The sequence below is a fragment of the Martes martes genome (genome assembly GCF_963455335.1).
Source record: "Martes martes genome assembly, chromosome: 7".
Classification (NCBI taxonomy): Eukaryota; Metazoa; Chordata; class Mammalia; order Carnivora; family Mustelidae; genus Martes; species Martes martes.
The window spans coordinates 47309801-47453979 of NC_137894.1; the positions used below are offsets into that span (position 1 = coordinate 47309801).

General features: G+C 40.4%; 3 protein-coding genes across 9 annotated transcripts in view; 2 read left to right on the forward strand and 1 right to left on the reverse strand.

The window, feature by feature from the left end:
- Positions 1 to 1396: 1396 nt before the first annotated feature.
- Positions 1397 to 52226, reverse strand: AAGAB (alpha and gamma adaptin binding protein). Of its 5 annotated transcripts, XM_080808405.1 has the most exons (11): positions 52027 to 52143; positions 33803 to 33981; positions 33528 to 33715; positions 33287 to 33383; positions 32887 to 32976; positions 29844 to 29927; positions 9543 to 9625; positions 8568 to 8664; positions 4371 to 4475; positions 3851 to 3900; positions 1397 to 3183 (listed from the first exon to the last, which is right to left on the reverse strand). In XM_080808405.1, exons 2-11 carry the CDS (start codon positions 33882 to 33884, stop codon positions 3106 to 3108), a joined length of 954 nt encoding a protein of 317 aa, XP_080664531.1. In that variant the 5' UTR covers positions 33885 to 33981; positions 52027 to 52143; the 3' UTR covers positions 1397 to 3105. The 5 variants fall into 5 exon arrangements, with proteins under 5 accessions (XP_080664531.1, XP_080664532.1, XP_080664528.1 ...); XM_080808406.1 differs by lacking the exon at positions 33803 to 33981 and having other exon boundaries at positions 52027 to 52226; XM_080808402.1 differs by lacking the exon at positions 33803 to 33981 and having other exon boundaries at positions 8517 to 8664; positions 52027 to 52165.
- Positions 52227 to 52368: 142 nt separating this feature from the next.
- LOC308346609 (IQ domain-containing protein H-like) lies at positions 52369 to 85591 on the forward strand (the record flags this gene model as incomplete). Its single annotated transcript, XM_080809672.1, has 6 exons — positions 52369 to 52419; positions 60772 to 60894; positions 62320 to 62414; positions 70289 to 70406; positions 83055 to 83171; positions 85493 to 85591. 6 exons carry the CDS (start codon positions 52369 to 52371, stop codon positions 85589 to 85591), a joined length of 603 nt encoding a protein of 200 aa, XP_080665798.1.
- A 53730-nt stretch (positions 85592 to 139321) lies between these two features.
- LOC308345857 (IQ domain-containing protein H-like) overlaps positions 139322 to 144179 on the forward strand; it is a gene marked incomplete at both ends in the record, with an annotated part of 94075 nt that continues 89217 nt past the window's right edge. For all 3 annotated transcript variants that reach the window (XM_080808407.1, XM_080808408.1, XM_080808409.1), the window contains 2 exons: positions 139322 to 139870; positions 140573 to 140639. In XM_080808407.1, the coding sequence (XP_080664533.1) occupies positions 139322 to 139870; positions 140573 to 140639 (616 nt within the window). The remainder of the gene's footprint in view (positions 139871 to 140572; positions 140640 to 144179) is intronic.

Below are 144179 nucleotides of genomic sequence, written 5' to 3' on the forward strand. Positions count from 1 at the left end.
GACAGTAATTCTTCTAAGGCTGCTTTTCTGTGGCAGGCCAGTGCAGGGCAAGGGGCACTCCACGTGCTCTCTTGATGGCCATTGTTACAAGACTGGCCTGAGGTTAAGGGAATCCAACAAGCCACAGTGACGGTGTTGATCCCCTTCTCTCCACAGTGGGGAACAGGAAGGGAGCCACAGATCACATTTCATGAGTTACAAGTAGTCTGCAGTGATGGCCTGACATGCTCGATGGTCCTTGAACCACATCCCATATTACTCAGCCGTCCAAGTCTAGCGTCCCTGAATCTCTTGCTTCTCTGAATTAGATGTGGCCAAGTTCTATAAATAGAGAGAAAGCAAACTGGTTCTGTCAATCTTCTCACACTCTGGCAGGATAACACATTTTAAAATTATAAAAATATCTATGTCTTCATCACTCTAAAATTATTACATAACACATGATTTTCTCAGGGGGGAAAAAAAAGCTTATTTTTGTCTCTCCTTACCTTCCAACACTAGTGGACCTTCAAACTTTTGTCATCAGTTTTTTCAAACTAGCATATCCAAATCGATGCCAAAATTCAGGGCCTACTACATGCCCAACTCTGTTACACAAATAGAGAAATGTTGGGGGGAAAAACCCGAGTCTCACTTAAAATCCCAGACAGTCCATAGAAACTTGTGTTGGCATGTACATAGATCACATTAGATAGACTGCAACTTTTTTTTTTTTTTTTTTGGAGTGGGAGAGGGGTGGGGAGGGGCAGAGGGAAAGAGAAAATCCTAAGCAGACCCCTCACCCAGTGCAGAGCCCAACTCAGGGCTTGATTTCGCAACCCTGAGATCATGAGCTAAGCCGAAATCAAGAGTCAAACACTTAAGCAACTGAGCCACGCAGGTGGCCAGGTAGAACACAACTTTTATTACACTATTAGCTCATGATCACTCTTCTTACCATGGGCCTTTAGGAGACAAGCACTGGACACTTTATCCCCGGTGTCCCCTGGAGGGGGCCAACAGCCCCAAAAAGCTGAGGTCTTTAAGTTTTTGTTTTTGAGAGTGTATGTGTGTGTGCACGCACGTAAGCTTGCACACACTCATGCATGCTTGCATGAGCAGAGGATGAGCAGAGGGAGAAGCAGACTCCCCGCCAAGCACGGAGCCAGATGAGGGGCTCGATCCCAGAACCCTGAGATCATGACCTGAGTCGAAGGCAGAGGCTTAACCCCATGAGCCATCCAGACGCCTCGAGCGCTGAGGTCTTGAAAAGGTCAGTTGATACACATGTATGTGGGAGACTCCAAAATTGTGAGTTTGACCAACTCTTCAGTTATTCACTACCTATGCCCAGTGGGAAGGAAGCCTTCCCCAACACAGGCCCTGCTAAAAAAAACAATCATAACACACATTAGCAGACTTTATAAATAAATCATATTTTAATCATCTGGCTTTGTTTAATCCAGAAAATCACGTTCACAGCTTTTTCTAGTCTGTCTTCCCTAACCATGTGACCTGATATAGTTTCTGGAACCCTTCATGTTTTAAGAATATTCTGCCTTTCATTTTGCAACCCCAGAGCCAACTTCCCTTGCATTCTTATCAACAGCTAATGCAGCCACCTCAAAGATGACGGAATGGTGATCAACTATTGTCTCAAAAACCTTCAGAATAGTTAAGAGGAGGGGGAAAAAAAAAAAGGAAAGGGGGGAGAAAGAATCACCAAGCAAGATAACTGCCAATGTTGCCTGAGATGATGGCTCTTCCTGAATGCTCCAATCACTGAAATCTTCCCCTCCTTGGTCAAGGCTGCCCTGGCCCAGGACCTGGAGCGTTCCACTCCTCCCACCATTCCTTCTGCAGAGATTAGCGGGGCACAGAGGGGTCTGAAGCTTGTTTTTGCTGGTGACCTAAGGAGTTCACAGTCCACGCTAAGCCAGGAGTGGCTGTTAGCCTGTTCGCCAGCACCAGCCAGCTGGGGCACCGTGCGCCAGTCTAGAACTGTGGCAATGGCTACCACAGTGAAGGTCAATGGCATACATTCCCAAGTGTCTACACACACAGAAGTAGGGATTTTAATTTGCTATTTTCCCACCCTTCTTTAGGAAACGTTCCCTGTGGGGATCGGCTCCCCCGAAGCTGAGCCCCCACTCCGAGCCCTGCAAGTCACACTGGCCCTCAGAGCTTCACCACCTAACCTCTCACATCTTTTCCCTCCTTCTCCAGCTCACCCACCCTGCAGTGTGACCATGCTGGCAGTGATCTGTTGGGTTCTCAGAGACAAAGAAGGGAAAGTTGCCTTGTTTTGAGGGTATGAAGTGTGACAGCACAGCTCTGATATCTCACGAGCTCTCAGGAAGACAAGTTTCCTCCTGGTAGGACTAATGCAAAAGCCTCTAGATAAGGTCACAGACCGCTTCAATAGCCCAGAACAGGGAATTCCTGAAGTTTCTTTCTCTCTCTTAAACACAACCCCCTCCCCCAGCCCCCATAAGAGCAACCTGGTAGATGGGTTTGTTTATCCCTACCAGAGGACACCTTGGCCTCTTCTATCATTGTCTAAAAATTCACCCTCGATTCTCAGTAGTTTCTGGTGTGAGCTGAGACACTCTTTCACAGGAAACAGGCCAGAGACATTTTTTAGCACGAGACTGAGCTGAGAGCCACTGACTCCGGGCCCACCTACCCGGTGGCACAAATCAAGTCTGCTGCTTCCTTCCCTACCATCAAAAGCACCAAAGCTCAGGGTGGGCAAGCTCCCTGCAGGCGGAAAATCCAGAAGCCCGAGGAAAGGTGGCACCAGCTCCTGATCCACAGTGACAGAGTGTGACTGCACAGGACACTCTGCGAAGGTGGGCCGGGAACGGCATGGCGGCCTCCTCCTGCAGCTGGGGCAAATCACCCAGGCCTCTGTACTGGGAAAACTGTCACTCCTTGCTGGCGTTACCTTCCTCACTCCCTTCCACTATACTGAGGGAGAAAAGCTTCACTACCCCCTACTAAAAACTAAAAGTAAGGCAGCCCTAGAACTACGTCAGGAGGCCAACAGATGCTGGGAAGTCCGGCCAAACAGAACTGGGTGCAGCAGGGAAGAGTCTGAGGCAGTCAAACCCTAGCGCGGGCGACTTAGTGTTCTTCATCAGAGGAAAGGCCTTCAATTTCATCTCTGTCTCCCCCAATTGCCATCCAGAAGGCTTTGGCCACCTGTGAAGAGAAGCATGCAGCACATTTTAGGCAAGAGCTACCCTGCAGCTTGGTTCATGAGTCAGTCAATACGCTGAACTGATCAAGGCCTAACGCTCTACACCCTGCCCTCCAGCCCTCCAGCCCTCGGTAGCCAAACCCTTGGAGACCCTGACCTGGGATTTCCACTTCTAGAAATTTACACCAAGGATGAAATCAGAGTGACATACAAAGGTGATGGTGTGTAAGATTATGCACAGCTTCTCTACTTATAGAAGCAAAAAAACGCACATGACCTAAATGTCCAAAAAGGAAATGGATAAATAAATGAGGGCACATTCATACAATGAAATACCATAAACCACATACATTTCCTGCCAAGAACATGTGTCGCGTTGGTAATAACAAAACAGAACAAAACAAAACGACTAAGGGTTTTCCAGCCCAACAATTAGGAAGGCAAACATCCTGAGTCTCAATGAAAGTTCCATGTCACTCAACATTTGAAAAATCTTGGTTTGACTACAGCAATTATATTACTACTGTGTAAACATTCAATTCGTTTCAAGCTACCATCCAACGAAAAGTTCACACTGAGACATCTAGAAGTCAATGAGTGGGATACCTAATTCTAACAGCACCAGACGTTCTCATAGATACTCAATAAATACGTGGCTGGTTGTCTCACCTTTTCTGCATGCAACTTTCTTTGCTCGTGAGGAAGCGTCGCAGCCTTGTCTAGGGGGAAAACAGATCTTAAGAAATTCGCTTAATAGCACAGGAGAGTCTGGAGTGTACGGATGTTCTAACGCTAGAAGATGGGAGATGGGTTTCAAAGACAAATGCTTATGGTGCAGTCATTACAGCTGTTAGGGAGTTTAAGTCTTCCCAATTTTCCACATGGGGATGATGTGAGTAAACTGGCAGGGATCTTACTGATTCCAGGTTAATGAGACACACTGAAAGAAACCGAGAGAGGCAAGAAAAGAAGGGAAAGTAAGAGGAGAGAGAGTGAAGAAAGAGGAAAACTTTCCCCAGGGGGATTTCTACCAACAGAGGATGGCACAGTCCCCCAGTCACCAGGTGTCTCCAGGCAGCTGAGACCAGAGCATGGAATCCAATCAGTGGTTACAAAACAAAATCCTACCATATAAAATAGAGGAGTGCCAGAAGAGGAACGACGTGTTAGACATGATGGAGCCAATTACCTTTCATTTCCTTTAACTTTGAAAACAGTCTTTCAAAATTCTCCAAATCTCCTCCACCAGTGGTAAGACTGGCTAATTCTTGAATATCCAGATCTAACATGGGATCTGAAAAAAGGATTTGTCGTGTTATTTGCCCGAAATGACTTCTATGTGTGCTAAATACACAGTCCTACAGCAATTGATCTTAGCTTTGATGGGAGTCATCACTGAATGAGTACTGCATGGGTCCCCGCTTTTCTGCGTGTGGTGCTCCCCCTGTTCGGCTGCTAGTGGGCCTCCACAAATGAAGAGTAAACTTATTTTACCCTTACAACATTACACTGAGGCAAAGAACTTCGTTTCATCTTGGAGATAAGAAATGTAGAGCCGTGAGTTGAAGTGACTTGCTCAAGGTCACAGCTGGTGTGAATGCAACAGATTTACACTTAGGTGTTTCCAACTCTAAAGGCCACCCTCTCCACTGAGGTGTACCAATCAACAATAGATGTCTGGAATTTATACCATATTTTCCTGTACAACAAATATTTTCCCATTACGGACAGCCACTATATAAGGTGGTTAGGGCAGTAATCGATGCCTGTGATTTACACATGAAGAAGCTGGCTTTAAAAATGAACCCTTCTAAAATTATAGCTACTCAGCAGGGAAGCCAATGCCTACCTATTTCCTTACTACAAATCCTTTATTATTTCTATTACAGCCTGTTATCTCTTTACACAACTTGTCTTTAATCAGCATTCTTACTCACTCTCCATTCCATGGCAAGCATCTCTAGAAGTCTTTCCTAGCCAGCCCAGCTCACAGGTCTCCTTCCCTCAAATTCATCCCATACTTTTTAGAGAGAGGGAGAGAGTGCGTGTGAGCCGGGGGACAGGGAATGGGGGAGGGGGAGATAGAATCCTCAAGCAGACTCCTTGCGGAGCGTAGAGCCCAGCTGGGGCGGGGGCTCAATCCCACGACCCCAAGATCATGACCTGAGCCAAACTCAACAGTTGGATGCTTCATCAATTGACCCATCCAGGGGCCCCATGATTCCATTTCATTTCTGTGACAGATTCATGAGGAAAAATTTTATTTTATAGAAAGGGAAACTAGGGCCAGTAGAGAGGCTAAATAACTCATTCAAGGTCATCTCACCGTTACTGACAGAGCCATGATTTGAACCCAGTTGTCAGGGACTCCAAGTCCACGACTGTGAGCATTATACTGCAAGGCCCATCTCTACAGTTTTAAGGTATAAGCTGCTTGAAGACAAGGACAGCTTCTAATTCTCCACATCAACTATAATGCCATACAGATAATCTGGTGTTAAGAATGCACTTTAGCTCATAAATTTGCTTTGGTTCAGGGGAAGTTTCATGTAGGCAGCTGATGCACAGGGCTGGAGGTTAAGAATCTGTGATTTATCTACGCATACATCGTAGCTGGACATGCACAGAATCACTCCATGCTTAAATATGGATTTGGCAGAGGAGTTTAGATGGAGTACCGAGGAATGGCAATCTTGAGAGGCCGGATGAAAGAGGGTCATCTAACAGAGAAAGGAAAAGAACAGCCAGAGAAGTCAGAAGAAAACCAGGAGAACTATCAGGTGAGCAAGAGAAAATGTTTCAAAAAGGAACTGATCCATAATACTGAAAGCTGCCAAAAGGTCAAGACAAGGACTGGGAAATACCTATTACCTTTAGTGGTCTGGAGGTCGCTGGTGAACTGTTTTAGTAGCAAATGGGGCAAAAACTAGGTGGGAGTGAGCTAAAGAGTATGGGAGGTGAGGGATGGAAAGAAGTTCTCCCTCCAATAAAGAAAGGAGGAAGATGTGGGATTGCCAAGTGTTTTATCCCTGTTGGCTTGGTTTTTACCCTTTTTTTTTTTTTTTAATTTTGAAACAATTTTAGTATTACAAAAAAGTTGCAAAAATAGTAGGGTTCCACCTTCATCCCCTAGCGTTAACCTTTTATCTAGCCAAAGTACAACACGGGTTGAGAAGTTAATAATGGTACAGTGCTATTAACCAAACTATAGACTTCATTCCACCTTCGTCACTTTTCTCCCTAGCATCCTGTTTCAGAAGCTTACACAGAATTCGGCTACGATATCTCTGTAGTCTTTTTCAATGTGTGACCATTCCTTATAGTCTTTCCTCGTCTGTTGGCTTTGACACTTCTGAAGAGTACTCGTCAGTGATTTTGTAGACAGTCCCTCAGTATGGGTTTGTCGGATGTTTTCCTAGGAGACAGAGGTCACACACGTCTGGCACGGAGACCACAGGCGTGATGAGTCCTTCTGGTGCCCCTAGCAGGGGGCACAGGATGTTAGCACGCCTTACTGCTGGTAAGCTTCACCACCACTGAAAGGCTACCTGCCGGGTTTCTCCAGGGCAAAGTTACTATCTTCCTTTTTGTATTAAGTAAATACCTTGGGAGACCTACTTTAGAAGATGTAGATGTCACATTTCTTCGCCAACTTTCATCTACTAATTCTCACATCCATCGGTGGATCCTGATCGTGGCTGACAAGGATTTTCCTTTCCCTCATTCCTTCCATGTGTATTAATTAGAATTCTTCTGCAAGGAAGAGCCGCCCTTTCTTGCCCAGTTATTTCTTATATTAGTCTGGATTTACAGATATTTATTTTGTTCTATGGGTTGCAGCCCAATACTAAATTCGATCTCGCTGGCCACACTGCTCCAGCGTGTGCCACTGGAAGCTCTCTCCAAGGTTGGCTTGGTGCCCCTTCAACATGCTCCCACCCCTTCTGTCAGTACTTCCTTATTTTCTGGCCCCAGGAGATGGCTCTAGGTTCAGCATCCTGCATTCTTCCTGCCCCGGACCAAGAATCAATCACTTCTCCAAGTGCCCCTGGATCCTTTTATTGGCAAAAGGTATTTAAAAAGCAAGATCTGAATGCTAAGGGTGTCAACGGCTATTGGGAGTGAGTGCTTCCAGGCCCTCTCAGTGGAAATAGGTAGGAAACACACACACACACACACACACACACGCATACTAACATGCACACGCATATCTCTGTTTATTGCTCTATTGCTCTAACTGTAAGTATGTCATCATGCTAATACCTTGAGTTCCAGCCCAGAACCAAGGGTTCATCCCAGCTTTTTCCTTTCCTTAGATTTGGCTTCTTTCTCAGACAATGAGAAACCTAGCTCTCATTCTCTATATTTTCTGATTTTTTCAACCCTGATATATATAAAATATACATAATTTCAGCATTTCTAAACCATACCCCTATGACATTCAAATGTATTAAACAGAGTTCACTATTTCTGTTTCACTGTTTCTGTTTGGGGCCTCCTGGTATCCGGTCAGAATGCTATTTCCCCAAGTTATTTAGGTTAGTGTGGTTACTGGTTTGTTTTCATGGCAGAGACTTTAGTGGGTCTAAAGCCAGTAGGAGGGACCCAAGTGAGAAGACAAGGTTGAACATACTAAAGAGAAAAGAGATTATATGTAATTTTTCCTTCTTAATATGTGTCTATTACCAAACACTTAAGTTTTCTACATGGACTCTCTTCTAATCCGAAATAGAGTTTTGCAAACCCTGCATGTTGGGCCCTCTGTGGCATAAAAAGAAAGCAGAGATGTCAGTAGTTTCCCAATAAAAGGACATTTACAGTTACTGTCAACTACATTTCTTGGCTTTTGGACGTCAGAATGGATTCTAGTCTCAGTTCTGGGACCTCCTTGTTAGATGCCCTTGGACAAGTTCTTAAACTGCTCTGGGCCTCAGCTCCGTCTCCATAAGATAACGTCTCTGCCAAACTTCATTACCAAACATGAGAAAGTAGATCTAAAAGAACTTTCAAAGGATGTGAAAGGGCTTATAAAGTTATATTATTCTTATTACCATCAATTCTGCCAACTGTTAAATACTATGAAAAAAAAACTGGAATATGGAGATATAAAGCTGTTTCACCACCTGGTTCTGTCTGTCTCCCTTTAGATGATCTGAATCAAGATCCTGCTACAAGAATCAGAGAAAATGGTACCCACAGACTGCTTCTGTGGTTATTCTCCCTCCTTTTCTGATAGCCATCCACAAGGCTCACATTCACTTGGGGTACACTATCAATTTTCTTCCCTTGTTCATGTTTCAAGTCAATTTCCCCCCAGATGATTTATGCTCCATACCTCTTCCAAGTTCCACAGAGCAGTCTCCTGGCAGCCAAAGGAGGAACTTACCCACGACACTATCAGCCTGAGTGTCTGTTGTGTTAGATGCACCGCCCCAATGATCCAAGAGAGATTCAGTCCTCGCTGCTGCTGGCAAATGGGGCTGCTGTTGAGGAAAATACACACAAGCACTAATTTAATAGTAGGCTATTTCAGAACTAAAGCCAGAAAGACTCACACTTCCCCTCCCTGGTTGGCTTTAGAGAAGCAGTAACAGAAGCTAGAGACAAGGAGAGATGGAAGAAGGAGCAATGTCACATTAAAAAAATAAATAAGAGGCTAAAAATTCACTAACTCAGGAGTATTTTCCCTTCAGCAAAAACCATAAAGTATTATGATTCTGCTGTTGGCTACTAAAACATGTCTTTTGTTGCTTTAAGAGCCATGTTTTATTCAAAATGTGAAAATGGACATGAGCATATCACAAAGTGCTCAAGACTGATGAAAAAGATGCCTGGGGAGACAATACAGCAGTCTGCTGTGCAGTTTGCTCTTGGTTCCAGCATGCTGACCAAGGCACACTTGAACCCAAATCCTTGAGGACACAGGGTTGAAGTCAGACGATGAAGCCCACTGAAGGCAGGGACCCTGCCTCAGATTGGTACACGACTTCGGACATAGGATTACTGACAAAGAACCATCGATTCTATTTTATAAAGATCGGGAGGCAACTTTATGTCTCAAGGAAATCCTAGCACGTTTTTTAAAGCCTCTAGCAAAACCAAACCAAACCAAAACAAAAACCCCATGGAACAGCCCAAACTGTAAACATCTTGAAAGGGCTTATTGCTTTAATGCTGAACCAGCCTTCTCTCAACACGTACCAGGCACAAGAGGACTGTTTTAGGTTCTCTTTTTACTCTTGGTTTACTATTGTCTGCTGCCTCTTAAATGGAAAGGAAAAAATGACAATGGTATAAAGACTTAAAACGACAATGAGAAATTAAAACCAAAGCTCTGAAAGGATCCAGGAAGAATCTTTACCTCTGAGGAACACATCTCTGCTGACCCAATGCTATGGTTTGCTCCAGCCAATGAGCTAAGAAGGCTAAAGCCTTGGTTCCTATCTGAAAAGAAAACAATACAATCACTGAAATTTGTTATTTACTTTTAAAATGTTAAAATGACCGTGATGAAGAAACAAAGAGTGGCTATTGCCTCATTATAAAAGTTTTAACTATAGAAACTGTTACTGTTGGACGACATCAGGAATGTATAGGTCCTACTCATGCTTGCATTTTCTTTATAATAATTATATGAAAATACGAATTTTTGTGAATAAACTTCTTAAAAAATAAAAAAAAATAGTCACCAACAATTACCATACTCTTTCAAATCTGAATAACTTAAAACTCAGACAGGGATCTGGGTCTAATATAATGGCAGGGCCATTACAACAAACAAGACCACTTGGTGGTTCTTTTGCAAAGGTTAAGAGCATCCATTTTTTTTTTTTAACTTTATTTATTTGAGAGAGAGAGAGCAAGAACATGAGCCAAAGGGGAGGGGAAGACAGAGGGCGAGGGAGAAGCAGACCTGCAACTGAGCAAGAAGCCCAACGTGGGGCTCGATCACAGGACACTGGGATCATGACCTGAGCCGAAGGCAGATGCTTAACCAGCTGAGCCACACAGGCGCCCTTAACAGCACTTATGTTTCAACAGTCACTATGAACCAATATTCTGGTGTTTTAAACAATATTTTAAATGTCCAGAAACATTTTTAAAAATTCAACACAAAGGCATATTTTTTAGGGGAAAAGGAACATGCAGCCAGACTCTCTGAGGCAGATGCCAAGGAAGCTGAACTTTCATTTTATTTTTTGTTTTCAAGTTGATTTATTTATTTTTAGTAATCTCTACACTCACAAACCTAGGATCAAGAGTCAACCCCAAGATCAAGAGAGGCATGCTCATCAAACAAAAAGAAATAAAAGGCATCCAAATCAGCAAAGAAGTCAAACTTTCACTCTTCAAGATGACATGATACTCTACGTAGAAAACCTGAAAGACTCCACAAAAAAATTGCTAGAATGGATACAGGAATTCAGCAAAGTCACAGGATACAAAATCAATGCACAGAAGTCAGTTGCATTTCTATACACTAACAATGAAGCAGAGGAAAGAGAAATCAAGGAATTGATCCCATTTATAATTGTACCAAAACCCAAAATATACCTTAGAATAAACCTAACCAAAGAGGTAAAGGAGATATACTCAGAAAAATATAGAACACTTATGAAAGAAATTGAGGAAGACAAAGAAATGGAAAAACACTCCATTCTCATGGGTTGGAAGAACTAATATTGTTAAAATTTCTATGCTACCTAGAGCAGTCTACACATTCAATGCAATCCCTATCAAAATACTTGTCAGCATTTTTCACAGAGCTGGAACAAACAATCCTAAAATTTGTATGGAACCAGAAAAGACCCAAATAGCCAAAGTAACACTGAAAAAGAAAACCAAAGCTGGAGGTATCACAATTCCAGACTTCAAGCTGTATTACAGAGCTGTGATCATCAAGACAGTATGGAACTGTCACAAAAAGTGACACAGATCAATGGAACAGAACAGAGAACCCAGAAATGGACCCTCAACTCTACGATCAACTAATCTTCAACAAAGCAGGAAAGAATGTCCAATGGAAAAAAGACAGTCTCTTCAACAAATGGTGGTGGAAAAATTGGACAGCCACATGCAGAAGAATGAAACTGGACCACTTTCTTATACCACACACAAAAATAGACTCAAAGTGGATGAAAGACCTAAATGTGAGTCAAGAACCCAACAAAATCCTTGAGGAGAATACAGGCAGCAGCCTCTTCCACGTCAGCCGCAGCAACTTCTTGTTAGACACGTCTCCAAAGGCAAGGGAAACAAAAGCAAAAATTAGCAACTATTAGGACTTCATCAGGATAAAAAGCTTTTGCACAGCAAAGGAAACAGTCAACAAAAGTAAAAGACAACAGACAGAATGGGAGAAGATATTTGCAAATGTCTTATCAGATAAAGGGCTAGTATTCAAAATCTATTAAGAACCTAATCAAACTCAATTCCCAAACAAATAATCCAATCAAGAAATGGGCAGACGACATGAACAAACATTTCTCCAAAGAAGACATGCAAATGGCCAAAAGACACATGAAAAACGTGCTCAACATCACTCCGCACCAGGGAAATACAAATCAAAACCACCATAAGATACCACCTCACACAGGTCAGAATGGCTGAAATTAACAAGTTAGGAAACAACAGATGTTGGTGAGGATATGGAGAAAGGGGAACCCTCTTACAGTGTTGATGGGTACAGTCACCCCGGAAAACAGTATGAAGGTTCCTCAAAAAGGTCAAAAATGGAGCTACCCTACAACCCAGCAATTGCACTACTAGGTATTTATCCAAAGGACCCAAACATAGTGATTTGAAGGGGCACAGGCACCTCAGTATTTATAGCAGCAACGTCCACAGTCACCAAAATATGGAGAGCCCAGATGTCCATCAACAGATGAATGGATAAAGATAGATCTCTCTTTCTCTCTCACTCTCTCTTTCTCTCTCTCTCTCTCTCTCTCTCTCTCTCTCTCACACACACACACACACACACACACACACACACACACACACACGGAATACTACTCAGCCATCAAAAAGAATGAAATCTGCCATTTGCAACAAGGTGGATAAAACTGGAGGATATCATGCTAAGCAAAATGAGTCAGAGAACGACAAATGCCATATGATTAAACTCATGTGGAATTTAGGAAACAAAACAGATGAACATAGAGGAAGGGAAAGAAAAATAAGATGAAAACAGAGAGGGAGGCAAACTATAAGAGACTCTTAACTATAGGAAACTGAGGGTTCTGGGGTGGGGGGTGGAGGGATGGGGTAACTGGTTGATGGATCTTAAGGAGGGCATGTGATGGAATGAGCACCAGGTGATGTATGCAACTGATGAATCACTGAACTCTACCTCTGAAACCAGTAATAGACTATATGTTAACTGAATTGAATTTAAATAAAAAAATTTTTAAAAAACCACTTCTAACTTCACTAAAGATATTATTAGTTGGGGGGTATGCTCTTCGGACTGAGCCAGCCAGGTGCCCTGGAAGTCGAACTTTTAGCAAGTATTCCGAAAGAATCTTAGGATCAGGGAAGTTTGGGGGAAAAAAAAAATCACTGCCTTAGAGTAGAATGTGAAACCCACTCTCCAAGAGTCTAATGGTATACGAGTCAAAGAACGTCTCTCAAAAAGACAACTTCCCTCCCCTTGTCTTTCCTCTCTCCCTCTCTTCCCTGAACCCATTCTCAGCTCTTTAAACCACCTATAATTTCTGGTGTCCTCTCCCCTCTCAGGTAAAACCTCTTGTCACACAGTCACACAAAGGTAGTAGAAAAAGAGAAACACTTGCGGTCTCCGTCCTCCTTCAAGATTTGTCTTGCTGCGCAGAGGCTGGCAGCTTTCTCCAGCCTGACCTCTTAGCACATAGGCAGCTGTGCGTGCGAACCCCTGCTTTTCTCACGCCACACTCCAACAGCAACAGCAGGGTCAATGGTGTCCCGGTACCCCTGGGGCCCCTTTCATCTCCTCATCCAACTTGCTCACTCTACCAGGAACGTTCCAGACCAAATGCTTGGGTGCGCCCATCCAAGGACCAAGCCCTAAGGTGTCATCAAGGTAGGCAGCAGAGGCTCAGAGGCCAAGAGAAGTAGGTCCACGTGGTGTCTCACACTGATGGCTGGCTGTACAGAGGCTCAGGATGTTTATTTAAACGTCAGCATAATTCCTTCTTTTTGGCCAGTGTGCTAATTTTAAAGCGGTTGTACCCAGTTCAATACTCCGATAGGGATTTTCCACATCATGAGAGCTCTTATACTCGCGGCTCTCTGTATGAAGGGCATTATCTGAATCACAGAGTCCTGCTGTAAGAAAGCCCTCACTTCTATTACTGGAAAAGCGTTGGGCTTGGGATAATTTTCAAATCCAATTCATAAATCTCTCCATATTCCAATTCTGCACCTTATGTTTTTCCTCCGTCAGGCATTACCTAAGCTTGGCAGGCCAAGTTGCAATCTGGGAAGAATAATGTAATATTGTGTCAGTTTAGACAAGTCATTAGATCAAAACGGTCTATTTAAAATCCCTTGTTTTTTATAGTGGCTGCTTCCAAGGAGAGATCTGGGATGGATTGGAGTTAGGAGAGCTAGACTCAGCATGGCAGGCCATGAACTTTTGTGTGCCTGTGGACTTCGCTTCCATGTTCATGTGTTTACCTACTCAAAGGGACCTTTTTTAATGTAATGATTATATACTATGTGTATTTAATCAATAAAAAAAGTGAATGCCGCACTTCTAATAATGAATAAGATGATGAAAAAGTCTGAATAGTGGGAAGAGAACTGGGTTACAGGTCAGAAAGCCTGGATTTCACTCCTGGCTCTGCCTACCAGTGTGACAAAGTGGGCAAATTCATCAATCTTTCTGCGTCTCAATTTTCTGCTCTATAAAATAAGAGGGTATTCATGGTTGTTCCAGTCCTTTCTGCTCTAGAAGTCTGTGATTTTATGAAAAGACACTCTTTCACCCTGCTAACAGTAACTTTGAATCAGCTGGACTTTTTAAAAGTTTATTTACTAAATAAAAAAGCCAAGAATCTTAAATTTCCTAGTCCTTTTAAGGTTCACTGATGACTACGAGTTTATAATCAGGTTTCAAGCTAATTATAATAAGCTGGAAGCACTTTTGCTCAGAATTTTCTTATAAACAATGGAGAAACATAGTCAAACTGACAGGCCACTATGTTCTACTGCTTATATTTTAAGGAGGTTAGAAACATGTCAATTTTCATGATTAGAAAAACAATTCATTTTTGTTCACCCAAAGCAGATTGCTTACACATTCATGTGGCTCCAAAAAACTTGGGTGATATTTTATACACCTATGGTTTTAAAGAAACTTTCAATCTTGCCTAGTTTAAAACATATTTAGCAAATTCTGCATGTGTGTGCCCACTGTAAAACTATTCTCATAGGAAAGGATGACATAAAGCTTTTCTTGTTTGCCAGACTTTTCTCCCCAGGACCCAGGGCATGGAAATGTCATCCCTATTAAGAAGAATTTATTCCTTTAGCAGGTAGCTGTTGAAATTGGCTTTAGCATCTCTGGTTTTATTGATGCCACAAAATACTAGATTAGGAAGGAATTAATCTACCTACTGAACTGGTTCTTCTGGATGTTCAGAGCTTCAGAACAGGAAAGTTAAGTGGTATAAAATAAGTTATTCTGGAAGGCACAGCTAAGTGTATTAAACTCTTGTTTTAAAAACATCTGATTCAGTTTCAGACTACTAAATTGGCACCTGCAGAATACTAGACTTTAAAAAGTATGGTATGAAAAAAAATCTACTGGTGCCAGTCAGTAGCACAGAATTCTTCCAGAAGTGTCAGAAACAAAGCTATAGCACTAGAATAAAGATGTGAAGTCCCTTGAGGAGGAGCTCCTGTTTATATATTTATTTTTAAATAAGAAATTTCCAGAAAATTTCATATATATGACACTGTCTGGATATCTTTTTATAAATCTAAAAGCACAGTATTATTATACAAGACATAAAATGCACTTCACATAGCAATTGTGTGAACATTGCATGAGACGCTTGGAGAACTGAAAACCTGGGCCAAAAGGGAAATTTTAGCATAGTGCTAAATATACGAAAGATGCTGCAAAATCTGCTGACAGCTTGAAATGACTCAGACAGAGGCTGCAAGCATTAGCTGAATAGAGAAGTGTTTACTTCAAATGTATACACACGGCTACAGTAGTAAGAACCTCCAGGGCCACACCCCCAACATGTCTTAGATGACCCATTAAATATTTTTTGTCTTCATATTCAGCTTTTATTTCTTTTAAGCAGCAATTATTTGGCATCATCTTAAGAAGTTCGTGTTCCCCATATTTTAAGTTTTCTTTACATCCCTTTTCTCTCCCCACAAAATATTTTCTTTTCTACAATGTGATACACATGACCAAACTTATACCACAACGAAGACAGTTCAACTTACACAGAGAAGCTGTGCCTATTTTTTGAATAGTATTTTTAAATCACACCATACAATTTGCATAAAAACTTATTTTAAGCGCGTACTGCATCAGAACTGATTTCACTAGTATTTGGGAAACAAGCCTACACATTTTTAACGTATTCCGCTTCTGCTTGTCATACTGAAAGGAACCTTTCTGAAATCAGAAAGAATTATTCTCTTTTAAGAAACCAGTGCTTCAAAAGACAAAACTTTGATGTACTGTAGCTGGTGGTAACCCTGGCTTTGAGTCCACAAAAGTGAATCTGTGCTCTCCCTATGACACCTGCTCAAAGTCAAGAACGGTTTCTGACCATGCTTGAAGACAGAACGAGCATGTCCACAAAGTCACCAGACTATGCTTTTCTTCTTTTTCCTGATTGTAAAGCAAAATGTTCATTATGGAAATTTTGGAAAATAGAGAAAAGTATAAAGAAGAAAACGAAATCATGAAACATGCCAATTGATCCTTTGACATATGTCCTCCTGATCTTTTTTTCTTTGCATGCATACACATAAATGTTTTTGATTTTTAAAATTTGTATACACACAAATTCTTAATAAACTGAACTGAACAGCAGAATGAGTTCTGTCTTTCCCATAGTTCCAAAGGAAAGCATTATACTAATTTCATTAATGCCTCCATTGTAGTCCTATCTCCAGAGCCAGAAGCACACTCTTAAAAAATCCTCAAAGTAATGTTTAGAATCAAGTCTTTTTGATTTTGACAATTTTTTTTTTCATTCAGAACTAAGTGTGAGGAATAATAAGAGTAAGGAAACAAGATGTTACCATAAAGAAAAAGATGACTTTTCTTATGTGGTTCGTAAACAGCTCTAAAAAGAATTCCAAAGGAAAACTACCAAAAATGTTTTGCAAGGTGGCTGCAGAAGGAAGCCCTGCCTCCAGGGGGGAAAACCTGAACAGATCTCCCACTTTTTATTTGCTTATGGACAATTTGGAGAGTGATTTTTTTTTAAAAACAAAGTCTAATCACTGGACTCATTTATTCCCTTCCATCTTCTCTAATTGTTCACAATTCCTTCTTCGCCTTGTTCTCTTTACAATACAATCTCTTCCATCAAATCATGCCTTCAACACACACACACGAATAGAAATCTATTTATTTTATTTTTGACCACAACACTGACAGACAAACGTAGGAGATTGTTCAACTCATTCCTTCAGAAGTTCCACAATGTTAGGCATGGAATAAACAAGAGGAGCAACTCAGTCTGACTCAAGGAGTGCAGTTCCACAGAATGTGATGTTGGTAGAATTCTACCCTAACCAGAGATGAGGAAACTGGAATCCAGAGCCATGACACCATTTTCTCAAGATGACCAAGGCAAAGACAAACCCCACTAAAACCCTCTTCATTAACCATTCTTCCTCTTAGTTTGATGTTGTTTTATTTTCTCTTAAAAAAAACTATACTAAAGGCATTACCGTCTACTTTCTCAGGAGAGTAGACTAGGTATCAGGCAGCCACATAAACCTTGTGTTTTGGTACTTATTTCTCGCCACTGCTCTGTACATCAGTCCCAATTCATCCTTAAACTGGAATCTGGGACTTCTACTTTGGTATCTTGTTACCAGTAAATTCAGGAGGATCTGCATTAATAGATGAATAATTCTTTACATTTATAACGGGAACATCGAAAACCATTAAATGAAAAAGTCGTCGTTTCCATGATTAAATTCCACTTAATCCTTACCCACCTGCATCACTAGAGATTAAACTATAATAGATACACTGAAAATAAATTCTCAGGGCTTTTGAAATCCAATCTCTACAATTATTGTTTACCCCTGGGGGGATCAAAGTCACAACTGTAGTATTTGTGCAGTGTAATCCCTCCTTCACTGATTAGTAACAGCAGAAGATCATAAAATCTCCCTTCCTTGCCCTTCACTCAATGGTGGTATTTGTTATAAAAAGGCCACTGAACACCCAAGAGCCACAAGTACAGATTACTCCCCCGCCCCATGGCCCTCACCAGTGCTCAGACAACAAAGCCGGGGGTGGGGACCTCGGGATAACACTATGGGGTAACACTAACTGAAACTTGAAACGAGGACACTGTGTATAATGCTACCTTCCTTTGTTAAACAATAAGTGACAACTTCATCAGAAAAACAAACAACTCATCAGTCTTCTACTACCCAGCTTCTTTTCCCTGCCCTTGAAACCAAGTCTTATTTAACAAGTGCCTCCCAAGTTCCAGGCACAGCACTGAGCATGATACCCAGCCCTTCCAGAGATAACAAAGTACAGTGCAATGAGGCCTTTTAATGTACCAGACAAATGGAAAGAGAAGGCACTCTCATTGGAGACCAGAAAAGGGGTAGGAGGGGTCAACTTTTTTTTTTTTCTGAAGATTTTATTTATTTATTTTACTTGAGAGAAAGAGAGACAGGAAGAGCAGAGGGAGAGAGAGAGAGAGAATTTCAAGCAGACTCCACGCTGAGCATGGAGCCCAACGTGGGGCTCGATCTCACAACCCTGAAATCATGGCCAGAGCTGAAACCAAGTCAGATGCTTAATGGACTGAACCACCAGGTGAGGAGGGGTCAACTTTTAAAACCTGTCACATTTGGCATAAAGTACTGACCCTCAGGTTCTCCGTTCCTGATGCTCATAAAGGGATATTATCAAATTATAAACAAAGATGACCCATATAGTAGGCCCCTACAGCCATGAGCCCCCTCTGACAGGGGCTGAGGGTAACTCAAGCAGGCAGCTGAGATTTTATGCACATCCCTTTTCTTAAGCCACAGCCAGGCTTTAAGGTCGAGGAAATGTGAGGCAAGACATTACAGGAAAGGTTATGCAGTGAGCAAGTTGATAGAGAAATCTAAAAAAAAGCACGGCCCAATTATAAAGGCAGTCCTAACCACCTCATTTCCTGGACCACTGGAAGTCACACCTTTAATGCAAATATTGGAAACTCTAACCTCCCTAGAAGTTTGACCTTTACAATGAATATAGTGGTATCTGGGGATTTCCTCTAAGGAAGAGCTTATAATATATTCTTCACCTCACTGTTTGTCAACCATTTTCATCATGGCCCCTAAGGGAAAAACTTCTGTTTCCTTCTCTACTCATAACCAACACTTCTGACACCAGATGTGTGGGTTTTTCCAAACCACACAACTCTCCAGTTCTCACAGGATGCCAACTGGATGGGTGTCCTACAACTTATAATTCTGACACTAACTGCCTAGAGTTAGCGCAGACCCCTCAGGTGAAGGGCTCAATGCCACAAGGCTGCCCTCCTCCCCCGCCAACGTCAGACACCAACTGCAAGTCTCAGGTTGACACCTGTACTCCAACTGGCTACAAACTGGGAATTTCCACAACCCCTTCCTTAAGTTCAGTAATTTGCTAGAATGGCTCACAGGATTCCAGAACACAGTTTACTTACTAAATTACCAATTTTCAATACAAAAATGTAACTCAGGAACAGCTGGATGAAAGAGAGGCGTGGGGTAATGCATCATGGTGTGTTATTTTCCCAGAGCCTCGGGGTATTCACCAACCTGGAAGGTTGCTCAGAGTTTTGAGGGAGGTTTCATTACACAGGCACAGCTGATTAAATCACGGGCTGTTGGTGCCTAATTCAATCTCCAGCCCCAGGAGTCAGGTGGTGGGGTTCAAGGTCTAACCCTCTCATCACAAGGCTGGTTCCCTTAAAACCAGCCCTCATCTTCAGGGGCTTTCCAAAGTTCACTTCATTAACATAAACTCAGGTGTGGTTGAAAGGGGCTTGTTATTGAATACCAAAAGATGCTCCCTTCATCTTTATAGCTCTGGAGCTGTTTTAGGAGCCAGGACAAAAACCAAATATTAATTGATTATATTACCTTAGGAGTTCTGTGCTGAGAACTAGGGACAAAGATGCGCTCCACTCAAGGCCTTTTTAGACATTTTTTTTCCTAATTATGACACACCTTCCCCACTGAAATATTAAAAACACAGATATACTGACTGTATATATGGTTATATAGATATATATGTATCTGTGCTTTATAGATAAAATGAGTAATTCTTTTGCCTCCCCTCCCCAGGAATCAATTTTCACCCCTTTGTGGCCAACAACAATGCCCAATTAAGAATGCATACCTTAGTTTATGAAATAAGACACTGATAGAACCAAGAATACAAAACTAGGTTACTATAAGATAACCCAAAAGTTACATCTTGTATTAGGAAGATTTTCAAATTAGGAAAATTTTCAAATCTCTTTCTAGGATAATAATTTGCCTACAATTTTAGTAGTATAATTTTACCTGTTTTAGAATATGAAATTAAGTAACAAAAATGACATGGGGCTTGATCCCAGGACCCTGAGATCATGACCTGAGGCGAAGGCAGAGGCTTTAACCCACTGAGCCACCCTGGCGCCCCTACATAAGAGTTTTAACACAAATTGAAGAGAATACTCTCTTGAGACGCTAAATAACTTAAAATAAACTTTTTTTCACTCACAAGTAATGTGTAAGTATTTATTACATTAAATAACAAGCTTTATCTGTGGTTTGGATTAAGTGCAGGACAATGGAATAGAGGTAGTGTCAACATCATTTCAGACAGCCTTTTAAAAGGGATTTATTTTAAATCCAACAAGAGAATATGACAATTGTAAATATCTATGCATCAACATTGGGGCACTTAAATACACAAAGCAAATAATAACAGACATAAAGGGAGAAACGAACAATACTACAATAATAGGGGGGACTTTGGCACTCCAGTTACATCAATGGGTAGATTATTGAGAAAGAAAATCAATAAAGAAATGGTGTCTCTGAAAGATGCATTAGACCAGATGGATTTAACAGATATGTACAAAGCATCCAAAAATGTCAGAATACACATTCTTTTCAAGTATGCATGGAACATTCTCTAGGACAGATCATATGTTAGGCCATAAAACAAGTCTCTATAAACTTAAGATTAAGATCCTATCATGCATCTTTTCTGACCACAATGATATGAAACTGGAAATTAATTACAAGAAAAAAAAAAAACACAAACATGGTGGCTAAAAAACATGCTACTGAACTACCAAAGGGTCAATGAAGAAATCAGAGGAAATGAAAAGAAGGCAAGGAGACAAATGAAAATGGAAACACAATGGTCCAAAATCTCTGGGATGCAGCGGAAGAATCCCTCCAAGCAAAATTTCCCTTAGAGGAATTTATAGTGATGGGCCTACCTCAAGAAACAATAGAAATCTATTTTCTATTTTCTTGAAATTGGTGCAACCACTGTGGAAAACAGTATGGAGGTTCCTCAAAAAATTAAAAATAAAAATATTATATGATCCAGTTATTCCATTACTGGGTACTTACCCAAAGGATATAAAAGCGCTAGTTTGAAAAGGTACATGCACCCCTATGTCTACTGCAGCATTATCTACAACAGCCAAGATGTGGAAGCAACCCAAGTGTCCATCAACAGATGAATGAATAAAGACGTAGCATGTATACACACAATGGAATACTTCTTGGTCATAAAAAGGAATACGATCTTATCATTTGTGACGACATGAATGGACCTAGAAGGTATTATGCTCAGTGAAACAAGTCAGAAAGAAAAAGACAAATACCATATGATTTCACTTATATTTGGAATCTAAAAAACAAAACAAAACAAACAAAAAGCGAAAACAGACTCATAGGTGGAGAACAAACTGATGGTTGTGGGGTTGTAAGGGTTGGGGAAAATGGGTGAAGAGAAGTGGAAGGTACAGGCTTCTAGTTACAGAATGAATAATCTTGGGGAGTTTCGGCATAGCACAGAGAATACAATCAGTGGTACTATAATAGCGACATGGTGACAGGACCACACCTGTGGTGAGCACAGCATGAAGTATGGACTTGTTGAATCACTGTGTTGTACACCTAAAACTAATAACATTGTGTGTCAGATATATTTCAATAAAAGCATATAAAATTTAAAATAAATAAAAATTCTAAAATTAAATTAAATTAAAAGGATTTATTTTTTGAAAGGACTTATTTTAAATGCAACAAGCAAAAAAGTCCAAATCTCAGATATGATCACTACTTCCAGTCTATCTTATTAAAATCCTACTCATGCCAAAACACCTAGGCTGAGGAGGCTCTGTAGGGAATGAACTCATCTGACTGTACCAATAATTTCCTATGTGCAGCCTGGATAAATTACCTAACCACTCTGCATTCATTTCTCTAACCAGCCAATAATGTAAATCGACACACTATAACGGAAAAACACACAACAACCCTGGTCAGAAGATCTGCCATCTGGTCCTACCTTAGCTACTGACACACTGTGTGAGTATGGCCAAGTCACCAACCTTCCCTGAGGCCACCCCTTCCCCATCTGTAAAAGGAAGATATCCCACCAGAAGCGTGCATGGAGATTCTACATCATAAGTGCCTTTATTTGGCTAAGCCATGTACACTATCATACTAAATAAAACAATGCCCTTTATTAAATTCTACCAAATTCAAGAATATGAATCAGTCCAGCCAGCATAAGACTTGATAGAAAAATATACCGCATAGAAAAACAGTGGGAAGGAAAACATGATTACTCTCCAAGATATAAGTCTTAAAAGTTCAGGCAAAGTACGTTCCCCACTTGAATGAGGTACAACAGCCATTCATGAGAACTCATTGCAGCCCCTTTTGGAACATATCCATTTTCTGCTTGGATCACCACTTAGTGTAACGCACTCCATAAACTACCTCCTTCCATGTTCAATAATGCTTTCATTTTATTTGAAATCAAAGTTATAATGGTCTGGGATTTGGGAAATCCAGTCTGTATTTATCCTATACATATCCTATACTACAGATTCCAGTTAAATCCCTTTTTAGCTTTGGTTTTTCCAAACTTACTACTTTAGACAATCTCCATTCTTCCCATTCCCTTGATTACTTCAGTAGCCCAGAGCTAAATTTTTTCCCAATTCCGTTGGAACTTTCTTCACCTCCTAGGAAGACTAGGAAGATGAGGGATCAAAAGGAAAGCTAGTAACAGCGAGAGGCAGGGAAAATACATCATCATCCAGAGAGAAAACTGTCACCATTTATTCTCAGCTCTATGACAAAGTAAAGCAAGTGTCCTCCCCCAACACTACTAGCATAAAAAGATTCTCTATCTGCTAGTAATTATAAAAACAGTTCTTTGATTTCTCTATGCAATGAATTGCGTCTAAGACTATTTCACAAAGTATTGAAGTACCTGTTATTTGAAGCATTTAACTAAAAAGGATGGATGGTCATCTGGCAAGGACGCTATCAAAGCCATTCCTAAACTGGAGAGAAGAGACTAGCTAGAAAGTTCCTAACAGTTTTTAACCCAATGTAGTTGAGAGATTTGTCATCCTATCCACCAACGGGGAATATAGGCTTACTAAAGTAACTGTCACTGGGACCCAGGCAAGTACCTTGAAAGGGAGGGTGTAGCATTTGAAATGCACTCCCCTACCCTCAGTGGGTCTCAGCTGAGAAATGATGAATTAAATTACTCCTAAAATCTCCCCAAATATAAAAGGCTCCTGGTATTTTCACAAAGACTATGGCAAGTGTCCAAGAACTTCACTACCATTATCCAACAGACCCCCTCCCCTCCATTTTCCCCTCATTTCTTCATAATTTTAATTACTGGTTCACTGTCATTTTCTCCAATACTGAAGAATTCCTAGCAAGTTCAATAGCCACAGAGATGACCCTTCCAACAATTTAACTCTCAGTTCACTAAATGTCTTTTACCGATGTTGTCCTCTCCCCCACTTCAGCCATGTATTCCCAGTCATGCCCTAAGACTTTATCATTACCAAGAGCTACAACACAGTAGGAAAGAGAAAGAGAAAATCAGTGGGGAGAGGGTCAGTGCAAAGGTGATAGTTTTGAAGTCGCAGTGGAGTTGAAGAATAGTTGGATTGAGGCACTGTAGGGAGAAAGTGTGCTGGAAAATTCGTTTGTGTTCAGAGAGTGGGACGCATCAAGTTGCGATTATGGAGAGGTTATAGCTATTGGTGTCACTGGTGACAGCCCACATTGCTAAATCCAGAGGTCAGTTCTCAGTTCTCATCTTACTTGACCTACCAGCAGCATCTGGCATAGCTGACTGTTCCCTCCATCTGAAGAACACTCTGCTTGATCCTAGGACTCTACTGTCTTGGTTTTCCTACCTTGCTGGTCATTCTTTGTCAGTCTCCTTTGCTGGTTCCTTCTCTTCTCCTGATGTTGGAATATCCCTGGGTCCTTGGTCCACTTTACTTATTACACTTACGCCCTTGGTGATCTCATCCAGGCTCATGGTTTTAAATGCCACGCATTTGCCTCTCTTCTGAAACTCCACACGTCTATCCAACTGGCTACTTGCCATCTCCCTTTGGAAGTCTAGTAGCCATCTCAAACTTAATAGGTCCAAAGCTTAAGTACTCATATGTCACCTTGCCTCTCAAAGTCTGTTTCATCTGCAGCTTCTTCACTGTGACTGATGGCAACCTATCCTTCAAACTGCTCAGGTCCAGATCCTGGAGTCCTTGACTGCTCTCTTTCTCTCATATCTCATACCCAAACCATCAAGAAATCACTCAAGCTCCATCTCAAAATATATCCAGAATTTGATCTTTACTTACGTCTTCCATTGCTACAACTCTCATCCGGGTCACCACTGTCTCTCTCCTGGAGGGCTGCCATGGCCTCCTAAGAGGTCTTCTCGGCTCCTCCTCACCTCCATCACCTATTCTCCACCCAGCAGCCAGAGGGGTCCTTTTATACTAAAGTCAGATCACGTCACGCTTCTACTCAATGACCCGCAACAGCTCCCAGCTGACTTTATGTAAATGTGAAAGTTACTCTGATGCCCTACAAAGCCTTAAATAATCTGGTCCTCCGCTTTCTCTGACCTTCTCCCCTCAGCCACTGTGTGCTCCTAAATGTGCTACAAACACATCAGGCATGCTTTTCCCTTAGGGCCTTTGCTGTAGCTATTCCCAACACCTGCTCTGCTCATCTCCCAGACATCCACATGGCAAAGCACCTCATCTCCTTCCTCAAATCTCAAGCTCTCAAGGAGACCAACACTGACCACCCGATTTAATACTGTAGTCTATCTGGCAATCTCGACATCCCAACCCTGCTTTATTATTTTCCTGTATCACTTAACATCTTCTTAACACACTGTGTAATTTATTAATAGTGTTGTCTGTTGACTACTGCCTCAACACCAGAATGAAAACCACAAGGACAGAAATTTTTGTTCATTTTCTTCACTGATGTATTCCAAGCATGCAGAACAATGCCTGGCACAAAAGTACTCAATAAAACTATTTTTTTAATGCATGAATGAACACTTGAAACTGGATTTAAATTGTGGACCAGAGAGAGAGTTGAGGTTGACAGAAGAAAAACTCAAATGGCCCAGGTACACCTAGGGTCTCAATTATGCTCTGAGACAATTAGCTACTTTAAAAGGCTATATTATTTCTTTCAGATCTGCAGGTGGATTACGTAATGCAAACCCTGGTGACTTTGCCATAATACTAGCTCCTACTACAAAAAGGCACCGAGGACAGATAAAAGGCATGGCCCGCAATTTTTGTCTTTGCCTCTTGGTGACTCTACACTGGGCAATCCTGTCTTTAGCCAGCTTTGTAAGTCAGAGGGGTGCCTTGCAAACACACCACAATTTAGGAATCGGAGAGAGCAAGTCCATCAGGGCTAATGCCACTTTTGGAATGCCTGATTTAGTCCCATGGATTAGGCACAGACAAGTTAGAACTAGATGACGATCATTTATGTCCGTAGTTTCAGCCACGGCTGCAGATCTGAATTCCTAAGGCACTTACAGTAAACTACAGCTGTCCACCCCCCTTTCCGAGAGAAACACTCCGGGTGAGGCAAAGGTAAAGGGTTCCAGGTGACTGGAATGGGTAGCCACAGCAGGGAGCAATGGATGGGGCTCAACTCCATTTTCCAGATTACAAATGAATCCCAGACAAAATGAGATCCAAGGTCACAGAGCTCAGTGACAGTGTTAGGACTGGAAACTGTCACTTGATTTTTTTTTTCTTTTTTCAAAGATTGTTATTTATTTATTTGTCAGAATGAGCAAGCACAGGCAGACAGAGAGGCAGGCAGAGGCAGAGGGAGAAGCAGGCTCCCTGTTGAGCAAGGAGCCCGATGTGGGACTCGATCCCAGGACCCTGGGATCATGACCTGAGCTGAAGGCAGTCGCTTAACCAACTGAGCCAACCAGGTGTCCCTGTCGCTTGACTCTTTAGAGAAACAGCAGTAAAGGAGAAATTCCACTACAACATAATAAAGTGTAAGTCCATGAATTACAGTAGTTAAATGCTATTCTTTTTATTAAAATCATGGCATCTGTGTTCACGAGTGAGAAATTTTCTTTACCGGCCCCTATCTTTAAGGGCTTGGGTCGGACTTTGTTATGGTAGCCTTGGAATGAATTAGGTACACTATGCTCTAAGATCTTGTGTAAACATTTATTCCTTCATTAAAATAACTGGATGAACTTCCAGTTAAAAAAAAAGAAGAAAGAATACCTCTAATATCTTTCTTTGTCAACCAACTTATTGATTTAAACAGTTTTTTGGTTTAAAAACCCTATAGTAGTCATGGCTGCAGAACAATGTGAATGTACTTACTGCCTCTGAACTGTACATATAAAATGGTTAATATAGGAAATTTTATGCTACATATATTTAGCCACCAGTTTTTAAAAGCAAGAGAAAGACAAAAGAAAAAGAGAAAAGAGAAAGGAGTGGGGGTGTAAGAGGAAAAGATCTAGGGGAGGAGATCCCCCAAAACCAAATTTAACCACTGTGAGCACCTGCTGGCAGACATTCACGAAAAGCCTGGTGGGAGCAAAGAGCAGTTGCCTGGGTTCCCAGACCACCAGCAAAGCAAAGTCCTGGAAGGAGTATGGGAAGTAGGTCACTCTGGAGGAGTAACATGACCCAACCCATACACACACAGTGCTCAGTCTCTAATCTAAGATGTGGGGCTATACAAGGATGTCCTTGACACTGCCTAAGACCTGGGCTTCATTTCCACATCCAGGGCTCCTCCTAGAGAGAAGATAGTTAAGTCTCCTTCATACCACACAGTTCAGGATCCTCTTAAACATGGAATTAAGCTACTGGTAGTATTTTGGCTTTTTGTGAATTGCAAATCAGTGTACCAACACTGAAGAGAAAAGGTTAGAGATGCTCAGGGCAGAGTCATGAAATCTCCACAGTATGTCTCCTTGCTCTGCAATTCTCTTAAGAATATTGTTTGGTGTCTAAAACAGGTAGAAAAGCCTTTTTTCAGAAAACACCTTTGACCATAATTCCAAAGTAATAAAGTGTGTTCAGTCCTGCCTCTAAATGTATAGCTATAAATGTAAATTATAAGGTAGTACTTCCTGAATGTATGAACTGACGGGGTCGGGTGGGGGGGGGCAGATTTATCAAAAAGTGATTGAAGCCGAGTAAGCTTCTCTGAAAATAGTTCTCATAAATTTAACAAGCACCACTGAATATAATTTTATTCCAAATTGATTCAGTTTATGTACCATACCTTAAACATATTTTTATAGTGAAGATCGTGTACAGCAATGCCGATGATAAATGCTCAACAAGGATTTGCTCAATGAAGGAATGAGAAGGACCAAGCCTCACTCTGAGTTTGTTTCGGTAACAGGGAGATGACAACACAGGCTAAAATCTAAATCTAGCAGGGCATTATTTTAATCGCTACTGAAAAGAATAACATCTATCTTTGCAACTCAATGTGACAGATACATCAGATTCCCCCTAGAAAGAGTAAAGTGGGGGGGGGGAGAAGGATAGAAGGGGAGAAAGGGGGAAGGAGTAGCTTACTATACCAGAAGGAGATTCTCCAGAATGACATGGGTCAGGTCAGATCTCAGGCAAGCAAAAGGGCCCCAATCTCACTTAACACTCAAGTGCCAACCAGAAACTGAGATGCAGTATTCTACTTGTATAAAGCTGATCTTCCATTTGACTCTTATCTCAGGGGACACTGGGTAAGCTTAGTGTAAATAGGCTTTTTCTCATTCCTTTCTGTAGTGTTTCACCTACCATGGCGTACTTGTTGAGACAACCAAGTGCTACGAGACAGAAAAATACCACACAATCAGCAATTCCTAAAGGACTATGTTATGGGTTGAACTGTACCCTCCACTGAATTCACAGGTAGAAGTTCTAACTCCCAATACCTCAGCATGTTACCTTACTGGGAAACAGAATGTTACCTTATTTGCACGTATAATTAGTTAAGATGAAATCACACTGAAGTAGAGTAGGCCCTTAATTCAGTATGACTACTGTCCTTATATTATTTTATTTTAAGATTTTATGTATTTGCCAGAGAGAGAGTACAAGGAGGGGGGAGTGGCAGGCAGAGTAGGCAGAGGGAAAAGCAGGTTCCCCACTGAGCAAGGAGCCAGATGTAGGACCTAATCGCAGGACCTGAGCCGAAGGCAGCCGCTTAACCAACTGAGCCACCCAGGTGTCCCGGTATGACTGTTATCCTCATACAAAAAAGAAATGCGAACACAGACAGGCACATGGGGAGAAGGCTGTGCGAGGACGGGAGGTATACATGCTATCACAAGCCAAAAAACTGGCAGAAGCCAGAAGCGAGAACAGAAGAGATCCCTCCCTGGCACCTTCAGAGGGAGCATGGCCCTGCGGACACCTTGGTTTCACACACCTGGCTTCTAGAGCTCGGAGACAATAACCACCTTCCGTTCTACACTCCCGGCGTGCTGTACTTCATTATGGCAGCCTCATTAAACTGATACTGACAGTCAGGGGCCAACATGCACCAACCAGCCCACGCCCTTCTTGCTGCATCTCAGCTCTGGCTTCCCACCCCATGGCCACTTGCCACCATATTAGCCCAGGCCCCACGACCTCACTCTTGGGCTGCCGCCTGGTGTCCATAACGTCAGGTCTACCTCCACCTGCTTCAACTGCCAAACTCACGTGCACACCACCATGACGTTAACCTTTGAAAGATACCAACTTCTTTGCATCACTCTCTGGGTAAAATAGTGCTAGTGACTCACCAGTTCCTATCAGGAAAAGTCCAGATGCTCTTGCCCAGCCTTCAGGCCTCCCTCTTCTAAGCTAGCTCCAACTGCTAAGTGACCCTGGAACACACCGCCATTATTCTTCATGCCATGCTTTCTCCTCTGCTTGGCACTCTCCCCCTTCAACTACCCAAATCTTGACCATCCCATGAACACTACGGCCAAGACTTGCTTTCACCTTGATGCACTCTCTGCACACTCATGCCCACACAACAACGACCACATCTCTGACCTCTATGTGTTTACTACTTGTATCTGTCATTCCGCACTCATCAAAGACTCCCTTGCATGGTTACCTAGCAGGTTAAAGGTGCACACTTCGATTCCATAGCTGGACCATGAGTTCCTTAGGGCTAGGGTTCATGTTTTACAATTTTGGGGGTATTTCTCAAAGCCAAAGACAATGCTAGGCTTTTTTTTTTTTTCTTTAAGATTTTATTTATTTATTTCAGAGAAAGAGAGGCAGAGAGTCCAAGCCACCCCACCAAGGGGTGGGGGAAAGGGGCAGAGGGAGAAGCAGACTCCTCGCTGAACAGAGTGCCCAATGCAGGGCTCAATCCCAGGACCCCAGGATCATGACCCGAGCCAAAGGCAGACGCTCAACTGACTGAGCCAGGTGCCCCAGGACAATGCTAGGCTTATTATAAGCAAGCTTTAAGTTCCTAAATTCTTATCGAATTAACTATTAAACATACATTATAAATTCTTAGAAATGTTACTTTTGGCTTTTTTTAAAAGATTTTATTTATTTATTTGAGAGACAAAGATCACAAGTAGGCAGAGAGGCAGGCAGAGAGAGAGGGGAAAGTGGGCTCCCCACCGACCAGAGAGCCTGATGCGGGGCTCAATCCCAGGACCCTGGGACCATGACCTGAGCCGAAGGCAGAGGCTTTAACCCACTGAGCCACCCAGGTGCCCCTTTTGGCTCTTTCTTCAGCTGGGAACTTAAAATTGAACAAATCTATAGATTTTATATGAGCCAAATGGTTCCACATATACACAAAGAATTTAAAACCTACAGGGAACAGGAGAAAAAAACCCTCAGGTTTTTAGTCCTAAGTTACTTACCATTCTTCATCACCACATTGGACCACACGTTCGCATTCAAGGCTTGAACGATTCGCTTTACTCCTGTAGATTCTGGGAAGTCATCTAATCAGGAGGAGAAACAGATATATTTTTATATATATATATATATATATATATATATATATATGTACACACACACACACACACACACACACACACACACACCTGTCTGTGTGTGCATCCCCCAAACCATACTTTTAAATAACTGTGGCCTAGTTATCTTGCTTATTTAGTTGGTACTTAACATTGTAACTTACCTAGTAAAGAAAAAAATACAGAGCTTAGCGCTCTTGATAAGAATATCCTAGAAACTAAAACAAACAATGATATAAATGCACTTTATAAAAGGTTTCTATGATAAAGTCATCTCTATCACCTCATCAATGGAATCTACTCATATTTTCCTGAAAATGTGAGTTCCTGTTAATTATACAATCCTGGCAAAGCTTTGGAAACACCAATTTTGGCTATTTAAGGAGAATGAGTTTCCTGAAGGCAGGGATGGTCCTCTTGGTATTCCACAAAATGCTATAAATGCCCCTACCTTCTCCTGGGAATCACAGAGTAACAATTATTATTTATAGTAGATATTCAGAGAACAATTTCCTGATTAGAGAAAGATAATTTTAGAGAAGTAAAATGACTATAACCATAAGTGTAGGAGACAGGCAAGGATCATTAAAAATAAAAACAAACAACTTAGTTTAGCTGGGTTAGTATAGGTACTATTTTGCTTCTGGAATTTAGCTGATACTACTCAAAATAACAGGGCAGTAATCCCAGTTAGCATACTAACAAGGTGACATTCGCAGCTTGCAGATATGTGTACGATGGAAATGAGTGTTATAAGACTGGATACAGCAAATGACGGCAGAAGTAATTTCCATGTGCCTGAAGGAAAAAGTCTCCTAAGAGCCTACGGAGAACAATCCACGTAGAACCTGTGTCTAGTGGCCTGGCCAGGCATGGAACTGGAAGTCAAAAATCTGATCTGGAACTCAGGCTCTTTTTTTTTTTTTTTTTAATATTTTATTTATCTGACACAGAGAAAACGTGAATAAGCAGGGGGAGCAGAAGAAGCAGAGGGAGAACTCAGGCTCCATAATTTGTTAGCTATTTGATCAAGGGCAAATCATGTACGCTATTCTCGAGAAAAAGTGGGGCTGATGCCACTCTGCACACACCTCTCCCAGAGGAAAGAGGTGCTGGAAGTGACAATTCACCCCTGTAACCCCCCCTCTAGGTGGGGCTTACCACCCAACACGGTGCCTGAGGACAACAGGCGCTCCGTAAGGACTGAGGGCTGGATGAGTCATCTGAAGAACAGCGACCTACCAACCTAACAGAAACATGGCAAGGATTAAACTGAAAATACAAAGATGAGCTTTCTCACCTCGATGTTTAAATAAAGAAATAAAAGGCATGTTTACCTGAACTATGAGAGATTCAGTTCTTAAAAGGATAGCTAACACTTCAGATGACAGAACCAGAAACCAAAAATACGGTCTGAACTAAAGAGCTAGAACCAGTAAGATGAAATCTAATCCAGACAAGCAGGAAGTCTCATACTGGTGTTAGGATACACACATACAAAGCTTATGGTTTATTTTTAAAAATTCTAGGGAGGATTTCATTACTTCATCTAAAGATATGTCAAAATCTATTTCAATATTAAGCGATATTAATGCAAGAACATTGTTCAGACGAGGAGCAAGGAGACGTATGGTGGTATAAGAGAGAAGAAATTACAAAATAAAAACAGATTTAAATAAATGACTCAAATGTGGACTCTGAAGGACAACAGGATGAAGAGAAAACTCTAGTGTCAGAAATAAGCAATTATGTACATGCTCACATACACAAAACAAGGCCCAAGTTTAGGGGACCTGTAAGACATAGGAAGAGAAATTGTACTTGTTAATTTTCAATTATTATTAAAAATGTAGAGGGAGAAAAATCAACCTATTTATCCGATTCTTCTCTGGCAGGGTTTTATTCCCAAAGGTAAAATTCTGGAAAAATTCTAAATAAGGCAGAATATAAAAAGAGATTTCTTAATTCCCTTTAAAATAGGTTTCATAGAATGATTACTTATATCCTGTCTATGTACTTTAATTCATATTGGCTGTCTCTTAGAATGTCTTTTGCAACAACTGGCATCTTAACGCCACGTCCCTACTGGTCCCCTCACTACAAGCCCTGCGCCTTTCTCATTTCTTCCCCATGGAGCAAGCGACATGTGAAAGTTCATGATGCCACGACAGTCTTGGAATTTCTAAACAGAAATAATCTCTCGCATCTCTGAAATACCACAGGACCCATATATTTTTAAATACTTATGACATTCCATTGGGCAATTCAATTGTTCATGTATGTGTTTATCTCCTGTACTGGACTATAAGGTTTTGGTGGCCCAAAACCTGTCTTCTCTTGGTAGGTCCCGGCACAGGTAGATGCTGAAGGAGAGAAGGTGAGAAGAGTAGAGGAGGAAGGGAAGAGAGGGGGGAAGAAACAGAAGGTCCAAAGTATCACAGAAGGCAGTTAAGTGGAGAGCTACCCTGGGGTTGGCGCTGGGGGCATTCTGGGTCTGTTTTTAGTCTCACATGTCTAAAGGACATAAAAACAGGGCCGACATGCCCCCTACGGTTCCTGGGAATTCGGCCTCAGGATGTGAGAAATTCAAAATAAGGAACATAAATTTTAACTATTTAGTGCACGGGTCAAACCCTCTTTTTTTGGCAGCAGACAAAGGATAGACTGAGGAAATGACTAAGACTTAAGGTAGAAATCCTCTACATTTATGTATAAGAAAAACAATATTTGAAAAATCCTAACGTGTGGTAAAGCCAAAAATATAGATTATTTGGTTAACAGTAAGACCACACCAGTGGGTTGTGCACAAATCTCTTTAAACAGCTGAGGAAAAAATGTTTTTTGAATTTCACTTTGACTCTTCTTCCCTGCATTAAAATACTCCCTCACATCTCCAAAGCCATGTTTCTCCTGACACATAAATACTTACCATCCTCCTCAGGCAACTCTTCCGGACTCAGTTCTACCAATTCAAAGCCATGCTTGATACACCATTCTTGAGCTTTTTGTCGGTTTACACCTAATGTGCAAAAGAATCTTCATAAGTAAAATTTTTTAAAACAGCATATCACTGCAATGCTTCCATTAATCTCAGTGTTACCCTAAAGGCATCCAAAATAAAGAAAATGATTTCTCAAACCCAAAGTGTCCATTCTTAAAAAAAAAATGTAAATATTGCAGGATTCCAAAGAGAAATAGCTAAAAATACTTTGTAAAGTAATATAATCACAGGAGATGTACTGTTCTAAGTTAAGAAAACAAAAGTATATTCTGTTTACCAAGGGACAGCAATTATATGAACCAACCATGGTCCCACTGGCATGCCTTACCATTTTCACACACTCTGTCACAGACCAGGATCATGACCTCAGGTAACCATGCTTCTGCCAGTGGAAGCCATGAGGAGACACTATCAAGACCAGACTTCTAGAGGGAGGAAAAACAAACATACAAACAACCAGAAGAAGAGACAGTAAGAGAACTCATGGAAAAGGCCGGGGGTCAGGGGGAGGAGATAAAGAAAGCACCAAATAATTTCTCACTCAAGGTCCCTGGCAAATCAAATCTTACTTGTGTGCTGTCAAAGTATACCACAAACGCTTGGACAGACTCCGCGATCTCTGCAGTGATGAGAAATTTGTTCGGCACCACGCACAGATTGATATCTGCTGAGTAGTATTTATTATCAATGGTCCAGGGATAAAACCTCACAGCATCGGCAGCTGCTTCCACAACAAGATCTTCTGTTCCAAGGATATCTAAACAAAGGACACAATGTTACCCTGGGAAGTGCAACACCGACACACACTGTTCAAGTCTCTCAAAAAGATACCAGATTGGGGCACCTGGGTGGCTCAGCCGGTTGGGCGTCTGACTCTTGGTTTCAGCCCAGGTCATGATCTCATGGGTCGTGGGGTCAAATCCCATGTCAGGCTCCACACTCAGCAAGGAGTCTGCTTGAAGGTTCTTTCCCTCTGCCCCGACTTGCTCACTCTCCCTCACTCTCTCAAATGAATGGGTAAATCTTAAAAAATAAAAACCAAAAAAAGGTACCAGATTAATATGGTACCTTTGCCTACTCCTCTTTGTGTATGGATTTCAAAAGGCCTCCCATTTATCAGGGCATTTTCTTCTCTAGCATTTGATTGTAAAAGTAACGGTGACATAATTTAACTCATTAGCTTTTATTCTCTAAGAGCACAAAAACGATTGTGACTAGGTTAGACAGAAGACAAAACAGTCATGTAACCATACACCCAGAAAAGAGCAAGTAGAAGAGCAAGAATAACAGCTTACATTTATTTTATTGCTTATGGACTTCATGTGAGATAGAAGGTTACAAGAATCTTCAAGAATCTATATCTATCTGTGCTTATTACAAGCTACGAGGAAGGTAGCAGTAAGGCTAAGCCATTAATAAAATAAAAGCCAAACATCTTCCTTGGGCCAAATGCTTACACATTAATTCAACTAATGATATAAAAGAAAGGATATTGATAAATGACCCCAGTTCCATTTACAGTCAGCCTTGTTCAGATTCTTTGAAAGCCAACTCCAGTTTTTATTTGATAAAGACACTTTTGGCATAATTTAAATACATAATAGCCAAGCACATTTAATTATTTAGAATATACCTAGATCTTTCAGAAACCCCTGTGCAACATGGCTAGAACTAACGAAATTCTTGTAGTAAAAGCTAAGTCAATGAAGAACAAATAGAGATGAGGTTCCGGAGCCACCGAAGCAGTCTGCTTCCATAATGCCATAAAATATTCACAAGAGGAAAACATTAGAAATTGTTCTAACCTAAACTCCCATCTCTCACATCCATACCCACAGCCTCTGTCTTATACAGAGGTGGAAAGTGAGCTTAGAGAAGTAAAATAACATGCCAATGAAACTGGGTTATTATAAGAATATATGGCAAAATGGCCACATACTCCTTTTCGATGCAAATGAAGATGAACATAGGAAATACACCTCAAACTCACAATTAGCAGGGCACAGAAAACTAGGAGCTAAACTTTCAATTCCAGAACTAAGATTACATATGTGGACCACTGCCATAGTTTTTGCTCAACAAAAAGAGAAAAATTGTTTAGTCCAAAAGACTGCTGGGAATAATGTATAATAACATATAAAATGTGTATGTGACATATGCATGCTTTTCATTGGTAAACTTTCGTCATGTGGTTACTAGGAGGAACAAGTCTGAAAACAAAACCCCTTTTTTTAATTAAAATAGAAAACTAAATTTAAAATAGATGTAAGACTGCATTTGACATATGGTGCATTGTGAAACTAACTTTCTAAAATTTTTCACCACAACCAGAATTGTTACTTTTTAAAATTATCATGAGGTCTGTGCCAATATTTGAAAATCTGAATTTATCTTGTCTCTTTAAGAAATCAGCAGTTGTTGCTGCTTAATTTCTACCTGATGTAATCTTTTACTAATTATCAATCAATAGCAACCAGCTGCAATGTCCTTCATGGAGCCTTATGACCAGTTCAGATAGGAAATAAGCAGGAGGAACAGATAAAGTATGACAATCAAAGATTGTTTTCATGTAAATGTCTCACAGGAAAAAAAAAAAAAAAACCAACCCTCCTAGATCAAAGTCTATGCTGCATTCAAAGCTAATCTTCCAAACTTCAAGCAGGTGGCATAGCAATATGCCGATAAAAGCACATATGGAAGAAGGCAAACTAAACCAAGGGAAGTAGCAAAAAATGTATAAGCTGATTTTTTTTAAGGGTAGGAGGAGCCACCATATGGAATCAGTTTTCTTCATTCCTGGGTAATTTTTTTAAAACAACGAATTAACTTTTTTTTTTTTTATTTATTTTTTTTTTTTTAAAGATTTTATTTATTTATTTTGACAGACAGATCACAAGTAGGCAGAGAGGCAGGCAGAGAGAGAAGGGAGGAAGCAGGCTCCCTGCTGAGCAGAGAGCCCGACGCGGGGCTCGATCCCAGGACGCTGGGATCATGACCTGAGCTGAAGGCAGCGGCCTTAACCCACTGAGCCACCCAGGCGCCCCTTTTTTTTTTTTTTTTTAAAGTGGGCAAACACAAAGGGTAAAATTTGTTATGGGGCAAGGTACAAGGAGTGTGGGACAAGGGTTCCTACCATCGTCACAACCGGTTCATGGTATTTCCTAAACTGGTGGTATTGTCAAAAATTGGAAGAAAATTTCAGTTATGCTTTTTTGAAATCACTGTCTTCAACTAACATGAAAAAATAAAGTCAATGAAGCGGTCATCTACTTACTAGCTGCAATTTAGGATATCTGGATCCATTAAGGGTGGTTCATTTTATCTATCAGTGCATAGACTACAAGACAACAAGCCAAAGAGTGTTATTCAGAGCTCTTAAAATTTCAATTTTATACTGTCTGATTTTCAAATGAGGAAGATATTTACTGAACACACAGAAAGAAACAATTTCTCTTTTCTCTAAACCTAGATGAGAACAGAACCGTAAGTTGGGAAAACAAACTTCACCTTTCAGTGTTTTCATAGGGGGTAGGGGGGTGGGATGCGTGTGTGTGTGTGTGTGTGTGTGTTTTCATACTCCCTGTGCTGCCTAGAATAAGTTGATAGCTCAATTTACTTATCAGATTCTTTTATTTTTAACATTTTATGTCTAATCAGATACTTTCGGCGAGGCTGCATATGGACTTTATTATCACATCTGTGCCATCTCACAACTAGAGAAGAGTGAACGGTCTCATTCTTCTTGTCATCAATATCATAATGTAGAGTTTAATTTAAAAAATGTAAATGTCTACATTAAATATAGCTTTTCTCGCTCATCTTTTTTATTTGGTTTCAAATGTCTAACACGTTTATTCTTTTCCAGATTAAAACAAAAATTGCTCAAATGCTCATGCACATGACTAAGAGTTTCTGGAGATCAGCCAGTATCATTTACTCATTTCACAGATGGGAAAACTGAGGGCCAAAAAAAAAAAAAGAAGAAGCCATTTGCCTAAAGGAGAAGGACGTAAAATGAAATTCAGGTCACTAGTTCTATTTCTTCCTACTACACTACTGCATGTGATGTGTAGAATCTGAGCCAGATCACATTCAAACGTCCAGTGGTCACAAGCCAAAACTAACCTATGGGCCTACAGTATCCCCTGCTCTTTTAGAAAAACTAAAAAGAACAGCCAGAACTAGGGCACCAGAATATATGAGCCCGAAACACAAGTAACTCATTCAAAAACTCTGCCTGGGTTTGGGGTATTTCTGTGTCCGAAGTTGAGTCACAGTGATTGTGTGGGGGTTTTCTGCCAGACTTCCTAGAAAGCCCTACAGTGTTCTTTCCCCCTTCTTTGCCCTTCCCTAAGCTGACTTTTGATGCAGTCAAAATGATGCACAAATAAAATCAAGAGCAGCTTCTCCCTCCTCCTGGCGGGTGTTGGCCTGTCTCATTCACACTGTTGGCAGCCACCTGGTGGGGCTGTAATACATCATTTTTGAAGAGACAAATACTAGATGATTAATTGCCAGTCTGTTACCACAGACTTGGTCTCACAGCTTAAAATAGTTAATCTGTAGTGTTTTCAGATGAGAAGTTAAATGTCAACCCAGTTCCAGTAGCAAGTATAAACCTTTCCCGGGTTCTAAGTGCAAGTATAAATCTTGTTCCCTGTTTGAGAAACTGTTAGACAGCCGGCAATAATCCAGCAATTCCTATTTACTTCTCAATTCTTCCATGAGCTTATTTCCCTGATAGTCCCACATGGCAAGTGAGTGACAAGAACGATTCAAGAGAGCAGAAGAGAGCTGCATGCCAGGGAAGCATGTCAGCTCAGCAACCCAACCACTCCTCTGTCCTCAGGCCCCCTCCGTGCTTCCTCTGTCATTATGCTGCTACCCTCAGAGAGGGTAAAACCGGCAAGCAATCACAGAGGAGGAGGCAGCTAGCTTTCTTTAGTTCAGAGTCAGTAAGAGGTGATATTCTCCATATCATGAATTAGGAAAGCAAACCTAAGTTCCAAGGTGAATTCCCAGAACCCTGAAAATATCCATTTTCAGTCTCTCTCTCTTTCTCTCTCTCTCACTCACACACACACACACACACACACACACTACCCTTACCTTACCCCCTCACCTATCCACTCCAGTGCAAAAAAGGCAAAAAAGTCCATTCTATTGTGTTGTGCATGTGTAGGTTCCACGGGCCCAAGCCGGGGCTTGAACTCACAACTCAGATCAAGATCTGATCTCACAAAAAAGATCGAGAGACGACCGCTTCACCGACAGAGGCGGCCCAGGTGCCCCCAAAACAAATCTATTCTAAACTAGGTGCACTGATACTACTTTGGCTTATTCCTATCTTCCTCAGTCATAGAATTAAGGACACTTTTGATTCCAGCTGAATTAATGTTCCCCTAACTAATCAAGTCATTCTTTGCGAAGAGAAGTTGTCTAGTGGTTAAATCATATTTTCTATGCCCAGAGGGAAATGGTAGCTGCCACTCCGAATCAAGATGATCCTTCTGGAGACCAGTACTCACCTGGTTTTATCCTTCCTCATGGAACTGAAGCTGTCCTTAAAGCGAGGTATCATGACCTCCCACCCCATGCACAAGTGTCCTTCACAGAATCCACTCTTCTGGCCAAAGGTTCCTCTCCCCCCACTCTGTGCTGGTGGTACTAACCGCAACAGAGAAGGCCATCAAACAGAGACAGCTCAGACCTGGCTGGGATCAGACAGACCTGCATCTGAACACTGGCCCTCTGTGAGAAGGGCAAACTAACCTCTCTGTCTCATTTCCTCAGTGGTAAAAGTGGACACACACACACACCCCTCAAATGGCTTCTTGCAGATTAAATGAAACAGTGCATGAGAAGGCACAGGCAGGCACTGGACACAGAGTGGCCCTCAAGAACGCTCCTTTCCTCCTCCCCAGGTCAAGTTTTTGCCTATGGACAGGAGGCTAGGTCAGAGATGCACTGAGAGGAGCTGGTAAGAGAAAGTGGAATTAAGAAATCGCCACTTCCTTAAGCTGCTCAGGCCCCTCCCTTCCCAAAATACACCTTCTCAAATGTTTCTTTCCCATTGTTAAGGCACAGACTAAAACAGAAGAGAAAGCAATTAGGAAAATTATAGGAGGCAGTAGAGTCTGACGTCAGCTGAAGGGGAAAGTAGCCATTATGAAAGAGAAGAATTGAGTAAAATGTGATTTAGGAAAAAAATATGAAAGCCAGAGTTTTCACTAGCAAGCAAAGAAAGGAAAGACAGACCTTCGGAAATCATAATGAGGGGCGCCTGGGTGGCTCAGTGGGTTAAGCATCTGCATTGTTGCAACTTGTTACAATGTTATAGCCACGATTTCATGAGAATGCCCCCCGAAGGTGGGTGCTGCTGTCCAGTACTTAGTAGCCTCTACGAACAGATTATTCCCCCAGTTCCAGGGGCAGATCGGACTGCTGCAACCAAAAGGGCCATCACAGTCTGTGGGATGCTGAAAGGTGCCAACTGCAACCTCAGGGTCGTGACCTTGCAGAGACAAATGCAGGGAAGTTCTCATCCGTGATTCCAGAGTAACGGGCCGCTTCTGGGGAGTGGGGGGCACATTTCTGCGGGACGTGTGGCGGTCTGAGGACAGCTGGCTGGTCCGAGCGCTATTAGGTGGCTGGAGGCAGAGTAACTGGGTCGGGGCAACCCAGCAGGGCCTGAACAAGAGGACAGCGATTCTGCTTTGCTTACAACACTTAATTACCCTTTCCTCTCACACCCCTCCTCTCTGGTTGCCCTTGAAATCCACATCACCTGACACTCCGGGGCTCTTTGTATCACAGTGGGAGCGTTCTGAGCAGAGGAAATCTCACTCAGCCCTCCTCCTTTTCCTGAAGTTTGCTTGCTCCCAGGAACCATCTGGAATCGGTCAACAAAGCTGCATCTTAAAATAACTGGGGGTGGGAGAGGCAGGGGCAGGGGGGATACTACATGGTCTGCGCTGACCCTCAGAAGTCCTCACAGTGCAGTGAGAGGAACTTGCACAAAAGAACAGCAAGAAGCTGGCAGGAAAGGGAGAAAGAGCATGGAGAAGTGCTTTATGCAGGCCAGGGAGGAATCACCAGCCCCTACGTTTTACCGGCTGCGTGCAAAGACCATTTTATCAACCCTGGGGGCAGTCCCCACCTATGGAAACGGAAGAGGGACTTCTTTGAATTCTGTTACTATTATTTATTCAAAATCACAGTTCTAGATACACATCTAAAGCTGTGGTTCTTTATGGGGAGGAGGGGTGGTCGTGTCCCTGCAGGGAACAGGTCAGCATCCGGAGACATTTTTGGTTGTCACAAGTTGGGAGATGCTACTGGCATCTAGTGGGCAGAGGCTAAGAATGTTGCTAAGGGTCCTCTGATTACCTGGCCCGAAATGTCAACAGTGCTAAGGCTCAGCGACCCTGATCTTATGGAACCTGAGGAACTGACTTGGCTGTATTTATGAAACACAATACAGGTTCTGGAATGCAAAGTTGGTTTTATTCTTTCTCACAGAACTGAAACTAGCCAGGCATTACAACCTTCTAAAATCTACCTCTGGTAAAATCTGCCTCAAGTATCTTAGTTATTTTAACCATAAAATGTATTTGGCAATTAACCTTAGATGTTTTCAAAATAATTTGTGAATGGTGGCTTTCTGGAAAAAAGAAGACATAAGCCTAAATAGGACCATTATGAAATGAAAATACTTTTCACATTCAAATGATAATTTTTCAAACCTCACCAAAAAAAACATCAATGTCTGCTCAGGATGACAACAGGATACAGATGCTAACTTACTCTGAAAGAAGGTAAATGTGTCTGTGATGAATTTTCCAAAACAGAGTAAATTTAATGAGAAACATCTACTCTATAGCCCCTGTATTCAAAATAAGCCTGATGCATGGGAGAACACCATAAAGCTAACACATTCCATGTCCAGGATCTCAAAGCTCCTTCAAGAAGGGTAAAATGATTGGGCAACACACGGTCAAAGGATCATGAAAAAAGAACACAATGACACACTGGACTTCATCAAAATTCAAAATGTTTGCATTTCAAAAGATACCATCAAGAAAACCAAAAGATAAGTCATAAGACAGGAGAAAATCTATGTGAATTATTTATGTAACCTGTATGCAGAATATATAAAGTACTCTTACAACTCATTAATGAGATGACAAAAAAAACACAACTTAAAAATGGGCAAAAGATCTGAACGGATATTTCACCAAAGCAGATATATGAATGGACAATATGCACATAAATAAATGATTCTCAACATTATTAGTCATTAGGGGAATGCAAATCAAAACTGTAGTGACATACTGCTTCACACCCACTAGACTGGCTGTAATGGAAAAGTACAGTAACAAGTGCTGTCGAAAAGGAGGAGAAACTGGAACCCCCATACATTGCTGATGAGAACATGAAATGGTTCAGCCACTCTGGGAAACATTTTGGTGGTTTCTTAAAATAGCATAGCAGTTTCTTTCGATCTCCATAACTGCATTACTCCTAAGAGCCAAAAAGTGGAAACAACTTAAGGTCTATCAACTGATGAAGGCATAAAGTGTGGTATGTCCATACAATGGAATATGAAGTATATGTTGTAATATGGATGAATCTCAAAAATGTTAAGAGAAGGCAAAGTCGAGAGCTACATATTACAGGATTCCTTTTAAATATAATGTCCACAAAAGGCAAATCTATAAAGTACATTTGTGGTTGCCTAGAACTGGGGGGTGGGAGTGGGGAGTGACTGCAAATAGGCAGGAGGCTTCCTTCCAGAATCACAGATATGTTCTGCACCAAAACTAAGTGGGTTTAGGATATTTAAATGATATCCAAAAAAAGCTGGAAGAAAAAAAGTCATGGAAGCTCGAGGATAAGGTCCTTATTTTACTGAGGAGGTAGGTAACTAAGGCACATGATGTTTTAGAGACTTAGAACAATGACGGCAAAGGTAAAAACACTGTAAATTATTTGTGGGAAGAAAGTTAACTTGCTTAAAGTCAAAATAGCCAGGAAAAGGGTAGAACTCAGTGCTCAACTTAAAAAAGTCTTTCTCCCACAGCCCCCCAAAAACCCCTGAACAATCTGAGATGAATTCAGACAGAATGGCAATTTTCTTAGTTCAGCTGTTTATTACCAAATAAGTACACATTTTCTTGCTCTGAGCATAGAGATTTGTATTTTGATTGAAAGACGATAATACTTCTCCCCATCTCCACACAGAACCGGCCTTCAAGTCAGTGTGGAAAATTAAACCCTAAATAGGTGATTTGTCACTGAACCTACAACATGACAATGGCTCTCTGAGTTTCACAACTGTCCTCTTTGTCTTAAGCTCTATCAGTCTTGCTTTCTGGATGAGTAATTATTATGTGTTTGTGGTTGATTACCTGTGTGTGCGGGCTCCAACACAAATACAATGTCATGTCCAGATTATCATTCCTGCCGGACATATTCAAAACAATTTTCATACCTTAACCTTTTAAAAAATGGTCCTGAATCAGATTTCATTATTTAGGAAGCACCACTATTTGTTGAGGAATCACAGGGGACAAGCTGTTTAAACCAAATGACAACTGCATACTTCCTAGATGTTTTTACTTTTTGCTGCACAAAAACAAGCAGCTGAATGGCCCAGAAGCAAAGGCCTGCAGCTGGATACACTTAGACTCGTCCAGGACGGTACAACACTCTCTGTACTATAAATGGCTCCGTGCAACAGGGGATAATGCATAACTCTGTTCCGCTGGTGTGTCTCCTCGGACTCTCCACCCTCTTTATTGGAATGCCATTTGTTGGAAAGGCAAACACCTTATGACCATTCCCTCACCTACAGTAAGCTCACACAAAAAGTCAAGTTCTCTACTCCGCAAGGAAACAAACTGGACACCCATAAAGGTGTATTATTTAACCTATGAAAGGTTCTACTAAGGTTCTAACTACCACGAAGGAAAAAGTATACACTTAATGTAAGCCATAAAAGTTCTCATGTTAGTAGTAAAATCTTTTACTGTAATTTCTCCTATCCCTACCTCCACCTTGGATACACACAGTTCTAGCTGCCAAGATACTTAGGTCTCATGTATATAAAAGAACTAGAACTGAATCTTGGCTCCCCAGTGTTTATGGGCTGAACAACCTTGTAAAATCACAACTTGTTTGAGCTTGAATTTCTCTCTCTCTCTCACACACACCCCCACACGCACACCCCCACACACATGCCATGCTCACAGTAGAAGGATAACATGGGCACATTTTGTAAGTTCTTCCGGGTCTGGAGAGAATATGAACTTGTATTTAATCTTTTTCCCCCTTAGGCTGATGACTTAACATCCCTCTTTTAATCAAAATAAAAATCTTAAGCCCTCTTTTACTGTTAATTGAAAATTTAAAAATATATTAAGTATAATAGCTAAAACAATCCTCTACTCCATACCAGTTGAAATCACTGCTTTAGTCAGACTACTTATGGTATCACTCACTGTCTGATGACAACCTTAAACCATTCATGGAAGATCTTGTTAGCCCAATCATTCTTTCTTTGAAGAAAATAAAGCCTTAGAAATATACAATCAAATCAAAGACAGAGCTATCCTACCATAACAAAATAAACAACTTAGCTTAAGCAAAAATTATAACTTATTCCCAGAGTAATAGAGTCCCCTCAGAATAGTAAAGCAGCTAAAGAAAATGTAAATTTAAAAAAAACCCAAGCTTTTATCCTCTTCCCTGCTGGACAATGTCGGTCAGTTAAGTTGGACGTACGAAAAGACCCCACCTTTTTTTTTTTTTTTTTTAAGATTTTATTTATTTTGACAGAGAGAGAGACACAGGGAGAGAGGGAACACAAGCAGGGGGAGTGGGAGAAGCAGGCTTCCCGCTAAGCAGGGAGCCCAATGCGGGGCTCAAACCCAGGACCCTGGGATCATGACCTGAGCTGAAGGCAGATGCTTAACGACTAAGCAAGACCCTACCTTTGAAATAAGAATGTTCTCCTTAGTAATCTACTTTAAGATCCTTTTGTAAGTATAGGGGTCTAATAGGGCAAGAAACAAACGCCCAGTCTTGAAGAAGAATGAATGCTCCCCAAAGAAACAATGTCATAAGTGATGGCAGGCTTTGCCTATGGAATTCCCCAAAGCCTAGTTTACCCATCATACATAATTGAGCTATCTAGTTCTGCAGGTTTAAGGACTAAGGACGAGAGAGCACTATTTCCATGGTTAAGTGCATCTGAATTCCAAACACAAAAAGTCAAATTCTCTACTCCAAAAGTGGACTGTCTACTGCAACGTTAAAATGCAAAATGGATGGATCTAGAAGCTATTATGCTAGTGGAAATTAGTCAGAGAAAGACAAATACCATACAATTTCACTTCTACATGGAATCTAAAAACAACGAAAACAGAAACAGACTCATAAATATGAGAACAAACTGGTGGACACCAGAAGGGAGGGTTTGGGGAGATAGGCAAAATAGGTGAAGACTAAGAAGCACAAACTTCCAGTTATAAAATAAGTCACAGGGATAAGAAAGTACAGCACAGAGAATATAGTCAGTAATATTGCAATAATTTTTTGCAGTGACAGATGATAACTACACTATCGTGGTGAGCATTTTGTAGTTTAATCATTGTCAAATCACAAGGTCGTACACCTGAAACTAATATATGTCAACTATATTTCAATTAAAAAGAAATCCTCTGGGCACCTGGGTGGCTCAGTCAAGCATCTGCCAGGGTCCTGGGTTCGAGCCACATCCGGCTCCCTGCTCAGCGGGAAGCCTGCTCCTCCCTCTCCTACTCCCCCTGCTTGTGTTCCTCTCTTGCTGTGTCTCTCTCTGGCATACAAATAAAATCTTAAAAAAAAAAAAAAAAAAGAAAGAAAGAAATCCTCAATCCTGGGAAAATCAAGACAGCTAATCATCCTAAAAGGAGACCCAGATCTCAGCTGGGCCTAAGTCTTCCCATCTAAAATGAAGGAAAGAAGGCATTTTGTTTAAAAGCGACCATTTCACATCCCCCCTAGTCCAGGGAGGTTTCTCTAGGACCAGGTCCCTACTTAACTGCAAATCCTTGGGAAAGAAGCAGAAGAAAACAATGTCTGTGCTAATTTTCTACTTGTGAGGGGAGCTGTGGGAAGCAGGTGACCAGGACCTGAGGCCTGAGCCTTAGTTAAACCCCGGAAAAATGTAGAAAGTCCTATGTGGAATTGCTAAATTCAAATTAGTGAGAAATTTTAGCTCTGTTCCAAGTATTATTCTCCTAAGAAAGCAAATGACCACAGGCTAAATCCCATTATCCCTTCAGCCTTCAAAGAAAACCCCCATCGCTCAGCTGCTGGCCCTCTGGTGCCTTTCCTGTTTTCAGTTCCCCTTCCTTGAGTTAATTGAGAGCAGGACTGGTTAAGAGGCAGTTCCTAGAGCTGGACTGCCTGGGTTTTAAAACCTGGCTCAGCTATTTGGCCTTGAGCAAATTACTTAATTTCTCTGTGCTGCAATTTCTTTGCAAAATGATTAGAATGATCATAACAACAGCATTCAAATGTTCTAACAGTTAAGCAGATTACTACACGCTCATACACATGCTCAGAACATAGGCTGTCAAACTTCTTCAATAAAGGGCCCGATATATTTTAGGAAATATTTTAGGCTGTGGGCTATATGGTCTGTGGTGCAATTATTCAACTCTGCAAAGCAGCTACAGACAAAATATAAATAAAGGGACATGGCTGTGTGCCAATAAAACTTTATACAAAAACAGGACCAGGAACTAAAGACTGGAACCAGCCTGGAAGTGCTTCAACAGGTAAATAAACTGTGGCACATCCTTACTGTGGAATACTACTCAGCAGTCAAAAGGCATGAATTGACACACACGATATACATGAACCTCTAGGGAATCATGCTGAGCAGAAAAACAAAAAACAAAAAACAGAAAAAAACAATCCCCAAAAGCAATCTACTCTATGGTTCCAACTGTGTAACATTTTTGAAATGACAACGTTTTGGAAATGGAGGACAGATAAGTGGTTGCCAGGGGCTAGGGATAAAGACTGGGAACATAACCTGGAAGAGAGGTGAGTGTGGTTATAAAAGCAATACAAGGGATCCCTGTGGTATTCAGGATCTTGACTCTGGTGGCAGATACACAAAGCACAGGTGAGAAAATTGTGTAGAAAACATACACACACACAAATGAGTAAAAGCCAAACTGGGGAAATCTGAGTAAGATTGGTGGATTGTATTAATGTCAACAAGCTGAATGTGATATTATACTACAAAAAAAGGGGGGGGGGCAGTTTTAAAAAAAAATGTACACACAAAAATTAAGAATGCCTGAGGTAAGAAGTGCTATACAATCTAACATAAAAATAACATGGTAACATAGGATTTTATATCTAGAAGGGATGGTAGAGATGATCTTGAATAACTTTCTATTTTTAATGTTAATACTGGATAGGAGTGACTAAGATATAATATGCCTCTACTATGAGTACACTCAACTGAGAAAATAAAAATCCAGATACTGTTCAAAACTATCGGGCATACATAATGCTCTTTTTAAATATAAGTCCTGGGGCGCCTGGGTGGCTCAGTAGGTTAAGCCTCTGCTTTCGGCTCAGGTCATGATCTCAGGGTCCTGGAATCGAGCCCAGCATTAGACTCTCTGCTCAGGGAGGAGCCTGCTTCCCCCCTCCTCTCTCTGCTTGTTTTTCTGCCTACTTGTGATCTCTGTCGAATAAATAAACAAAATCTTTAAAATAAAAATAAATAAATAAAAATAGGTCCTCTAGACAAAGCTATTTATTCTTCACTCAGAATTAAGATTTCAAACCTCCTAAATAGAAATGCAAAACCCTCTATTTAAAACCCTCTTTTAGGGGTCAATCTTCTCTGTCATTTCTTACACCAATGCCACTATCTTAAAGTTAAATAGTTCTGATTGCTAAGGAATTCCAACACATTGCACTCATGTATTCCATGCATACAAATCCTGAAGCGAACATATGCTCCAACACTTAGTACTTGATCACTTTGGCCGAGTCATCTGGTATTTCCAAGCCACAATTTCTTCATTTAGAAAATGGAGATAATCTGACTTCATGACTTCACAGGGATACAAGAATCAAATTAAAAGACATAAGAACACATCTGAGAAGAGTGATATACACACAAATGTTTGCTATGGTTGTAAGATCTCCAAATTTCCACATTTCACTAAAAGCAAGAATTTTGCTCCAAATGTTCAGATGTAGAACCTGAGTGCCTTACAGTTGCTGAGTTGGCATTACACATCTCAACATCAAGCAAGTCTCCAGGAACTTTTCTTTTTTTTTTTTTTTTATTTTTTATTTTTTATTTTTTTTAGTTATTTATTGGACAGACAGAGATCACAAGTAGGCAGAGAGACAGGCAGAGAGAGAGAGAGGAGGAAACAGGCTCCCTGCTGAGCAGAGAGCCCTATGTGGGGCTCGATCCCAGGACCCTGGGATCATGACCTGAGCCGAAGGCAGAGGCTTTAACCCACTGAGCCACCCAGGTGCCCCTCCAGGAACTTTTCTATCTAAAGCTCCTTCTAAGAGTAGAAAAAGGTATTGAGATTCCTCAAAAAATTAAAAATAGAGTTACCGTAAGATTCAGTAATTCCAATATTGGATATTTAACAGTCATCAAAACAAAGAGGCAACCCACGGAATGGGAGAAGATATTTGCAAATGACAGTACAGATAAAAGGTTGATATCCAGGATCTATAAAGAACTCCTCAAACTCAACACACACAAAACAGATAATCATATTAAAAAATGGGCAGAAGATATGAACAGACACTTCTCCAATGAAGACATACAAATGGCTACCAGACACATGAAAAAATGTTCATCATCACTAGCCATCAGGGAGATTCAAATCAAAACCACATTGAGATACCACCTTACACCAGTTAGAATGGCCAAAATTAGCAAGACAGGAAACAACGTGTGTTGGAGAGGATGTGGAGAAAGGGGAACCCTCTTACACTGTTGGTGGGAATGCAAACTGGTGCAGCCACTTTGGAGAACAGTGTGGAGATTCCTCAGGAAATTAAAAATAGATCTTCCCTATGACCCTGCAATTGCACTGCTGGGTATTTACCCCAAAGATATTTAACAAAAGAAAACAAAAAGGCTCATTCAGAAAGATACAGGCACCCCTGTTTACTGCAGCATTATTAACAACAGCCAAGCTATGGAAGCAGACCAAGTGTGCACTGATAGATGAATGGATAAAGAAGTGAATATATATGCAATGGAATATTATTTGTCCATTAAAAAAAGAATGAAATCTTGTCATTTGTGACAATATGGATGGATCTAGAGGGTATAATACCAAGCAAAATAAGTCAAAAGAGACAAATACCATATGATTTCATTCACATGTGTAATTTAAGAAACAAAACAATGAAGAAAAAAGACAAACCAAAAAATACTCTCAACTACAGAGAACAGATGGTTACTAGAGGGGAAGTATGTGAGGGGATGGGTCACACAGGTGAAGGGGATTAAGAGTACACTTAATTTTTTTTTAAGATTTTATTTACTATTTATTTATTTATTTAGAGAGAGTGTTTCCACACAAGAAGGGGGAGGAGCAGAGGGAGAGAGAAAATCCTCAAGCAGAATCCGCACTGAGCCCCAGGCAGGGCTCCATCTCACGACCCTGAGATCATGACCTGAGCCAAAATCAAGAGGCAGACGCTTAACCGACTGAGCCATCCAGGTATCCCAAGAGTACATTTACCTTCATGAGTATTGAGTAATGTATATAATCATTAATTCACTATGCTGTATACCTAAAACTAATCTAAATACTGTATATTAACTATACTGGAGTTAAAACAAAAAATAAAAGTTCCTTCTATGAAAGTAGAGTAAAATGTTAAAACTTAGGTATTCACATTTTAATATATGAACAAGTGGCGCACACACTCTCTCTTAAGAGCAGGAATAGCACCTTGTCATTTTAGCTGCAGTAACTGGCACAGAGACCAGCTCTGTGCTTAATATCAGAATATACTTTTCCAGAATGAAAGTAAAATCTTCACATGCATATATTTGAGGTGGAAAGAGGTCTGGCCCTGGAGTACATACACTTGCTCCCATACCTGAGGTCCTCAAGCATCCTGAGCCTTCATTCCCCTTTAAAAGTCTACAATGTAAGTCTGAAATGCCCTTTATCTGATGTCAGACCCACTCAAAATACTGAAAATAAGGCCTTTGAGTGACACAATGAAAAAGTTTTTCAGAAAATCCATGCATGCACTTTATCCACAGCAGAGGCCTATTCGTTTTTATTTCACGTGTATTTACAACAAACTTATTTGATTATGAAATATCTCCCATTAGATAAAAGCAGTAAAACAGATGAGATGTTGAAAGAAACTGGAGAAACCCTAAAGTTCTTCTTCCTGATGAATGAAGTGAAACTAAACCTTCCCCAAAAAGATCAGATTCAATCCAAAATCATACTGTGGCCTAATACGAAGGAACACTTGACAAACATCATTCATTATGGTCATCTTTATCTCTTACATCAAAATGAGACTCAATTCATGATTAATTTAAGGCTATCCTTAATTATAATAAAACAGAATCGGTGCTCAGAGAATACTGCTGTCTAGTGTTACCCACCCTTCCCCTATCAAAAACCTGGGAAGAAAAGATAAAGCCCTCTGTTAGAGTTCCCTTCTCCTTACAAGTACTGTCTTTACTAACTGCTCTTATTTCTTCCCTACACAGCATTAATGGAATCACAAAGGAAAGGCCACCTAATTTTAATCAACACAAAAGTTGGCTAAGAGGGATTTTACATATAGAAAAAAAAGTGGATTATTTTGCAGAATTAATTTTACCCCTAAGGATGCCAATGTACTTTAAAGAAATACAGTGTTACTATTTGCCAACTATAGGTCATCAGCTCTTTCAATGAAGAGACCACATCTGCCAATTCCGATCATTAAAGTGCACAGAGGGAGTACCATAGCCATCAGAATACTTAACAGATATTTCTGAGACTGGCTTTGAAAGGCCTTTATATATCAGTAATGAAAATCTAAATGCATGTATTTATTTTATAAAGTTAAATACACCGAGAATTAAAAAATAAAAAATAAATAAATAAATAAATAAATACACCGAGAATTTTAAGAATGAGGCAATGTATGATGGAAAGCATATTACATCATAAATTATGTAATAGTAAATGAAAAATATCAGTATAAAAATTATACACAGGGGCATCTGGCTGTCTCAGTCAGTTAAGAGTCTGACTCTTGATTTCAGCTCAGGTCATGATTTCAGGGTGGTGAGATCAAGCCCCTCCACTCTCAGGGCTCTGTGCTGAGTGTGGAGCCTGCTTAGGATTCTCTCTCTTCCACTGCCCTATGCATGTGCACCCTCTCTCTCGCTCTCTCAAAAAATAAATAAATAAATAAATAAATAAATGTATATATACATATACACACAAAAAATATTATATGTAAAATATAAATTATATAAATTGCTATATATTTTATAAATGTGTTAATTATGTTTATATTTATATATTTAAAAACAAAAATATTTAAAATTTTTAACGTACAAAATGTAAAAACAATGTATAAAACATAAGAATTATATATAAAATAGGCTAAAATTATGTATGAAATGTAATTATAATTTTTTAACATAAGCATGGGAAAAAAGACTAGAAGGAAATGCACAGAAATGTTAACAGTATTTGTGTTTGGGTGATGAGACCAGAGCTGACATTCTCTTTTCTGGGTGTGCTAAACGTAAATGCTTTTACAATGAAACAACCTTTTAAAAAGAAAAGAAAGGGAATAAATGGGAAGGAGCACTACTAAGGGGTAAGAAAATGGCAGAGCAGTTACTTCATTTACTAAGTGCTATAATTAGATTTCTACCCTGGCAAAGAACTTTTTAAGTGGTCATAGGTGATAACTAAGTTTATAGAATATTTGTGTTGGAGGGACGTCCTGCCTGTCACTTGACAGGTACAGAAAAAATATACATATATAGCCGCGTGTCGCTTTACAGTTTACGAAGTGCTTTCAAAATGTCACCTGTCCTTCAAATAATCCTGTGAGATAGGCTCATATGCCCCATTTTTAGGGGACCAGGACACTGGGCGTTAGAGAGATAATGTGCTTTAAAAACAATGACTAACATTTATCAAATCTATGCCGGCCTCTGAGTTAAGCACAAGGCTGTTAACATCATCACCATCTTACAGATAAGAAAACTGCAGGGTGGGGGTTAAGTGCGCTCACTATCATGCAGCTGAGAGTCACTGCTCTGACTCGCAGCCCTGCACTTAAAACAGGTGTCTTGGGTTACAATCAACTTCACAGAACCCTTTACTCAAAAGAGTTGAGCCCGGGACCCAGTCCCACGCTGTTTATAACACTGGTCTCGCCTAAGTTTTAAGAGCTCTTTAGTTTGACAGCGAAAGTCCAGAAGCCAACAAACTAGGCCCAGGAACACCCCAAAGCTAATGTTGCCCGAAAGCCTACGCCTCAGGAGGAAGGCACGGCAGAGAATAACCGCAGTGGAGGACACAAGGTTAAATCAAGCGGGGGGCCAAGAGGAAACCTACTCTCCACCTCGGGGGCAGGGACGGCAACAAGCATCCCAATTTCTGCACCCTACACCCGAGTAACTCGGTACAATTTCCAGGGCGCCCTTTGGTTCAGCTCAAAGGAGCCTGCAACAACCCGTGGGCCGGGCGGGGCAGGGATGAGTCCCACTTTGCAGAAAAAGCCGGAAGAAAAGCAACAGCGCGCTGGGCCCGCAGACAAGCAATGAGTGTAAAAGCTAGGGGAAGGCAGCTGCGGGGCCTGGACACCCGCACCGGGTCGAAGCGGCACCCGAGGAGCCGCGAGCCCCGGCCGAGTGGAGGAAAAGCCCCGGGCCCGCGGCGACAAAGGCCGACAGGGAGACCGCGGTTCTGAGGCCGCAGCCCGCCGAGACTGAGGTGACTTGGACGTCGGCCCAGGAGCCCCGCTACTCACGCTGGACCAGCCGGTCTCCGGAGAAGGTGGAAGAGCAGCTGGTGACAACCGCACAGGGGACGCCCGCAGCCATAGCTGTGCTCGCGAGCCAGTTGCGTCGGAGAGCCGCTTCCGCCTTGGGCTATACCACGGCCGCCGGCGCGCGGGGGAGACGCGCAAAAAAGGGCGCGTCGACGGAAGGAACCGGCTGCTCTGACTCCTCCCACACCCCCTCTTCCGCTCCCGGCGTAGAACAGGCTGGGCTGCGCGTGGAGTTGCCATGGGGACGGGCACTCCACGCACCCGGCTTCGGCGCTCGGAGACCGCTCCTCCTCGGAGAGGTGGTACTCCCCGGCCCTAGCCATGGCACATGAGACTGAGAACTACGACCCCATCGGAACCATCCTAATCCAGGTGGGAAACAGGCCCTTCCGGGCTCTGCCCCAGCTAAGACATTTCCGAGCGAGGCCGAGCCGCGCCGATCCACTGGCGCCCACTTTCTAGGAGTACCGTCCCCAGACTGCCTCCTGCGTGCAGAGGGCACGGCCCCTCCGAGAACTCCCAAATATGCCCTCCCAGACCTCCGCTACGAGCCTAACACGCCCCACCCCCCACCCCGTACCATCCCCTGAAGTTTCGCTCCAGAAGCTCGACCATTCTGCCTCTGGCAAAACTCCAAAATCATACACCTCACCCCAGAACCTTAACTTCCGAAAATCCATCTTACACTGAAGCACCTTTTTAAAATGTTACGTTCTGAAAAATTGGAACCCGTGATATGGGGCAAATACAAGTCAGACACTTTGGGGAGATGATAAGAAATCTGGAAAGAAGTTGAAATAGGTAAACCACTTTTCTTAGGCACCTAAATTTTTTGGATCTGAAAGTACCCTGCAAATAAGTCTTGGGGATGTAATACACAACATGGGGACTGTAGTTAATAATACAGAACTGTTACATTTGAAAGTTGCTTAAAGAATTCATCTTAAAAGTACTCATCTTAAAAAAATTATAAATGTGATTATGGATGTTAACTAAACTTGTGATCATTTTTGCTGTTTATACAAATATTGATTATGCTGTATACCTGAAATATAATGTTATATGTTGATTATATCTCAAATAAATAAATGAATTAAAAGCCCCTGGCTTGGGAACACACAAAGAAAAATATATTAAAGATAACTTGGATTGCCTAGCAAGTTAAATAAAGTTTTGAATATAGAAATGTGCCAAAAAAAAAAAAAAAAACCTCCGGGAAATGACTCTTTCTAACCCAAGGGGGGAAATATAAAAAAAAAGTCTTAACTTCTCCAATATAACTCAGTTTGTGATAATTATACTCATATTTTTCCCATAAAATTTTTGTTCTTTCATATTTATATATGGTAGTTTTAAAACATTTCTGCATAAATCATCACTTTTAACTGGTATTTAGCTCCATTTGTCAGGGCTTGAAGTAATTTGCCTAAATTCACTCTATTTGGACTCTCACTCGGATCTGCAGTGGATTTTCCTGCCAGGATGTTGGTCTCTTACCTCTCATCTAGGAGAGACTGCTTTATTTTTTATTTTTTTAATTTTTTATTTGACAGACAGAGATCACAAGTAGGCAGAGAGGCAGGCTGAGAGTGAGAGGGGGAAGCAGGCTCCCCGCAGAGAGCCCAATGCGGGGCTTGAGATTGTGACCTGAGCTGAAGGCAGAGGCTTAATCCACTGAGCCACCCAGGCGCCCCTAGGAGAGACTGCTTTAAATGCATCTTTTTCAAAATATAAACCCTTAAACTCACCAGTTTCATAGAGTTCCCCATTATGAATAATACCCAAATCTTCTTACCTCATATTCTGTTATCATCTGCCATTAGCACCCTAGATGAATTTAGCAAACTGCAAAATCTGAGGGAACATTCCCCACAAAACTGCCCTCATTTCTACTCCAGCCTAAGTTCAGAAGTCCCCAGAGTCAAGCTCACTTCAGGCCTGCTATCTACAAATTTGGGGACCCTGACCACCTTCACGCTGGCTAATTTGCTCAAGGAACACAGAATTCAGGAAAGTGCTATGCTTCTAATTACAGTGTTATGACACTGAATGGATACAAATTAAAGCCAGCCAAGGAAAGGCATGCATAGGGCAGCATCCAAGAGGGATCCAAATGCAGCTTCCAGTCATTCTCTCCCTATAGAGTCATGAATGGCTTTATCTCCTCCCAGCCATGATTGGTAACAATATACCGGGAGTATTGCCAATTAGGGAAGCTCGCCTAAGACTTTGATGTCCAGAGTTTTTACTGGGACTCAATCACACACTGCCCAAGTTCTGACCTTTCGTCTGGAGCCCTTCCCAGAGGTCACACTAATGCCTTTAGACTCCATTTTCTCTAGAGGTTGGAACAGATACCGTGTGGCTCAAAGCCCCCAGCATAAATCACATTGTTAAATTATCTGGTGACCAAAGCCCCCAAGCAAACACTCTTATCAAGCAGGATTCTCCAGGGCCCTAGAGATCACCTCCCAGTACCCAAGGGCAAAGGTCAGAACTCTCATTGGGAAAGGCTGACTCTTTACTACATATACCCCCTCTAAATGCAGGGCCCGTGTTTACAGGCTCCAAACAATTGGAACACTAATAGAGACTCCTACCCAGAAACAGCCAGTTTTCCCCCACGGTATACTTCATGTTGACTACAAGAACAATTAGGTTATTCCTTAGTTTTCTCTTATTTTCTCCAGACCTGGAACATCTCTTAAAAAGAGTCCAGAATCCAGGGAGAATTCTCTCACCTAATTTCACGCTTTCCCTTAGGAGAATTCTTTTCCCAGGGCTTCTCCCCTTGTGGTTTGGAATAGTGTAGAATAGGGGATCGGCTGAAAAGCCAAAAGCCTTTTCACTTCAGAGTAGGATCCAGAGGTAGCTATTCGGTCAGCCTAGGATACATTACAGGGTCAGTGTCTGTCATCATTGGATTATAAAACAGAGCAGGAGAGCTAAGAACAGTCACATCCATGCTGCTCAGTACGTCTGTCTGTTCAAAAGGGTTATTCTGGACAGAGTAAGTGGAAGGCATTGTAGAGAGAGCAAGCCTGCATGTTACCCTGATTACTGAGGCTGGTCTCTGGACTCAGTAGAACATTCTCCCTGGTAATATGGAGAATATACATAACAAGGAAATAAGAAAACCTTTCCCTACTTTCTCACCGAGTCCGGAGCATTTCTGACATACAGCACTACTCTCGGGCGCACAGCACAGATTCCACTTCTACCTGGGGCGATGATTTGTGTCCTTCAAACAGGCTACCAATAAGCAGTACCTCTAGAGGGAAGCACTTTGTGGGGTGTCAGAATACTGAGGACTGACCTTGGCAATGACATTCTTCCAAGTGGATAACTTTAGGCTAATCATTTCACCTCTCTGGGCCTAAGTGTTCTCTTCTGTAGGATACATAGCGTGAATTAGATATACCTCTGACTCTAAATTGACCCAATTTACCAAAGCTACAAAATTTCTTTTTATCACAAAGTGGTCTTCCTTAATTATCAGCCTAGGCAATCAAATTGTTTCTATCAATTTATATATGTTTGAGATATATAAATTACAATTATATAATAATATATTAATATATCATAAATTTATATATATAGAATATATATGTGTGTGTGTGTATATATATACACACACACACACACACACAAAGTTGCCAGAAAACAGAGGCACTTCAAATCTCTACCCACTTCACCTTAAATGGGTATATCAGGCCTGTGTTTCAATCATATATATTAAACAACTTTTTAGACCAGTGATTCTCAAAGAGTGGCCCCAGAACCAGTATCTTCAGCACTGGCTGAGAACTCGTGAGAAACACAAATTCTCAGACCTCATTCTAGACCTATTAAATCAGGAGTTCCGGGGGTACCCTTGCAGTTAACTGTGATGCATGCCCAATTCTGAGACTTCTACCTTAGATAGTATTGTAAAAATGTAAACTGTAATATAATGTCCAGGGAAAATCCCAATAATCAAAGTGAACAGTATTTGCTGGGTATTGTGCACAGTTCTAAGTGTTGTACATATTTTAACGCATTTAACCCCCTACAACAAAGCTATCTGATAAGGACTATTATTATTTCACATTATGGGAAAAAAAAACATCAAAGATGAGTATTGTGGGCAGACCCCTATACATAGAAAAATGCAAATGATCTTCTCAAACCCTTTCAATCTATAAACCCAATATAAAAAAGAAATTCTTAGGGGCACCTGGGTGGCTCAGTGGGTTAAGCCTCTGCCTTCGGCTCAGGTCATGATCCCAGGGTCCTGGGATCGAGCCCCACATCAGGCTCTCTGCTCAGCAGGGAGCCTGCTTCTCCCTCTCTATCTGCCTGCCTCTCTACCTACTTCTGCCTACTTGTGATTTCTCTCCCTCTGTCAAATAAATAAATAATCTTAAAAAAAAAAAAAAAAAAAGAAATTCTTAAAAAAAAATTCTTCCCTTGGTCCTTTTGCTCCTCTCAATATTTAAATCCTGCCTTTTCCACTGAATTTTCACCAACCTTTAGCTTTGTATAATTATAAATACATGTTTGTATATTTGTAGATATTATGCACATACTGGTTAATGGTTAATGGTTAGGCATGAAGGCTTTGGATTCAGACTGAACAGTTCAACCAATTAGCAGTTTAACCTGGCACAGGGTATTTAACCACTTTAACCTTGGATTCCCTCAAGTAAAAATAAAGATGATAATATGAACTCCCCCGTAGGAGTCTTGTAAGGGTGAAAATATTGGGTAACATATAATGTGTGACACTCAATAGATATGAGTTGTTATTAGATCTGGTCTCTTGTCTTTTAATATTACTTAGTTTTATGTTCATTTCTTTTTAAGAGGAGCTTGCTTTTTACTGGAAGATAAGGAAAAAATTCATTTTAGCCTGTCTTTTTAACAAGGCGTACTCCATTCTTAACTAAAACTCCATGGGTGATGCTATACGGCAAATGAGGTATGCCTCGTTTCCCTGTCACACCTTTGTAACACCTAAAATGGGATCTTTTGGAGATCCCATTTTTACCTAGCACAGAATTAGGTCCATTGATCCTAAACGACTGGATAATAATCTCCTCATTAATTCATTCTCCAGGAATGTACATCCCCTTCAAAACAAAAGGGAGCTGCACTAACACACACTATTATTTAGAAAGCACAATAGATGATACAAATTGATAATAAAATATTTTGATAAAATATCTAAAATACTTGAGAAAAAAATCTTTAAATACAGATAGTCAGCGTTCTAATTATAAACTCGTTGTGTGACTTGTTATGAAAACATGCGCTTTGTGTGTCTGGATTTCCTAGGACATACAATTATTGAATATTCTGTCCCACTGTCTGATCCCATCCCAATGCCCATGTTTTCATTTTTGATTCAGGACACGTGATTACTATCTCCACACAGAGTTCTACTAGGCAGCCTTTTGTTAACTATTTAACTTTTTTCACTTTTACTTCTGTCATTCAAACCTTTTATGGTTTCAGGTGGATCTTTCCTCAACTGATCGGAACAGTGGGGTTCTAACTATAGTGATGATAATCACTGTTATAATTGAAACAGTAGTCCACTTTATTGACAGTGAAACACTATGCAGTAACTCTGCTAGGCAGGTGTCATATTTAGCCCCAGTTTACAGAAAAAGAAACTAAGGTACAAAAAGCTGAAGTAACTTGCCCAAGAGGAGAGAGAAACAGGTTATGGCATGTTTGCAAAACAGTCTTGAAGAAGTGGGGTTGTATGTCTGGGAGGTTTCCTTGGTGCTTTCTTTTATTAATAACTCTTACAAGCGTTCTGTTTCAACTTTATTAATGATCATGTGATATCTTTTTATTACATCTTTTAAAATGCTTACTTGACCCAACTCCTAAACAAATGTTTGTGCAACAAAGATAATCTAGTTGCAACCAAAATTAGCTTTTTAATTATTATTGGAAATCCTGTTTCCGAAATCCAACCATTTTATGTTAACACCAACCTTGGCAATATTGGAACTAATCAACAGCTTGGTATCATCACTATCTTTCTTATCTACTCCTCCGTCTGGTTTGCCAGGAGCATATAAAAAATGAAGGTGCAAGTGGGCAAAGTTTAATAAGAATGAGTCAGACAAACTCTATCTTTAGCAGAGATGGATAAAATACAATTATGAAACTGCTTTTGACAACATGGAATCTGGTTGCATGGCGAGACTTCTAAATTCTAGAGCAAATCTTCACTGCATTAAATCTTTCAAAGCCCTCTCATTAAGCAGCCTTGTCCCCACACTGTCCTCCAAGTAGGAAATATATGGAAAGCAATGCATTTGATAATCATAGAGATAATGGGGAACACGTAACATTTCAATATGGTAGACTGGATCCATTTGAAGAAAGAACAGAGATTTAGAACTTAATCTTTGTTCCTACCCAAGTCTGGTGACACATTTCCTATAGTACTTGTCTCTATTGTAATTACTATACAAACAGATGGGTGGTTATTGAGAGGGGAGAAGAAAATATCTGGCAAGAAAATGAAAAACTCTTGAGGAAGAGGGAGAGAGCAATTCAAATCAATGAACATTTATTAAGTGCCAGTTATGAGCAAGGAGTTTCACTGGGCTTGACAATTCAGAGGAAGAGCATGAACATTTGTTCAGTGCCCTCCTACATGGCTGGCCCTGTATGAAATTCTCTCTGCACTTGAACTCATTTTATTCTTGCCACTATTCCAACAGGTAGCTGTTTAGCCCCCTTTCAAGAAAGCACAAAGTCTCTCAAACCCTAAGTAAATGTGTCAGGCTCCATAAAAGAGGAAATAGGATTCGAGTTCATATCTGCCTGGTTCCAAAGCCTACATTCATTCATTTCCACACACATATTGCCTTATTTTTACTCAACAATTTAATGAGGTAGAATAACTCTTTTTTTTTCGTGATAAAGAAATCAGAGAAAATGCGATGACGTGTGTGGACATCATGCGACCAGCGACAGAGCAAGGAATTATGTCCATTTGCCTTTTACTGGGCCCTCACTATGTACTAGACTTGTTACATATTATCTCATGACTCTGGGTAGAAGTGTAATTGCCCACACAGGGCAGATAAAGAAAGCAGCCCTTTGGTTCCATGATAAATAACCCAGGACAGTTTTACTCCCCCCAGCTGTTGACAGGCATAAATACAGAATGATACATGAAGTTACAAATACCACAAATAATAGAGCTACAAGAAGGAAATGTAGGGCCTTCTAAGGAAGAACCAAGAAATGTGGGTCTGGAAAGTGGGCCTTGCCTTGAACCGCCTCTTTGTACTTTGCAAATGCCTTTAGACAATAGATGGTAAATCAGCTTCTTGCAGTAACGTGGACAAAACAATCGAAAGAAGTACATCTTCATCCTTAGTGCCTACAAGCAAACAGTAGGTGTGTTCTGATTTCAATCTGTGAGCCCTGAAGGCTTTCCATGACAATTTGTGCAGAGCACAAATGACCAGATGTGTCTACCAGACTGTGATGCCCATCAGTGAAAAGACGCAAATTCTGATCTTTTGAATACTTGGCTTCATGGGAATTTTCCAAAGTAATCGATAACACAGGCCGGATCAACGTTTGTGTGTCCAGTTATGCTAAAAGAGGAAAGGTAACTGTTTCAAAATGCCTTTAGCAACCCAGTCTGCAGATAGTTATTGGTGTGACTATTGATGAAACAGGTGTTGGGTTCATAAATTTGCATAACAAAATGTTTTTCTTGTGGCAGCAACCCATACAATAATTGGTGCCATCTGTATTTATCTATTGAAGTTTGGTTTCTGATATGAATTCAGAGAATCTTGTGATGTCTAATCTCATAGCACCAATTTACTGGGAGGGTGATTGACATTAGAAAGACGTTCATCATTTCCAAAGAGAATACAGATTGGAGGAAAACACTGAAGTGATAATGCATGCTGCTTTCTCTTCACCGATCATTTCCATTTCTGACTACGTAAAATGGAATCAAGGCCACACACCTACAGAACTGCTTCTTCAAGAGCAGTATGTGGGGAAGATCCAGCCAGAATGGAAAACCAAAGGGCCCTGTCAACCTATTTACAATTCCCTTTTGAAAGGCTCTGCTTGCTTGCTTGCTTGCTTGCTTTGAGAGAGAGCGCGCAAGTGTGCGCATGCACAGGGAGGGGCAGAGAGAGAGGAAGAGAGAGAAATCTCTGCAGATGCCATGCTGAGCACAGAGCCCAGTGGAGGACTCGATCTCACTACTGTGAGGTCACGATCTGAGCCGAAACCAAGAGCCAGACGTTTAACCAACTGAGCCACCGAGGCACCCCTGAAAGGCTTTGCTTTCACTAAAACCTCTCATTGCTAGAGCTTTCCTGTTTTCTTACCTCTTAACCAGTTAGTAGACATCTGAGTTTGATGCAAACTTCGTATCAGCTCATACTACTTACCCGCTGTGGAGCTGAAGCAATTCAAGTTGTAGTTCATGGAGTTGTTTCTAATGAGGGAAAGGAAAAAGAGTAAAACTGTATGAAAGCTTAGTTTTTTGAAATCTGAAAGACAATAATGCAACATTATAATAAAGAATGTCTTAGAATCATGAAGACAGTCCTTTCCGACAAACATCCTAAAATCTAGATTGTCTCTAGACACGCAAGCAAATTGCAAATCTTAAAGTAAATCACTGTTTCAGGTGAACTCTGTATGTCTTCTTTCAATATTTTATATTTTTTATACCTACAGGTCCATGAAGACCTTTATCAGTTAAAAGAGAAATTAACAAATTTCTCACTGGAGGAAAAAGGAGAGGCTCTAAACATTCAGAATCTTGAAACCGCAATCAAAAGGACTGAAATGGGATTAAGAGTGAGTAGAGCTTTAGACAGTAAATAAAGTGCTGGAAGGAGACAAAGATTCCTCTAGAAGAAAAGGACTGTTGTTCTCATAGGACCCTGTATAATTCTGTAACAGAGATGGGCTTCGGTTGGTCAGCAGTTTTCTCATTCTGTCCGTTTTCTTAAAATTATGATTATTAACTGATCGTTTTTCATCCTGCCACATTCCACAAAGAATTTAAGGTGTTGGGAATATAAGATTCTGCAGTGACAACCCCTAACATGTGGTTTGATAAAAAGCATTAAGAATTTTTAAGATAACCATTAGTCTAACAATATTCCCAACAAAAAAGGATTCAAAGCAATACACTGCAGAGAGTTGCTATCAGACCCACTGGGATTCTAAAGAAAAAGAGTTTATTTTCCCTAAATAGCTTAAGTATTTTGAGATTAGTCATTTTGTGATATTATAATCCAGTAGATAAAGCTAAAGAGATGTACCAGTTTTGGAAGGGCGAGATAAAGGACACAGGGACTTCATCGTTATAGATGGGTTGAAGGGCAGAGGAGAATCCAGTCTTCAGACCAGGATAATATTCACTTATAAAACAAGGATCTAAGGGCACTTGGGTGGCTCAGTCAGTTAAGTGTCGGATTCTTGATTTCAGCTCCAGTCATGATCTCAGGGTCGTGAGTTCGAGCCCTGCATTGGGTTCCATGCTCGTAGGGAGTCTGCTTGGGATTCTCTTTCTCCTTCTCCCTTCACCCCTCTCCCCCTGGTCACTCACTCTCTCAAATAAATAAATAAATCTTAAAAAGAAAAAAAGAAAGAAAGAAAGAAACAAGGATCTATTAACACATGTATCCAAATAAGGACCATCTCCATCTTTGAGACCTCTAACTGTCACTGTCTCTGCTCTGGCCTGAGACTTCCACTCTCCCACATTGTGAGCTTCACAGCCTAGCTCCTCAGGCTGTGAGAGATGTGGTGTATTTTGTTGCCTCATCAAACTGGCACACCATCGTCCTATATAACTTGATGGTGAGAGAGCTGCACTCAGCTGGAGTCTTTGGGCTGGCCATTTTGAATAATCTGTTACCTAAGGGCCAGATTCTCACCCCAGATGCTTCCTTGAAATCCCTATTACTCCATATCTGTCCTGCCTAGTAAGCTTACCTGGCTAAGCGATTTACTGATGGTTGTGCATCATTTAATTTGTGAAGAGTGCTACAGGTCATTCAAGCTCTGAGTCTCAATTGTTTATTATGTTTTTTGGGATAAAGTCATTTAGCCTCGAGATGCCCAATGATACCTTAGGCATGCAATAAACGCATAGCATCTTGTGTCTTTTAACTTAATTACACAATTCAAAGCATTACCCTAATGAAATAAAGTAAATTAGCTGAGTATCTTAAGTCCACTATAATGGCCTAAACTTTAACTTTCCTATAACAGATTCACATCGAGAAGTATTTAAATGTTGTAAACCATCATGTGTTAACAACGCCTGTTGATGGTGATAATTTATATTCTCCTCGAGCTTCCAAGTGGTAAGTAAAATAGCCATTTTGGAGTCCTAAATAAGTACAATTAAAAGAAAACAACTTTTCCCACTCAGGTCAGGTGATGGTAAAGACAAAATCTTCTTGGCTTTGTTCATATCTATTCTACGAATTTCAGCAGTTTTGTATAAGAAGTTAATGGCAGAATTTGAACTTTGATGAAGTTTATTCCGGGTTGCTCTTCTTGCCTTGTAATACTTGACACCATATCCATTACTTCAGGGTCCTCGTTTTGGTGTTACTATTTTTTTTAGTAAAAGGTATCCAAAATTCAACTCCTAAAGGAAATATTTTTTAATTATTTTTATTAATATATAATGTATTATTTGCCCCAGAGGTACAGGTCTGTGAATCATCAGACTTACACACTTCACAGCACTCGCCATAGCACATACCCTCCCCAATGTCCATCACCCAGCCACCCTAGCTCCCCCTCCCCCCACCAACCCTCAGTTTGTTTTGTGAGAGTCTCTTATGGTTTGTCTCCCTCCCAATCCCATCTTGTTTCATTTTTTTCCTTCCCTACCCACCACAACCCCCCACCCTGCTTCTCAAGTTCCTCATATCAGAGAGATCATATGATAATTGTCATAAAGGAAATATTTTAATGCAAACCCATTTTTAAGCTATTAAGATCACATGGTACTTTCTTTACACTTTTTAACACGTTTTATGTGCTTTATTATAAAGATGATTTGGGTATCCAGGGTAAACAAACCAAAAATAATAAAACTTGCTTGAAATATTCATAATGTAACACATCCTAAGAGATGACTTATTAAAATTAGGCTTGAGTTAGAGAGAAATTGCCTTGCCTTGCTTTGGAACCTCTTACAAGTTGGCCTCCTGAATTTGAGTATATGTAGTGTAAGGTTGTGCTATGCTTAAAAACCATATAGCCCTATTTGCATTGTAAATATATACTAAGCATAAGTGAGCAGTATCAGATTGCGAGGTCGTTACAGAAATAGTACACAGGGGCGCCTGGGTGGCTCAGTGGGTTAAGGCCTCTGCCTTCAGCTCAGGTCATGATCCCAAGGTCCTGGGATCGAGCCCCACATCGGGCTCTCTGCTCAGCAGGGAGCCTGCTTCCTCCTCTCTCTCTGCCTGCCTCTCTGCCTACTTGTGATCTCTGTCTGTCAAATAAATAAATAAAATCTTTAAAAAAAAAAAAAAAGAAATAGTACACAAGGAAACATGGAAATCTATAGACCTAACAAAGTTCCAACATTCAGTAGTGGAGAGCAGAGCCTTGAGGACATCTGTCCCTCTTCCCCCATATAAAGGAGTGCCACAGGCATCCATCATCCCCTATAGAGGCAACCATTCCCTCATCTGTCTACTTTTTCATCATTTATATCTTTAATTTTTTAATCTGGGAATTAAAAAATGATCTAGAGGGACACCTGGGTGGCTCAGTCGTTAAGCATCTGCCTTTGGCTCAGGTCATGATCCCAGGGTCCTGGGAACCAGCCCCACATCGAGCTCCCTCCTCAGTGGGAAGCCTGCTTCTCCCTCTGCATCTGTCTGCCATTCCCCCTGCTTGTGCTCGCTTGCTCTCTCTCTCTGACAAACAAAAGCTTAAAAAAAAAAAAAAGACCTGAAAATAGGTTATTATTCATAATCTTTTAAAACAATGCAAAGAAAATAATGAGAGGGATTCTTGGAGAAGAAAATAATGGAGGTCAGTTTCCCAACTTAAATTGATTGGCTCTTAGTTTGAAATCAAGGGAACCCTACAGGCAAGGTGTGAGGCCTTTGTAGATGGCAGCCGACAATCTGCAGTAGGCTATGGCCAAAGACTGAACATACAAGCAGCATCAAGCAGGAAAGCCTCAGGATTGAGGGGTTTGGGAAAGCAAACCGGAGAAGAGATGGCTGGCTATCGTGAACGCTGATGAAGTTCTGGCCTGTTTCCCGCCTTCTCTTTGTTCTTCCGTCCTGACAAAGAACAGAGCCTGGGCTGCCGATTTGCAAGTTATGATAGCTGAAAAGAGAGAACAATGTAGCAATTACAGCCACAGAGAACAAAGCAGAGAGGTTCAGGCAAAGACCTTTCTTCCACACTTCTTCTCCCTTGCCAAGGACTGTCCTTGCCCCTTATAGGGTCTGGAAGAGTGAAAGAAGACTTCACCATCAATTGGGGCATGGAGCTGGCTCCCAGAAGTAGTCCTTGGATCCTTTCCCTCCTATTCAAGACAATAGTGTGATCACGGGTCCTCCTGGCAGGAAGATGGGAGCCTGGCACGTTTGTACAGCCTGACAAGCCTGCCAGGAGTATCTCCTGCAGGAGTATCTCCGTCCCGGCTGTGGGTGTGTGCCACTAAAGTAGCCCATGCAACTTGGAAATGAAATGAAATGATAGGAGCCAGGTGGAAAACTGGAGAAAAATCCAAACTAGGTCTCTAAAGTAAGCAGGCAAGTCCTGGGAGTCTGAGGGGGAGTCACCGGGAGTGGCTCAGGGAGGAAGAGAAGCAGCAGGAGGAGATGGAAATGGAAAACAGCAGAGCCAGGAGATCAGGGATTGTTGTCTGTGACCGGAGTTTTCCCGGGTGGATAGTCACACCGGACTCTGAACTTGCAGGGGTTCCCAAGAGACTATCGTGACTAGACTTGGCATCAGAGTCTATGTTCTGGTGGGAGTTTTCTGTGCAAAACTGTTTGCAGAACCCAGAATCCCTTCAGGTTCTTATGCCTGAGGGCAGTGGGACTGGCCAATTCATTGAATTTTTCCTCTGAGTTTCCACGACTAAAGTCCTCCGAATACCCAAGTAAGAAGGTGGTTTTTCATTATTGGTGCCCGGACTCACTGAGGAACAGGTTGCTTATCTCAACATCGCTCGGGAGGCGGAGGAGGAGACATAGCTTCTCAGAGTCTCGAGCTGGAACAAGCTGGACCTGGCCTTTTATCCCACATGGCCATTGGTTTAAAAAATGGAGCATGCCTCCATTACATGTATTTACTTACAAATTGTATACTTATCCTAGGGAGTGAATACATTATAAAATATATCAACAAAAGAACATTTAAATAATGAGACGAGATGAAACAGTTTAAAATATTTTACTTTATTAACAGCACAAAATTTTCTTTTGCTAAAAAAGGTTATTAATTATAATGTTCTGGTTCCTTTATCTTGTCAATCGTGATGGCTTTATATTGGCTGTAGCTGATAACCCGAAACACACTCTACACTTTGTGGAGCTTCAGCATGGATACTGGTTGAACGGGAGTCTGGAGTTCAGTCAGTCTTCTGGATAATTTTTAAGTTGGCGGTTGGGGGTGGAGATTTGGCAGATGTTTCATGAGTTTGGTTTATCATCATTTTTGCTCTCTACTGTGGCTGAAGAAAAGCTCAGGCTATGAGTAAGTGTCTGTTCTGGCATTTTCTTATTTTTCACTGATGCCCATTTTCATTGGCTTCAAAATACAGTCTGTTTTTTTGCAGTAATCTTTTTAAGACACCTGTCCATTTTCTCAGGCTCGATTGAAAATTAATTAATAGAATTCATACACTCACTCCACAAGTAAACTACAGAACATTCTAATGCTATAAAAACACATCACACGGACCCCACTGTTCGTGCCTTTGTTGGCGTCTCCACTCCCAGGAGGCCTCCAGAACCACAGGGGACATAACCACATGAGGGATCCAGGAACAAGCTGAATATTAAATAGTAGCACCAAGTAATTTCTTATTTCTATTTCTTATTTTACATATTTCTCATCTGGTGTAAACAGAAGTTCTTATACTCTCCCTACATAACCAATGGCATTGTGTTACAGATCGCTGAGATGTGGGCATCCTATTTGAGAGACAGCAGGTCTAAAACAATGGTTCTTAAACTTTGGTTTCCAAATCCTCTTTTGCTGGCTCCCAGATGGTTCTGGAATTGGCATTTTAACAAAGACTCTTGGTTATTCCTAATGCAGATAATTTGTGCTTGGAACCCCCAGGACAAGCATAACTTTCTGAAATCAGTATTCTTTTGGTCACATAGAGGGTCTGCCTCTATATGATCAAGAGCCTAGTCCTGGAAATTCAGCTACCCCATTGCTATGAAGGATTGGAGTAAGCCTTTTGCACTAGGAATGAGCCAGAAGTGGGACGTGGCAGGCAGGCCGGTGGAACTGCCTTTGTCTGCTTAAACTGTGAGTGTGCTGTAGTGTGTGTCAGAGGCGCCAGGAGTCCAGAGTAGCAGCTCCATCTGAGAGGGGTGCCGTAATAAGGACCGCGGATCCCTGTTGCTCCTTTGACAGCAAGCACAGTAGCTATGAGTGACGGAGAATCAACACTGTTCAGACACATGGGGCTTCATCCCATCCATGGAAACCCAGGAAATCAGGAGAGTTCATTCCAAAGGACTACCATCCCTGGATATACCTTAAAAAATAATTTAAAACAGACCAGATACAATCATCATCATCTTCATTTTCATCATTATTGTGAATTTCATCATCGTCACCAATAGCTTCCTAACACTTGACAGTTTGCAAAGGACTTTATGCTACCCTATGAGGCACAGATTTTTATCCTTTCCTTTTAAAGATGTGCATACTAAGGATCCCAGCAAGCCTGGGTCACCCTGGTGGTGAGGCCCAGACTCAAGGCCGGTCACCTGTCTGTGATCAAGCAGTCTCCCACACCTATGGCTGCCTCTAAATCAAGAAGCCTAGTTTTCACAGAAGATGATTTTCTTTCCAGCAAAAAGGGAAAATCTGGTCATTTTGTCCAGTAGAAATAAAAACCAGGAGGGACACAAAGTGGGTAACAATGGATGCCAGCAAATGCAAGATTTTCCCAGCTGGCATGCAGAAAACAAGGACAAGGACATTCTCAAGAGTTGCCTATTTGCTCCAAAGAGCTCAAAGAGCTTTTGTATTATTTTCAAAATAGGTTCCACTACTATCCCACTTTGACAGTGATACTTCCATGTCAAAGTGTGGTTCTTCCTCTCACGTGATTGGCTTTCACAGATTTTATGGCTCCGGTGATAAGTGCTCACACTGCTCTTAACAACCACGCTTTGTCCTTGACACTGGGAGGGTGACTACCATCTGTACCCACAAGATCAGAACCCGAGGAAATCTTCGTTGTGTATTCTGTTGTGTGAGGGTTTGAGAAGGGGAAGCAAGAACAAAGCAAATAGATCACAGTGAGCATCCGTGAGAGGGGGAAAAAGAGGTTTGAATTGCATTGTGAGTGGCCATCACAAGGTCCGTTTTCCTCAGTGGATGAGACATCCCGGAGCCCATCTGTTGTGGGTGGTTACACCGTGGTACGTGAATTCCACTTGGGTGGACTGTGACTACAACCTAGTCACAGGGAGAGATAGAGCATGGGGAACAAGACAGGAATACTCAGTGGTCTGTGGGAAGGGGAAGGGGAAGCTAACTGTTCTTTCCATTTCTCCGTGGGCTTGAAATTTTTTTAAACAAAAAATAATTTTAAAAAAAGCAGCATATATGATGAGTGCTGTGAAATGTGTAAACCTGGCGATTCACAGACCTGTACCCCTGGGGATAAAAATACATTATATGTTTATTAAAATAAATTAATTAATTTTAAAAAAGCAGCATAAAATGAAAAACAAACTGGGAAAACATGTGCAGCAGATAGGACACAAAAATTGCTAATATTCTTAAAAAAAAAAAAAAAGAGGGGTGCCTGGGTGGCTCAGTGGGTTAAGCCTCTGCCTTCAGCTCAGGTCATGATCTCAGGGTCCTGGGATCGAGCCCCACATCAGGCCCTCTGCTCGGCAGGGAGTTTGCTTCCCCCACCCCTCTCTCCACCTGCCTCTCTGCCTACTTGTGATCTCTGCCTGTCAAATAAACAAATAAAATCTCAAAGAAAAAAAAAGAGCTCCTGACAATACAAAAAACAAAAACAACTTACATATCAGAGAGATAGAAATACAGATAAGCAGCAAATATGTGAAATATATTTACTCTCACAGGGAAGCCAGGGAAATGCAAAGTAAACAATATATTACTATTTTTTCTTTTCAGATTAGCACAACCAGATCATTTACACCACCCTCACACTCAGGGCTGATGAGGTGGCAGTAGGATGGGATTACTTTGGTTCTACTACTGAAGGGATAAGTTGGCCTGAAGTCCTTAAAGGCAATTTTTCAACGGGTGCGAGAAGCTTTTGAAAATTGTCATTTTTTAAATTTAGCAGTTGTACTTCTAGGATATACAGACGCCTGTAGATGAAGTGTGCTGGGAGGAGCACTCACCACTCCTTGATCAGGTTACCCATCTTCCTGTGGGTCTGTGCCCCCAGGAAAAACCCCAGACAGTTACCTTCACAAGTTTTTCTTGGTTATCCCACCTCATAGGTGAGACAGGAAGACTGGAAGGGGCTGGAGTTAGCTAATAGCTAATTGCCCTTCCTCAGGTCAGATGATAATTTTCCTTGAGAGCTGGCCTTTATTTATTTATTTTTTTAAGATTTTATTTATTAATTTGACAGACAGAGATCACAAGTAGGCAGAGAGGCAGGCTGAGAGTGAGAGAGAAGAAGAAGCAGGCTCCCTGCTGAGCAGAGAGCCCGATCCGGGGCTTTATCCTAGGACCCTGAGATCATGACCTGAGCTGAAGGCAGAGGCTTTACCCACTGAGCCACCCAGGCATCCAGAGAGCTGGCCTTTAATACAGAGAACAGAACAAAGAACAGAATTCTCTGGGAGTAGTTTGAACCGGTTTCTTTTCCCTCCCCACTGCTAGAGGCAGGAAGGGATTTTCTTCAGGCCTCATAGCGAGAACATGGTGGGGCTCATAGAGGTAAAACTCAGGAAAGTAGGCCTCCCTCCGCCCCGCCAAGCCTTGGCCCCTCAGGATTTATAACACTCAAGCTAAGGCACACTGAGCCTCTGGCAATTTGGTAAGTGGAGGCTAACTGTTCTTGCCAATACCAGCGCCAGCGACAGACTTCCTCTCTGGAGCTTTATCCAGGTCTGTGTGTCTGTCTGACTCTCTCTGTCTCTCCAGTTTTCAGGACAGTAGTTTTCCCTGTAACCTTGATTCTCTGATTGATCTAAGAAGAATCGCTTTTCAGTTTGTTCAGCTTTTTTTTTTTTTTTTAATCACTCCCATCCTCCCAATACCTTCCAAGCTGTTTACATGTTGAAGTGAAACCAGGAGCCTACAAACTGCTTTTTCATGATAATTTCACAGATGTGGGCATCACAATAGAGTCAAGAGATTGAGTCACTGTGGTTGAGTTTAACAGATCTTAATTATGTCAACCATTTTAAAGAACGGGGATTTGCTTTCCGGTAAAAAGTTTTAAGACCTACATTCCACACACAGTCGTTCTTATAATCTTATTTTGTTTTTGTGCTGCTCGCCCATGGAGCTGCCCACTGCTTAATAAGGAAGACCTTTAACCAGCCTTTGATCCTTAAGTCTTGGCAGTTCCATAAAATAGCAGAGGTTTAAAGACTAGAAGTGCTAACTGCTTAGAGACCAGCATTTTGAACTTCTTTAACATCGGCTAATCTGTGATTTGGCTTTACAAAACAAAACACAGTATGTTGTATTTTTTTCTCCCAAGAATGTTTTATAGTGTAGTAATCTGGTCAGTTGTGGGTCATATAACCTCAGCCAGAAATAGACCTTTTTTTACATGCAATAGTGGTCATTATCAGACTCAAGTTCTTATGCTTAATAAAACAAGTGCAGGTTTCTAGTGGTAAAAATGCTAAAGTCAGTCTAGTTCACTGTAATTAACAATGGAATATTTCCTGTAAAATCCAAATGAACTAGGAAGCATTGTTTTAAAATTACCAATTTGTGAAGTTGTGAAGATAAATTAGATTTTAAATTTTCTTTTTCTTTCTTTTCTTAAACTTAGGTTGCTTCCAACTGTAATTGATCAGAAATCATTTATTTTCCCTCTAGAATCTGAGGGTAGACTTTGGCAACCCCAAAGACAGCACAGTACATTTCCACATGCCTTTCCAAGAATAAAGGTAGGAACAGAGACATCCATAAAGACAGAAAGGGGATGAGTGATTGGGGAGACTGGGGAGAAGGGGGGCTGGGGAAGGACATCTGAGGCATCTCAAGTGTCTTTTTGGGATGGTGAAATGTTCTGGAATTTGAGAGTGGCAATGATTGCCCAACTCCGTGGCTCTCCTGAACACCATTGTTCCCTTTAGAAGGGTAAATTTAAGGTATGTGAATTATGTCTCAATAAAGCTGTTTTAGGAATAAAAAAACTTTCCAGAGTAAAGGCAGGAAATTTACTTTGTGTTCGAAATGAGAGAACATGCCACTGTTTTTTTTTTTCAGATATGTTCATGACACTGTGAGTTTCTACCACACAAGAGCTTTCTTCAGAAAGCAAAATACACCAAAATACAGTGCCTTCACATTTTTTAATTAGCAATAATCACGCCTCAGATAAACCAATGGCTATGCTGCTGCCACTGGGCAAAGCTAGAATTTCTGAACAGAGCCCTCCAAGGGAAGTTTCCAGGGGGCAAGGGCTAGAGCTCAAGAGGTTACTGATTTTGCTTGCTGGGTGTTCTTGCAATTGGATTCCTGTTCCCTCCCTGACTCCCCAGAAGTGGAAACAGCTCACCTCCTGTCAGTGCTTCGGGAACACTAACTAGATCCACTTTCAGAACGATCCGAGAGGGCGTGCTATTATTGTTTTCATTTCACTGATGAAGAAGCCAAGGTACAGAAATGTTAGAGAAATTGCCCGGGAGGACACAGCTAGTCAATGTCAGAGGCAGGACCATGTAACTAGAAATACAGGGATAACCACTGTGGTACCCCTTTTCAGATAATAGCTTTGTTGGGGTATAATTAATATACCATCGAATTCACCCTTTTTAAGTGGACTTGAGTGGATTTTCTTGTATTCACCAAGTCGTGCAGCCATCACACAGTGCCCTTATTATAACGGTGTTAGCCGTATTTTTCTTCTATCACACCTGACAAAATCTGTAACTAGATTTTTAAAAAATGTCTGTTCTCCCAGTAGAATAGAAGCTTAATGAGGGCAGGAGCCATGTCAGTCTGTTCACTGCCATATGTTGCCAGGGGACTCTAGATAAAGGTTTGTTGAATGAAGAAATGAAACCACAATGCCCACTCCCCTGTGCAGTCAGTCATTCTCGGCTCCACGACCTTCCCAAAGCAGCCGGCTCCTACCTTCCACACTGCCCTTCATACCCTGAGTCTGCTCGGCCACTGTCTGTGGAGTATTTTGGCACTGTCAGTGCCCAACACTGTCAGAGGCACATGGGGACGAATGATGCCTGGTCCCTACTCTCAGAGCTTATGTTCTCACTGGGGGAGACAGATCATCAACAAGAAAATACCAGCTAATAATAAAGGCTCTCCTGAAAATAAAATAGAATGTTATGAAAAAGGGAGCTTAAAGGTCTCACACCTCCTTTCCTATTAAGTCTCTGCTAACTGTGAAAATTTTTTTTTCCTTCAAGAATCTCAGGAGGGTCACTGGTGTTCCCAAGTGGAAGATTAGAGCTCTCTGGTTTGTGAGGACAATGAAACAACATATCTGAAATTAGGACTATTTAGAATGTATAGCTGTTGTTATTATTCCAGAAAAAAATAAAACTATGGCCCAGAAATTTATTTTCCTGAAAGAGTTTTGCATCCTGGCAAATGATCACAACGATAAGAAATCTTATGCACTGAATATAACCCCAGAGCTCTTTTAAATACTGTGAGCATGGGTGAGCTTCATTTAAAAGGGGCACGGACTGTTTCCTACCCTGGCTTTACCTCCAGGGCCTAGATCCCTATTGTTGTTTTATTTCTAATATCGGTGACATCTGCTTAAAAATGCATAACCGCTGACACACAAGATAGCCCTAATTTTGCATTGTAAACTCAATGACAAACAGTGCTGTTTTGCCAGCTGTTCCTGCAAGCCTACTACACCAACTTAAAAGCTTGTATTATTAAGTAGCAGTGAAATCCAACTGGGATATTACCACCTTTAATTGCCCACCGCCAACCTGTTCAACTAGGTAAACCCCAGTTGCTTCTTTCAGCTCTCTTTCTCCAAAGTAGATAATGATTTTTGGAATTCCATTTCACACCAAAAATTTACATGACAAACCATTAGGAGTTGCTCGATTATAATTAAAAGCCATAATTAAGAATTCTTTGGACAGCTACATGCAAAAGAATGAAACTAGACCGTTTTCTCATACCACACACAAAAATAAATTCAAAATGGATTAGTGACCTAAATGTGAGACCTGAAACCATATAACTTCTAGAAGAAACCAGGCAAGTAATCTCTTTGACACCAACCTTAGCAACATTTTCCTAGATATGTCCCCTAGGCAAGGGATACAAAAGCAGAAATAAGCTATTTGGATTACACCAGAATAAAAAGCTTTTGCACAGCAAAGGAAACCATCAACAAAACACTAAGGCAACCTACTGAATGGGAAAAGATATTTGCAAATGGTAAGATGTTAATATCCAATATATATAAAGAACTGATACAACTAAACACTAAAAAAAAGGGCATTCCATAAAAACATTTAAAAATGGGCAGAGTGCCTGAATAGTCATTTTATCAAAGAAGACAGAGATGACCAGCAACACATGCAGAAATGATCAACATCACTCTTCATCAGGGAAATGCAAATCAAAACCACAATGAGATATTACCTTACACCTATCAGAATGGCTAGAATCAGAAAGATAAGAAACAAGTGTTGGCAAGGATGTGGAAGGAAGGGAAGCCTGGTGCACTGTTGGTGGGAATGTATATTAGTACAACCACTGTGGAAGGCTCTATGGAGGTTCCTCAAACTATTAAAAATAGAACTACCATAAGATCTAGTAATTCCACTATTGGGTATTTACCTAAAGAAAATGACAACACTCATTCAAAAAGATACATGCCTCCCTATGTTTATTACAACATTATTTATAATAGCCAAGATATGTAAACAGCCCAAGTGTCCACTGATAGATGAATGGATAAAGAAGAATGGACACACACACACACACACACATATACACACACAGTGGAATAATACTCATTCCTAAACAAGAATGAGATCTTGCCATTTGTGACAACATAGATGGACCTCGAGGGCATTAAGCCAAGTGAAATAAGTCAGAAAGAGAAAGGCAGATACTGTATAATTTCACTCACATGTGGAATCTAAAAAAGCAAACAGCTGAACAAATACCATACCCTTAAATAGAGAGAATAAACTGGTGGTTGCCACAGGGGAGAGGGATGGGTGAAATAGATAAGAGGAGATTAAGTAGTACAAACTTGCAGTTGTAAAAAGTAAGTAAGTCGGGGTGCCTGGGTTAGGTAAGCACCTGCATTTGGCTCAGGTCATGATCCCAGGGTCCTGGGAAGGAGCCCTGCATCGGGCTCCCTGCTCAGCGGGGAGTCACTCGTCCCTCTCTCCCCCTGCCCCCTGCTCATGCTTTCTCTCTCTCCCTCTCTCTAATTAAATCTTAAAAAAAAAAAAAAAAAAAAGTAAGTCACAGAGATGAAAAATACAGCGTAGGGAATAGGGTTAGTAATGTTGTAGAAAAAGAATTGTTAATTTTCTTTTAGCTTCAAAAAAGCCATATTGTGATGACTTTTTTCACAGTGTATCTTTGTTCTACATCAGTACCCGCTCAACCGCTCTTTGGGGTTCCTTGGGCTATAGGCACATCTGTACTTGTAACAGATAAGAAAGGATTGGAAATAAAAACAACAAAGGAGGAAGTGGAGGGAAGAAGAGAAGGAGAAAAAATTTATAGGCCAAGAGAGTACTTGATTTTCTTGTTGTATCTGGCAAGCTAATTCCTACACTGTTTGGAGCAAAGGGCCTATTTATAAGCATGGTACAGTTGGTATGTCTGTGGAGCAGGGAAGATAAACCCATCCCATTGCTTGAGAACTATTCCCTTTATTAATCCCATAAAACGGATGCCTTAGCAGTCAAACAAACTTAAAAAAAAAATACTGTGATCTAATACAATGTAGCCATGTGTCTAAGATGGGAAGGCTCTGATTTTGTGAATTTCAATCGAATTGAGAAAGTGATTTTCAAACTTTGATCAAAATGAAAGTCTTGAGGACTTTGGATGTTATAAGGAATCATATGGTGAGAGATGAAAGCAAGAAAAAGAGCAGGTAAGGGCTGCTTCCCAGACTGTTGCTGTGAGTCTTGCCTTACTGAGTGGTGGGTGGCGGGTTTTGCCCAGGAGACGGTAGAGTAGAGCAGGCAAAAGAGAGCGCCACAATAAGTGAACCATTGTGAATTCTTTCTTCTCCCAAGAGCAGTGACTTTTAAAAAAATATTGCCTGTGGCTTTTTATTGAAGTCTTTTAAAATACAGACTTAATGACATTTCACCCCTCAATGCTTTAACGTGCATCTTTCAAAATGTGCACATTTCAGGGGCGCCTGGGTGGCTCAGTGGGTTAAAGCCTCTGCCTTCGGCTCAGGTCATGATCTCAGGGTCCTGGGATCGAGCCCCGCATCGGGCTCTCTGCTCAGCAGGGATCCTGCTTCCCTTCCTCTCTCTCTGCCTGCCTCTCTGCCTACTTGTGATCTCTGTCTGTTAAATAAATAAAAAATCTTTTAAAAAAATGTGCACATTCCGTCTTACCCACAATAACATTATCATACCTAAAAAAATGAATAATAATTCGTGAATATAACAAATACTCTGATCATATTCAAATTTCCCCAGTTGATCCTCAAATGACTTTTACTGATCCTTTATCCAAACCTGGATCTGCTTATATTCATTGCATTGGTTTATTTTATTTCTTAAGGCTCTAATAATCCAAAGCAGGGAGACTCAGTTCAATTCATTTCTATAATTGGTGTCCAGCCCAAAGTAGGCTCTGAACAGAGGACAACGTCATAGTTAGAAGTATGGGTTCACAGCCTGGCTCCACCACGTCCTATCTGTTCCTTGGCGAGTCACCTAACCTCTGTCTGTGCCTCAGTTCCTCATCTGCAAAATGGGCATAAGGCTAGTCCCTACCCCAGAGAGCTGCTGTAAGGATAAATGAATTAACATATGTAAATGTTTATAACAGTGCCCCACATGTGCCTGAGTGTTAATTCTTAGTATTTGCTGATGAATACTTGTCAACCTTAATTATGTACTCACTGTGTGCCAGACATTTTAGGCATCAGCCAAATCTCTGCTCTCACGGGAGTTTACATTCTAGTTGGGGTCAGGCAGTCATTTGGAAAAAAAAAAAAAAGATTTGCAAAGTAAATATATAGTATGTTAGTTGGTGAGAGAAACGGGGAAGGAACCTAGGGATGTTGGATGGTCTCCCTTGTAAGATGAAACTTGAGCAGAAATCTGAGGGTATGTCTTTGGCTATTTGGAGGAAGAGCATTTCAGGTAGAGGAAACACAAAACGTAAAGACCCTATCTTAGAAGTACAAGTGATGCGGAAATGTTGGGGTTTGGAGCAAATGGTCAAGAGAGAATTCTCGAGATGTCTTTGGGGCAAAGAGGTGGTTTTATTAAAAGCTAGGGATAGCACCCGTGGGCAGAAAGAGCTGCGCTGGGATTGTGAGGGGTGGCCCATTATATATTTTCAAGTTGGGAGGGGGTTAGAGGTAGCATAAGTCTTAAAGGAATTTTGGAAGCAAGGTTTCCAGAACCTTGAGGGGCTAGTTGTTGTTAGGAAAAGGTCATTTATTACTGTCTAGTAAAACTTCAGTCATGACCCTTCGGATGTATATCAGTATATGCTTGGAAGATGATTGCTAACATGGATCTTGGGTGGTAAAGATAAAGGAAGTTTCCAAAGGAAGGTTTACATGTTAAAGGAGGTTTACAGGATCCTGGAGGTCAGAATAATGTTAAGCTAAGATTGCCTTTTGCCCTTAGCAAAGTGTCCTAGAGGAAGGTCACTCTTTCTGTCTCAAGGACTTGTCAATGGGTTGTAGGCAGTAAGAAATTTTAATTTTTCTGGAGGGGACTACGCAGGGGAAGGGAATTAGGAAAAGTGGGAAGAGGCCAGATGTTGTAGACCATTGTGAGGACTTCTGAAAGCTCTCTGAGTGAGGTGGGAAGCCACTGGGGTCTTTTCCTGCTATGAGGTAGAAGGGGAAGGGCAGTAGTGGGGGCACCATTTAGGAACTTGTGTGGGCCATGTTGATGAGATCCTAGCTCATCCTCACAATGCCTGGGGGGAGGAATTATCATCCCTGTTTCATAGATAAGGAAATAGAAGGTGGGAGATGATTCTAATTTAAAACAAAGTGACAGCAGAACTGGGATTCAAACGCAGGTGTATTTGACCTCAAAGTTTTGGCTTTCCTTACCACTATTAAAAAACAAACAAACAAACAAACAACTTGAGCTCCCTTCCTGTGTTTATCACAGAGAAATTTAAGACCAAAAAAAAAAAAAAAAGCAAAACAGCAGGATAAACTCCTGATTTGGTTCACAGATGGCCCTAACTATCCCCAGAATTATCCTCAGCTATGTCCTTCCAAACTTTCCCAGAGAAACTTCTCAATCAATGCACCTGATTAAGGTGACCTTTTTCACTTTCTGATTTGTTGCAACAATGTTAATGTAGCAATTATGAAGCCACATTAGAATTATTTATAATACACTAGGATACTTGAACATATGCAATACTGTTTTACTGTAACTGGTTAGTATTCAATTGGTTTACACATACATTTTAAAGAGGTTTATACCTTACAGTGTACAAAAGCTATAGCTAATGGGACAGAAGATTAAGCATGGTATTTGGGGCTATTTCTAGCAAAAACAGGCATCAAAAATGGGCCCTTAGTACTGTATCTTCTAAGAATATTTTTTCTATGGGAAGATTCAATTAGCTACATATTTATGACTCATGGCATCTTCTCCAGAAACTTGTTACTAATTATAATTGTGAAGACTCCCGAAATTTTATTATATGGTATCCCATGGTTCAGTGACATTTCAAAGGTGGCATTCCAAATTTCTCATGCCTTGCTCCATCGCTTATCAGGAAATACTGACTTCTGGGCACACAGGAGACCCATCATTCCCCAGCCACCAACTCATGAGGGTAATTTGTAGCAAAGGGAGGGAAGCCAGAGAATTAGCAATTGGCCCATGTGCCATAAAAACTGGACAGAATGTCACCTTTGGCACACACTCCTGCTGTCCTCTGATGACTGTGTCACTGTGGCATACAGTAATGAGAACACACACACAAACATGCCCTTCATCACTGGTAAGTGATTTCCTCAAATATTTTAATTTTAATGGTTCTGTGTGCTGCGTGGTAGACACATGAATCTCTGTGCTAGAGGAAGCTCAGAGTCTATACTCAGAGTGCCATCAGAGAGGTTTAGAAAAATGCTCTGGTAGGGTTGGGGGTGTGGTATATGCCGAATGCCTGGGCTTTGTTATAACCAATCAGTACATCATCTTTCCAATCTGTTTCGAGTACAGTTGTCTCTGACCTCTGTGTCCTAGTCTGCCAGCTCACATAGTGTGTTCTCACAAGAATTCTTCGAGACTTTAAGGACCTGCACTGACTGCTCGTTATTTCACTATTTATCACTTTCGCCTGATTGTCCTTTTCCTCCTTAGCTAGGTTAGGTTGAGGGCTTGTGACAGAAATTTTTACGAAAGAAATTGTTTCTTGAATGGACTCAAAAATGTAGAAGGAAATCCATGTAACCAACATCTGGCTTGAAGAGTTACCATAATTTTACAATACTTCTTTTGTCTCTTCCCTCCACATTTTTTGGTGCAGTCTTTTGAAGCAAATCCCAGACATCATATCATTTTACCCATAAGCACTTCAGATAAGGACTTAAAAAAAACATAACTATTATCACATCTAACACATTTAACAATGCATTAATACTATAGAATTCCCAGGCTCTGTTCCGTTTCCCCCAATTGTCTTAAAGTTGTTGTTCTAATGTTTGAATTAGGATGTAGACAAGATCCACACAGGGCATTTGCATCTAATTTTATCTATGACATTTCCCCCTCATTTAAAAAAATGCCACTTACTGGCTGAAGAAACCAGGTCACTGGTCAGATAGGTTTCTCTTCACTGTTTGAATTTGGCTGATCACAATCTCATGGTGTCATTTTATGTTTTCCTCTGTCCCTAGTATTTCTTGTAAACTGGTGGTTTTATCTAGAAACTTGACCAGATTCAGGTAACATCTTTTGGGGAGAAATAGGTCAGAGGTGGTGCTCTGTACTTCCCCTTATCGGATATCAGGAGGCCATTTCTTTTTCTTCTCTAAAGATGTTAAGATTGATCAGTGGGTCTGAGTATTACTAGCTCAATCTATGCTTTATAAAATTCCCCTAGTAGTATTAGGGACCACTGAGGTTTGCCTAAATACATTATTTCTTTAGGGATTGCAAAGCAGTGTTTTTATAATTCCACCCTTCCTCCTGCATTTATTGGCTTCTACGAAGAACTGTCGCTCACTGGCTCTTCGGTGCATCTGAAAAATAGATTTTTCAGGAAAAGCAGGATAAATGCTTGATTCTTTTCCTTTATCTACTTTCAAATTAATGTATCAATTTGTCAAGTAGGTTTCCTCGCAAGAAGGGGAAACATTAAGAACCCACGGGTTTTTATATATTTGAAGTGTTTCAATCCATTACGGTCATTATGTTTTGGCCAGTAAGCTCCTGAATACTGCTTTGTCATTGCAAGATACTTACCGGAAGTTAGTCATTTCCCTCACGAACAACCCTGTGAAGGTAGGTATTATTATCCAGCTTTGCAAATGAGAAATCTAGATCATGTGGCTTGAACCACGATATGAAGTCTATTGTTCTTTCCATTAAATATAATAATGGTTGAAAGAATCAGAGCATTCAAGGTGACTGGATTCTTCTTTTTTTTTTTTTTCCTGGTTTTAGGATTAAACAGCAGAGGTCTTTAACCAGTGGGAATAGGATATTAAGCAATATACACTTTAGAAGACATTACTTGGGGCAAACACTGTTGAGAATAATGTTATGCTGATAATACCGTAACTTAGTAAATAGCCCGTCTCAAATTCATTTGTGAAGCATTTCAATTTTGATTACTCTGTGTGGGATCTACTGCTCAGATGTAGGTCATTTTATGGTCTGCCCATGTCTGGGGAGCTGGTATGACACGCTGCCTAGTGTTTTTAATTCAGAAGTTCTTCGAAAAGAAACCTTAGCCTCTTATGTTTAAACCCTCGTTTTAATAGCATAAGCTATTTCCTTCTTAGATAGCTTTGTGGGCATAGTAATAAAATAAATACCACAGAATCACTGATGAGATGAAAATTGAGCTCCCTGCTTCTGTGCGGCCATGTAGGTAAAACAGTAATTGGCTCTGATAATAACTTTTGTTCTTACAAGCCAAAGTCTAAATGAGAGTCACATTTGATATATCTGCTTGTAATTACTATCAAAAGGAGAGAATTCCAAGTTTGGATGGTTTAGTGACTCAAGATAGATTAAATAAATGGCTGCCTTTTCTTGATCAATTCAAGAAAATTTTCTGAAATTATCTTTAATATTTGTCTTGCTGTTGATAAAAATTACCTTCTGGGGCTCACTCTTCTGCTTAATGGAATGATTAATTTCATTTTTCTTTTTTAAACTGACAACTGTTTTTCTTGAAAAGATCTTATTACTGGGTCTGATAATGCAGCTTAGGCTTTCAAGTATTTTCCTATATAGTTCTATAGGTGGTCTGCGAGACAAATTAAGATTAGGAGTGTAGTTGGTAGTGATTTACACCAAAGCTGTTTGATACATTAATATTATCCAAGGGTAGTCTCTTTATATGTTTTTAAAAGGGAAATTTAATCATGTGGTATTATTATTTTGGTATACACATGTTTTGGTGCCAAAATAGTAAATATTAGAACATTAATCATTTTAAAGGACCTCTCCCATTGCTTTTAGAAGCCAACTAATACATAATTGAAATTACAACCTGTCATTCCTTTGGGATTTCTATTTACGTTTGGATTCCCGTCCATAAAGTTCTATGCCCAGTGCCACAGAAATGTAACAATGAGCAGAGAACTGGATTTTGATGCCACTTTTAACAATGATTCTGTACTTGATAATTTCCTCCCTACACCCGTACCATAGCCACACGAAGTTGATGGAGCATAATAAAACTAAGAAAACTGCTATGGTCCACCGAGCCAATGATCCCAGAATTAAAAAGTTTTAACAAAGCTTAGACATGATAGATGAAGCTATTACCATCAGTTGTATCCAGGGCTCACATTTAAAAAGCACTCTAATTACAGAAACCACACCCAGTCAATATAATACATATTAGCAATTTCCTAATCCTTGGTGAGGTGGAAATTATTCTGAAAGTTTAATTAAGAAGGAAGAAATTATGTTCAGGTATTAATTTCCATAAAAGAGGCACTCAGTTTCCACGCAAAAGCCCCAGAGTGGTGCTGTGAGTGTGGGTTCCCGGCAGAAGGAAAGCCATTTATAATTAGATACGATGTTGCTTTTGCAACCCCAAGTACCTCCAGGAGAAGGAAACAGATATGCTTTCTTTGCAACCTATCCTGCACGGGTTAAATAAAGTGGACAGCTGAGCGCTGTTATTTAGAGATTCGGCTTAAAAACTGTTATTAAAACACACACACACACACACACACACACACACACAGAGGTTTGGGCCTGTGTTAGGAAATAAATTATCTGGACAGCACACATCCCACAGGTATCTTTGTAGGTTCCCCCTTCACTTTGACCTTAGGCACAGCCCCGTTTATGAACGCTTATCATCAAAGAAATAGCTGGATCATGAACTAATCTTGCCAGTGTCTATGACCATCTTAACTGTTGCACCACATCACCCCCAGAACTAAGACACTCAATTGAAAGGAAAAAAAAAAATTTAATTGCTCACAACACCTCCTTTCTAAAAAGTCACAAAGGCCTTGTATTTTAGGATTCCATTTATATGAAATGCCCAGAATATGCACATCTGAGAGATAGAAAGTAGACTAGCAGTTGCCAGGGGGTGGAAGGAGGAGCAAACGGGGAGTGATTGTTAATGGGTGTGAGGTTTCTTTTGGGGGTGATGAAAATGTTCTTTTTTAAGATTTTATTTATTTGACAGAGAGAGACACAGCGAGAGAGGGTAACACAAGCAGGGGGAGTAGGAGAGGGAGAAGCAGGCTTCTCGCTGAGCAGGGAACCGAATGCAGGGCTCCATCCCAGGACCCCGGGATCATGACCTCAGCTGAAGGCAGACGCTTAATGACTGAGCCACCCAGACACCCCAATGAAAATGTTCTGAAATTAGGGATGATGGTTGCACAACTTTGTGAATATGCTAAAAACCACTGACTTACATACTTTTAAAGATGTGAATTTTATGGAATGTGAATTATATCACAATAAAAAGTCACAAGACCTCAGAAATGGTTGTAATGTCATATTCCTTAAGTGTCAACTTACCTTTTAGCCTGAAATCATAGAATGCCAAAGCCGTGGAGGGTGTGTGTGTGTGTGTGTGTGTGTGTATGGTGGGGGGGCGGGGGGGGGTGGGTTGGGGTGGAAGGGGTGGAGTTTAGAGGGTGGGGGTGAGGTGAGTAGTTCTTCAAGAGACCCTCAACTCTAATTGCTGTGTTTGGCAAGTAAAGAAACTTACTTTCTTTTTTTTTTTTTTTTTAAGATTTTTTTATTTAATTTGACAGACAGAGATCACAGGTAGGCAGAGAGGCAGGCAGAGAGAGAGGAAGGGAAGCAGGCTTGCTGCTGAGCAGAGAGCCCGATGTGGGACTCGATCCCAGGACCCTGGGATCATGACCTGAGCTAAAGGCAGAGGCTTTAACCCACTGAGCCACCCAGGCGCCCCAAGAAACTTACTTTCAAAGAAGGAAAGTGACTTACCCAAGGTAACATGCGGGCAAGTCCAGGGGAGGGCACGTTTGGAACCCAGCTAGGTCTCTCCCCCTTTCCACCACCACTGTGCTGTCTTCTCTGGTGGTTTACAGTTAGGTATCTCTGCAGTAACTAATTTGAATTCTTTAAAATGAGAAACACGTGGTTCAAATGAAATGCTTTTACACTTTTTTCTAATGACAGCACACATTTTTCCTAGAGACAGCAAAATCTCTGTGAAGGAATAAATAAACATGTTGTGGTGAATTCACCACGTCCAAAGTGGAGATTCACCTGTAAATGTCCCTCGAGGAAAATGGCCACATTAACAGACCAAGGGAGCCCTCTACCTGTGTGTTTGTAGTATAGATTTCATCGGCAAAATCCTTGACCTGGAAAGCTAAAAATAAATCGAGATCAGGTATTCTGGTCCTTTGTCTACCTTGGTTGGCTTCTGGTATTATTTGGGAGGAAATGAGTGGTGTCCAAGGATATATTTTTATGAGCGATAGGATACGTGGAGGAAAATCTACACAAAGTTCTTTTTCTATGAATAAAAGAGACCAATTATCAGCCTAAATAAAACCAAATATATACATATGTACATATATATAATTTTTGCCATGAGAACATATTATTATATTATACAATTATTTTCAAAGAACTTCACACTCCTTTGAGGATATAAAATGTTAGTAAGCATTTTTGTTCATTCAGCATGAAAGTTTCATTGTTTCTTTGTTTCAGCGAAAGATAGGGTTGAATGTAAAAATCATGCAGGATCCCGAGAACATCCACCACAGAACTGCTGTAAATGCGAACTATGGGATCAGTTTGCCATATATTAATCAGAGAAAAGCATGTGTAAGTAATGACTTGTTTTAATGAGCTCTTAATTTTTTTTTTAAGAATCAAAAGCCATATATTTTATAAGCTACAATGTAGATTTTAAGTAAAGATTTTGATCCTTAGGATTTTGGGGAGATGAAACGGAGTGGCTTTCATTCTGTTTATAATTACAAATGATTAAAAACATGTTAACCTATTTTTTAAAAGATCTATTTGTAGCTCGTTTAAATTTCTGTTTTATCTGATGTTCCTAAGTAATCCGGTATCAAAATTTTAACAAGGATGAAATAATTCAACAAGAAAAAGAATGAAGGAGAAATTTTAAATATTTTATTTCTTAGATAGTGGGGTTACTGCTAGAAAAAGCAAAAGAAAACAGCAGCACGGTAATCGGCTTCAATGCATATGACCATCTGGTACACAAAATTTAAGAATATTATTCTAAACCTGAAGAAAGCATAGAATCATTCTTTATGTCAGCAAAATGATGGGAGGGAAGAACGATCAAATGGAGACTGGCATTAAGTGATCTCAGAGTCCGTGCCTGTATTTGCCAGTGACTGGCTGCTAAGTGTCCGAAAGCAAGGAATGTACCGTTCTGTGGGGTTTTCTTAGGAGATTTAACAGGAGTACTTCATTTTAATTGAGAAATTACTTGCCTTGCGATTATTTCTAATACTGAAAACAACCACTGAGGTGACACCTATACGTTGGTAAATACATTTTTAACCTCCGGCTTCTCTCAAAAGCTCTTAAATATATGGTTTGGGGAGATCAAAACTAAAAAAACAAGATGAATTTTAGAATTAAATTGCAAAACTCTTTCTAACCAGAATAGTCTCTTGGATTAATCTTCTAAATTTCCCACACAGACATTTTCATCTGCCTACTTCATTCGTGTAACCCTGAAATATATATTTTACTTTCTTTCTATGTGCTTTATGTTATTCTAACAGGTTTGGCTTAAGTGCACTTTATCATAGAAATACTTCTATAGCCTAAGAAATAACCAGAAAGTTAGATATTTTTATTCCTGCTGAAACTTTATTTAAAATGTCACTATGAATAATGTGAAAGGGTTTTTATCTGCTTCCCATGAGCCCAAAGCCCTTGAAATAAAAATATTATTTCTCTGGCTGCACAGACAGAAGCAGATTTCTCTTTTGTTGTCGTTGGTTTCCCGCTTCAATCTAGAATTAATATTGGCTTAGCTGGTGGAGTGCTGGGGCTTTGTAGCCCGAGGTAACTGCTGCATTCTCCGCAAACTTTTCCTGATGAGTATCAAAGCTTAAAAAGGCACGCCTCTAGATTTAGAGAGGATTATGCTTGGCTTTAATGAGTGAGAGTGAAGATTCAGACATAAATAGGAATTTGAATTTATATCCAAAATCTGGGACGGAACCTTAGTCATTTGTTATATTCTTTTTTCTAATTCCCAAGAGGATGAGTGCTTTGGTTATTGTGCTCATGTACTTCAAACACAGAGGGTTTAGAAAAGCACTTGGCCTTGCATGATACATAGATAATATACACCCATTTTTTGTATTAAAGATCCTTTTTCCCATTAAACTTGACTCCATGAAAATCTACACCAGAGCGCTTGAAAATGTATGGACATTAGGTACATTTCGCTCAAGCTATTAGCATTTCAATCAAAAGAGTTGACCCCATCAGTTCATCATATACATACGACGGGAGTCACTGAAAGTCAGTATTTTTCATTTTGGATTTATACAATGGAATCACTGTGCCAAAAGTCCCGTTCGAGAAATATTTGGGTGTTGGTTTTAAACAATCACGTAGAGATTTTGGAAACAGATACAGTTGTGATTTACTACTTATAAAAATGTTTCTGAAATCACTTCCCCGAACTGAAGCAATGTGTCTAGCGCTGTGATGTATGGTTAATTAGAAAAGCAGCATCAAGGCTAATCGCTTTTTAGAACTACTCTAAACACTCAAAGGGGATTATGATTTGGCTGCCGAGGGCCATGTGTTTCCTTCCTTCTTATGAAACTTGAACAGCTTGTCAAACGCCTGTAAATAATCTTCGACATTTTTGACAGAGCAAATTTGAATATGTAGCTGATTTCCATGGTTAGTTCCTAGAAACTGATATTTTCTCCATTTTATGAGGAGGTATGTTCTTCCTAATCATAAGGGGTCGGTTTAGAGGTTTTACAATGTTGAAAGCACATATACCCCAGACACACACACACACACACACACACACCCATATGCCTTCAGAATTGTATATCCTGTAACTATATGTAAAATTAATTTACAAAAAAGTACTAAAAGTGAAACTCACTGCTGATTTTTTCCAATATCTTAAGTCTGAAAAATTATACAACAACGACAACAACAACAACTACTCTCTAACAGGTTTTAGAGTAGAGCCTCACAAGTACGGGGACACAAGAAGAAATCTCTGATACATCAGCTTCACACTTTCTCACTGCTGTCTAGTTCCAGTTAGACTTTCTGATGCAACGCATTCGAAGATCTACAGAAAATTTGACTTTGATTTATTTCGTTTAAATAAAAAGGGTTTCTTACGAGGCTTGAAACATGTATCTGTTAGCATGAATTTTAAAAGAACAATTATGAATGCATAACAAAATAGCCAAACAAAACATTGCTTTGAATCGCTGCACAAATAACTCTGATTATAACTGTTATGACCTAGAAAAGAATCATAAAACCATTTTTCTTGTTGGCAACCTAGGAGTTGCTGTAGAATTATACCAGTCCTTTGGTCCCACTTTCCAAATAAATAAATATATAATGCAATGTAAACTTAGAATCTTTTATTTATTCATGAGGTTGAATTTAATACTATTATGATTTCTCGATTTTATGAGTCATACGTTATGTGGTGTTTTTCACTAACTTAGTTGGGTAGCAACCACACTTCACAAATCATAGTTTCATTCTTTACTGTTTCACTTGGGGTGTACACAGTCATCTCTCTGGTGAAAGTACATTCGTTTCTGGAATGATAAAGTAATGAAAAGTAAGGCAATTGTGTTCGTGTCAAATGATTAGAAGCAGCCCCAGAAGAAAGGGGGAGGGGCGGGGCGGGGGGGCGGGGAGAAAGAGGACGATTTCAAAACATGATTGTGTTTTAAGCCCCATGCATATGGCCACAATTACAGTCACAACGTAATTTGGCGATGGGAGCAGAATTAGATTTAAACAAATTGATGTTACACTGCAGTAATTCAGAATGAGCTTGTTGCATTTATAAACCATAACAAGAAGCAGAGTGAATTAATAAACCCTTCTTGTCACTAAAAATAAAAAAGGGAATAATTGCTTAGATGGAGTTAACAGATGACTATAGTCAGCATCCTTTCAGCCTAGATATGGGAAAGTGAAGGTCACCCCCATCTCGGATGACAAAGAGGGAACATTTTGTTGGTAAACAAATTAATCTTTTGAAAGGTCGCCATTTGTTTTAAGTTTTTCTCCCGTTCTTGTCATCTGGAATCAGAGATTGACTGTCATTTCACTAGGCAGGGGTGCAGTCGAAGCAGACAAAGCTGGTTCTGTACGTATCAGCATTCCTTGACAAAACTCGGTGCCTGATTGCGATGCCATGGGCTGCTGGTTTACAGCTGTCTCCGGACAAGAACGGAGGCCCACCCCTGAATTCCAATAAGATGGGCCTGCCTATTCTGCCTGCTGCAAGTTGGCCCTCTGCCCACAAGTAAAATGTATTGTAGTTCAAGCCAGCAATTATCTCTTTTACTTCCTTCTGTGCTGCTTCTGTTCCTTTTTTCCAAAAACAGATGTGGGTATTCGCTCAAGTTCCGCATCTCCTCTTTCTCACACCTGCCGGGTCAGAATTTTGACAGAGGGAGAGTCTGAGGGAGCCAGCAGACACCAGTCAGATGGAATTTCTTGGAGAGCAGTTGAAAAAGAAAATGTGGGTTTTCCAGGAAACATGGAGTCAGCATCTTGGTCCCCCTCCCTTTTCCCAAGAGCATTTGGTAAATTAAATTAGTGCAACAAAAGGAAAATTGCTTTAAAGACATTCAGAAATGCCATATTTATGACACACAGTCATTACCCAAGCACGGTGACGGCATGCACAGACAGCATCCCCACTTCTGTCGCGAAAGAGAGCTCTCTCGTCGGGTCGCTTGGAAAGAGTTTTCCAGAAATCAAGGACTTCTCGTGCTCCTCCTGATTCCTCAGATGTACACCACTGATACGGCAGTGGTGGTGCCCGTGGACAGGGTGGCGTATCGCCTTTCTAGGTGGCTGCTCTTTAGAACGTCAGTTCTGCCTGGGTTTTGAGTCCTGGAAAAGCTGGAGAAAGTGATGAGAGGATTGTCATTGGCTGCCGTCGGGCCCTCTCACAAAAGCCCAGTAGGACTCTGGGAGCCGGAAGAGGCTATTAGAGGCAATGCCCTCATCTGATAACAGATGCAAAACAATCCTGTGATAGGGAGTTTCAGGACTTCTTGAGAATGTGTTGCCTGAGTTTCTGTGTTGGGATGCTGCATGCCTTCCCAGACCCTCCAACCCTATGCTGAACTCCCAGCACTCGCTGGCTCTCAGCGTAGTGATTCTGGGTCAGACTAGACAGCACGGTGTGACTCCTGTGAGATGAGGGACCTCCCAGAAACAGCCTACATTGTTTCATGTGTATAATGTCCATAATAAGAATATCTCAGTTGTATTGGGATTTAGGGTCGCCTGGGTGGCTCAGTGGGTTAAAGACTCTGCCTTCGGCTCAGGTCATGATCCCAGAGTCCTGGGATCGAGCCCTGCATCGGGCTCTCTGCTCAGCGGGGAGCCTGCTTCCCCCCCTCTCTCTCTTTGCCTCCCTGCCTACTAGTGATCTCTATCTGATAAATAAATAAAATCTTAAAAAAAAAAAGATTGTATTGGGATTTAGAGGAGAGAATTCAAGGCACTTAGCAAAGGTCCTGGTACAAATAAGGGCTCTGAAAATATTAGTTGTGACTAGTGGCAATTTTCCCGATTGTACCGTGCCAAGTTTTACATTGTCATTTAAAACTTATGTTACTGTAGGGGTTGAGGGAGAGAGCCAAAATAGTGCTGAAATATCTTCCAAGGGTTCTGTTTAGTATTTCCTATGATGATGCCTTCTTTCCCACACTAATACGAGGGCAGGGACCTTGCTGTCTGTTCCGTTTGCCTGTTTTTCAGAACCTTCCCTGCCCCAAGCAGCGTTTTTCACATAATAGGTACACAGGAGAGGACTGCTCTGTCTCCTCCTGCGTCCAGTCTCTGACTGAGACTAAGTGACCTGATGCTGAGTCCAAAAGTGAAGAAACGATGTGGCTGGCCGCGGTCACCCTGTTGCATAGGGCGTCCTCCCACTAGGCCATCTGAGCCAAGTTTTCCTAGTGAAACATCCTCGCTCCTGGATTCCTGCCACAGTCTTGCCACCAACTAGTTGTTTCCAAGAGCAGGTGACTCCACCTCGCTCATTCCCATCTTCCGGGGTTATAAGATGGGGAGGCTGGGCTGGAGGCAGTCTGGTAAGGTGGCAAGCATGTGGAGTTGAGTGAGTCAGTTTGGGTCCTATCTGCCGTCTTCCAGTTATGCAACCCCGGGCAAGAAAATGCAATCTCAAGTCCTCAGTTTCCTCTTCTGCCGAGCCAGGATAGTGGTGCCCGTTAGGCAAGGGGGTTCTGGGAATCACAGATAACATAACATTGCTGGCACACCATAGGTATCTAATAAGGTTCCTGGCTTTGGGGAAAATGAGTTAATATTAGAAATCTCATACTTCCTCCGCCTTCTTCACACCCGTGCTCCTGAGGAAGGATCTGATTTGGCTCCTTTCACACTCCAGTATAAATGAGGAATAAGGCTTAATGCTCTTGTTTTCAAACTGTTATGGAGAACTCCAGTGAGTTTCAGAGAGACTGCAAACATTTAGTTCATATTTAATTTTTTGATAGATATTTGAACCATTTTCAAGTGTAGTAAAGAAAACACAGACATATTTAGGTTTCAGTACCCAGTACATACTAGATACCATCAATGGGTTAGTTTGTTCAGTCAGGTTAATTCTGTGTGTGCGTGGGTGACACACACAAGCACATTTGAATTCCCTAGAAAGGTGTTTTTTTTATTAGATAGGGTGTATCTTTGTACTAGTCATATTTTGAAATTCAGATCTGCTCATATACACTCCCATAATAATCACACAAATAAGCGAAGGTTAAGTCAGCAGATACGCGTCAAGGTCTTAAAGCAGCGCCTCGCCCCTACTAAGCATTCCATGGGTGTCAGCGCTACAACACACGTGGGCCACAGTGCACGCAGGGCCGGGCGCATTCTCTGGAGCTCCCGTTGGGCAGCATAACAGTCAATGGTACAATTACAATAATACATGTTACCTGGTGAGAATACAGCATTATAGATCGTCTCATTGCTCATTTTAGGTTTGGGTTGGTTCTCACCTGGTTGGAGATGAGCTGTACGATCCTCATCTGGCAATGCGGGGCCGCTGTGTGACTTTGCTTACAGCCGTACCTGAAACATCGGCAGTAAAGCACCCCCTTAAAATTTGGACTCAAAACGCAAAATGAAATTAGATTGTTTTGCAGTTGAGTGACTATCTGAAAGAGAAGGGTGCTGAGGTACCAGAGAAGACATTTCAATGGGGCATGATGGAACGTCTTACAATGTTACAGGACACATTTGAAAAATACTTCCAGTCATTCGACCCCTCTAAGAAGAAGAGCCCCTGCCAAACTGTGCCAGACGCTGTGCTAAGTGCTTTATGTACACTCTCATATTTAACCCTTATAAAATAGATGCTGTTTTTATAACTGTTTTACACATGAGGAAACTGAGACTAAGATTACACTATTCACCTAAGGTTATGAAGTAGGTAAGGGGAGTTAGGAATCAAAGTATTTATGAAATCTACTGGAAAAATCTCCCTAAATTAAGTACTCACCAACTAATCCTTAATCACTAAGGAATATGAGCAGTTTTTAGATATCGTTAGCGATTCCATTTTGAAACAAAAAATTCCTACTATCCTTTAAAGCTTCCGGACCATTTTAATTGAGGGAACTGTGGAGATTATAAACACCATAACAAATTGTTAGCTCTTTGAAATTTCTTACCCACTGACATCAGAATGCTCTCTATCTTGTGCATGTAAGGAAAAAAATACAGAAATAAATCGTATGCTGAGATGGATGCAAGATGGTGGTTATTATCTGTAACTCTTGATTTCATAATTTGCCTTCATTAAGACAAACTCATTGTTTCCAGTGTTGATTTACATATAATATATATGCTTATTTGTGTATATAATTCAACATGTAGAATTACACTAAAGTCTTATAAAACTTGCATTTATTTACATATCGGCATTCTATTCAAGGTGGTATTTGAAAAAAAAAAATAGCTTCTACTCCTGAAAATAAATTTGAAAATCTTTTGGCATGGAGTATTACTTCTCCCGTGGGTTTTTGTTTTTTAACAAGAGGAAATCCTCTATTTAATTAAACCGAAGGAGTTAGACTCTATTAAGGGATTTCAAGCATGAGTGGACAGGGAGAAGGGGGATTTGGGGATGCAGGGAGAGAGACTTTCACTGCCCTGGAACCATCATCCCAGGTCAGCAGCCACCTGCTAACCAGCTAGCCTTGCTCCCTGATGTGATCCGACGCCTTTGCACTTTGTGATTTGGGTTTTGGGCTTGAGTTTTGGTAACTAGGAGGCTATGTTTCTAACCTCATAATTGCACTTTGAGGATCCAAAAATTCTGTAGATGGTGGAGCCTGAGTCAGTTCTATGATAGTATTAGGGCATCGGGGTCCATGGCTAGAACTGTATTTCAGTATACTTGGTTGTCAATGTATACCATTTCGTGCATTTATGAAAACATTATTCTAAGAGTAGGTGTCTCCAGACTCCCAAAGAACTCTCTGTAAGATTTTCTTCTCTTTCCCACAAATACCCAGTGTGAGGCAAAGTGTATCAGAACAGAGAAGTATCCTAAAAACTCTGTATTCTTTATGGATAAAAAACTCACTTCTCTTAGTGGATGGTACAGGAAACCTACCATGGATATATTTAGACCACCACTGCAGATTTTCATAAGAATTGCATCTTCATGAGTGAAAATATAAACCTCCTGCTTTCCTCTAACCACAGTGACTTTTCCGTCGCAAGGAGGAAAATGGAACTGCTACATGAGAGGTAATACTTGCATTATTATAGTAGCATTCTATTTAGAACGAAGCAAAGGAAAGATACTATAGCAAGTGGCACAGTAACATTAGCCACAAAAGAAATGGGCCTAATAGAATTGTTTTTATCATGGCCCAGGTTAATTATCCACTGAGAGGTACTTGAGATGAATAAATACAATTGCTGTGTTCTCCAATATTCAAACCCATTGTACCTTAAACTGTACTTGAATTCAAGTATACATTCCTAGCCTTTTAAAACCTCATTGGTAGAACAGAAGTAAGTACCCACAGACTAGAGTAATTCACCCTATACTTCCTTTAAAAGTATAGGCTCAGAATCAAAATGTGTAATATAAGCCCAGAAGATATTTATTTGGAGGAGATCCTTCTCATTAGGCCGTAACATTGGGACAATATGCCACCAAAACATCCAATTTATATAGTCTTTGATTTCCATCTCTATCTGCAATGATAGCCTGGATAAATCTGTTTATGGTTGGTAACCATGAGGTCTGGAAGTAGCCGTGAGCTCTTCAATGGAAAGAACCATAGCCCAAGAGGAGACTTGGAGGACGTGGGTACGAATAAGGCCCCGCCGCTGCTGTCATAGCCTCGTGGTCATGGGAATATCATTCCGTCTCTAAGGACTGAGATGTCCCATCTGTATCCTGAGAAGACAGATTGGTTTGTTCACAGCCATCATCAGGGCCACAATTCTGATTCTGGGACTCCCAGATTAATGCTGCTTTGGCGCCTTGGGGAACTGCCAGCCTCTGGCACAGAGTAATGATAACTGCAGCTGCCTCCGGGGCAGAGGTAGGGAGCATGAGACAAGATAGGCCTTGGAGGAGCTGGCTGAGAGGAGATGGGAAGCTCTTCTGGAAGCAGCAGAAGCTATACAAGCGCTACAAGCAAAGACAGAGGTGGAGAAGAAGGAGTAACAGAAGGTGGCTTGGAGCTTTGCCTAACCAACTTGAGTTTTTATAAAGGGAAGAAAGCAAAAGATGTGGCTGGATGGGTAAGGCCAACTGATGGTTGGCTTGAATGGGCTACTGAAATCTAATTGTGTGATCTCAGCCTAGACCCTAAAAAGAAGGGCTGAAGGCAGTTTCTGAAATTAGATCACTTCTCCAGATGCTCTCACTGAATGGCAGCTTTAGAATTCTCCAGAATGATCCCTTTCCCTTGATGTCCTCATTGGTTATTAAACTATTTCCTTTCTCTGTGGCAATAAAGATTTCTTGAATAGCATTATCTCTTGAACTTGTTCTGTGTTCCTGAAACAGCCTATTTAGACTTCTGCAGGAAGCCCTGACCATTTCCATGCAGCTCTGTCCCTGTCATACGAATGACCACCCAGAGCTGCCAGCCTAGCTGGATGGTTGGGCTTTCTGTCCAGATGCTGAATAGTCCCCATTGCTCCCGAGGACTCTACTGGAACCCCGTCCTTAATCCCCACGTCTCCCCTCTCCTTCCAGCGTTAGTTCAAAACAGGATCTAGGACAAGATTGGTGGAGGCAGGAGAGCCAGGTAGAGCACAGGAATGAATGGCTCTTCGCAAATGCTATCTGCCCTCCCCCCAACTCCACCCTGCACCCCTTCTCCACACTCTCCCTTCCTTATTGCTAGTTACCAGCCTCAGCACTGGACAGTGTGAGGCGCCCCCAATCTCACCCACTTCCTAACTCGCTGTGGTCCCAACTGCTTATGCAAAGAAATAGCCCAGGGGACTATCTGCATCCAAGTGTTTTCTAAAATATGGGTGTGTTTCCCGACTTCTCTAAGCTAACCAGGAAAAAAAAAAGGGAAAGTGGTATTCAGGGGCTAGGCTTTTGTCTTCCTTTTTTTTTTTTTTTTTTTTTTTTGCTCTTTTGCAAGAAGTAAAAACCTTAAGAACAGGTCCAAAGTGCTCTTATCCTTAGAACAGGAGTCACAAAAGAAGTCTGCTGGGGCTGGCAGGTGACCTCCAGTCTATACCTGCGTCGCAGGTCGGCAGTTTGCAGCTTAGAGAGCCCAGGAGTGCTGCTGGTTTGGTGCAATCCCGGGTATGACCCTCAACTTCACAGTGAGAGATCTCATTCTGTCAGACCTGGATCCATTTCTTGGACGCAGCTGAACTCGTAAGAGACCGACATATAAACTGCAATGGCATTGTGCTTATTCTAAGGAGAGCTGTAATGGGCGGACAAGCCTGAATGTTCGAGTCAGCCTGATCTGGTGAGCGCATTGTTTCCTTCTTAAAAAGCGACACGGAAGGCCCCGTTAGAAGGCTGCTCGGTGAACACGGAAACTGACTGAGGATAATTAGTTGGACGAGCCTCACGGTGAGCAGCACCACACGTCCATAGTCTGATGCATCCATCTGTGAAGCTACTCCTGCCAAAGGGATATGAATACCTCCCCGCGGAGTGTTTTATGGACTCAGAAATTCTGACTCTCCGATTCAAGTTTTTATAATAAATAGCTACGATCTGCTTGAACTTGACTCTGTGAATTATGTTGCACTGCCCTGAGCTGCTTATATGCGTGCCCACATCAGCCAGTGGATAGGACTCCCATCTTACTGGTAAACTGAGGCATAGAGAAATTACATTTCTTGCTTTAGTCGTGCGATTAGTGATTAGTGAGTGGGACCGCCCAGATTCAAATCCAGGTCTATCTGGTATTACAGCCTATGTTCTTAACCACTGCCTTCCATTTTACTAATTTCCTACTATAAGAGGGAATTCTACCTCCAGTTGGCACCCAGTTTGGTAACACTAGTTACACGACCTTCCTATCAGGGGCCTGAGTCTTTCAAAGCAAGTTAGGCACAGAGCTTACCGCACCAATCATGACTCATCTTGTTAGCCTAAGGCTCGGAGTTGGGGATATGAGTGGGGGGACACATCTCATTGCCACTACTCTTTCTTCCTATCTGAATCACTGTAATACCCAGAGCAGGAGAGGGACCCCGGCTGGAAGAAATCGGAGGCATGAGAGGCATCAGGAGGAGAAAGAGAAAGACAAGAGAGGTGGGAAGGAACCAATAATGCAAGGGATCCTTGGGGATTTGTGGGTGACATACCCTGCGTCCCTGTCTCCCAGGGAGAGCCCAGGTGTGCTACTTAGTGCTGGACACTTTCTCAAGCCACTGAGGCCACTTAGAGCAAAGGAATTCTCTTTTCCGCATGCCAGGCTGGTGAGAGAGACCCAGATGTGGCCAGTGGTTAGTTAGGTTCAGTTGTACTACTATCTCATGTGACCTAACCACTTTGTTTAATGTGTTCTAAAGAAAATTCTCTTCTGATCTTCAAAATACTGTTTTCCATTTCTAACCCCCCAAAAGGGGCTGATCCTTGTAGAACGTTATCAGGAGACATTGTAAAGTGAAAACAGGCATTGATGCGAGAGAGGTAACCGACCGTCAAGAAAACATTATCCCAACCTCCTCTTCTTGACCCACTTAAAGATTAGATACTTAATATTGGGTTCATTTAATATCTCCCCCCGACACACACAATTTAGGAGGAAAGAGGATTCTTTCTGCCAAGAATTTTTAAAACTGTAACCCTCTCATTGTGGAATTATCATCTTATCTAAAACATTGAAATCCCAAGGGAAGATGCTGCCATTTCCCCACAGTCGTGGGTTTATTATTCCACTTACCCACAGCTTCAAGTGTAGGACCTAAACCTCCATAGAAGGGAAGATCATTCCCCGACAAGTTCCCATTTTCTAATCTTGAACACTTTCAGGACAACTCGCTGTGCTTTAGCTCTGGGCTGCATCTTAGGCTGAAATGTATTACCTGCCCAGGACACTGCATTTTAAGTAATAGCCAGCATTTCTGAGTGCTTCTCCATGCTGGGCATGATGGAAGTACAATATATACAGATTAGCTCACGTAATCTTCACAGTAACCCTACGAGTTAAATATAATTACCACTTCCATTTTATATTTGGGGAAACAGAGGCAAAGTGGCTGAATAACTTGCCCAAAGTCACATAGCTGTAAGTCCAAGGGTCATAATTCAAACTCAGCCAGTCTGTGTACAGTACCCCCAGGTAGCATTGAAGATGATGAGTTTGACCTTCACTTAAGGAGTAGATCTGGGACCCAGCCCAAAACTGCTCCCTTGATGATGAAGGAATTTGCTGGAGAAATTTCTCTGCCTTAGTCTGGGAATAGAAGTAAAAGATCAGACTACTTAGTAAGAGGCTATATTAACTCAGGGATTAGAACAAGAAGAGGAGCTGGTACTCTCCTGCCCACTCCCAAGCTTATTAAGATAGAATTGACAAATAATACTGTGTAAGTTTAAGGGATCCAGTTTGATGGTTTGATACGTGTATATACTTTATTCTGAAACGGTATCGTCCTTCACCTCACATAATTACCTCTTCTCTGTATGTGTTGTGAGAACATTTAAGATCTACTCTCGGGGTGCCTGGGTGGCTCAGTTGGCTGAGCGTCTGCCTTAGGCTCAGGTCATGATCCCGGGGTCCTGGGATAGCGCCTGGAGTCAGGCTCCTCATTCGTCAGGGAGTCTGCTTCTACCTCTCCTTTTGTCCCTCCCCGCCCCCACCTCAATCGTACTGTCTCTCTCAAATAAATAAAATGTTAAAAAAAAAAAAACCAACTACTCTCTAGAGCTGGTACTTTTAAAGATGGAAACCTACTTCAATTAAACTGTAAAATCCTTTGAGGACAGGGAACATATCACCAACAGTAAACACGGTGCCATGTCTCATAAGAACCCAACATAAACGTATTGTTGCTTGTTGCAAATGTGGTTAATGACTTTGAATAACGACTTGGTAAAGACCTGTATCATTGAGTTAGGCTGTGTCAAGTTAATTTAAATAATGAAATACCATGTCCCTCATTTGGCTACATTTGTAGAGCACTCCTCTTTTTTGGCCATAAAAAATATCTCCCTAGATCTCTTCAGGGAGAATTTATTTTCCCTTCTCTACATCATTGCACGCTTTTAAAGCTTGACACACTATGCCTTGAATTTACTGAGCCATATCAAAGAACAGTTGAATAAATAAAAAGATGTATCATATTCCCAAAAAGGAAAAATAATTATAATAAGAATGCCAGTTGTTTCCAAATTAATATTTATATCTAATGTAATTTCAATCAAGATTCTTATGGGTTTTATTTGGTCTGTGTGGAATATTAATTCTCTTCAACTTGCCAGTGTTCATCATCTCGAAAAAGAAATGGGCAAAAGCTTCAGGGTTTTTTTTTTTTTTTTCTAAAGAAGATTAATGAAGGTAAATTTTCCAGACAACTTGCTAAAACATATGATAACATTAACATAATTATAATAGTATCCTATGGGTAGAAAAATTGACAGATCAATGGGATTAAAAAAAATGAGCACGGCTATTGACCTTAGTGTAAAAAATAATTTTGAGGGGCGCCTGAGTGGCTCAGTATGTTAAAGCCTCTGCCTTCCGCTCAGGTCATGATCCCAGGGTCCTGGGATCGAGCCCCGCATTGGGCTCTCTATTCAGCGGGGAGCCTGCTTCCTCCTCTCTCTCTGCCTGCCTCTCTGTCTACTTGTGATCTCTGTCTGTCAAATAAATAAATAAAAATCTTCAAAAAAAATAATTTTGAATGTAAGGAAGGTGACACTATAGGTCAGGGGGAAAGGGAGGGCTGGTGAGATGTGTGGTGCCAAGTCACTGGAGTAAGATTTGAGAAGAGAGCATTCAGTCAAATCCTAACTTCACATCCTAAACCAAAGAAAACTACTGATGGATTAAAGTGAAATGTTAAAAAAGAAAAAAATAATAAGAAAGCTGTAAAAGGAGAACTAATTTTCAAGTTAGCCAAAGGAAGATTTTTTAAACACAGTAGTTTCACACAATATTAACGGTGCGCATTATAAGAAAAAGGCATGTTTTCAATTGGACCCCAGTCCTGGATCAGTCACTAACTTCTATGTGATCTGGGGGCAAATCACTTATGTTCTTTGGACCTTAGTTTGTTCATTGGTAAATTTAGGGCATTGGATCACACCTGTCCCTAAGATTTCTCCCAGTTCTGACAACCTACCATTCTGATTCTGAGCAAAATCAATTTCCTTTGGTTCCCTTCCTTTCCCTCTTCTGACCACCACCAAGATGTAAAAAAACAGAAAAGCGGATCAGGTGAAACTGTTTTCTTTCTGATCATGGAAACAAAATTCACAGAAGGTACTGATGTTTTCTCTTTGCAGTTATGCATTTCACAGGCATCTATTGAGTGCTTATTGTACACCTGACCTTGTCCTAGTGACTTTTACAAGTTACCACTTTTAATACTTATAGTGTGTCAGAGAGATTATCACTTCCATTTTACAGATAAGAAACCCAGGGCAGGGGCGCCTGGGTGGCCCAGTGGGTTAAGCCTCTGCCTTCGGCTTGGGTCATGATCCCGGGGTCCTGGGATCAAGCCCCACATCAGGTTCTCTGCTCTGTGGGGAGCCTGCTTCCTTCTCTCTCTCTCTGCCTTGTGATCTCTCCCTGTCAAATGAATAAATAAAATCTTTTAAAAAAAATAATAATCATTATTGGGGCACCTGGGTGGCTCAGTGGGTTAAAGCCTCTGCCTTCGGCTCAGGTCATGATCCCAGGGTCCTGGGATCGAGCCCCGCATCGGGCTCTCTGCTCAGCAGGGAGCCTGCTTCCTCCTCTCTCTCTCTCTGCCTGCCTCTCTGCCTACTTGTAAGCTCTGTCAAATAAATAAATAAAATCTTTTAAAATAATAATAATTAAAAAAAGAAACCCAGGGCATAGAGGCTAAGATTAATGACCAAACTTTTTAATTAATATGTGGCTTACTCAGAATTTGGGCCTATATTTACTTTTGACAGTCTGTTTCAGAGTCTAGGAAAATTATCCCAAAAGAAATGATTAAAAGGACAGGGTCTTACACACACACACATACACACACATACACAGACTACCAAGATGACTAAATACTATTCCCTACAAATCAGTTTCTCTACTAATGAATAATGAATTTTTTAAACGGGCTGGATTTGTATATGGGGTGAATGCCATCCTTGACTTAAGCCAAAATACTTGAATTGGACGCGCTCCTAGCGTGCTCTCAGGTTTGCCTGGCCGTCTCTCTGGCAGAGTTTACTGATACAGCATAGAAATTATGGCAAAGCCCTGCGGAGTCGTTGAAGTGAAAGTCTCAATACTGCTCAGGAAGGGATGCCAAATTAAATAAAGAGAGCCCCCAGGAGCTCTGCAGCTGCATGCCAACCCAGCTGCCGGTATGAGGTAAATGAGGACCAAACTCCCTCTCACATGTGACCCTTGCCGGTATTTAAACAACAACGCCTAGAGACTGGCACAGTATTCTAGACTAAGGCGGTGAATCGCCAGTGCAAAAATAATTATAAGACGTGATAAACCCATCCACAAAGTCTTTCTTTGGTTTTCACTGAAAGGGCCACCACTTAAACTCACTCCCTCTCATGGGCCCCCAGTGAAGGCTGAGACCACCGATTCAATCTAAGTATCAGTTTGAAATACACAGCCCTAAGTTTACAGAAGAAGAACGGCAGAGAACCCAGAGGTCCTCCGGTTGCGGTCTTTTCATATCTTGTGACAATGTTTGAGTGGTGGTGTGGTATAATACTCACCAATATGCAAAAGTCACAAGGGGGAGCAACTCAAGTCATTCTTTTTTCTTGTATGAGATGTAACAGACATGTAGATGAAATCCCAGTGCTTTATTGTTCTCTTGTAATCGCTTTTCCAGAAGGTTTAAATTTCTACTGGAATGCCACAGAGCAATGCTATTAAATTTACAGAGGAAAAATAGCAATAAGAAGTAATTAGACTTCTATTTGAATCCATCGAAAAAGCCCTGAATCCAGTGTGTTTCAAGCTCCTTCGAAGAAACGTTTTATATAAAACCAAGTTATTCCTTATCTTTTTTCACTTTGCAGAATGGTCTCCAGTAATGAAGCACAGTGATTACAGTTGTTAGCTATATACTAACCCTCTGGTCAGTTTTTTCCCAAATGTATTCCAAAGAATACTGGTTCCTTGGAACGTGAATAGGTGTTCCATGAAAGGAGAGTTTTGTGGCCCCATAAAAACAGGAAACGTAAGATTGAAGCAAGTCAGGCTGACCTTTACACCATTAAGCCACCTGGAGTCACAGCCTGGCTGGAGTGCACCATGAATCTTCAGGAGGAGGGTGTCTGTGCAGTGAGCAGTGTTGCCCAAACCTCTTCTGACCCTTTTTCACAGAATAGCTCATAGAACTAGACTCAGAGGAAGGCACTCTGGGAAGTTTTGCTTAAGTGCCGCATTTTAACTATTTTCACTGGAAAAGTGTTAGGACAATACTACATATTTTCCTACTTTGTCTGATATTAATATAGCCACTCCTTCTTCCTTTGGCTTTCTGTTTATGTGGTATATCAACCTTTTGTTGTTATCACTTAAATTCAAATTCACCTTGGGGTACCTGGGTGGCTCAATTGGTTAAGCATCCAGCTCTTGATTTTGGCTCAGGTCATGATCTCAGGGTCATGAGATTGAGCCCCATGTTGGACTCTGCTCTGGGCATGGAGTCTGCTTAAGATTCTCTCTCACTCTCTCCCTCTGTCCCTTCCCACTGCGCATGTGTGCTCTGTCTCGCTAAAAATTAAATTAAATTAAATTAAATTAAATTAAATTAAATTAAAATTCACCTCTTATTGATAGCATATAGTTTTATCTTGTGGTAAAAATCCAGTATGATAATCTCTGCTTTTTAATTAGAGTGTTTAGTCCATTTTCATTTAATATAATTATTGACATGCTTTGATGTAGAACAATTATTTTTCTACTTGTTTTCTATTTCTACCATCTCTTTTTTGTTCCTTTGTTGTCTGCCTAACTTAGGGTTATATGATTAAAAATTTTTTTAATAGTCTGTTATATTAACTTTTGAACTACACCTCTTTGTGTTATTTTTAGTGGTTGCTCTAGGATTTACAATACGCATCCTCAACTTATTAGAGTTTCCTCAGAGTTAATATTGCACCAGTTCAAGTACAACGTAAGGAAATTGCAACTAGGGGTGTCTGGGTGGATCAGTTGGTTAAATGTCTGCCTTCAGCTCCGGTCATGATTCTGGAGTCCCAGGATCCAGTCCCGCATCAGGCTCCCTGCTCAGCATAGGAGTCTGCTTCTCCTTCTGCCCCTCACCCCGCTGCTTGTGCCCTCCCTCTCTTTCTCCCTATCAAATACATAAATTAAATCTCAGGGAAAAAAGAAAAGGAACTTGCAACTCTAGAATTCCATTTGTGCTATTGTCCCAATCTTTTGCGTAATGTCATGTGATTTAAATATATTGTAAACTGCACAGCATGTTATAAATTTTTGCCTTAAATAGCCAGTTGTCTTTCAGAGAAATTAAGAGAAGAAAAACACATAGTATTTTATATTTACAACAGACATCTAAGTTTCCATCTTATGTCATTTTCTGTCCTCCTAAAAAACTTTCTTTAAGCATTTCTTGCCTGCTTAAGGCAAAGCAACACATGCCTACTGGTGACTCATTGTTTTCTTTTGCCCCCCCCCAAAAGTCTTTATATTGCTTTTACATAGAATTGTGGGTTGTCAGGGCTTTTTTAAAAAATTCAATGCTTTAAAGTTCCATTGTTTCTAATAAGTCAGTCATCATTTGGATCATTGATTCTCTCTATATAATGGATCTTTCTTTCTTTTTTTTTTCCCTGACTGCTTTCAAGTTTTTCTCTTTGTCTTTAGCTTCCAGGGGGTTGATTATGTTGAGTCCATGTGTTTATCCTCCTTGAGGTTCATTGAGCTTCTAGGATCATCTGTAAATTTATGTTTTCCAGAAAACTTGGAGACATTTGGCCATTATTTCGTTAAATATTTTCCTCCACATTTCTCTCTCTCCTCTCTTTCTGGGACTTCAATCACATACAAATTTTACAGCATGATATTGTCCCATGGGTTACTGAAGATCTTTTTTTTTTCCTTAAGATTTTATTTATTTATTTGAGAGAGAGAGAATGAGAGAGAGAGAGAGCGTGAGAGGGGAGAGATCAGAGGGAGACCTGCTGAGCAGGGAGCCGGATGTGGGACTCAATCCCAGGACTCCAGGATCGTGACCCAAGCCAAAGGCAGCTGCTTAACCAACTGCCCAAGATCTATTCTTTAAAAAAATTTTTTTCTCTTTCTATTCTTTGGATTAGATAATATCTGTTGATTTTTCTTCTTCAAGTTCACCCCCTTTCCTTCTGCCCATTCCAATCTGCTGTCAAGCCTATCCGACAAATTTTCATTTCGCATATTCCACTCTTCAGTTCTAGAATTTCCATTTGGTTCTTTTTCATTTCATTTTTCATAGTTTTCATTTCTCTACCAAGAATTTCCATCTGTTAATTCCTTATGATAATATTTATGATAATATATTATATATATATATTTATGATAATATATTTTTATATATATGATAATATATTTTTATATATATATATTTATGATAATATTTCCTTTAATGTCCTTAAAGTATGTATAATAACAGCTTTAAAGTCTTTATCTGCTAATTCTGCCCTCTGAATCATCTTGACATCCTGTTTCTTTTTTTTAAACTACTTTATTAAAGTATGATTGACATACAAAAAGCTGTGCATATTTAATGTATACAACTTGGTGAATTTGAAGATTATATGTACACCTGTGAAACCATCACCACCATCTTTACCATAAAACATCATCTCTAAGATCTGTTACAATTGACAACTGTTTCTCCTATGTAAACATTTTGCCATTTCTTTGTAGATAGAGTGAATTTTTTATTGTTATGAACATTATAAATGATGTGTTATGGAGACTCTGAATTCTGCACCTTGCTCTCTAATGTGTTGATGACTGTTCAAATAGGCAATTAATTTGTTAGACTCAAATTCCACAAACTCTCCTTGGTGAGTAGCAGCTGAAATCTCTGCTCAGTGTTTTTCAAATTGTTAACTGGTGCATCTTTGCTGGCTCCTTAGAATCTCTTCCATTTAGGTGTAGCTTAGGGGGAATCTCTTCCATTTAGGTGTAGCTTAGGGGTCTGCCAAGGATTTGTATGGCATTTATTGGTAAATTTTGGGTCTCTGCCTTGCAACTTCTGGTTTTTTCTGTCAGTCAGAATGACTGACAGGGAGCATGAGAGAGGCCTTGGGGATGCCTGCAGTGTTCTACTTATTGTTCTGGATGCTGGTTTCCCACTGTCTGCTTTGTGATAGTGTATCAACTGATGACCTTATGATTTGTGCCTTTTCAAAAATGAATGTTATACTTTGATAAAATGTTTATGTAAAAAAAAGCCCCAATTTCTGACATGAAAAAAGTTCATATTGTGCATCTCTATATATTAATTCAGTAATTCCTTACAATGGCCTCACAAAAGATCAGTAATGCTGAGTTTTATGCAAAATTGGATTATATAAATTTGAAATACCATGACATAAGATAATAATAAATTATTGCTGCATACACAGAGTTTGAGATAATTCAAATCCCCCTAACTTTAAAAAAATAAAATAAATTTCACTTTTTTCAAAGCTGTTGCAGTCTGAGTGAACTTAAGATATATTTATGCTGGAGTTTCCACAGAGAAACACCATCTGAGTAAATAAAAATGCCCTGTACTATTAGGATATAAATTCCACAAATGTAATAAATAATAGTAGATTAAACACAGCAGTGATTTCTCTCATGTCGTATAGTTTATGACTGATATGGCTGTTATGCAATGTCAGGCACCCCTACATTTTCTATCTGTGATCTAAGATGGCTAAGAGGGCTGCCAGGTTCCCACCATCATGTCTGTATTCCAACCAGTAAAGTCACTATGATTGCTATACTACTGGCCAGAATCCTGTCTCTAAGACTTATCAAGCTGCAAAGGGGGGCTGGGAAATGTAGTTTCTGACTGCGTAGCACACATTGGAAGCCATGCAGAAGTTTCTGTCATAGCTGCCATTCCGTGTCAGACTGTCTCAATTCTGTGAGTTCAGAATTATGAAATGCCTCTAGGAACAAATTCTTTACATAAAATTCAGCTGCCCTGCAGCTAAGAATATCCATATTTTACAGAAGACACAACTGAGACTCAGAGAAATTAAATGACTTTCCCCAACACATTGCTAATTAAATGACAGAGCTAGGATTGAAATCCAGTGCTCCAAGTCCATGACCTTTGCTCTTATGTCACAGATGCCTCCCAAGGGAGTTTTTCTTCTAGCTCCAAGAATGCTGGTAATCCTTAGTCTGAGAGAAAGTGAAGTTCCTATCTCTATGAAATGATGCTGAGAAAGGGGACAGAGTGATATGGTTTTACCATGAGGACAGGAGTAGGGCTGGTGACCTGAGCTGTGTCTGGCTTGAAAGGTTCAAGAACTCAGGAAGCAAGAAAATGTAGTAAGAAGCACTGCGCCATGAAGCAGTGATGTGCCCTTTTAGTTCTGCCTCTATTAGGCAGATCGGATGTGTGTCCTAGCTGTTCTCCCTCCCCGATCATTAGTATGCCAGCCATCCTACGGGGAGGAGGACTGGGGCAGGATTGGATGTGCAGGGTTGTAGAATCTGGCCAGGCAGTTTTAAATTTACCAAGCAGAAGATTCTGGAGCACAGCAGAAGGGCATGACATACTTCCAAACCTCACCCCTCCCTGCCCCTCAGAAATATTGCTGGTAAATTATCAAAATATTGAGGTTCTCAGAAATGCTACAAAATCTGGAGAGAAGACAATAAAGCAGGTATCCTTATCTTTTTTCTCTTTTGACAAGGGGTCTTGGAAGAAAGAGGTGAAATTGGAAAGCAAATAATATGTCGAATTCTTCCAGAGAAAAGTGACATTTTCAGGATTCTGTTGAAATGACCCAAAACGCTTGGGGCTAGAGGGAGGGAGGGAGGACTAAGTAGAGAAAATCCTGGTATAGGATGTTCATCAAAATCTTAGGAGAGGGGCGCCTGGGTGGCTCAGTGGGTTAAGCCTCTGCCTTCGGCTCAGGTCATGATCTCAGGGACCTGGGATCGAGCCCCGCATCGGGCTCTCTGCTCAGCGGGGAGCCTGCTTCCCCCCCCCCCGCCTGTCTCTCTGCCTACTTGTGATCTCTCTCTCTCTGTCAAATAAATAAATAAAAATCTTAAAAAAAAAATCTTAGGAGAGGGAGAACAGCCTACATATTTTAACAAAGACTGCATGTGTCCTAAAACAGAGGCTTCCCCCACCCAAGCCCTCAGATAACAGAAAGGCTGAGAACACTCAGAATACCCAGTTTTTGCACGTTGCTGGGAAAGAAAACACACAGGTAGCAGACAACAGGGAAGGAGATGCTACATCAGAGCAAGCAGATAATTGGGGCAGAGCTGCCCAAGAACGTACAAGGGGGAAAGAAATGGTATGGCCAATAAGTACTGATTTATTATATAAAGGCCAGTATTTCATCCAGAGCTAACAAAACTGAGGGAGGGGAGAGAGGGAGTACTGTGGGCTGCAAAAGACAAAGCCTAACCCAGAAAAAAATCTAACTCAAGGAACAGAAGAAATTTTCTCACAATTTCTTCACATTATAGCACGGCTTGATAGGAACATAAATTAAGTAAAACTAGATCTCAGCCAGGAGATGATAAAATAGCAGAATGAGATTTAAAAAAGGGAGGTTGCAGACACAAGGAAACAAACTGAATACCAAAATACTTTATGGAACTAATAAATAAACTATAAATAGGAAGAATAGAGCAGACACTGCTGAACACTGAAATATGGGCATGGAGAAAAGACTGTAAACACAGCAAATGCAAAGGAAAAAGACAAAGGAAATTAATTAGAAGCTAATAGATAATGCATAGTAGTTTGTTATAGGCTAAGCTGCTGTAACAAAGAAATCCAAAAATATAATGCCATAAATAGATCAGTTTACTTCTCACTCACAATACAGTCCACAGGTAAGAGGTCTAAGCTTGGCAGGACAGATAGCTCTGCTCCATGACAGCTAGCATAACTGAGAGAGGGATCCTTCTGTCTGGATGCTGTCTCATCTCATTCCTGTGGTTACAGACATTCTCGTTCCAGTGGTTGAAGCTGACTCCTCTCTACACCCATGTTTCAGCCCACAGAAAGGAAAAAGATAGTCCAGGGCAGGCATTCTAAGGAGATGGACCAGAGGTTATGCTTATCACTGTTCCTTATGTCTTACTGGTCTGAATTTGGTCACATGTCCACATTTATCCACCAGGGACAATGGGAAACATAGTCTGGACTAGACAGCCATATGCTCAGCTAAAAGCATTCTATTCTAAAATGAACCAGGAGAGAATGAACAGTTAGGTACTACAACATGAAAGATAAAGATGAGCCAACACTTAATGACACTTGGTATCTCTAAAATGGAGAACCCAGCAAATGAAAGAGAAGATGTATCCAACAATATAATGGAAAAAAATTTTCCAGAAGTGAAGAAAGAATGAAATCTACAAGTGGAAAGAAAGCACTGAATCCCAGGAAATTTTGATTTAGAGTATTACATCAAGGTATTTTCTAGTTAAACACGTGGACTTCAAAAACGAGGAATGTTTCAGACATCCAGGCAGAAAGAAAAATCACCAACAAGGGGTGAGGAATCAGGCTGCATCAGATCTCACAGTAGTCGTTGTAGAAGACAGTGGGTCAGTGTCTGCAAAATTTTGAGAAAAGAAAGGATGACCCCAGGTATCATTCAAGTATAAATAGTCATGAACACTTGTTGGAAAGGACTGCTTTTTAACCAAAGGCATGCAACTAAGAAATCAATTAAAACAGAGGAGCCTGTGTGGCCCAGTCGGTTGAGCTGACTCTTGATTTCGGCTCAGTCATGATCTCAGGGTCATGAGATTGAGCCCTGCATCGGGCTCCACACTCAGTGTGGAGTCTGCTCAAGATCCTCTCTCCTCTCCCTCTGCCCCTCCCCCATTCTTGTTATTTCTCTCTCTCTCTCTCAAAAATAAATAAATAGATGAACTGTAAAAGACTCTTAACTGTAGGAAACAAACTGAGGGTTGCTGGAGGGGAGGTGGGTGGAGGGATGGGATAACTAGGTGACGGGCATTAAGGAGGGCACTTGATGTAATGAGCACTGGGTATTCTATGCAACTGATGAGTCACTAAATTCTACCCCTGAAACTAATAATACACTCTATGTTAATTGATTGTAAATAAAATTTTAAAAATAAATAAATTAAGTAAAAATCTTAAGGAAAAAAAAGTCAATCAAAATGAGGAACTCAAGCTAGAGAAGCCATGACAGGGGATTGATTTACACATAGGGTGAAACTAAACAAACCTAGTGATTATGGTTTCAACAGAATGTGGATATTATAAATCTGGACAATGTAAAAATAATAATATAATAAAAATTGGGAGGTGAGGGAGGGGGATATGGGTAGTAAGAGAGTTCTAATGTTCTTATCTTTTGAAGATGGGGTATATTATTCAAATTTAAAATGCAATTTTAAAAAAACCTTAATGTTTTTCATAATCGCCTTTATTTAACTGTAGGGTAGGAGTCCACAAATGACTGCCTGAGGGCAAACCACCTGTTTTTGTACATAAATTTCACTAGAACATAGAGCCACCATTTGTTTACATATTGTCTATGTTACTTTCCAGCTATAACAACGGACCAGAACAGCCTAAAACATTTACTCTCTGGCCCTTTTAAAAAAAATTGCCAACCCTTGCAGAGGAATCTTTTTAAACTCCTAGGAATCTTGTGGTAAAAAATATTGACTTGAGGTTTAATTTGTTGAGTTTAATTCAGCCTTTCCCCCTCCTATTAAATTCTTGTCAAAAATTAAGTTTAATAATGTAATATAAATCCTATTATAAAATGATATATTAATCATTCCAAAGATGTCAGGATAATGGATCACCTAATGATATTTGGCATGGTTTCTTAAACTTTCATCTTTGTGTTTTTCTGCATTAATTGGAATCTTTATAATGAGCATATATCATTTTTTACCAGAATCATAAAATAGAACGGTTTTTCTATTTGAAAACACTAGAAGCAAATATACCAAGATATTAACAATGATTAATTCTGGCTGGCAGGAATGTGATTGCTGTTTTCTTTTTTAAGCTTTTCTGTATGTATTTTTTAACTTTGAAAAACAATTAAGCTGTGATGGAAGGTTTAGGCATAAAGTGACAGAGTTTTGGAAAGAGCCACGACACACCAGCTACAGAGAACATTGTTCTCTTTCTATGGTAGTCCATATCATGTTGTACAAGCTACGGAGCCTGGTTCTAGCCCCCAAATACAAAGCATGACATAAAGGAGAAGCCAGAAGCATATGATATTCACCTTCTGTTAGGCAATCGGCACTTTCATAAAGCTGGTTTCTTCCGTTTGCGCCAACCTACCGTTCCAGTTTTGTCCCCCACCCTGCGCTCCTGGCACACACACCATACCCCAGCCACCTGAGATCCTCACCTTCCCTGAAATCTTCATGCATCTGTATTCTGTCCTGCTTTGTCGCCACCATTCTCTCTCTCTAATTGCATCCTCTTCTCCGCGTGATCTACAATTCAGCGCTTCTTTTAAGACACAATTTTCAGTTACTGCAGTCCATCCCAACCTTGGCTGTACATCAGAATCACCCGGGGAGCGTGATGCCCCGGCTCCAGCCCAGCTATGAGGATTTATTGGCCAGGGGTTGGGGCCCAGACAGCAGTATTTTAAAAAAGCTCCCTGACAGATTCTAACATAGAGCTTGGGGGGAGTCACCGTGAAGCCTTCTTCACTGCGGGCACGCAGGGTCAGTAACTCCCTCTTCGGCACTCCCAATGCCCTGAGCGTGCCCATCCCTCCTGAAACTTAGCACCCATTGCACTGAAGTTAGCGTTCTATAGTACGTGCTCAGGAAGGGCTGAAGGTTGCGCATGCGTTCTCCCTCCAAGCCAGCACACACGCAGGAGGTCGTCCTCGCCGGGGGAGCCGGACGGCGGAGGGGGCTCATTTCCTTCTGTAATCTCGAGAGGATGTCAGCCCCCAGGTGTAACTCTCTTCTCCATGCCCCTACACACACAGGCGCGCGCACACACGCACACGCACACACGCATGCGCACACACCACATCTGGCTTCACATGGTTGAGATAGATGCAGTTGAAACAATTAAAGAAACCAGCGTTATGAGCGTGCTGACTGCCTGACCGGATGCTAGCATCACCTGACTTCCAACCTCTCCCTTGTGTCACACTTCGCATTGTGGTTTATATTGGATCCTGCTGCTTGGGCTGTCAAGAGCAGGCTGTCAGCTGCACTTTGTCAAAGGCTTTCAGAAAATCCAGATAAACGATGCTCTGTGCTCTGAAACTGCCAAACCTGTACTTTACCTCTTCACGGTGCTTGACAATTTTATTTAAGTGGAATCTTTCTCTCTTCCTCCGATTTACCTTTCCCTCCCTGACCCTGATACCAATCAGACAAGTGGAGACCCCTTCCCCTTTTGCTACTGAAAACCAGCTATGCGCGGGCCATGCCAGCGGTACAGTACCGTGGATGATTGGGACATCCCGGAGGCCACTTGGGTCTGGGGGTGAGGTGGGGCGAGGAGAGCTGAGGATGAGAAAGAGACCAAGGTGGATTGTCAAGATGGAATTTCCATAATGACACGACATGCCCTCGAACTCCTAGCTGTCATTAAGGCAAGGCCTGTGGAGGGGCACCTGCGTGGCTCAGTTAAGGATCTGCCTTTGGTTCAGGTCATGATCCCAGGGTACTGGATGGAGTCCCTATGTGGGGCTCCCTGCTCAGTGGGGAGTCTGCTTCTCATTCTCCCTCTGCCCCTCCCCATGCTTGTGCTCTACTTTTCCCTCTCTATCTCAAATAAATAAAATCTTAAAAAAAAAAAATAAAAGGCAACGCCCATGACACTTCCCTTTCCTCTTCCAATTCACCTGGAAGGCAGGAAATTGCACAGTTTACTCCTTCCTGTTAAAAAAAAAAAAAAGCAAACCCTACTTAGGGTCATTTTAAATTGTCCTCACCAAACATTTGGTGTTCACAGGATGGTAGTTGTTTACAGTTTCCCTTAAGCCCCACATCCTTTGTTCAGACATTTTTTAGCCAAGAGATATTTATTCAGGGAGGTGATTTTCTCCCTGGCCCCTGGCCCCCCACAACTCTTGATGAATTTCCCTTTCTTTTCCCATTACCTTGAGGAGCAATAAGATATGGTACAACTGAGTCCAATGGCAAATTTCACTAATGTAAAATCAGATTAATCTTAAAATTGAATAGTATTTCTAGCATACTTTGTGACCTTCAACAAATCTACGAACATTTCAGTCTTAGTTCTTTATTAGCTAAAGAGCAAATTGTTACCTAGTTCCTTTAGAAGTTATGCAGATTAATTAATGTTTGCAAAATGATTTGAACATTTAAATCAGTCTATAAATACCAAACAGCTGCTTCTTCCCTGCTGGGAGGGCCCAGGTAATTCATAACCTCTTCTAATAAAGGTAAAAATAGTGTACTTGAGCTATACAATTAAATGTGATTTATATGTAATACATATTAGTCTTTAAAAGCTAGAAACCATTTAATAGGAACAATTCATATTTCATAACTATAATAAAGGCATTTAATGACTTTAGAAAAGGTAATCATCTACTGTAACTGATCCAGATATCAAGTCTTTAACTCTCTCTGAGATTTTCCAGAGTCTATTCCAAGTTCATTTTTAACCTATTAATGTTGATTGATACATTTATCTTTTTTTTTAACCTTTTGTTTATTTGTTTATTTTAGAGGGAGGGGGAGAATCTTAAGCAGGGCTCCATCTCACAACCCTGAGATCGTGAACTGAGCCAAAATCAATAGTCAGACAATTAACCAACTGAGCCACCCAAGGACCCCTGATATTTCTATCTTGAAATTCTCCCAGTTTTCTCATTTTTTTTTTTAACTCTCACAACCCTAATATAATTTCCTGGGAAATTTGCCTGTACAAAACTTTGCTGTATTCAAAACCTCTTCTGTCAAGATTTAGCACTTTTATATCATAGTCATTAAAACTGAACAAAATCTTAATAGTTCCTTTATTAACTACTATAGTGACTTTGCATAGTAGAAATCACAACATGTTAATTGCATTTAATTAACTATTTTAAATTACACAAACTCCTGACAGTAGACAATAGCACAGGGTACTCATGAGCAATAAAATTGGAGCTGCTATCGCTACTTTATTAAAACTTAATGAAACTATTCATAATCTTATTTATTGTTTACAAGAAGAAAACTGTGTTCCTTTTGAAAGCAAAACTGCCTGCTGAAAACAGATTTTTGATTGTCTAGGTGAATGTTCAGAAGTTAATAAAAGGGTCTACCATATCCAACCTCACAGTTCTACCAGCCTCTCATCGCACTAATCCCTACTTCACACCCATCCCTGTCCTCCAAACAGATGCCAGGAAAGGTTAGTGATTCATTGACCATTTTATGTGCTGAGGAGTCTATGGGAAAGAGCATTGAGGTGGGATGTGGGATAGGGGGCCTGGGTTTGAATTCGGGCTCAGCCACTAATTCTCCTAGGTGACCTCAGACAAGTCGGGGTCTTCACTCTGGTCTGATTTTGCTCCTCTCTAAATCAGAAGGTTGGACTAGACAACAACTAGAGTCCCTTCCACCTCTAAAACCCATTGTCCTACTGATTTAATATTGATTGAGATGCTGGTGTTATTACGAGTTTAAATTATTATTGTATTTATGTGGTATTATTAGAAATTTTCAAGCTTCTGAGCAGATAGTTTCTGATGCTATTCTGTAGCACTTTAAAAATTTATTTCAATACACTATTATGCAAAAATATGAAGCTGGAATTAATGTAAATGGCATTTAAACCATCACGTCTCAGTCTAAATTCTAGTGTTCGTGAAACCAGTGGATTTCTAGTTTTTAAACAAAAGGTCATATCATCCTCGTCTCAGTATCCCTAGTGTCCAGAACCATATTGGTTGAATGAATAAGCAAATGAAAGAGTAAGTAAATGGATAACTAAGGCCTGAGTATTGAAAGTACCTTCTCTACTTTTCTCTGCTACTTCTTTTAATTGGCTGAAGTGTTGAAAAATGCCTAAGTGGATCCCCTTTTGTATGTCAAATACAACCAAGTGAGATGTTCTTTAATTATTCCCATCTTACTTTCCATCTGTTGTCTGGAATAGTTTGGACCTAAAGTTGTGTCCCAAAGGTTCTCTTGGTCTTTGGAGATAGAAAGTTCTCCATCTGGTCTGGTCTGTCTACTGACCTACTGCTTGAGGAAGAACAGCAGAACTCAGGAGAACCCAGCAACATTGTAAGTCCCTTAATGTGTGAAGCTCACGACTGTCACTATTACTTTTCTAGTTATAAACCATTATTGTTCAGAGATCTTTGTGGCATATGATTTTACTTAGTTTACATATTTACTCCTTGGGAAGATGGAATGCCTCCAGCAGAGTTCTTGCTTTAGTACCATCTTCTCCTCTTCCTGGATCCAATTAGGGTGAATGAAATAGTGAATGAATCAATGAATCAGTGTCCACTTTGGTAATAGACATAATGAAAAAAATTGCTGCAAAACAAAACGAAGGTGAATCTAGAGCCGTGACAACTCGACCCAGGAAAAAAGTCACATTTTCATCCCTCCACAGTCCACCAGAGAACACATGGTCTGCCATAATTGTTGTAATTAATCAGTTAGTCAGTCAGTCAACATATATTTATTGAGTACTCACCATATGTCTGGTACCGCGCAAGGCAAAAGAAGCATCAGGAAAGCTCAAGCCGCAGAAGTGTGGACACAGTGTCTAGATTTTTCCATGTTCCCGATAACAGCCCTTAGCTGTTATCTCAGGTTCACACAAGTTCAGCCAGAGCTGAAGGATTAACAACACCCAGAGGAGAGAGTTGTTTTGGAAAATGCAGGATGAACTTCCTGACTTTTTCTCGAATTATCTTATTACATCCAAAAAAAGAAAGCAAGCTTTTCCCTTCTTTCCTTTTCAGTGGTGAAGAATATATGTCTCACAGTACACAAACCAAACTTCCAGGCTGTGTGTGACCTCCGGCAAGTTGCTCTCTGGTCTTGTTTAATCAACTCCAAACTCTATAAACAAGTACAAACAAGGCAGGCTTAACCTGGACCTTCCCTCCATTCTCTGCTAACTGCTTTCTCTGCCCTTGGCCCTGTGCCCTTCCCCTCCACCCCCACCCCCCCACCCCGCCCCGCTCCTCACCAGGCCAAGCACATTTTCTTGTGGGCCTTTACAAGTGCCTCTATCTCTGCCTGGAAAAGTCACTTCCTTAAGCAACTCTCTTTTCCTTCCTAGATGATCACGATTTTTAATACATTTTTTGTGAGTTTATTTAATGTCTTCAGCCCTCCTACAGGCTCCATGAGTTCTCTCTGGCTCACCACTGCATCCGCAGCCTCCAGAATAGCTCCTGCCACATAATAGGCACTTAACAAATACCGGTTGAATGAATGAACATCTAATCCCTAATCCATTCTGCTGGAAAGTAAGAGTGTTAATGAAAGTTTAATGAGACAATGGGATTAAGGGATGACTTCCCAAAACGGGTAAAATCATGGGTCTCATACAAATATAAAATGAACATATGTGAAATATTTTATTTATTTAACTCGTCAATTAAAAGAGAGATCTGTAGGTGTACTGGGTGGCTCAGTTGCTTAAGTGTCCAGTTCTTGGTTTCAGCTCAGGTCATGATCTCTTGCGTCTTGAAATCAAGACTTGGGTCAGGCTCCACGCTCAACGGGGAGTCTGCTTGAAGACTCTTTCCCTCTGCTCCTCCCCTGACTTGTGCTCACTCTTCCTCTCAAATAAGTAAACCTTAAAAAAAGAGAGAGAGAGAGAGAGAGATCTGAAGGATGTCACAACTGGTTTAAAGAAGAATGCAGAGGACACACATTTGTAGCTCAGGAATTTTAAAATAAATTTGCAAATAGATACAAAATTGATCTTTCTATGGGAAGGATGTGTGTTCCTTCACCAGATAGAGTTTATTTTCAAGTCTATAGATAAGAATTATTTGCGTTAGTATCAGTTTTTTTTTTTTTTGCAAATTAACCTTAATCTCTACAGAGTTGTGAAGTAGCTCAAAGACTAAGTCCAGATAATTCCCAAAGGCTTCAGCATTCCATTTAAAAGGTGTCCAGTAATCTCTTTTGTTTATTCCAAAACTTAAACAAAATATTCTTACAGTCTTCCACCATTTTCATTAAAATGATCTCCAAAAAAAAAAATCTTTTCCCCCCCCCAAAATAAGGCTGGTCTCATTAGGTTTGTCCTGATTATTTACACAGGTGGGCAAGAATAATCTGTCTTAAGTTTGGTCTGCTGGAAATTTTCCTAAGGAATCTGACTGAACTTTTAAAATCCTCTATTATTATCTTAAGGCTAGGAAATCAAGCCCAAGAAACTCTGCCCACCACATTTCAACTACAGGACCTATAAGTTTGGGTAATTTCTTTTTTTCAAGTAGAGTTCCAAATATCCTAATGTTCTTGGGCCTGGACATGACCTTCCTACCACCTGCAAGAATGGAAACCCTATAAATATGTACCAGTCCAAGTTTTTTGGAAGGCTGTGCAAACATTGGCTCCATAAAGTCAATCTTAGTTCTTTAAAAGTGACTTGTCATTCGTGATTAATAAGTATCATTCTGAAATATGAAATTCCAGACAAGGTCTTGGTTGCATAAGTGATTTTTCCAATTATATCTTAGTAAAAGGAAAGCAGATTTTTACTGAAACTATGCAAGTAACTATATTGCCATGAAAAGTAAAGAGCCTCAGAGAGTTTCTGAATTTGGGAGACAAGGGTGAGCCATTTAAAGTATTATAAGTTTGATTTCCTTATTTCCTAGAAATCTTAAGAATATTCAATTTACATAAGCACTTACTTCTCTCTGTAAATCAATCTGACAGAGATTCTTTGAGACTTTACAATCTGATTTATTAGTACCATCTGGAGACAGAAAACATTCTATTATTCACAATGAGAGATAAAGGCCTTTCTGAATGACAGATACATAGACTTACAGATACAGGCATAGCTTATAGTGTCAACTCTATAATTTAAGCTACAGATGGAAAATGAAAACCGAAACACACCTTCTGGTCCAGATACCACCTTCTTTGTGGGCATGACATTCCTAGCTGATTTGAGCTCAAAATACACAAGTGGACAAGCAAAAGACTAACAAACTAGTTTCTCTATTGTCCCCTCACTCAACAGGGAATTAGATCTCTATAAGACATTAATCCATTTATGGAGATCGCCAAATTCCCAGTCACTGTATCTACCAATGAGGAATAACTTAGACATATATGAACCAAAAAAGAAAAATAAAACAAAAATTTAATAGGCAGTAATACTGAAATTAGAAAAACAGTCAATAAATTTCTATTGCCACTTTGAATTTGCTTAGGGGTGCTAACAAAATATATGCCTGGACCTGGTTCCCTGTGTGGTGCATCGTTTCTTCCAATTTCAGGTGAATCTTCTGCTCATCTTGGTGAGATCTCCAAAATTATTAAAGGACATATATATTTTAAAGTAAAATCATGATTCTTATACAACTATAAAATGAACACATCAAAGATTTTATTGAACTCATTGATTAAATGAGGAAATTAGTAGGATGTTACAATTAGTTCCAAGGAGAATCCAAACAGACACTTTTACAAATCAAGAGTAGTGAAATAAATTTGCAAATGGACACACCACTGGCTTTTGGGGGATGACAGAACCATCATCCCTCTGTGTGACAGTTTATTCGCATGCATATAAAATAAGAAATATTTGCACTGATTTCAGTTTTCTATAAATTAACCTTAATCTCTAGAGAACTGTAAAAAAGACTCATCAAAAACAAAGGTGATTACAGGGGTCAGATAACCTCCAGAGGTTCCAGCATTTCAATGAAAAGATACCCAGCCTCTTTTGCTTATCCCAAAGTCTTAACTTTTTCCTTCTGGTGGTAGATGCACACACATGTGTTTATCTAAAATTAAGTCAATTGCTCCAACCAGTACTAAAGCAAAAGTCAAAATCATGCCTATATTCTTTGGGATTCTCTCTGAGTTCAGTAATGAAAATATACGGAATTAGAAGGAGCTCTGTTTTTCACATCTGCAAGTTAGGCATAGGTCTTAGAAATGGGATTTAATATTTAAGGGTGGAAAATAGCTGTGAGGACAAAGAATTACTCTTAATATTTTAAGGTAGTTAAATCCAGTGTTAGAAAAATTAAAACCTGAAGTCCTCATTTCAAATGGAGCTTAAAGAGTTGTACTGTGGATGAGCAGTTCTTAAATTTTAGAAGTACAAAAGATTGACCTGGAATGCTTACTAAAAAATGTAGATTACTGGGCCCCAATGTACCGATTCTCAAACTTCAGGGCACATAAATTATGTCCCAGAGGCTTCAATAATGCAGATCCCCAGGCCCTGACCTCAGAAGTTTAGACAGGCTCAGGAGAGGGCCCAGGAGTTTCATTTTAATAAGAAATTCTCCCCCCAAAATGATTCTGCGGAAAGCAAACTGAAGATTTCTCTTTAGAATCATTGTTTTACAAGTGCAGTCTTCTCCAGCTCCCCAATCCCTTAGTGTTCCTTTCTCTGAATTCCTGTAATACTAGACTTCAGTTCCTTAATAGCAACATAACATCGTCATCGAGGTCCTCAGGCAAACAGAAACCGTATTTGCTCCCCTTAGAATCTGTGCCAACTTCTTCAGCTTAGTCCAGCTTAGTACACAGCTTGCAGACGAGGATTTCCTTGAGACCCAGAGTGCCTTACTGTCCTTCTCATTACATGAGAGCAAGAAGAGGCTAAAGCCCTATCACAAGTGTGTTTCACATCCTCCCTGGCTTTCTGGCTTCCACACAATAGATCCACCTTAATGAAAGCATTACACCTGCCAGAAGGCTTTGCTCAATTTTTCCTTGATTGATTAATTAATTTATTTGACAGTCTCTTGTCCTTCAAAAGCCCTGCTCCCGGCCATGCTGACATAGTACGAGTTCTAGGAATTGTCAATTAGGTGCATTAATACTATCCATGTTGCACAGTTACACTAAATTCATCTATTTGGGCAATCACATCTCCTGGTGACACGAGAAATGTCTAAAAATAACTTTCTCTGTTGTTGTTTTGTTTTGTTTTGTTTTTAGAGAGAGAGACTGAGAGAGCAGAATGTGAGGGGCAGAGGGAGAGGGAGAGAGAGAATCTTCAGCAAGCTTCACGCCCAACATGGGGCTCAATCTCATGACACTGAAATCATGACCTGAGCTGAAATCAAGAGTCAGCTGCTTGACTGACTGAGCCACCCAGGTGCCCCTAAAAATAACTTTCTTTTATAAAGTAGGACTCATTGTAACAACAGGGGAATAGTTACAAGCACATAGATTTTCTTTCTTTCAGAACAAAACCTCTCCTTGGTTATGAAGACTGTGTACTTGATTTCTCCAAATTTTAAAAAGAACAATATTATCGATTGTTGGAAATGTTATGTATAAAGAAGTTTTAGATAGCACTGAAATTATATTTCTACCTTAAAATGAATTTTTAAAAGATATTATTTATTTATTTATCAGAGAGAACACAGCAGGGGGAGTAGCAGGCAGAAGCAGAGAGAGAAGGAGGCTCCCCACTGAGCAAGGAGCCCCATGTGGGGCTCTACCCTATAACCCTGGGACCATGACCCCAAGCCAAAGGCAGATGCTTAACCAACTCAGCCCCCCAGGCATCCTGAAATTATCTTAATACAGTTTATTTCACAATACCACTATGGGAAATGCCATTTTATCTTGGGTTAGAATATTAAGCTTAGAAGAACGTGTACTATAGTGTTTTCTTCATGCAAAGGATTAAGACACTAGATGTGCTCTCACAAATAAGATGAGTAGAGTAAGTTAAACTTGTGAAATTCATAGAGCTCAGACTTTGTAGAAATGCTTGGAGTTAAAATCATATTCTTTTAACCTTCCTTTTCAGGGATTTTAAGTATGATTGAACGAGGACTGATTCCACCAACAGCAAGGATTACCTTTCAGAATCCACCCATTGTACCAAGAGCAGCTCCTCTGCATAATTTTGATGAAGCACATAAGATCCCGATTGCCGGTAAGACAGTCTTGCCTGAATGCTTAACTGGGGATACACAGGAATTACCTCCCACCAAAATCTAGTCTTCCAGTATCCAACTTGTATCTGCAATCATAGGACAAGATGACAGCTGTAACAGTTCTGAGTTTCACTTGACTGAATGAAGTAACTTTAGTCTCTTCATCGAATACCGACACATGGCCTGTTGGGTTAGAAGGTTGGTATTTTCAAGGGGCTCGCAGCTTGGTTGGGAAAACAAGACAGACAGAACAAAGATAAATAACAATACAAAGAAGCATAGCATAAAAACCCAATTGATGTTAAAGTCTAGTGCTACAGGTGTTCAAAGGGACAGTTGTGGAGGGGGGAGATAATAGACTTCAAAGAAGAGCCTAGATGAAATCAGGTGTTCAAGAAAAGTGCCAACATGGAACTCTACTACTTGTGGAAACTCGGGCAAGCCATTTACTTTATCTGGGCTCCAGCTTCCCCAGTTATAAAACAAAGGGGTTGGGGCTAAATGAATTCATCTGTTCAACAAATATTTGTTGAATGCTTGCTTTATCAAAGGTAACATTTAAGGGCTGGGGATCCAACAGAGAATAGAATAACTCAGACAACATTTCTGCCCCCATGGTGCTTACATACCAGTGGGAGGAAAAGCCAATAAGCAGGTGAGTAAATGAGAATTTGAGCTAGTGGTAAGTGCTATAGAAAAAACAACATGAATGAGAGAATGATAAGGAAGTGGTCACTTTGCTTGTGAGGGAAGGGTCAGGGAATGCCTCTCAGAAGATGCATAAGGCTTGAGCTGAGGTACAAACGATCAGAAGCCAGTCATGAAAGATCTAGGGAAAATCATTCCAGATATAGGCCAGCACAGATACAAGGGCCTAAGGACTAAAGAGGGAATGAGCAAGGGTGGTATAGCTGGAGAGCCAAAAGCCAGGGAAAGAAGGGAGGAGATGAGGCTGGAAAATAGAGAGGAATAACATGACATAGGCTGGAGCAGAGACTACGAGTTGTCCTCTGTATTCATTCTTCCCTATTTCCACAGTAATGGAGCCATGAGTGGGCACATGTCAGCTTAGCTAAAGACATCTCCCAGGCTTCCTTTTAGCTAGCTGTGCCGTGTGACCAGGTTCTGGACAAAGAGGAAGAAAGCAGAAGTAGGAAGAGAAACTTCTGGGCTGAGCCTGTAAGAGGAAAGGAGCATGGTCTCCCCCTTCCCTTTCCTCTCTCTGGCTAGCTGGGAGGCAGATGTGATAGGGAAGCACCTGAGAGCCACAGGTGGAACTCCATGTTCCATCTCCCAAGTCTGGCAGAGCTGCCCTACCAACCTGGGACTGTCTTCCTTTCAACTCTTGTGTGAGAGAGAAATAAACTCTTAACTGGTTTAAACCACTCTATGTATTTTAGGATCTTTCCCTGTAAACATATTTTACTATAACAGAACTAGCATGAACTAGCAAACCATGATGAGGAGTTGGATTTAACTAAGTATAACAAGAGCCCACTAAAAGATTTAAACAAGAGGTTGAAATATTACCAATTCCTCACAAATTTTTCCAGAAAATAGAAAAGAGAAGACACTCCTCAGACCATCTTAGGAAGCCAGCATTCACCCTGATATCACAACTAAAGATATTAGAAGACAAGAAAACCACAGTCTGTTTTCCTTCATGAAAATAGATATAAAAATCCTCCACAAAATATTAACAAATTGAATTCCATAATATAAAAAAAGAATAATATATCACGACCAGGTAGGGTTTATCCTAAGAATGCAAGACTGTTTTGACACTTAAAAAAATCAATCAATGTAAATCATCATATCAATAGACTAAAGAAGAAGAACCATATGACCATCTCCATCTTAATACATAAAAATAAAATAAAATGCAACATCCATTCAACAATAATGCATTTTTTTAAAAAAAACCTAAGCAAACTAAAAATAAAAGGGGAACTTTCTCAGCCTGACATAGGGCATCTACCGCTACAATCATACTTAATAGTGAAAGACCAACGGCTTTCTCTATAATTATGATCAGGAAAAAGGCAAGGATGTCCACTCTTACCACACCTATTCAATATTGTATGGAAAGTCCTAACCAATACGATGAGGTAAGAAAAAGAACAAAAAATAAAGAAATTAAACTGTCTCTCTTTAGGAACAGAATGATTACTACATAGAAAATTTGCAAGATCTAAAAAAAAGATAATAGAATAAATAAGAAAGTTTAGCATGGTTTCAGGATACCAAATTAACATATAAAATATAATTGAATTTCTATACACTAGAAATGAACAATTGGAAATTGAATTTTAAATAATGCCAGAGTGTCTGGCTGGCTCAATCAATAGAGCATGTGAATTTTGATCTCAGGGTCACAAGTTTGAGCCCCACGTGTAGTGTATACTTAAAACAACAACAACAACAAAAACAACGCCATTAAAATAATACCAAATAATTAAATACTTAGGCAGAAAACTAAAAAAAAATGTGCAAGATCTGTATATTAAAACTCCGAAATGCTAACTAAAAAAAAATTCAAACAAGAGCTAAATAAATGGAAAGGTAAGCCATGGTCACAGATTCAAAGACTCAATATTGTTATGTTAATCATCCCAAAGTTGTCTATATACTCAATGCACTCCAAATCAAGATCAATAGAATATTTTTGTAGAAATTGACAGGACAATTCTAAAATTTATATGGAAAAGCAAAGATGGTACAATAGCCAAAAGAATTTTGAAAAAGAAAAGTAACATTGGAGGACTCATGTTATCTGAGTTAGTATAAAGTTATAGTTATCAGAACAGTGTGGTATTAGCAAAATGATAAATACAGAGATCCATAGAGCAGAACAGAGAGTTCAGGAGTAGATCTACACATATATGGTCAATTGATTTTCAACAAGGACACAAAGTCAATTTAATGGAGAAAGAATAGTCTTTTCAACAAATGGTGCTGGAACAACTGAAGGTAGACGTATAGAGAACTCTGACCCATCCCTTGCACTATGTATAAAAATTTACTCAAAATGGATCATAGAACTAAATGTAAAGTCTAAAACTAAGAACTTTGACAAGAAAACAAAGGGGGAAAATTTTTGTTTCCTTGGGTTAGGCAAAGATTTTTAAAATACCATAAATCCATAAAAGTAAAAAAATGGGTTCATTGGACTTCACCAAAATGTAAAACTTCTACTCTTTTAAAGACAGTATTAAGCAAATGAAAAGAAAAGCTACAGATTGAGAATTCATATTTCAAAATACATACTCGATAAAGAATTTTTGTCCAGAATATATAAAAATCTCTCAAAACTCAATAAGAAAATAAGCAATCCAATAACCTAATAGACAAAGGATTAAAACAGAAATTTTACCAAAGAAGACATATGGGTGGTAGATACATAAATGAAAGCATGCTTAACATCATTAGTTACTAGCAGAGTATATATTAAAACAAATCTTAATATATTTAAGATGATTGAAAAATGCTTGAGACACCTGGGTGTCTCAGTACTGGTTTAACTAGAAATCAATTACATTAAAAAAGAAAAATCCTATGATCATCTCCATATGTGAGAAAATTTAAAAATCATGTAATGCAACTCAACATTAATAATGGGGGGGACCTCTGAGCAGAGTAGAAGTATGAGAGGATTTTCTGACCCTGATTATCGCCTTCAGCCAAATCCCCAGAGCCAATATTCTTAGTAGGCAAACTTTAGGAGCATTCTATCTTGCCATTAAAAGCAGAGACAGTTCAAGAATGACCACTACTGCCACCATCATTGAACATGTCCTCGAGGCCCTAGCACACACAATAAGACAGAGACTGGAATGGAGACAAGGAGGGAGGGAGAAAGGGGCATCGGCCAGGAACGTATGGGACTGCAAATATCAGAAAACCGAACTACCAGTGATTTAACCAATGAGAGGAGTTCATTTGTCTCACACGTAAGAAATCAAGGAGTAGACAGTGTTAGAATATGGGACATACTTATACTGAATTCTTACACAATAAGTTATGCTCGTTACAATTCATTCATAAAAATTCTTTGTTGGATATTAAATACATTTACTATTTGGGCCATACTTATGCTAAAACATTACTTGTTGTTTATCTAAAATTAACATGTAACTGTATGTCCTCTAAAAATTTTGTTTGCTGAATCTGGCGTCCTTTGGAGCTGGGCATATTGAAAAAAGAATATGTTTTAAAATTAGCAAGAAAGAAACGTTATTGGGCATGTACATAATAGGAACTAACATAGAAGCATACAGGATTGTCCAAAAAGACAGGATTTTTTCCCCCTGATATTATTAACTCTGACAAAGTTTATCATATAGATCTTTCCAGAAGGAAAACTGAATAGCAAAATATAGGCAGTACCTTATGATACAATTCTGTTGGAGATGCACATTCTTCAAATGCATGTGTCCCAAAAAACTTAAGGCTACATGCAGTTATAATTCAGTGACAGAATTTCTGCAGGTAACTAATAAAAACTTTTTAAAAATTTTGGATATACCATTAACTGTGGACTACCCATATGAAATTACAAATCTTTTAGATCTGTATCTACCACATTTCATTAAAATTTTACTAAAATCCTTTCAAAATTATGCCTACTCACCAAACTTGTCAGCTGCCGTTTTGTCTCAATGTGAGAACTTAACCATAAATCACACTCATCTGCAGGAACCTGATAGTTTAAACAACAGTACAATGAGCCTGCAAACACCAGGAATAACAGGGCTTTACAGGTGAATCTGTGGATTTCAAGTAGCCCAAGTGCCGGGTGTGGAGTGGTCTTCACATGTGGGAGGACATAGTCCAAGTGAACAACAGGGTGGTAGAGCATAGAGGTCAAGGCAAAACTTATAGGCTTAAAATGGAGTCTTCAGGGGCACCTGGGTGGCTCAGTGGGTTAAGCCTCTGCCTCCGGCTCGGGTCATGGTCCCAGGGTCCTGGGATCGAGTCCTGCATCGGTCTCTCGGCTCAGCGGGGAGCCTGCTTCCCCCTCTCTCTCTGCCTGCCTCTCTGCCTATTTGTGATCTCTGTCAAATAAATAAATAAAATCTAAAAAAAAAAAAAGGAGACTTCACACAGTCTAGGCAACTGCCAGGCTCCAGGAAGGGATAAGCCAAGAAAACCGAAAACCAGGTCAAACCGGCTTGATCAGAGGCAACCAACAAATGCCTTTTGTGGAGATAAATTTTATTATTAGATTCTGGAATTCCTACTACTTTTTAAGAGATGGCCGAAGAGATTGCTTGCGACCAACCTGTGAAATGTGAACTGGGTCCAAACTGTGCACTGGTGTGCTGTATTTGATCGGTGTCTGTCCATTCTTTCTCAGATGAAATGGACAGAAAAGGGGTTGGACTAAGGGAGTTGAAAGAAGCCTCACTTCTTTGACTCAATTTACTATTTAAATAAACTATTTTTGTTTTCTTTCTTGGAAAGAGTAGTATATGGATTTTTCACCCCTGAGAATGTTAAACTTGAGCTATTTGTAAAGGGCAATTTGCTGCCAGGCGACAGGAGAGATGTGATTTCTCTCCCAAGCATTGTCTAGCAGGGAGGCCTACCACCTATGGACCAGATGTGTTCTCTAAACATTGTTGCTTTGAGATTTAATTAATTTCAAAAATTATATTTACTGTGTTTTTTTCACTTGTGTTATTTCTCCCAACCCATTTAAATTCTTCAAAATCATCTTTTTTATTGACCACACAATAGAATAGTCTACCATGTGCAGTTATATTAACTTCCTTATTAAATGAACTTGGGAATATGGCTATTTGAAGAGAAAAATTTTGTTAGGATTTTATTTATTTTATTTGAGAGAGAGACAGAGCACAAGCAGGGGAGGGACAGAGGGAGAGAGATAAGCAGACTCCCCGCAGAGCATGGGGCCAAACACTGGGCTGGATCCCAGGACCCCAAGATCATGACCTGAGCCAGAGGCAGATGCTTAACCAGTTGAGCCACCAAGGCACCGCACAGAATGTTTTTATATGACAAATATTACTCTTTAATGTGCTTGCTTTTAAGATGTGCCTTTTTGTCTGGGGAGTGTGCACAAGACCTTATATTCTGAAGGAACAGTTGCCATCCCATGCTTTTGGCATTTCTTTTGAAATCAGTGATCACAAATGTTTCATTGAATTGATACAGGCAAGACAATAGTGAACAGTGACAGAGCCATTTGACTTTCAAGTGGCAGACCCAATAGCATCCACCCAGTGACTCAGCCTTTTTCTGGAAGAGGTAACAATGCACCACCTCCATTCACAGCCCCTTTGGCTACACTTCCAAAACCACAGCCGATTCCCGTGGAAGCAAAGAAGTTCTCTTCCAAGAAACAAAGATCAAAGGTATTCATGATTCTTTTTTTTTTTTAAGATTATTTATTTATTTATGTGTGAGAGAGAGAGCGCATGAGTGGAGGCAGGGGCAGAGGGAGAAGCAGACTCACCCCTGAGCAGGGAGCCCAATGCTGGGTTCGATCCCAGGACCCTGAGATCATGATCTGAGCCCGAGGCAGACGCTTAACCCACTGAGCCACCCAGGCACCCCTCGTGCTTTTAACTAACAGAAGAAAATTGTTAAATACAATATTCTCAGTGAGATGTTTAGTAATACACACACATTACAGAGTTGTAACTTTCATATAGAAATAAATACTATTTTGGCTGCTGGGAAGCATTTGATTTTTAAAGGGGGATTGCTGTTTGTACAGCAATGTACGGCATGGTAAACTTTATCATGACAGTATCCACGGGGTCTTAAAAAATTCAATCATGTCACATTGTGACTAAATGATTGGGCCAACCTATACCACTAACTGGGTCAAGAGTCCCGAATATGATAACTATTGCTTTATATCCAAATTCATATTGCACGGGGTATGTTCTTATGAGGTTTTACTCTAAAAAGCAAGTTCTCCAGTTTTGCAAAGATATTCTAATGAGGAAAGGAAAGAAATTCTGTCTTCTCTAACATTAGGACCTCACGGTACAACATAATTAATCTTCCTGGAGATTGTCCAGGTTTAAAGGTGCTGGATTTTTGAAGCTTGCTTTCTTACGTTTATAAGCCACAGAGTTGTGATAATTGAAACTTTTCACCAGAAAAAGGAGACAGCTGGCAGGGTCTTTTTCTGAGCTTACCCTATGTGGTCATATTTATAGCTGCTCCCATTAAAAAGATTTAAAAAAGCAAGGAAGAAAGAGAAATGGAAGAGTGGCAACAAGAAATGAATTCGACTGTCTCTACGTAGTAGACCGTTACCTGCTCTTTCCAGACCTTCTTAACACCCAAATCTTCCTCAAGATGCTTTCCCTGCATTTGCAGCACTGGTGGGCTGTGTCCCCTTAAGAGATTTCCAAGCTGTTTATGTAGCAGTGTGTCATGTGACACCCCAGTTGCCATGGCAAATATTTGTGTTTCATGAGAAATGTGGGTAAAAAAAAAAAAAATGATGTAAATGGCCAAATCCCTAGACAGACAGGCCTCCGGGCTAGTGTTTGGCCTGCACCACGATTGTCTCAAATTCAGCTGTTTAACAGGCTGTGCGAAGGCCACGGGCTAATGTGCATAATGGGAACAGGCGGGGGCACCTGTTTTGATTCTCACCATGTTTGAGCTCTCAAGTCCCACAGTGTTATAGACAACAGATCTACAGGTAATACAAACATCACTAGGTTTTCTGCGGTAATCGATCTATCTCCGAAAAAAAGTTTTGTTTTAATAAAGATACTTTTGGAGGGCTAATTAGCCCTGCGTTTAATATCCTCTCTGCTGACTTCACGAAGCTTTCCCCTAGTGCCGGGGCAGTCATATTTAAAGACTCTTTCCTGTGGTCTCGAATTGGTACGTTTCTGAATCGACTGTTCAATGGTAAATGTAATTATTCATATGCTCTGTGAAAAGCGTCCTAGCATGGAAGTGAAAAGGCTCACCGAAACCCTGATGGAGCCAGAACAGACCTTAGGTCAGCGTCCACCATTGGATGGCGCGGTGCCACACGGAGAAGCCCTTTCTTGGAAATACTCCTTTCAGTGTCCCCTAGAAGCGGGACTTGGCATCGGACTGTAGTTGTTGCTGTAAATATTTACTTTGTCAAACTCTCTCTTCAAATCAAACAGGGCTCTTGGCAAGCAAGGCAGCATCGTCTGGGGTGGGAAAGGTCTTTCTAATTATTAGCTCCTGCCTGCATAGAAAGAGGGAACAGGCTGGCCCAGCGGGGGAAGCTGGGGGAAGGAGGTGGGGGGAGGCTCTGTGCTTCTATTTGTTTTGTAAAATTGCCCATGAGAGTCATTTTGATTTAAACTGTGTCTCATTCTTCATTGTAGGGGAAAGGCAAAAGGTCAAGAGGACATCATGATAAGAAGGTCTGTAATTTGTGTGACTAGTTGAAATTTGGGGCTTGTCACCTGATGTCCCTTCCTTTTGCTGCAGGGCAAAAGTATGGGAGGCCGGTGACAGCTGGAGACTGCAGCAAAAGTTCTTTTGCTCTTCTTTTATAAAAGAAATTAGATCATGCCTTCAGAAAAGAAAAAAAAAAAAAAAGGTTCATTTAAAGTGAAAAACCTTCCCCAACCCCCTTCAGTTAGGACTGAATTACTTCCCAGGCTGCAACCCAGAAATGTGATTTAACATCCTCAAAATCTGGCTGAATCACAATGGTCTTCAACCTCAATCTAGGATCCTCATCTTTTGAAAGTCCACTTGAAAAGGGATAACATGAGAAAAAAATTTCACTTGGCCCCCAGCATGTGCATACGTGTGTGTGTGTGTGCATTCATACACACATACACACGCACACACACTGCATATATGAGGTCACTGGTAAGGGTATGGGACTTAGAACGAAGCTGCCTAAAACCAATAAGATAACAAAAACTCTGGGGGAATAACATCGTTCCCACAGACAAGTATGTGCCAGCAAAGAACATTCCACTGGGTCATGCGTGAGTCACAAATGTTCTGTACTTGAAGCAGGGAAGAGCTGGATTCTTCTCTTACTAACAGAGGAATTTTGAGCAAGTCACTGAAATTCTTGGTGCCTCAGTTCCTCCTCTGACAAATGGGGATAATAGCTCTTTTGTCAGAGGTTTGCTTTATTAGCGCTGTTGATGCGTGTGGAAATGCTCTGCAATTACAAAGCACTTGTTATCAGAATTCACTGGCCTATTTTTAAGAACATCTTCTAGGCCTCCGTTCCTTTGGGGATCTTATCAGAAAGAATTTCACAGGGAGCTTAGCCACCCCTGTTCAAGGAAAAAGAGCCCAACTTTTGGGTCTCCTTGTACTTCTGCAAGGGTGGGACTAGACAGAGCTGTACTTACAATGACTGTATACAGGCCTTCTGAACCAAGACAGATTGCTCCGCGTAAACTAATCAATGCACTCAGAACCTTCCTCCTGCTTCCCTTGACTTCTTGCTGGGGGGAAATTGTGAGCTTGCTTCTACACTTTAAAAAGGACATGCTTTAAGAACACTAGGCACGATGTATCTGGAAGATTTAGAACAGCGAAAGTTGATTGAGGTTGTTCTTAGAATGTGACAGTAAGCACCTTCCACACCCACCGAATGCTCACAGCAGCCCTAGAACCTCTGTACTGTCATTGTCCCCAGGCCCACGCATTTGGTCAAAGGATGCAGGGGATCCAGATGACAGAATGAGTCTCCAGAGTCCCCACTCCTAGACACAAGGTTATGAACTCTTCCACATGAGCTGGTTTTCCAAATGTTACCACCACTAGGATGATAACTACTACTGACTACTACAACCACTGCCACTACTGCTAACTACTAGCACCTTGGCACGTATCACGTGCTTACTCTGTGCCCTCCATGGTTCCTATGCTTTACATGGATTAGCTCACCTCATTTGACAACATCTCTGTGCAGTAGGTACTATTATTATTCCCATTTTCCTGGAAGGACCCAAATATGAAGAAGTTAAGGTCATCTACCTAGTAAGTGACAGAGCCAGCATACAGAACAGGGCCATGCAGCAGCCAGAGCCCCAAAGCACTACAGAGTTTTTAAACTTCCAATCATTTTTGGTGGAAATGTTTCTAAAAGATCCCATCTCTCTGCCTCCCTGATATAACTAACATCTTCTCTCCCCAGTATCACATATGCAGAGAGCCCGTTTCTGGTCATTTTTCATTTGTTTCCTTCACACTCAGGACACTGCTTGTCACCTCTGCTGTCGTGTCTGCTTTCGCTGGCTCTGACTTTAAGAGACTTTTCTGTCTTCTAGCTCATTAACCAAATAACCAAGACTCAAGAAATGGAAGGATAAAGTGGAGACAGTCAGGCCCTGCACAAGGATCCAAGGAATAAGATAATAAACAGTGGTAGACTTTGTAGTTATTTCAGAAATCTAAGGCCAGTCTTTTCAGGGCTCTAGTTCACATGTGGTTAAAGTTGCTACAATTGCCTCTCTCAGCAAATATATCTTTTTATTATCTCAAGGCAGTCATGTTAACTATGTTAAGATCCACTTAATTTCAATTAATATTTTGATAATAAAAAATCTCTTTTATGGGTAAAACAAGCAAACAAATGTATTTATTGGACATAATGGTCCAGGTTAATTCATGAGTGTGTTTGCTTCTGGAAATGGAGGAGGGAGAAGAAAGGGCTAAAAAGAAATAGGAAGACAATTTCAATTGTACCTTATGTGCTTTTTAAAAAATGTTCAACACATATATAAATAATTTAAATATATCTAAATCTTATAAATAATTATAAATATATAAAATATACTATATTTTAAAATGTAAAATATATTTTACATTTATATATATTTAATGTAAATATAAATTTATATTTACATTAAATATATATTTGTATTTACATTACAATAATATATATTTTAAAATATATATTTTTGTCTTCTTTGCTTCAGAGATATATATTTATCTCATATATACATCATAAATATTTTATATTATCTAATGTTATCTACTTCATCTTCATGTAGATTCCTCTGGTTTAAACTACTGGACTTTTGTAGCTTGCTTTCTTACATTTATGAGCGCCAGATATATATAATATACATATACATATAAATATGTAATATATATGTGTGTGTATATATAAATACATGTGTGTATATATGTATGTACATATGTATATATGTGTATGTGTGTATATATGTATATATACGTATTTATATAAATACACACACACACATATGTGTGTGTATATATATATATATATATATATAGCAAAGAAGACAAAAGATTAACATGTGCCCATGGTAGTTTTTTATATTATTTTTCTGTACTTCCTTGTATTTTCAAAACTATTTTCCAAATTGGAGAAAAAACAAATAAAAGAAAATCCTATTTCAAAAGACATACCTCTCCGTAAAATTTCCTTTGCTACAGAAAGAACAGGTTTGGGTGACAACCTTTAGTGTCAATTTTGGAGTCTTGCTTTTCTTAGTCATTGTTACATTGTTACTTTCTTTAGTATTTCCCCAGTGTATTACTCTTGATCCTTATGTTAAAAAATCGTAATTATTTTATAGGTGAGTCAGCTGAACTATTTTAAAGAAGCAACATGTGTGACAGTGACACTGTCCCTGTGCAGTCTCATTTCCTCCCATCTGTAGAAGGAGGGGATTAAACCAGCTCGGTTTTTTACAAAACGTCCATAGCCCCTACAACGCTCACCCTAAGACCCCCAGGAAAAGGAAAAAAGTGGAAGTTCCCAGTAGGTGGGGCTCTAGACCCCTCACACCCACAGCAGCTGTGTTAACTGTGCCCCTCTTTACAATCAGATTATATTGTTTCCAAACAAAGTGTTCCAGATTTGAAAATATATACTTTGAAAACCACTAGGTGATATCTAGCAGCATGTTTAGTTTTAACGTGACCTATCTACTGAAGGAAATAAGCCCACTTCTTTGTTTCTGTTTACTGAAGTGTAATTAACCTACAGTGTTAGGTTAGTTTCAGGTCTTCAATAGGCTGATTCAACAGTGCTCTAAGTACTCAGTGCTCATCCCAAGTGTACCCTTAATCCCCTTCACCTATTTCACCCAACCCCCACACACCTACATCTCCCCTCTGGCAACCACAAGTTTATTCTCTGTATTCAAGAATCTGGCTTTTTGTGTCTCTTTTTTTCTTTGTTTGTTCATTTTCACTTAGCATGATAACCTTCTAGATCTGCACACATTGTTGCAAATGGCAAGATCTCGTTTTTTTTTTTACGGCCCAGTAATATTCCATTGTGTGTGTGTGTGTGTGTGTGTGTGTGTGTGTGTGTGTATACACTGCATCTTCTTTATCCATTCATCTGTGAATGGACACTTGGGCTGTTTCCATATCTTGACTATTGTAAATAATGTTGCTATAAACATGGGGGGGGCTTGTATCTTTTCAAATTGTGGTTTTGTTCTCTTTGTGTAAATACCCAGTAGTGGAATTACTGGATCATATGGTAATTATATTTTTAAAATTTTTGAAGAAATTCCATACTGTTTACCTCTTGGCTGCACCAGTTTGCATTCCCACCGTCAGTGCAAGAGGGTTCCTTTTTCTCCACATCCTCTCTAACAATTGTTATTTCTTTTATTTTTAACTTTAGCCATTCTGGCAGGTGTAAGGTGATATGTCATTGCAGGTTTTATGTGCATTTCCTTGATGATTAGTGATGTTGAGCTTTTTTTCATGTGTCTGTTGACCATCTGTATGTCTTCTAGAAGAAAACATAGGCAGAATTTGACACCAGCCATGGAAACATTTTTCTAGAAATGTCTCCTCTGGCAAGGGAAACAAAACCAAATTAAACCATTGAGACTACACAAAAATAAAAAGTTTACACAACAAAGAAAACCATCAACAAAACAAAAAGGCAATCTATTGATATGGGAGAGGATATTTACGAATAATCTATCCGATAAGGGTTTAGCTAGTACGTGAAATACATAAAGAACTTCTACAAATCAACATCAAAAAACCAATTAATCCAATTTTAAAAGGGCAGAGGACATGAGTAGGTATTTTTCCATATCAGCCTACTTCTTGAAGAGCAGAGTGCCTCCCTGACGGTCTTTGTGCCCAGCACAACACAGTCTCCTTTTTCGTCTTGTCCTAAAGGATCACAGAGAGGGCAGGTGGTACTTTGGCAAGAATTGGAGTTCTCCAGCCTGAAGATACAAGATGAGATTCAGAAGGAATTCTAGGGCTGTTCTTTCCTCTTTTAGACTCACTTTGTTTCACAAAACCTCATTTAATTTACCTTCTTAAAGGAAGAAAAGAAAAAAAAAATCCAAAACCAGAAACCTATGGCATCATTTAAAACCATTTCCATTTTCTCTAATTCTTTAGCAGCTGCTACCCTCACCTATGCATTTTTGACATGAAACTTTCAAAGTGAATGAAAATTACATAGTTTTATGTGTAAAACAAATTTTTTTCTTGTAAGAAGTAATTGAGAAAAAAATATTCATAAAATTGTCCTTATCTTTCTTCATGACATCTAAGTATACACTTCTATTGCTTGGGACTAACAATTTTACTTATATACACCAGAAAAAAGTTTAAGTTACCAGTAAGCCACAAAATTACCTTAAATTTTTTTTTTTTACTTTATCTCTTTGATTCATTAAACCATGGTCTGATCCTTCATAGAAGATTTAGAAGGTTCAGAAAGGAGAAAAAAAATGCCTACACACACAAAATCCTATAATACCATATCCCTTTGGCATTATTTAAACTTTGGCATGGCCCTCTGTTGATATCATCCAATATATTCAACTGTGACCCATCACTTGTCTCCTAACAATTTATCATAAGTCTTTATATATATGACTTTAAAAGTCTTCATAGAACATTTCATAGAACATAATAATATGTCTTGAAGATACACCATAATTTTCTTAGTTATTATCCTACGGTTTGACATTAAATCATAAATGTCAGATTATTAACTATTCTAATTATTAATAAATAACTAAATCATTTCCTGTTATAAATAAAACTGCCATGAACATCCTCCATATTTGTACATAAGTCTTCATATTTAAGCTACTTCTTAGCAGTAGAATTCCTTAGTCAAGGGTATGGACATTTTCAGTAGTCTGTTAGTGCTTCAAAACTCAAGCTATGAATTTGCAAAAATAACTTGCATGATCATACAAGAGTTTTGTGCTATAAACCCAGCCCAAGTAGCTATCAGTTTCGTTCATACATTCATTCAACTAATCCTCACTGACCTTTAACCATGTGCCAGGTAGTGTATTAGACCTTGGGGATGTAGCAGTGAACAAAACAAACCAAGTCTTTGCCCTCTTGGGACTTACATTCTAGTGAGAAAGGCAGATATTTAATATAACGGTCAAGCAGTGATAAGTGCTACGAATGAAAATAAAGCAGTATCCTTATGCAGGTTTAAAGGAGGTGACAAGGCAGGGTGTTGTAAGAATTTTGCAAGTATCCCTTAGCCATGTGGGATCAACAGACTTGTCATACACACATTTTCCTCAGGAAAGGCGCAAGGTCAAGCTTTACTTTGGTGATAACAGAGGTCCTTTTGGAGGCTCACTCTTCTTGTTTTACCACACGGGGAAAAACGATAATGTGCCTTTTCTCAGAAATCTAGGAATCCCCCTGATGGCTAGTGATGAGATTCAAATCAAAACCACATTGAGATACCACCTTACACCAGTTAGAATGGCCAAAATTAGCAAGACAGGAAACAACGTGTGTTGGAGAGGATGTGGAGAAAGGGGAACCCTCTTACACTGTTGGTGGGAATGCAAACTGGTGCAGCCACTTTGGAGAACAGTGTGGAGATTCCTCAGGAAATTAAAAATAGATCTTCCCTATGACCCTGCAATTGCACTGCTGGGTATTTACCCCAAAGATACAGATGTAGTGAAAAGAAGGGCCATCTGTACCCCAATGTTTATAGCAGCAATGGCCACGGTCGCCAAACTGTGGAAAGAACCAAGATGCCCTTCAACGGATGAATGGATAAGGAAGATGTGGTCCATATACACTATGGAGTATTATGCCTCCATCAGAAAGGACGAATACCCAACTTTTGTAGCAACATGGACAGGACTGGAAGAGATTATGTTGAGTGAAATAAGTCAAGCAGAGAAAGTCAAGTATCATATGGTTTCACTTATTGGTGGAGCATGACAAATAATATAGAGGACAAGGGTAGATGGAGAGGAGAAGGGAGTTGAGGGAAATTGGAAGGGGAGGTGAACCATGAGAGACTATGGACTCTGAAAAACAACCTGAGGGTTTTGAAGGGGCGGGGTGGGAGGGTGGGGGAACCAGGTGGTGGGTATTAGGGAGGGCACAGATTGCATGGAGCACTGGGTGTGGTGAAAAAACAATGAATACTGTTACGCTGAAAATAAATAAAAAATTTAAAAAAAAAAAAAAAAGAAATCTAGGAATCCAGGCTGTTTTCACTCCCCACCTGCCAGTTTCCCTGTTCGCATCCCAGGCAGATTCCACCCATCAGTCCTAATTGTTCCAAGCGGTTGCCCTTCCCTATGGCGCATTCTTTCTTTTTGAAAATATTAAAAAGGGAGCAGAAAAGGTAAAATCAATGCAGCAATAAAATGAGATAAGTCTCTAGAAAAGGAAATATCACATTTGGCTGAAAACATATTTCATCTCTCTTAAAAATCTTCCTGATTTGTTCTGTTTGATCTTCAACCAGAATTTGATCCAATGAGTGTTTTTGTTCCAAAGGAATACATCGAGGGGTAGGAATTTTTTTTTTCCTCCTCAGAAAGTGTTTCAGAATTGAGGAAGACTCATTTGAATAAAGATACCTTTCAAAGTAATTGCAGAAATTAGCCCTAGAAAATTGCTATTGAACTGAGTGGCCTTTACACGCAATTCTCTTCCTTTATATATGTCTCTGCTCGGTGAGTTCTCTATCTTTGCCTTTTATCCTCTTTATAAAGCTTAGGGACTCTCTCACTTTCAATGGACACTTATGGCTTAAATGCAGTGACTAGGTCGTATGAACTGAGAACTGTTTTGTTGATCTGCAGACCCTGACTACTGGAATATCACTCTCTGGGGTTCTCTCCCCGTGACCACCTTCACATGTCGTTGGTATAAACAGCTATTCCTTTACTATGGTGTGTAAGTTTCTAGAAAACCTTCCTATTTAAAAAAGAGAAGAGGAGGGGAAAATCCCCGGGTCTTTTTCATGGCACACGAGGTGATGCTATTGGAGATGTTTGCCTTCAATGTGCTGGCTCTGCTAACACCAGGACTTTAGTAACACATAGCGTTTTGTAAGGGGTGACACTTTGTCAGAGAGACCTTGGGTATCAAAATCAGAAGCACCCTGAATGACCCCCTCCTGGAAACTAATACCCCACAGGACTTGTGAGAAGTGACTTCTCGAGGCCATGTGGTAAGCTGGTAACAGCCTAGATCCTAGGTCTTCTCACTTCAAATCCATCCCTTCCCCACCATGCCATGGTTCATTAGCATGTTCACAGGGGTAAGTTTAACAGACTGCTTTCCAAATAAGAAGGAAACAGCAGGTCAGGGCCAGGTTGGCTCTGATGTAGGAAGTGGTAAAAGGAAAATTGAAGGAGGAGAGCACAGCTTGGTATGGGGCCTAATGGGGAGTTCTGGACAGTTAGGGCTGTTGGCATGGATGGTATGGGGGAGGGGAAGGTCAACTAGCTGTGTGATCATGGGCAAATCACTTTACCTCTCTGAGTCTGAGTTTCCTATCTACGGTGATAACCACATGGACCGGAGGTAAGTCACTGTGAAAGGTTCTTTAGGCATGTTATGATGTTCACAGCAACTCTCCTCATTGTTAGAGATGAGATTTAAAAGTAGAGGATGTTGTCTTAGATTTAAGTGTAGAGGATGTTGTCTTAGTCGGGACTGCCATAGCAAAATACCATAGGCTGTGGCTTTAACAGCAAACATTTACTTCTCACGGTTCTGGAGGCTGTAAGTGCAAGATCAGGATGCCAGCACGGTTGGGTTCTGGTAGGGCCCTCTTCCTGGTTTGCAAGCAGCTGCCTTCTCGCTGTATCTTCACATGGTAGAGAGATCATCTCTCTCGTGTCTCTTCTTCTAAGGGCACTAATCTCATCAGGAAGCCTTCCACCCTCGTGACCTAATTACTTCTCAAGGGCCCCATCTCCAAATACCATCACATCGGGGACCGGGGCTTCAATGTATGAATGTTGTGGGGTCACAAAACATTCAACCCACAGCAGATGATAACTGGCCCAAGAGTATGTAGCAGACCGTGGTAGGGCTTGGACTTAAATCCCGGTTAGTCAGATCTCAGGGCCAAGGCTTATTTTCCTGAGTCCATAATAGCTTGTTCAGTAAAAAGGCAAGGCCAGGGGTGCCTGGGTGGCTCAGTTGGTTGGGCATCTGCCTTCGGCTCAGATCATGATCCCAGGGTCCTGGGATCGAGCCCCGCATCGGGCTCTCTGCTCAGCGGAGAGCCTGCTTTTCCCTCTCCCTCCGCCTGCCGCTCTGCTACTTGTGATCTCTCCCTATATCTCTCCATCAAATAAATAATTTAAAATATTTTAAAAAAGAAAAACAGAAGGAAAAAAAAAAAAGCAAGGTCTGTGACCTTCTAGACCCGTCATGCTCTAAAATTCAATATTATAATTCTGCTGGATCCCTAAATCCTGATTAGGTCAGCTACTCTCTCTGAATTTTGTTTATATCTTTCAAATAATGCTAGCCCTCTGAGGTAATGATGTCTGCTCTGCACAAAACTTAACACATTTCAGACTCTTGGCAAATATTAAAGAGCAGGCCAGACAAGTGGCATCTCTGGTTTTTCAGGGACTAATGCACGTTCGATCTCTGAGGGTCAGTTCACTCCTACTCTGAATCTTAAGTGCTCACGTAGAGCCAGAATGGCGGGAGGAATTTATTTGCGTTCACACAACAGAATTGCCAAAGCTAATTACTAACGGACATGTATGAGTGTCCGAGAAAGGGAACGTTAGCTTATGCATTCAAAAGCAATTTAGTCTTGGGGCACCTGGGTGGCTCAGTGGGTTAAAGCCTCTGCCTTCGGCTCAGGTCATGATCCCAGGGTCCTGGGATCGAGCCCCGCATCGGGCTCTCTGCTCCGCAGGGAGCCTGCTTTCTCCTCTCTCTCTACCTGCCTCTCTGCCTACTTGTGATCTGTCAAATAAATAAAATCTTAAAAAAAAAAAAAGGCAATTTAGTCTTTCTAGGTAAATCCTTCCCTAAAAATGATATCCATGTTGGATTATCCCAAATACTTGATTATTTACCTCGAGGAGATCTTGGTAATATCTTATTTTAGGGACGCTCAGCTATGGTTTAATCCTACATCCGCATTCTATCCACATGTGTGAACGGAACATTTCTCATAAGGATAATCCACTTAGAAATATGCACCCCTTTTTCCTAGAGTTCTTCTTTGGGCAGTAATTTATGAAGTTTGGGAGGCAATACCCGGCCTACTTCCTTTTCGCTTCACCCTTGTGACTTACGGACGTGTGTAATCATCACCCTACCTTCATATTTGTTTTGTTTTGTTTTAAATTTAGAATTTTTCTTAAATAATGGCTCCAGAAACTCTCAAAATCACCTAATTAATAGTAACACTTTGCAAATAATAAAGAGCCTTTCCCCGGCTAGTTGATTCGGTTAGTTAGAGCGGCGTGCTAATAATTGGGCCATGGCCACGGGTCTGGGCTCTGGTGAAGGTGTGGCCAGGGTCTCAGGAAAGACTAGGAGAGACTGTGGATGGCAGGACAGAGAGCCATCCTCGCTAGAAGGAAAACAGTGTTGCTATTGGGTAACATCACGTTGGGCGGACAGCATACCGGAAACAAAACAAAACAAAAACAAAAACAAAGCGGGAAGGGAGGAAGAGAGGCAGAGAAGAAAAGACTAGAAAGGAAGGACTAGAAAGAAGGAAGGTAGAAGGAGGGAAAGATGGCAGGCAATTATTTAATTGTCGACAAGTTCATGGAGACAAATAGTAAAGGAAGAATAACAGAAGGAACCGGAATCTGATGCATGGCATGACCTTTAATCAGGGCTCTTCTTCCTAGCAGGCTGTGAAGCAGCTTTGTCTTTACCTGCTCAATGGATCCCACAATGCTGATGCACTGCTTTAATTTGGGAAGGCTTTCTCTTGAGACACATGTCTTTTCCAGCTTTAAGTATGAAGTGCTCCCAAGTGTGGCATTCTCTGTGACGGATGTACTACAGTGATGCTTTAGCTGACTCCAAACCCATAGCTTCCCCGTGCCTGAGTGGTCTAGTTGATGTCCAAGAATGTGTTTCCTTTGAGAACAGGTCTTTACTGGAATATCATCCAAGAAGGTAGGGAGGTATAATCCCTTTGTTCTGAAACGGCCATGGTTAAAGTCTGGAAGCCCACTCCCAGGCCAGGGCTATTCTTTCCAAAGATCTGAAAGGCATTTGCTGCTGTACATGGATACCCTAAGCCTCTGCCTTTGGAAGGCACTGCCTGAGAGAGACCTGAGAGCCCTCTCCTTTCAAAATCTTCTCCCAAGTTTGGTCCGTTTTCATTGTTGGCCCCAATTCCACAGGAGTCTGTGTAAAGATAAGGAATTTCAAAACGATTTTCACAGCTCCAAGGAAACCAGGTTCCCCGGCAGACCTCCCGTCTGGGGCTGCACTTCTTAGTGAAATCTCGGGGTCTTGTCAACAGGATCCAACACGTGACTAGCAGGACCAGCCAGCGGCAGACATGTCCATCTGTGATGACTGTGCGTGTCTGTTCCTCACTCATGAAGTCTGGTCATTCAACTCAATTTTAATTCTCGATTTCTAATTCTCTGAATTCTAATGATGATGGGAAGCCACCATCAGACTCCATTCTTGAAGGAGGCAGAAATGCAGCCACGGGCCATTTCTGTTGGGACACGTGCCGCTTATCTTCCACCAGCTATGGCTCCTGATGTCTGCTACAGGAGGCATTACTTCTCCAACTCTCTTGCCCATCACAGGAAGGAACTCGCCTTCATCCACCAGACAGTTTGCATCCTCTCTTGGTGCCTTGAGAAGATCAGAAAGGGTGAGAGTCTTGGCAAGAAGGCTTTTTCCATCATTCCTATGCCTATAACAACTCTGAAGAGTAGGAAAAAGCTCACTGCTGTTGAAAGTCAGCCTCTAAAATTCAGGAAATTCCCCCTTTTGGACTTAACACTTGCTTTTCCACATTTTTACTTGAGAAGACAGTCTAACTATTCCACAGCCTGGAGCCTGACAAAAGAAAAAGAATTTGAAGGTTTTCTTTTCTTTATCTAAAAAAAATAGTAAATTGTGATTACTTACTGTCCTTTCATTGTAAATAATCTCTCAGCTTACTTTTCTTTTAGATAGGTTTCTGTCTTGAATTTGTTAATGAATGTCAGTTAATACTTGTTTAATAAAGACAAAGCATGAACAATTGAACAGTAATACTCAATACAGTCCTGTGACACAGTAGTTATTGATTAATTACTTGGGTCCTTTTCTTTGAGTTCTCTGAAAACTCTTCAAAATGCAGAGAGTAATATAATCCTACAATTTGGTAAGGATAGGCTTATACATCTGTAAATGTTGACATATTGAAGACAATCTGTCCCTTAAATCCTTACGCAAGAAGCAATCAGCACAGTAAGTTGATACCTGCCTTATAGAAGAGAAGGGAGGGTGTGAAACATCTATGCCCTCCCCGTACCCCAGGCCATTAGGAATATTTAGACCATGGGGCAGAGTATTTATTTTTCTAGTGCAGCAAGTTTCAATGATGAAATGTAGTGATTTCACATTGGACACAGACATAACACAATTTCCTTCTCTTTTTTTAAAGGGATATGTGAGAACTCTATTGTTGTTGTCATCCAAACCTCTTCTGATCTTATTTTTAAGTCACACTTATTCCATTCTTTTTCATGCAGAAAAGTACAAGGAAGAAAACTGCCCATCATCCCATTCTTAGAGAACCTTCTTGACATTTAAAAATAAATGAAATGTTTATATGTCTTAAAATTTCAATTGTAGAAGCAAAATGAAAAAGCCGATGCTTCTTTAGTTTCATTCATTATGAGATTTCAGATTCTCTCTACCCGGGGACAACTTCAGCTATGTCCCCTAAGAAGATACCAGATTTAAGAATAAAAGAACATATGTCAAGAGAAACCTAGAGAATGGCAAGGGTGATCACATACAATATAACACTCCTTATAAAAATCACTCTTGGATATTAACAGAAGGTGGCAGAAGAACTGGAAATGCTGGAAACTGATGGCCACTTAGAATAGATAGGACAGCTTTGATGAGCATATTTGAAGTTATCATACAGACTGCAAAGAAAGATTTCACCATTTTTCAGGACTGGTGGATAGCTTATGAATGAATGAGAAGGCAATGACATGTTTCCGTACATGCATGTGTAAAATGTAGATCACAGAGATTATGGGGTCAGCTGACCATAGCAGAGTAAACTTTTATATGGTCAGTTTCCTTGAGCGATTTTATAACACTTTTGTAGAAAAGATAATAGCTTTGAGTGACCTCTAAGCTATTCTTCTGGTGATGAGTTTCATGATATATACTAGCCAGACTTCCCAATTATGCCATGTATGTAAGTCAAAACTGGGATACATATTTTCCCAGCATCGGGTAATAAATGACAATGTGATAGTGCCTGTCTTGACCACTCATTTAAAATAGATCGCAATCCTATTTCATCTCTCGTGACACTTTCCTTTCACAGATCATGAAAGCCACAACACCTTCGAGAACTGTGAAATCACCATGGGATTATGACTTTTTTATTTATAATGGTGTCATAGACAAGGCAGCCCCAGACTTCTTAGCATTCAAGGAACATTTTAATTTATCTTGGGGAAGTATTTTTTCTCTCTTGGAACACATCGAGAAGTTTCTCAGGGACTATGCAATACCAGAAGTTAAAATAAAAGGGAACAATTTGGTAGCCTTCCTTCCAGAGTTTGAGCTGAAAAATAAACTTACCAGATACGACTTCCTCACACTGTTAGAGAACCCACTTCATATCCAGATGATGTTAAATCTTCCGGGGCAAAGGTACAAGGGCCAAGATGGAAGGTCAGAGGCTGCCAACAAGATCCAAGCCACATGGAAATGCTTCAGAGCAAGGAAATTATTCCTCTTGTATCGCCAGCAGAAGTGGGCATCAGGTGTGATTTCCATCGCATGGCTCTTACATTGCCACAAGACCCGAGTGAAGAAGATCCTGAAGGAATCACGTGAGAGACACCTGGAGAATTTCCGTATTCGAGCCAAGGTACACAAGGCTGCCAGCTGTTAAGGCAGACCTCTTTTTCTAAACATTTCTTGCTTGAGCGAATGCAGTAAGTTGTCTCTTTATCTTCCCTTTCTCTCTCCAGCTACCCTCCTCGTCAACCTCTCTCGTCTTCCACTCTTCTCCACGTAGGATGCATAAACCCTACATGTGTTTGTACATCATATTTTAGCCCTAATCAGGAATCTGCCTTTTGCACCTGTAAAATCTATTGCAATTTTTTCTATAGAAAAAAAAGTCCCTTCACTTTGACTATGGCTGTTCTGTCAGAAAATCAATGTTTTAACCGCACTACCTTTTCTCCCTATATATACCTTCTGGCACTTTAATTTGCTTGGAAAAAAAAAATCCTCTCTTGTCTACATTGCTGTCACCACTTTGTCAGAAAGTATTTAAGTTTGCAGACAGCCTTTTAATTAGTGCTCACAATTTCATTTATGTTTGCTTTCTCTTTTTTTCATTCATATTCTGTTAATTAAGTGAGCTGCCTCTAATCTTCCCCTGCCAGTAGCATCATGTAGCCACCTAATTAAATTAATTGGGGAAGATGTTTTAAGTATGTAATTAAATCAATTAATATAATTTATGCCTGGCTTAACTGTACAGTGGAAAAACAGCTGAAGTTTGACTAGATGAATCCACTACAGCTTCCTGTCACTGATCAATGCTCTTCTTGATTTTTAGCATCTGGCAGCCAACTGGAATCGCATCAGGACCTCCAGGAGGACTATTATCCATATCCCATCATTAGGTATAACACTTTTGCCTGCAAATCTATCAGCAACCTCTATTACCCACCACATTATGGCTCCTTGATTGAGTTCAAGGAAGGCCCCTTGTTTTATTCAAATTGGTCTCGGCAGGAAAATGTTCTCGACATGATGAGAGTAATAACACAGGGCCCTCGCTCGAAACGGCGTTTAATTTGGGGATTAAGCAAATAAAGTCATTATGTGGGGGCTGCTATTCAGTGGAGAGGTGATTTGCTGTAATTCGCTTTCATCTGTATGAAATGAACTAAAAAGTTGTATTTTTTCCCCCTGAAATAACAGATAATGTTTTCGATCTTCTTTAATGATAGAAGAACATAGGCTTGCGTGTGTTGTTGCTGTTACGCCAATAAGCCAGGATATTGCTTGTACACTGTTTTTAATCAAATGTGCAGTCAAAATGATAAGCTACATTCTCTGAAATTATTTAGTTCTAATTACGAGCAGATGGGATGCTTTATTTGCACCTAGGGCGCCTGAGCAAAAGGAAATGCTGTGTGAACAAGAATAATTAAGAAGTTGAATAGTGTTTTTTGCGCTTAAATAATCTGCAGTTTCATGTTAATTAGCACTAATGTAATTATTTAATTACATTTATGAATTGGGGAACTTAAAAGCTGTTGTCTGCAACACAGTAGTAAAATAGGTATGCCAAAATGACATTGGGGATTTTGGAAGTCCGCACCGGAAGTTCCTTTGAAACATGAGCTGCTGTCAAAATATGTGGGGTTGTTTGCTTGCTTATTTGTTTCGTTTTGTTTTGCTTTTTAATCTACCTAGTGTGCTAAAAATTTCCTTGGTGAGACCAAATTTCCCAAGCTGACTTGGTAGTTTTGACAAACAGCAAAACTCATCAAATCTTCATATTACATACTGGCTCTTTGTTAAGGCTTTTAAAGGAGAGCAAGCATTAAGTGATCTATTGTAATAGAATTCTAGATGGTGTCCATCCATGAGTACACATGTTTGTGTCCTCATGTATAGTATAGAACATAACACATTTAAACAGCAATATGAAAAAAAATAAACCAACATTAAAATTACTATATATATAATTATCTTTTACATTAGTAAAATAGTAGTAGTCATAAAGTAATGCAAACTTTCCTAGAATCTAGAGTGCTTACAGAAAAGTTAAGAAAACATGTCAGAGCTGCATAGAGCCTTTTAGTTTGGGTATTTTTATATCTCACAGAAGAAATTAGTTCCTTCTTAGGATGTAAGTGAGGTAAGACAGATCTGAATTTCATTCCAACTTGGGCTTTTGTTTTGGTGGGACTAGTTTTGCACACAAAATTAGTTCACACTCAGAAATTGCACTTGTAATTGATTACAACCAGAAAGGCTAATTGCAGACACAATTAACAGACTCGAGTCCCTTGGATTAAGGTGCAGGAGCCTTTTGCTTCTGCAACTAATTGTGGCCCTGACCTGGTATTACGTGGGAAATTTTGTTTCGTGTTCTCTATTTCATTCAAAACTAGAAATAGAACAAGACCCCCCACTTTGCAATGTTGACCAAGGTATCACAGGCACAATTTCCACAAACTCCTTCCTTCCACCTGTCACCCTTCAAAACCCCAGTGCAGTCAGCCGTGCAGAACAGTCTGATAGAAAAGAGCCTTTGTCCAAAGAGGTAAAATTTTGAAAATAACAGTATTCTAAGCGGGGTAATAAAAATAATTTTAAATGAAAATGTTTTAAGATTCCAAAAAGGTTTGCTGGATATAGATTAGGTAGAAAAAATAACCTGGTCAAAAACTAGAATTGTAGGGGCATCTGGGTGGCTCAGTCATTAAGCCTCTGGCTTCAGTTCAGGTCATGATCCCAGGGTCCTGGGATTGAGCCCCACATCGGGCTCCCAGGTCAGAGGGCTGCATGTTTCTCCCTCTCCCATTCTCCCTGTTTGTGTTCCCTCTCTTGCTGTGTCTGTCTCTGTCAAATAAATAAACAAAAAGGGAAAAAAAAACTAGAATTGGATTCTTTTAGATCTGATATAAAAACTAATTTTCTTCTAGAATACATATTCTCGGTTTAAATAAACACGTAATAAACCTGAACGTCTTCCCTATTATAGTAATTTTTGTTTGTTAACAACGTAATAAACCATTTTAAAGAAAAATTGCTAATCATGTGTCTTCCAAGAGATAAGAATAAGCATATATATTTTTCTCAGCTGACCATTTAAAAAGCCCAATTACACATTTTCACAAGAGAACAATACGTGGGCTCTGATGAAATAGTATTTGTTTCTATAATCTATGTTTTAGGTTTTATAAAAAGACCTGTGGCTATTAAATTAAGTTTAGGTTTAAATAACGTTAACCTGTCACCTCCTACTTATTCCACAGACATAATTCTCAAACCATAACTTTCTCTTTTTTTTTTTTTTTTTTTTTTAATTTTATTTATTTATTTGACAGACAGAGATCACAAGTAGGCAGAGAGGCAGGCAGAGAGAGGAGGAAGCAGGCTCCCTGCTGAGCAGAGAGCCCGATGCGGGGCTCGATCCCAGGACGCTGGGATCATGACCTGAGCCGAAGGCAGTGGCTTAACCCACTGAGCCACCCAGGTGCCCCTCCATAACTTTCTCTTAAAAAATGATTATGGTATACCTTTCTTGTGTGCACCACTTTTTCTGTGAATTCTTGAAGATTTTAGGTAGACACAACGTGGCTACTTTGTCTCCTGCACTAGGGACTTACCTACACAATTCATGAAAACGAAAGTAGATAAAAGCAAAGCCCTTTTTTTCCTCTAAACACATGTCCCCCCCAGATCTATTCAATATAGTAATTTTATTTTCAGAGTTGAGAGGGATTCACTAATCAAAATCAGTCGGTAGGCATGTAAGGTTCAGGGAGGCATTTAATGCAAATTACAGGCTTGTCCTCTTTTTCTCTTTCTACAGGAGATTTGCAATCAATTCTGGTGTAGAATTAGCCTTAGAAATAATTACACCATGTCACTAGCCAATTAGGGCTGCACTAACTTGTTTGAACCCTAAAAATGAAAGATTAGTAGTGATAACTGTTCGCTCTGTTGCAATTATACGCGTTTGGTTCTTTGTTTATGCAGTTTTGCACACACGAGAATAATTGCATTCTCCAAACTGATGATCACGTAAAGGACCACAGTACATTTTCAGTAATGCCTTTGACCACAAAATATTCATCATGTATTTTCAAGTCTATGGCTTGATAATATGAACATTAAGACAATTACCCATTGCGGAGTAACCTCTCTGAAAGGAGGAATTATACAACTTGATTGGCTGGTATGCATTTGGGGTAGTATTCCTAGATGTAACAAAGTTTTAGCTATTTTTAACAAACAGGAGAGGTGGGATGCTGTTAACTGTCTAAAGGAACGGATCAGCCTTGTAATTTCATAAGATGATAAAAAAAAAAACCCTCATCCTTTCCAGAGTGTATAGGATAATCTCTTAATTGGATATTAGATATTTTTATCATTTTTATTAATGAAATACAATGAAATAGAATAACATAACAAAATAATCT

What these genes read in the sequence shown, in the direction of transcription:
- AAGAB (XM_080808402.1), bottom strand. Translation starts at nt 52,099, where the DNA reads ATGGCTGCGGGCGTCCCCTGTGCGGTTGTCACCAGCTGCTCTTCCACC. An exon ending in CAATGTGGTGATGAAGAATG is followed by an intron (nt 9,626 to 29,843) that starts GTAAGTAACTTA and finishes TTTTCTTTTCAG; the next exon opens with ATAGGAACCAAGGCTTTAGC. An exon ending in AAAGTTAAAGGAAATGAAAG is followed by an intron (nt 3,901 to 4,370) that starts GTAATTGGCTCC and finishes TTTTCCCCCTAG; the next exon opens with ACAAGGCTGCGACGCTTCCT.